Genomic DNA, 101106 nt, shown 5'->3' with positions numbered 1-101106 from the left:
AAGGTTATGCCATTCGGCCTCAAGAATGCCCCTGCTACATTTCAGAGGCTTGTTAATACAGTCTTCAGAGACCAGCTCGGCCGTAACATGGAGGCGTACATTGATGACATGATTGTCAAGTCAAAAGAGCCGGCCGACCATCTCAAGGATCTACGAGAAACGTTCGCCGAACTCAGGCGGCATAAGATGATGTTAAATCCAAAGAAGTGTGTATTTGGTGTTGAGTCCGGCAAGTTTCTCGGATTTTTGATTGATCAACGTGGAATTGAGGCCAACCCTGAAAAAATTCAAGCCGTCCTTGACATGAAGTCTCCAAGAACAGTCAAGGAAGTGCAAAGACTGACCGGCTGTTTAGCAGCCCTTGGAAGATTTTTGTCAAGGTCAGGGGATAAGTGCCGTTACTTTTTTCAAACCATAAAGAAGAAAGCCATGTTCGAGTGGACAGAGGAGGCCGAGGAAGCATTCGTACAGTTGAAAAATCACTTGCATACATTGCCTCGCCTCGTCAGTCCGCTCAAGAATGAGAAACTATACATCTACCTTGCCATCTCTGAACACTCTCTAAGTGCCGTCCTTCTCGCTGAAAGAGACGGCCATCAGGTCCCAGTGTATTTTATCAGCCATGTACTTCACAATGCTGAGCTGAAGTACCCTCCAATTGAAAAATTTGGCCTGGCCTTGTACATGGCATCTAAGAAGCTGCGGCCATATTTTTTAACACATTCAATCGTGGTCTATACAGACCAACCCTTGAAGAAGCCGTTCTCAACTTTGGAGGCAAGTGGCCGCATGCTCAAGTGGGCCTTAGAGCTCAGAGGTTTTGACCTTGTATTTGAGCCAAGGAAGGCAATCAAGGGGCAAGCCTTTGCAGATTTTTTGGCTGAAATGACACGGCCTGATCTTCAGCCGGCCGGGGACCGAGTTTGGAAAGTGTTTGTGGATGGTAGTGCAACAGCGACCGGGTGTGGCGCTGGTATTATATGTGAATCTCCTGAGGGAGACAAGTATGAGTACGCGTTGAGGTTTCAGTTCCAAGCGTCAAACAATGAAGCTGAGTACGAAGCATTGTTGGCCGGCCTAAGGATGTGTAAAGCGGCCGGGGCAACCAAAATTGAAGTATGCTCGGACTCCCGGCTAATAGTCCATCAGGTCAATGGTGGCTTTGAGGCCAGGGAGCCGGCCATGATGAAGTACATGCAGCTAGTTAAAAATGAGGCCGAAGGCCTAGAGCTTTTCTCTCTCAAGCAAGTTCCCCGTTCAGAGAATCATCAAGCGGACGCCCTCTCCAAATTGGCTTCCTCGGCGTCATGTGATACTCCTAGATCAGTGTTTTGGGAGGTAAAGGAAAAAAGGAGCATTGATGCCGAGCCCGTTCATATAATAGATAGAAGTTCAACCTGGATGGACGGAATCATTTCCTACTTAAGGGATGGAATACTTCCGGACGATCCGAAAGAAGGTTGGCTATTGAAGAGGAAGGCGGCCTGGTTTGAGATGAAGGACGGAGAGCTATTCAAAAGAGCCTTTGTGAAGCCTTACCTTAAATGTATAACTCCCGAAAGAGGGCATGATGTGTTGGATGACCTTCATCAGGGGCATTGTGGTTCGCATATTGGAGGCCGAGCCTTAGCTGAAAAGGCGACACAGTTGGGATATTACTGGCCGAGCCTAAAATCGGACGCCATGAAAATGGTGAAAAAATGTGACAAGTGCCAGAGATTTTCAACCCTTATTCATCGTCCAGCAAATAGCCTATCAGCCATCAGTAGTCCACTTCCCTTTGCCAAATGGGGCATGGACATTTTGGGACCGTATACTCCTGCATCCGGCCAGAGACGGTATGTATTGGTGGCAGTAGACTACTTCACCAAATGGGTTGAAGCTGAGGCCGTCCGGGGCATTAAATGGACGGATGTGTCAGCCTTCATTTGGAAAAGCATTATCACTCGGTATGGGGTGCCTCAGTCAATGGTGTTCGACAATGGACCCCAATTTGAGACACGTCAACTCAAAGAATGGCTGGGCGACCAAGGCATTACCCATTGCTTTGCCTCGGTCGGCCGACCACAAGCCAATGGTCAAGTTGAGGCCTATAACAAGTTGATTGCAAATGGGATCAAGCGCAAGCTTGAAAAAGCAGGCGGCCTATGGGCAGACGAGCTGGTCAATGTGCTATGGTCCATACGGACAACAGCAAAGAGTTCTACAGGGGAGACTCCATTCTTTTTGGTCTATGGAGCTGAGGCCGTACTCCCAATTGAAATGTATGAGCCCACTTTGCAGGTAATGCTTTATGATGAATCGGCCAATTGGGAGGCCATGAAGACCGCCCTAGATTTCCTTCCGGAAGCTAGGGGCAATGCGGCGCTTAGGCATGAAATTTATCGCCTAAGGATGACAAGGGCATATAACCGCCGAGTGTCTAAGCGGCCGCTCAAGATGGGGGATCTAGTGTTGAGAAAAATGGAAGCTGTTGGTCGTGCCAATGAGGACGGCAAGTTGACTCCAAACTGGGAGGGACCGTACAGAATCAGGGAAGAAGTCCGAGATGGCACATATCGCCTTGAGGCAATTGATGGCCGTCAGATCCCACGGACATGGAACACTGATAACTTGAAAAAGTATCATGTTTGAGCTTAGTTTCTTTAAGTACTTAGCCAAAAAGCTGTTTATACAGCTAGGTCTACTGACCGAGCCTTGTAATTAAAGCCGTACGGCCACAACAATGTACTTTTGACAAAAATTAATGAAGTCAGGCATTGTTGAATTGTTTGTTGTTTTTATGTTTAAAGGCCGAGTTAATAAGGAAGCAAGGTTGCTTCCAATATAGTAACGCGGCCTATCATTCTTTTTGAATGGCCGAATCAAAAAGGAAGCAAGGTTGCTCCCAATATAGCAACTCGGCCACAAAAAAAAAAAAAAAAAAAAAAAAAAAAAAAAAAAAGCTGATTTAATTCAGAGATCAATGCGTCCGCCCAAATCTAGGCGGACGATTGAGGCAAGGTATCCCGAACTTGTGTAGAGAACAAGTGTCCTTTATAAATAGGGCAAGGGCATACCTAGGCATTTAGCCCGGCCAATCAAGGAATCTCTGAGTTGAGATAATACTCAGGATTTCTAGGGTACGTCCGAGCGATAGATTCAACGGACCACTCGTACAATGATAGCCGAACGGCCGATTAAATTAATTCGGTGCTTCACCTAGCCCAAGGGCAATCATTACTATGATTTGATTAACCTGCTAGCCGTCATGCCCTTTTAAGGCATAAAAACTACCAAGTTAATCAAACCACTTAGAAAATGGACTAGGCGAACACCGAATAAAGGGGCATACCCCTAGGAACGTACGAAAAGGCATAATACTGAGACGTACGGAAAACTTGCAAAAAGCATAAAATTTGCAAAAAATTGCTAAGTATGAAACAGAAGTAAGAGCCGCCATAAGGCGGACAAACCTTTCATTAATAAGACCGCACAAAGGCGGCCGAAATGTTTACATAACCGCTTGTACAGGCGGCCTCAAAAAAAAAAAAAAAAAAAGTACAAAATAAACTAAGTACACAGTAAGCTGAAAAGAAAAGGAAAGCTGAGCAGACGGCTGCTGGAGGACCTGAGCTCTACTTAGCCGTGTTATCTGTGGCAGGCTCCTCCGCTATCTTGGCGTCCTTGGCCGGGGCAGCCTTTTTGTCCGCCTCCTCCTCCTCCTCATCCCCGTCTTCTCCGGACTCGGGGGAAGTAACTACTAGTTCTGGAGGAGGCATGCCGGCCTTCCTTGCCTCTTCTTTAAGGCAGACGTACTGAAGCCGCTTTTTGAAGCGTTCCTCGTAGTAGGCGGCTTCACCTTCGTCCACCATCAAGTTGAAGGCATCATAGAAGTATGCCTTAAGCCTGTCTTCTGCATTTTGCTCGATGCGGATGACTTCTTCAACGCTGATCGGCCGAGGAGTTTTAAGTTGCTCCTCATAGTCCGCAAGGGACTTCTTTAGGGTTTCCACCTCGGCCTTCAGCGCGTCCGCTTCATCTAGCGCAGACTTAAGGTTGGCTTGTGCCATCTTCAGTTCGCTCTTCAGGGCCTCGGACGCCTCGAAGCCCAACCACCATTTTTCCTTTTCCAGGACGGCCTCGTCCCTCTCAACCCTCATGGCCTCCCTGGCCAAGGACTCTTGTTCGAGTGCCTGGCCCAGTTTGACCAGGTCCTCTGTTTGCCGCGCCGCTTTGTCGGACAGCGCGGTTATTTGGGTCTCAAAGTGTACCCTTTGGACGGCGGCCGTCCCAGTTACAGCGTCCTCAGCTTTCCTGATTTCAATCCAAGCGTTCTTCAACCGTTCATTCTCCTTGTCCTTCCAATCTAGGAAGGCGTTCAAACGGAGGAAGAGCTGTGGACAGAAGGAAGAAACTCAGTCAAAAATATAAAAAGTTGGCTAAGTGTTGGAGAGCAAAAACATAAGGAGATAGAAGTATACCTCGGCACTGCAGTTCAGCATGGGGCCGAGGAAGCCTTCGTTGATCCCCCGCAGCTTATCACGCTGCGCTTGTGGGACCGCGCGAACCATGGCCTCGCGCATGGCCTTCCTGTCCGCGCCAGTCAGTGACTGGCCGGGTACCTTCAACTGCATCTCCTCTGATATATCTGCGGACGACCGTGTAAGAAAAGTTAGCTGAATTTTACAACAGACTTATAAAAAGTGAGGAAAAAGATGGCTAACCGGTGGAGAAGGTTGGAGGAGAAAGGTTGGTGGGAGGAGGCGGTAAAGGAGCTTCCTCCTCCTCCGGACGGCTCCCTACAGCGTCGCTGGACGGCGGGTTGACCAGCACCGTCCCGATCCAGCGACCGGTCATTTGTTCTGGGGTTAACCTATCCCCACCGTCCGAAGGGACGGACTCCTCACGGACCTGACCAGCAACAGGTTCCGTGGGCTTGGAGGCCCCGCTTTGTGTCAGCCGGGGTTGTTCTCCTTTAGACTGCGTTGTAGCAGTCTGCGACTTTGCCATGGCCGCTGCTTGAGAAGACGTCTTGGAAGCAACCGTCTTTCTCCTCTTGGATGCGTTCGCATCAGGAGTGGACGTGGCCGGCTGCTTCCGCCTGGCCTTCGGGGTGGAAGAGGAGGTCTGCAAAAACACCAAGTTAGAACAATTTGATGGCGTCCGTGTGATTTGGGAAAGGGGCTCCCTGCCAGCATGCATGAACGGACATAGAGCGTCCGTGCAAACTCAGGAAGTAGGCTCCTTCCAATATAGCAGAACGGACGCATTAAGAAATGAGAAATTCAAAAAATAAGCTAAGTGTTTACCTCTTTGAGTTGCTCGTACATCTTGAAGCGAGCCTTGTATCTGGCCAAGTCCACCTCGGACATCTCAACCTCCGCTTTTTGGGCCGAGTCAAGCATAGCGTACGCCTCCGCTGCAAAAACAGAAAGCAAAAGTGTTAGAATATTTTTCTGAAAAATTCTATGTGCGTACAGAAAAGTTTATATATCTAGGTGCCCACCTTGGGGCATGTTCTGGTACAGGTCGTACGCAGACATGAAGATAGGGTCCCTAAGCCAATTGGCAAGTGGAACCCAATGGCTAGGAACCCGTTCAGTTTTGTTGCCCCGCCTGACTCGATTAACTTTGAAGTACTCGAGCTGGTGTTCGTGGCTTGGGTGGATGGGCGGCTTGTCAGGCTTGAGGTCTCCGCGTCCGAGTTGAATAGGCTCTGGACGGCACCTGTTCATGCGGAGGTTGAACTCCGCGTCCTGAGTTTTGATACGGTAGAAACGGTGCTTCCAGTCCCTCCACTTACTGACACGGTCGACCACGACCATGTAATCCCTGGTTGCACTCAAGATAAGCCAACCATCCACCTCATTTTCCAGCCGAGTGAGTGAGTGCATCTCACAAAAGACCGCAAAGTCTGGTGTAAATTTCTTAGCGATGCACGTCACTAAGTACCCAAAGATGTTCAACCAACTGTTTGGCGTCAGTTGGAAGAGGCCGATGTCATACTCGTCCAGGACAGTCCGGACGAATGGGTGAAGAGGGAAGCGGAGCCCTACATCAAAGGCGGCCCGGTAAACGCAAAACGCTCGTTTGCGCGGCTTCTCCTCATCCCAGATAGCCACAGCAATGGCCTTCCTGGGGACTTGAATCTCGAATCCCTCCCCCAAATGGAGGGACTCCTTATACTTCTCAAAATCCTTCTTTAAAAACTTTAGGGCTGTCTCCCCAACCGTACAGGCGTACGGGTCCCTAAAGTTATCAATGTTGGCGACGGTCTCTTCGGCCGCCTCCTCGCCCTCGGCCGTCTCACCCACGACCTCTTTTTCAACTTCCTCCTCTTCCACTTGGTGAGAAGGGGCACTCCCAAACTCTGAAGACAGCACTCTGTCCAAATCTGCTGCCTCGGCCGAGCTTCGGCCCCTTGAGCTTGGGACGCCCATTGAAGAAGGAACGTCCTCCTCGACCATTGGACGCTTGCCTTTATCCTTGGCAGCGTCCGCCCCATTTCCCGAAGGAGGGGCGTTGCGAATAGGCAGAGCGGACGGTTCACGGATTGAGATTCCTGTTAAGGGTCTGTCCGCCCCACCCAGTTGAGGCCGAGGTTGAGAAGAAGGGACGGACGAACCAGAAGCGTCCGCCCCCGGGTTGGAAGGGTTGTCCATACAGGCTACCAGTTCAGCCCCATCCATGACTGAATTGGCAAATAGAGGGAACCTAAGTTCCGGAGCGGGTGCGGACGAGGCGCCTTCAGCTCTAAGGCGTTCCTCGAAGGAAGAAGTGACCTCCACGGCCAAGTGATGAGAGCCAGTGGAGGCGGTCGTTGTTTGGGCGGTGGAGTCAGTCTCCACCATTGTACTTGGATCACTAGGGTCATAAGGGACCCTAGGATGAACCAGACTTCCGTCTGGGTTCCTGGCCGCGTTAAGCTCACGCGTACGCATGGTTCTCGCCATTGCCTGTTGGGACAGAGAAGAATAAGTGGGGGTGAGTATGTACGCATCAGACATAGACTCACTCCAGGGAGGAGACAACTCTTCTCCGTCCACTCTAGATTCCTCAGTCCCAGGCGAACGGCCGACCTCATGAGAAGAGTCGGACGAAGCCGAGTATGGATCCAGAATTGAAGTAAAAGAAAAAGAAAACGAGTAAAAGAGAAAATGTAGACGGCCTACCTCTGTACGTTCTGAAAGTTCTGAAGGTGGTGGTGAAGTTCTTGAAGATTGACCGGAAAGCTCAAAAATGCCCGGAAAACTCAAACTCACGGCGGCGCTCTTGAAGATTAAGGGAAAAATAACTTTCTCTCACTAGAACGCTCTGACTTCTCTCTAGAATTCACAATTGGGTAAAGTGTGAAAATGAGAATTCACCTCCCATATTTATAGAGTGAATTCAGGAGGGCAAAATGGTAAAACCATCTTTCCCGCCTAAACACTCAAACGGTAATTTCTTAAGAAATCACTCGAAGAAAGGGCCAGGACGACGTTAGGGTTCTGTTAACTTGTGAAAGAGACCAGATGAACAATTAACACCTTCAGCACTTAGTCTCCAAAAATTGAGAAAATCTAAGAGGAAAAGCGTCCGCCCAGTTCCCGGACGTACAAAGCATGATTAGAAAGCCAGGAAGTACATCTGAAATCATGGAAGCCCAGATTACCCCAAAAAAGATATATGGCCGTTCTGGTCAGTTAGGAGATCAACTCCTCCCAGAGTACCAGGACGTCCAGTCCCATTAAAGTGGCCGTTCTGGTCAGTTAGGAGATCAACTCCTCCCAGAGTACCAGGACGTCCAGTCCCATTAAAGTGGCCGTTCTGGTCAGTTAGGAGATCAACTCCTCCCTGAGTACCAGGACGTCCAGTCCCATTAAAGTGGCCGTTCTGGTCAGTTAGGAGATCAACTCCTCCCAGAGTACCAGAACGTCCAGTCCCATTAAAGTGGCCGTTCTGGTCAGTTAGGAGATAAGCTCCTCCCAGAGTACCAGAACGTCCGGTCCCACTAAAGTGGTCGTTCTGGTCAGTTAGGAGATAAGCTCCTCCCAGAGTACCAGAACGTCCGGTCCCACTAAAGTGGCCGTTCTGGTCAGTTAGGAGATCAACTCCTTCCAGAGTACCAGGACGTCCAGAGTGCAAGATCAGAGGAGGCGGCCAGTAAGTGTACGAGCCACCCCCTCTGAGGGGCAAATGTTTAGGGTAAAAATACCCCAGGTACGTGGCCCAATCTCATAGTGACACGTGGCCCAATAAACAGGTGACACGTGGCCCTATGAGAATGTGACACGTGTCCATTGGTCATAGTGACACATGTCAGCCATCTCTAAATGCCCCAATGCTAAAATCAGAAAGAGAAAAGGGCCCTGATGACCTCAGGCCCAAATCCCGAGAAAACCTTGAAAGCCGTAAAACGGCGCCCCTTACGACACGTGGAGACTTCTGATTGCGCAGCCAATCATGTCACGAAATTCTAGGGTATAAACCCTAGAGGGGTACATGTTCTCACCCCTATAAATACCCCAATCATTTATGATGGGAAGGGGATTTTTGGCGACATAACATAAATATAGAGCATTAAAAAGCTCCAACTTCTCTCTACTTTCTCTCTCTAGCCTTTTCCGTTTCCGTTCACTAACTTGAGCGTCGGAGGCGAATATTCCGTACACCGGAATATTCGTTATTTTGCAGGTGTCCGAGTCTCATTGCCAGCAGAGCGTGACCAGTATCCGAGGGAATCACAAAAAACCCCGAAACAAGTGGGGTGTAGGATAACTATCCTACACTGCATCATTATAACCAACACCCCCCCGCAAGCTGGGAAGGGGTGAAACCATTCCAAGCTTGGACAACAAATACTGAAATTGATGTGAAGGCAAGATCTTAGTAAAAACATTTGCAAGCTGTTCTGTAGTGGGCAAATAAGACAACTGCAGGAGCCCTTGAAGAACCTTGTCACGAGTAAAGTGACAGTCTATTTCAATGTGTTTTGTTCGAGCATGAAAGACTGGATTTCGAGCAATGTGCAGAGCACTCTGATTATCACAATTCAAAGTAACAGGCTGTAAACCTGTGACCCCAAGCTCCTCTAACAAACGAACTATCCAAGCAACTTCAGAAGAGGCTGAAGCCATGGCACGATATTCAGCCTCAGAACTGGAAGTAGAAACTGTGCCTTGTTTCTTACTTTTCCAACTGATAGGAGACTGACCAAGGAGCAAAATATAGCCTGTAACAGACCTTCTAGTGTCTGTACAAGCACCCCAATCACTATCTGAATATGCCTGCAAGGTAATCTTGTCAGAACCCTGAAGCAAAATCCCCTGGCCTGCAGTACCAGCAATATATCTCAATGTGTGCATCAAAGCCTGAAAATGTGTCTGTCTTGGACTTTGCATATATTGACTTAAGACCTGAACTGTATAAGAGATATCAGGACGAGTATGAGACAGAAAGTTAAGCTTTCCTACCAAACTTCTGTATAAATCAGGATCCTGAAACAAGTCTCCATCTGATGCATTCAACTTAAGATGCATTGGAAGAGGAGTAACAACAGGTTTGAATTCAGAGAGACCAGAACTTTGAAGCAACTCTTTTGTAAACTTATGCTGACATAAAGTTATCCCTTGAGAAGAATAACCAACCTCCAGGCCCAAAAAATAGCTCAACTGACCCAAATCTTTAATCCCAAAAAGAGAATCCAGATGAAGCTTCAAAGAGTTGATGCTGTCAGAATCTGTACCTGTGATGATCATATCATCAACATATACAGCTGCCAAAGTTATATGTACATGACCTTTTTTAATGAAAAGAGAATAATCATTCTTGCTCTGCCTAAACCCTTGTGAAATCAATTCATCATATAACTTGGCAAACCACTGTCTTGAAGCCTGCTTTAAACCATACAGTGACTTTGTCAACTTGCAGACCAGATTCTGTGTACATCCCAATCCCTCAGGTGCCTTCATATATACCTCTTCATTCAAATTCCCATGAAGAAAAGCATTATTGACATCTAGTTGAGAGACTTTCCAACCCTGACAGGCAGCCAAAGCCAAAATACATCTAATAGTTTCCATTTTAACCACAGGAGAAAATGTCTCAGTATAGTCTATGCCATATTTCTGAGAATATCCTTTGGCAACCAATCTAGCTTTATACCTTTCAATTGAACCATCTGCTCTTCTTTTGATCTTAAAAACCCACTTGCAACCAATTGGTCTTTTTCCAGCAGGGAGAGGAACTAACTGCCATGTTTCATTAGTCTTCAATGCCTCCAACTCCTTTTCCATTGCAGCCACCCAATTTGGATTCTTTGAGGCTTCCAAATAAGAGGTAGGCTCTTGTTCTTCAGAAGAAACAGCAATAAAAGCTCTCTGACTAGCAGGAAGAGCACCATATTTCACCAAATTACACCAATGTCTGCTAATATTAGCAGATTTAGTAGACTGAGTTCTGGTTTTAGGAAGACTGAGATAAAAATCATAGAATTTCTTGGGGATTTTCACAGGTCTGCTAGAAACTCTAGGTTCTGGTTGAATAATAGGAGAAGAATTAGGAGTATGAGAAGGAGTAGGAATAGGAGGAGTATCTGAAGTAGAAGATGTAGGAAGAGGTGTTTGAACTGTGGAATGTGGAGTAGAATGAGTAGTAGGAATATTTTCTGGAGTAAAAATATCTGGGAAGTCATGGAAAGAGATATCATCCAAAGAGGTGGATGAAGGAAGAAAAATATGAAAATTTGGAGAGGAATAAGTGGAAGGATTAGAGGGGTGAGAATGATGAAAAGGGAAAAAAATTTCATGGAAAATAATATCCCTGGAAACTGAAATTTTTCTAGTTTTCAGGTTAAGAACTTTGTAGCCTTTCTGAGATGGGCAATAGCCAACAAAAATGGAAGGTTCTGCCCTAGGATCAAACTTGCTTCTGTATTGTTTCAAAGTTGAAACAAAACACAGGCACCCAAACACTCTCATGTCCTCTATATCAGGTGGTACCCCAAAAAGCTTTTCATATGGTGAAACAAAATCTAGAACCTTAAGAGGAGTTCTATTCACTATATGGACAATACATAGAACACATTCACCCCAATAATGTGAAGGAATTCTGGATTGGAAATAAAGACTTCTAACAACTTCTAAAATATGTTTGTGTTTCCTCTCAACTACCCCATTTTGTTGAGGAGTGTCAACACAACTCGTCTGAATAACAATGCCTTTAGAATTGTAGAAATGTAACATATCTCCCTCAGTCAATTCTTTAGCATTATCACTCCTCACTGACATAACTGAGGTCTTGAACTGATTCTCAACATAGGCAACAAAGTTTTGTATAACAGTCACAGCCTCAGATTTGAACTTAAGCAAATGAATCCAAGTATTTCTAGTAAAATCATCCACTATAGTAAGGAACATTTTACATCCATTATGATTTGGGGTTGACAAGGGACCCCAAACATCCAAATGAATAAGCTGAAAAGGAAAAAGAGAAACAGAATGGCTAACTGGGAAAGGTAACCTGGGCTGCCTGGCAGCAGGACAGACTTGACAAATACAACTATCAAGACTTTTTACATCAACATTATTTTTCATTATTCTTAACTTGTCAATAGGCAAGTGTCCTAGCCTTAAATGCCATAATTTGACTTCATCATTCTTAGACAAGGCTACTAAAGCATTACAAGGGTGAGAAGTCACTAATTTGTTTGAACTCTCTATACTTGAACTTGAATCATCAATGTGTTGTGAAACTTCTAGACAGTATAGACCATGTCTTAAATCACCAAGATGCACTGATTTGGTCATGTGAAGGCCCTGAAGGACACAAGAAGTATGAGAAAAAGAGAGAGAACAGTTGAGATCTTCACACAATTTATGTACTGAAATCAGATTAAACTGAAAATCAGGAACATAAAGCACATTTTTAAGAATGATTGTGTCTGAGATTTTAACATTTCCAGTGTGTGTAACTGTGACAGTGCTACCATCTGGTATGGTGATAGTGTTATCAAGATCAGTGACTTCTCTGACAGACTCAAAAACACTCAGATTATGACAGATATGGTCTGTAGCACCACTATCTATAACCCACATGGAAGGAACAAAGGATAAAAGACAATGTTTACCTGCAAACAAGGCATTTCCAGCAATAGAGCTGTCCTTAGAACTCTCTCTCTTATCAGAAATAGGATCCTGCATCTGATGTTGCTTTACTAGCATATTCATGATTTTGTTGCATTGAGCCACAGCCATCTGAGGTGTTATTACTTCATCATTAGTAACAGCAAGTTGTTGAATCTGATGAGAATCATCCTCACCACTCTGAGCAAGATGTGCAGCCCTTTTGTTAGTGCCTTGAGTATAGGAACCAGAATTGTTATTGTTGCTCCATACATTCCATCCAGGAGGATATCCTCTCAACTTAAAGCACCTCTCAATACCATGACCTGGCATTTTACAGTGATCACAAAACCACTGTCTCTTGTTTCCAATCTGCTGTGCAGGACCCTGAGGTCTATAAGAACCAGCATTGTAACTTCCAGTATTAGCAACATTGTTATTATTGTTATTATTGCAACTCGAACAGCTTTGCTCGGACATCTTGCCTTGGCCGTATAAAACTTGGAACATGGTTGCGGGATGCCGAGCAGCTTACTTCAATGGGGCTTAAAATATACTACACTCGGCCTTTGTTATGTTTAATAATCATGCCGTCTCGATGCTTGGACACAAATTAGCTTCTCAAATTATATAGAGCTCGGCACCTCATAGTATGACATTCTACAGGAGCTTTACTCCTCTTTTCTTCACTTGGCCGAGTGTGGAGGATGCATGTGTAAATGTCACCACTAGTTAGGTACACAGCTTTGTAAATATATGCATACATGCGTCTCATTGCTAGCTGCATGCCTTACATATACAATAATAATCATTATTTGATTACTGTATATATAATAATTCTTATTGTTATTATATAATAATAATAATAATAATAATAATAATAATAATAATAATAATAATAATAATAATAATTCTTTTGATTAGAAATTATTATATATTCTCTCTTCAAAAAAAAAAAAGAAATTATTATATATTCTATATATCATACATCATAAAACCATCATAAAGGTATGTTTATCTCTGTAGTATGATCGCTTAGGATGCTCGAACGGTTTCTTGCTCTTGCTCGGCATTTATCGTAACTCAGCCCTCAATTGCCGCATAGCCTTTCTCTTGAGCTTGCAAACAACCTCTCAAATTTTACTTGGTATTCATTTGTAGAAGCCATGCCGAGCCGCTGTGCTTTAGAGAGCGAGCTTCATTCGTTCTCTTGGCAAGGGTGTCGCATAGAAACAAAGAGGGAGGACAACTCGGCAAGGTTGGCTTTGGCCGAGCTGCTATGCTTGCAAGGGCGTGTTTTAATTTTCATTCGGACAAGTAGCTCGGCAAGGTTGCTGGCCGCCTATTTTCAAGAACATGGTGGTTCTTTGAAGGGCAACACGGCCAGGCAGCTTGTTGCTCGGCCAGTCTGTTGCTGCTATGCTCGGCCAGGCAATCGATCAATCAGCTCGGCAAGGTAGCTCGCCCATTAGTTTGGCTGCCCTGGCCTAGGATCAATGCTCCGAGCTACAAGCTTTCCACATTGACTCGGACACACAGCTCTGGTTGGCCGACCATCTATGCTTTCAAGGGCATACATTGCTATTTTACTCGGCCACATGGCTGGTAATAAATTACTTTTATGTCTAGTAATACAACTTCCACTAACAGATGTAGTATCTTTCTGTTTCCTCACATCATCAGACATGTAGAAAATTTATATTATGATAAATTATTATCATAATATAATAATATAATAACTTGCCAATCATCATTGCTTGCATGAAGGTACATAGAGCCTACTTGGCTAATAAGAGTGCCGCTTAAAATCTTGGAGAAGGGCCTTCACTCAATGGCAGCTCGGACACCGAGATGGCCGACCATCTATGCTCGTGAAAGTGTGCTTTAGAATTTCACTCGGTCAGCTCTCTAGGCCGCATAGAACTAAGAACATGGGGCTTCACATGGGAGCTACTCGGCCAACATGCTACTCATATATCATTTAATGCCGCTTATAATCATGATAATAAACCTTCATTATATGGCTGCTCGGCCACAGGCGAATTTTGCTCGGCCATGTTGCTTAGCCATTTCAGCTCGGCCTGCTTTTCTCGGCCAGGCTGCTCGGCCAGAAATTGGAACTGCTCGAGCAGAGTACGCTGCTACCGGCCGACCAGCTATGTAGGGAAGGGCATACTTTGCCTTTTTACTCAGCCATGCAGCTGCTCGGAAGTCGGCTCGACATTTTCAACAAGATAAATGACATTAATGCCGAGCTTTTGCCAACATCTCAATGGGTTTTCTTGATACGGCCTCAAAGTGTCAGCTAACCCAATTTATACTTGTAAGCTTTTCTTACTACTCCCTTGCTAGCTGTCATGTATGATGGAGCTATGCTCTCTATTGTTGTTTGGCATCCTTGTCCGGCCTCTAAGCATGAGCTTATCAAGCTTTTAATGCCGCAACTCATCTTACTATTTGGGCAATATTACGGCTGTAGACTCGTACATGCTCTTTCTCCAAAACTTAGATACAAGCACATGGATGGCTTTCACGCTCAACATGGAGAATAGCTTTGCTTGTTTGAAGGTTTCAAGGGTCACTCGGCTACTCTTGGCCGCCTTGACCGAGTAGCTATGCTCACAAGGGTGAGCTTTAGTAATTCACTCGGCATGAGGAGCCCGGCCAGCTTTAATTTGTTGCTTTCATGTTGCTGCCTAGCTAGCTTTGCAATTTCACTCGGCATTATACGACCTTCAAAAGCTGCATATTTTTACTCATGAAACCGAGCCTTGAGCTTAATTTGTTTACATGAGTTTAAGGTACAATTGTTTACTCTTGCGGTATGCATTTCATATATATGCTAATATGCATTACTTCGTGAGTATGCTGCTATTATAAGTAGTATATAAAGTATTATATATACATATATTATTATAGCCATGCACACGTATATATATGAATATAGATGAATGTAGTTAGGCAGCTTTCTTTTTCTTTCTCTTTTTTTTTTTTTTTTTTTTTTTTTTTTTTTTTTTTTAATTATAATAATACAACTATAAGTCATATGCATGGCCTAACCATTTCTTGTACATGCATGCTAGTTGCCCATTCATTACACGTGTAGGCTTAAGTATTGAACTTTGATTTGTATACGACTTTAGTGAAGTCGTCCACTTGTGTACACAATCTTTTCTTGTTCAATATTCTTGGCCATTCGGCTTATATATATATATATATATATATATATATATATATATATATATATATATATATATATATATATATATATATATATATATATATATATATATATATATCTTGGCTGGTATTGCGTTGTCCTTTGACGCTATCTATCGGACATACTCATGAAATTTCAAGTATTTTCTCAACTTGTAAATTTCTAAGGACTCGTACGGCTTATGCCTTTTTGCTGGTACATGCTGCTTAGCTGTACGAGTAGCTATGCTTGTGTAAGCAAGCTTTTGGGAATTTTGCTCGGACAGGCTGCTTGGCTGCCCTGTACGAGTAGCTATGCTAGTGTAAGCAAGCTGTTCAGTTTTGCTCGGACAAGTTGTCTGGCTGCCCTGTACGAGTAGCTATGCTTGTATAAACAAGCTTTTCGATTTTGGCTCATACAGGCTGCTTGGTTGCCCTGTACGAGTAGCTATGCTCATGTCCACGAGCTTCTCAATTTGGCTTGTACAGGCTACTTGGCTGCCCAAGCAGCCTGTACGAGTAGCTATGCTCGTGTAAACAAGCTTTTCGATTTGGCTCGTATAGGCTGCTTGGCTGCCCTGTACGAGTAGCTATGTTCGTGTCCACGAGCTTCTTGCTTTTGCTCGGACGCTTTTCCTCATCCATTTGACAAGTCATTTGACTAGCTCACGAGCACACATCAAACAATGTAGCCTGACGAAAATTTTATTTGAATTTTTTTTTTGATATTATTTTACAATCATAATAATGATCATGACTTTTGGGTTTTAGTGCCGCCCAAGTCTTATCTTCATACAAGAGCTCGTCTCATTGTCTTAAGAATGACGACAATCTAGACAATCTAGAAGAATTACAACTTTGCCCTCACATTGGGTTACATTTGTAACGTAGAATTCTACTTCATTATTTGGTGTTCGGATATGGCTAAGTGCCATTCCAGATGTGTCTCCCCATAGACGGCGCCAAATATTTCGGGGATTTTTTGGATAACCCGAAGGGGGGTATGGATTCCCTCGGGAGAAAGATCTAGAACGCTATACTCGTACGCCCTGAACACTTGCAAAACAACGGAACTCCAGTTTACCGGAGATCCGCCTCCGACGATCAAGTTAGTGACAGGAAAACGGAATTTTAGAGAGAGAAAGTAGAGAGAAGTGAGAGCATATTTTGGACAGAGTGCCTTTGGGAATTGTGTGTTCTCCCTTCCCATCATGAAATGATGGGGTATTTATAGGAAAGTGGAAGATCATGCTCCTAGGGTTTCATAACCTAGGAAGATTGGCTGCCCTATACGTGGTTGACACGTGTATTAGGGTTTCCTTCATGTTAGGCATGTTTTCTTAATGGGATTTGAGCCCTTCATTTTATGATATCTCTCTTTAGGCCACGTGTCATGCTCTTATTGGCCTTTTATTTAACTAAGCAGGATGCCACGTGTCGGCTTATTATTGGGCCACTTGTTGGCCTCTCATTTGTCTATAAAAAGGGTAAAAATACCTCGAAACAAGTACCACTACATGCATAATAATACACTAAAAGTACTATTAACACAACTTATGCTTTAATGGTACATTATACTTGTGTAATAGTACATAAAAATGTACCACGGTAGATAAAATCAAATGAAAAAAAATAACCATAATACCCTCCTATATACATGCCTAACAAATAGGTGCTATGCGCCTATATGCACTCGTTGAAACACATAATATAGAAAGATTATTATGATATTTTAACTCTATTTATAAAAGAGAAACACTATCATAATAAATCACACCAAAAATAAGGATCTGTTCTCACATAAATTTATTTTGTCATTCATACAATACCGTAGATACCTCTGCTAACAACTCGTTATTTTTCCTTGCCTCCACTAGAGTACTGTTGGCATCGATCACATACATGATAACCGAAGTAATTCAGCATTATTTCAGCATTATTTTCAATTGTAATCCACAACCAAGACAACCTACCTTAGATTGATGTTAGACATCCCAACATCATCTGAATTGAAGCTTTGGTCTCATTCAGAAGCGGATCGAAATTCAAAGTAATGGAGTAATTTAACCTCACTTGTTTTTGATGAAAAGTTATAGTTAAAAATATCTAATATGTTTAACATTGAATTATTTAATATAAAAATGATAATATCCAAATATTTAGTAATATATCAATACATATAATTATATATGGGTTAACATGTACAATACAATATTTACGTAGTTACACGTAACTTTAAGATTTATAAATAATTTTACGTAATTTGTTAATACATAAATAATATTTATATTATTTGTTTTATTTAATTTTAGTTTGAATAGAAGTAAGCAATAGAGGAATGGACTTGCTTTGTTTGTAAAATTAGTTTACAATATACTTCATTTAAAGTCCTATTACCCACTTATATAACCAAAATCTCAATTCAAAAAATGCGGCAATAATATCCATTCAAAATCAAATAATACCTCATCAATCTTTATAATTTTGCACCTCCAATCAAATTTTTACAATTTCAAATCTTCTTTAATGGAAGTTTGAATGGAAGTAAGTAAGAGAAGAATCGACTTATATTGCTTGTAGATTATTATGTATCTCACTCGCATAGCGTCTCTCATCTTTTTATTCCCAAGATACAGAATCGTAGGAATTGACGGTGCAACCCTACATAAATACTTATTGATCTCTTTAATCCAATATGAAATTTTATTGAAAAGAAACCAAAAGTATGGGAATATCATCCTGTTTTTGTTTCAACTTTGAAACAAAGTGGATGATTTGAGACCTATCTTCACTCAATTACTCCATCATCATATGAAATTGCAACCACTTCAAGTATTTTATATTAGACTGCAAACAAACAAATAACAAATTAGTATTAATTGCTTAATATATATTGAAAAATTGACATGAATGAAAATCTTACAAAGAGTATTTTTGAAGAAGAAATTTGTTGTTCTTCTTTCACCAATTTCTCTTCTTCCAACACCATAGAAGAAGTGATGGTGTAGAGCTTCTCGAGTACAAGTATACACTCCGTGTCATAAATATGACGACCATGTTTATGAACAATGATGACTATGTTTATGAACACAGTGTTCTTCAGGAGAAAAAAACTTCTTCAAATCCTTACTTGTGACATCAAATGTAGCAGAATTTGGAGAACATCGAAGCAACATCGACATTGTTGAATTTTTTGCATCTTTCCAACTTCTAATTGGATTTTAATATAACACATAATTCACATACTACAATAGGAGGAAAATCAAGGTTTTTAATTTCCAAATCATTCACGTGAGGTTAAATATTGAAGAAAGTAATTTGTGGTTAATTGTTTTTTTAATGGTCTCGCTCTTATATAAATCCGGTGAAACGCCGGAAAATGATTCAAAGACAAGAATAATGAAGATAAGTTGTGAGAAGCAAAGGATTTTAATGGCTAATATAATTGATTTAGTTTGTCCACCTAATCATCATTAGAAAGTTTGTTTCCTTTTAATTTAAATTTTAAGGTAAATTTGGAAATTAAAAACCTTAATCTAATCTTGATTTTTCCTCCTATTTTGATGTGGTATATAAATTATTTAATGAATCAATATCCAACAAGAAGTTGAAAAGATGCAGAAGACTTAATAATGTTGATATTGCTCCGCCGTCCTTCGTATCTTTCTGTATTTGATGTCACAAGAAGGAATTTGGAGAGATATTTTCCCTAGAAGAGCACTGTGTTCAAAAGCATATCGTCAACATATTTATGAGATAGAGCGTATCCTTGCATTTGAGAAGCTCTACAACATTACATATTCCATGATGTTGGAAGAAGAGAGATTGATGAAGGAAAGACTACAAATCTCTGCTTCAAAAGTGTTTTTTTGTAAAATTTTCATTCACATAAGTTTTCTTTGAATTTACATTAAACAATAAGATACTAATTTTTATTTGTTTGTTTGTAGTTTGATGTAAAAGGCTTTGATGTGATTGTAATTTTGTTATGAGAATAGAGTATTGAGACCTATCGTTGGAAAGATAGGTCTCAAATCATCCACTCTATTTCAAAGTTAGTTGAAACAAAAACATGATGATATTTCCAAAATGTTACACTTTTTTTCTACGATGTTTCACATTAAATGTTACACACTTTCTTTTTGGGCAATTCTCTCTATCTCTCTTCAATCACATGGGCCTCTCTTATTTTTTCACAGCTATCTCTTTCCACTTTAAAAAAATGCTTAGAAGTCCGTGAAAATAAAGTGTAACATTTTATTTGAAACGGAGGGAGTACTAATAATTAAATGGGATACTATTTTTTTGGATTTTATAAGGTACCACTATATTTTAATTCTATTCTCTACGATAGTATTATGTTCAATAAAACTTTTGTTAGGGGTTGAATTGGGATAGGGTTCTGCTTTGGTTTGTGTGTATATTTTTTTAAATCTATGTAAGACATAACAATGTTTCTTTAGTTCTTTTTGACTAATTTAAACTTCGAAATCTATAATATTTTATTAAAATCCATAGGGATAACATATTAACGCCATGTGTTACCCTTTCATTCAATATAATAAAGTTGGTGCCACATGTGCGCCATGTGTCATCACCCTTCTCTCACCCCATTGAATTGTAATGATGTTTAATTTCTTTGAAAAACTCTTCATTGGTGCGACTTTAATTCTCTATAATAATGTTTAATCTAATTAAAAAATTCTTCATGTGTATGATCTCCCTATTTAAATTTGATCTATCTTATATACATTAATGAAACATAATATAGATTATTATATTTTTCATTATTCACTTATTAGTATTGTTCAACATTAACCTTTCGACTTTTGTAATTAATTTTGAACAAACTTATAAGTTTATAATGTATCAGGGCATTGCCCGAGCCAATAACTAGTTGATTCTTAAAGGCCAAAACGGTCGGTGTTATGCTTTACCCGAGTAATTTTGCTTGTACATACACAATCTAAAGCATACAAACAAAGACATATTACAACTTTATTTAACTCCTAAACTAATGTTTTATTTAATATTTGATAGAATGATACAATAGAGGATTAAACTATAGTATAGTGGTATCATGTGGAATCATTAGAAAGTACTAGTGGTACTTAATGGAAAAACCAAAACTACAATGGTACCAAATGGAATACCCTTAATAAATTTAAGAAATAAAAATCATAGTTTCTTTAACAAAAATATATACGAAATGAATGAATCAGTCCAACAGGTCCAAAACTGATCGGACTAGACAAATCTGGTCCAATCTAAGTCCTGATCGAAATTATTTCAATATGGTCTAGGTTTAATTTGTAAAAGTGGTAGATATTAGTTCATTGGACTGGAAAAATCCCTATTTGTTCCAGTACAGTTTTGGACTGGTGTTCACCCCTACAAATAACCACGGTACCTGTGAACAACACTAGTTTAAAAACAATGATAGAAGGGTGATAAAAAGTGAAAAGAAAGGAAAGAGATTTAATTAGAGGCATGATATGAAATATGGAATATTGAGAAATAAAAAATAGGATGATGAAATTTAAAAAAAAAAAAAAAAAAAAAAACTTGTTCATGCATACTCTATAATGTGCATGTCTCAAAGTTTGTGATCACTCAACCATCATACATAATCTAATATATATATATATATATATATATATATATATATATATATATATATATATATATATATATAAAGGGGAGTTTTTTCCCGAGTTTTTAGAGAGCCACGTAGGATCTAATTTTCTTAGCGCGCCATGTAGGATTATAAATCTTAGTAATAGCCAATTAAATAAGAGATTATTAATTTCTTTTAGAATTAAATAATTCAAATGCCACGTAAGCAAAATTGGCGAATGAGATTTTTAAGTTTAAAATAATTTAATATTAAATATTATCTGTTAATATTAGGAATTTTATCTAAATATATAACAAATTTTAGCTCATAGATACAAAAAAAAAATAAAAAAAAAAATTAAATTAAACAAACCGTGCATCGCACGGGCTTCATCTAGTCTTTTACTAAAACAAAACATGTTGACATCATTAAGGGACACATGTCAACTTCTTATTCGCCTAAACTATTTTTGATATCATTCTACTTTTTCTATTTTTTAATTTCCTTCTAAGTTTCAAGACCAAATAAATAAAAAACTTTATTCAAAATTAATTAATGAGTGTAAGATTACCTTTTTCGAATAGAGAATTAACAATTATTTTTAAACAAATGATCGCTATTTAACCCGTGGAATTTTTAAACAAATAATAGCTATTTAACCTGTGCAATGCATGAGAATTAACTAGTTTCACTATAAAAGCTACTAATTAGAAGACATGGGGAATTTTTATTTTTTAATTTTTGTTGCAGAAGGATGATGATATGGATTCGCATGGTGGATTATAGGGTTTGGAATAGACTCAAATCAATCGTAAGACTTGAGGATTCAATTTTAAAATCTCAATCAAAATTGTTAGTTTAATCGCAAAAACTAAAGCAATCGCAATCTCACAATTAATAAATCAACAATTTAAGCAATTCAAATAGTCATTGCACTAATTTTATCAATGAAAATCGAAAACATATTTATAGGACATACATCCCTCGCTAGCTAGAATTCTAAAATATAAAATTAACCATAGGAAAGTGGAACCCTTAATTAAATCTTATTAAAAGATAAAATTTAGATTTTCCTTAAACTAATTATGGAAACAAACACTTATCCCATTAACCATGCGTAACTTTTGGATTGAAAAATAAAGCAATTAAATTCCGAACTTGAAGCTTTTTATCCGCATCAGATGAGCTGCCAGGGTAGTGGTTTGTGCAAAGTTTTATCTTAGATATTGAACGCTACCTCCTTCAATTCGACTTTGGACCAATTAAACTAGTTGGCTTCTACAGATGACAGGGGCAGCTGTGCACTTGAGGAACTGCTTCGTGCACCACATTTTTGTATGCGAGAAATGATTTTTTTGCGCAATTCATTAGCATAGTGGAACGGCTTCCAGGCATATCCTAAAGCCTTACTAGGAAAATGAAAATGGTAAACCTTATTAGCAAATGTTAGAATACCTTTACCTGAAGGAATTACCAAATTCATGACCATTTTTCTGTGCATGAGTAGTAAAAGCATACAACATGGAACCAGAGATACGATAGCAACCCAAAGTTTGGCATTGTACGTTGTTGCATATACCCCCGCCATGAAAGTCAGTAGAGTTGTGTAGAATGATGCTAGGAGCAATATAATGCTGAAATCCAACAACACCACTGATTTGCTTTTATTACCAGTAGCCATGATCCAAAGTAGACAAAACAACACCAGCATTGATAGGCACATAGCTAATACGTCTGAGATAATAAAAACTTGAAAAGCTGGATTGTTCATGAGCAACGGATTCCCTTTTTCTTGGTTAAGGCCACCTGGAACTGTAAATGCTGCTGTAAATGTTATTGTTGTTAACAGAGCAGCTATTACACCCATTGTGTTCACATATTCTTTCATTTGCGTTGTAGGAATCCCCCACATGCTTCTTGTGCCAATCATCATAGAGTTCTCCCATAAGAACTTTTCAAACTGTGCCATAAAGTAACTAAATAAATTTAGATTTAAATACTTTAAACTATGTGTTTATAACTGTCAGTAAGGGATAACATCTAATTTATTTTATATAAATAACCTTAAAACTGAAAATTACTACTCCCTCCGTCCCCAAAACTTTGACCCTTTTGGGTTGATTTTGCGGTTATTAAGAAACTTAAAGAAAAAGAAATAAAAACATATTGGAAAGATAAATTTATATGAGATTTGTAAAAAAAATACAGAGATAAAGTATTAAAAATACATGAAAAAATAAAATTTTATATGATGAAGCTAATTTTACACAAATATTGTTATAAATTGGTGGGTATTTTAATGTAAATGGGTCGTTCATTTTGGGACTAAAATTAGGTCAAAAGGGTCGAAGTTTTGGGGATGGAGGGAGTAGTGCGCTTAGGGAATGAAAAGAGTTGGTGTATGCAGCTCAGCAACAAAACTTTACCTCAGGCGGAAGATATGGTAAGGCTCCTATCATATTGCCGGGTGTGTCACCCTCTTTGTTTGGTATTTCCAGAAGAGTTTGACGGTATTTGAATTTATCATTGCCTAGAAAAACCATTGCAACATCAAAACGGAGAAATTTGATTGCGAGATGCAATGGCGAGTTTTCATCATTGTTTTTTTTTTCCAGCTGACTCCATACAACGTCTTGCTTGAAGGAGTCAGGCACCAAGTTAATTGATGATTTTGGTAGGTTTACAAACAAGTGCCATAAAGTTTGGCCTTCACGGTCAGCGAGTTCTGCTAGCTCTGGGCAATGGGAACACAACCTTTTAGCAAATTCAATGTTATTGGCTTGAATTGCTCTTAGTAAAGGGCTGAGACCGTCTTTGTCAAGATGATGCTCAGGATCCCTTAAGTTTTTTTTAATAATATCATTCATCACATCCTCCTCGATTGAAGGAACTGCAGGAAAGATTAAATTAGATATATCATATCATATTCACAATTACGTACGATATTGGGATCATAGAGCAAAATTTCAATGATTTTTTGACAATTACCACCAATAATTGTTGTGTTTTAGTAACTAAATTTCAAAGTACAAACTACTCCTTACTAAACATTACAGAAACAATATACTTCTTTTGTTTTTTTATTAGATGTCATACTTTCCTTAAAAGGAATTTTGGAATTAAATGTTTTACTTTTGTTTTTGGTCAATAGTTTTTCTTTATCTCTCTCAAATCACATGAACCATAATATTTTTATTCTATCTCTCTCCTACCTTTAAATTGCATTGGAGTCTAAGAAAAAAAATAATACTGCGTATAACATTTAATTAAAAATGGAGGAAGTAACTTTCAAAGATGTATGTAGAAGTATGATTACGTTTCATTCATAGGTAGTTCACATGTTGTGGTCACCGGTGAATTGTGAACAATGTTTGTACTGTATATCAAATATAAGTACCATGACATCTTTGAATATCAAATTAGCGAATTAATTAGATGTCTAAGTTGTTTAAGTATGGGTAATATGGTCATTTAGTTGGCAAAAAGTTACTAAAAGTGGAAAGAAAAAAATTATTGCACATAATATATAGCAATCGAAAATGGCAAATGTTGCAAATAACTGTTAACGGAGATAGTAGTAAAGGATAGCTAAATAAATTGATTGACTAAGATGCACATTGACAAGCGTGAAAAATTTAAAATTCAAATGTGTGGAAACAATATAAGCAGTAATCAAATTTAAAGTTGAAGGACTTACTAGAAGTTAGACTGGCGAGCAGATGCAAAACCGTCTCATTATGGTTGTTGGTCAAGGCATTTATTTTACTGTATGGTGCGAATTCCACAAAGACTGGATAATTTTTTGCTAGGATTGCGTCGTGAAGGGGTGTATTGCCTTTGTTGTTTTGCTTCAACCATGGGGAATCGAAAGTTTCGTCATCATAGCCATGACGGAGCCCAAGATAGCAAGCTTTTGTTAGGTTTCTCAAAAAGGGTGATTTCAAGAATCTCTTCACATCAGCAACGTGATTAAGGTAGAACTGGGGATGGTAAGGCTCTACCTTAGTGTGAATGCTACAATTTCGGAGTTCAGGCATATAAACATCGGCTATGTTTTGAGGGTCAAGCTGCGCTAGAAGATGAAACGGCGTGTTACCATTACGGTCTGTTTTGTTCAGAACTTCTCCAAAATTTCTTGGAAATGAATCATCCATAAAGTTAAGAAACTCTCCAGGACTACTCTTAAGCCTCTTCAACGAAAATAGCTTATGCACAACAGTCCTACCTTCTGGATCTAGTGAATACAAGAAGGTTCTTCCTCTTTTAATCACGAATTGTGATAGTAAAAACAATTCTCCGCGCTCAACTACATCACACTCCTCCTCTGTCAATGTCTTCATCACGCTATGAAACTGCACATAATTGTATATAGTCAAAGTAATAACAGTACAGTACAATTGATAGGATTATTTGTATGATTGATATGCATTTTGATGCTCATGCATGGCTAAAGACCACATTATTTTCATTTCTATCACCTTGATTGAGTAGTGAATTAATCGTACCAGCATGTTTAGTCGTAAGAGCAACCTTAATCATGAATAAATAAAATTATTTGGATTACCAGTTAAATAAAATAATGTAAAAAAAAAAAGTAGGATATGGTGATCGAATAGTGTGGTGAACAAGTATGAATGGTTTAGAAAATCAAAACAATCATGAAAATCGTTGTCTAATACAATACTCACTTTTGTTGAGTTTTTAAATAAAATAATGTAACAAAAATTGGTGATGGTAAATAGTGAGTTGTTGCTTGATGAATTGAAACAATTTTTTTTGGTTCATGGTTTAGAGAAGAATGTTAGAAATGCATTACTGTGTAGCTATGCTACAACGTAGGTCCACCCATGCTTGAATATAAGATTTGCCCCATTATTGGTAAGGATAAGGAGGATCGAATTCTCAACCTCTTATAACAAGAATAACCATTTCACCATCTAAGCCAATTATCAACTATGTTATTAATATGTAAAAAACAATTCATATAACTGCAAACCACAAGATTCAAAATATATAATATAATAAAAAAACGGATTTTTCACCAAATGTCCCTGATTTATATTTTTATTCACCATATACCCATGAAAATTTTCAAATTCACTATATGCCCCTGAGTTTAACAAAAATGTTACCATATTCCCGATTCTTTAGTCATTTGGTTAGAAATGTCACGTGACAGGATGTTATTGGTTGCCTAAATTAATTAACTATTAAAATAATTATTTAATAAATTTTTATTTTAAAAAAAAAAACAGCCCCACCATAGCTCAGCCCTAACCACCACCCAACCACCGCCACCACCTTGTCCCTGTCACCCCGCGTCAGCGTGTTTTTCGACCTAAACCCGTGCGCCGGTGACCCAGCCCAGCCGCCCCGTGTCGACACACTTTTCTTCCCTTGAACCACCTCTTTCCCCAATCCTTAAAACCCCCTTTATCCCTTGAAATACCCTCCCTTTCACCACTGCCGGTGTCCAAACCCCCCTCCCCGCGCTGGCAAACCCAAATCACCCCTCCCCTTGCCATCTCCACCCTTTGAACCACTACACCGAATTAGAATCTCAAAATAAGAAACCCTAAAAATCAAAGCCTAGGGTTTCGATTTGAATGAGGGTTTAAGGGTTTCGATGGTGGTAGATTTTGTCATAGGTTGGCAGCGGTGACATGGGAGAAGGGATTTGGATTATCGGCGATGCGGTTTCAGGGGTTGTTTCTGAATTTCGGCTCAAGTGGTGGCGGGATGGGTTTTGCGATTCAAGGCAAGGAAGGGAATTGTGCTAACGGGCACTGCCGTAGGGCTGAGGGGAGGGCTGGTGTCGGCATGGTGAAGAAAGGTCAAGCACCGGTGGCGAGGAGGCTAGATGGCGGTTGTGGGAAGGCTGCTGGGCTAAGGTGGTTGATTGGTGAGGGGTTAGAGGTGGTGGTTTGATTTTTTTTTAAAAATTTAAAAGTTTTTTTTTAAGAAATAATTAATTAATTAAAAATTTAAAAAATAACAAATAATACGCTGCCATGTTACATAATTAACACTAATGATAAACAGAATTAACTACCGTTACTCATTAAGGGCATTTGGTGACATTTTTTTGAATTCAAGGGTATTTGGTGAATTTGAAAATTTTCATGGGTATATGTTCAAAAAAAAAATAACTCAGGGGCATTTGGTGAAAATCCGTAAAAAAAAAAAAAACTTCAATTTTAGTTTGACAATTACAATTACCATTTTAAAAAGCCTATAAAAAAATTTATCGCTAATTACACGTTTACAACAATAGAAATCCGGGCAACCCGGGCTACTTACTAGTTTTTACATCAAAAGATGTGTCACGTTACGCGTCTTCAAAATTCTAAAGTTGTCTTAGAATCCTAACAAGATTTAATGATTTATTATTAGTGGGTCAAAAAAAATGGTAATTTCTTTGTCTCAAAAATAACGATATTTTTGGTCAAATTTTAGTCTTAAAATGTTCATCCTATTTGCATTTAGTTACCCTTTAATTAGCAATAATATTTGTGCAAAATTAGCTTTATCATGTAATTTTTTTTTCTATTAACTTTATTACTTTTCTCTCGCTACTTTTTTTGCAAATCCCATGTAAATTCCCCTTTTCAATGTACTTTTATATATTAGCTTCCATATACACTTTTGTACTTCCAACTTAAATTTCTTAATACCCATGAAAACTCCCCAAAAGGATCGTTCTTTTATGGATAAGGTTAAGAAAAGAAGTACCTCATTTGACTTTTCAAGGTTTTCAAAACGTGTCTTCAAACGTATATATCTTCAAATCTATATACGTGTAAAAATGCTAACAACTTGATGTTAATAAAATATGTAATGAGATGATTCTAACAAGATCCCACCTAAATATATTATCACTTGTTGATTAACGAGAATTTATGATCAAAGATTTAAAAATTTGGCCCATATTTTACAATGGGACAAAAAATTATTAGGGACGGAGGGGGTAACATATAAGGCTACATGCTCTTAATTGAGTCCACTTTTTCTCTCTTGGTCTAATTCTATATTTGAGGATATTTGATTGGGTTGTTTGGCCTTTAGGGGATTCCACATAGAGATACAGGGGTTTCCCCTTATATTTTTACTACATTTACAAAATTGTGTTTTAAAAGAAACAAAGAGTTATGAATGAAATTTCAAGTATTATAGCATGTCAAACAAAGCAAAAAGTAGAATTTGAATATCATCAAGTATTTCCTCCATTTTGCATTAGTTGCAACACTTTTCATTTTTGTCTGTTTCATATTAATTGCAACACTATTATATTTGAAAAAAACCCACCATTATTTTGTAATTTCTCTTTCCCATTAACTCCACTACTTTCACAAATATTTTATTATTTCTCTTTCTTACCAACCCCACTTATACTACTTTTTTTTTTATTATTTTTCTTTCCTACCAACTATACTCTATATTACTAAAAAATCTTTTTTTGGCCCTACCCTATAAGTTTTCTTAAACAATGAGACAAGTCTACTGCTGCAACAAATGTGAAACGGAGGGAGTAGTAGTCAAGTAGGCATCATACCTCAATATCACTTTGCCGAATCAGATCTATTGTAGAGAGGCCATCATTGTTTAAGATGTAGGGATTCATGAGTTGATAAATATCCCAAAGTAGTCGATACATAATAATGTCTTTGTTGATTATTGCCATATGTAATGGTGTGTTGCCTTGTTGATCTTGGTGGTTCATTAGGGCAAGAATCTTAGAATCTTCTAAAAAATCCTGACTTTCAGTAGAATTCTTTATCCTATTTATCAGGTGGTGTAAGACGGTCTTTCCACAGTTGTCGGACACCTCAGCAGATTGCGGGCAATAATAAAGAATTGCTTTAATGACATCGAGATTATAAGAAGTATTGAGCAATGCTGCTCTATGAAGAGGTGTCATACCACTTGCGTCTTTCCAACAAGCAATATCACTTTCTTTCTCTAACACACGTCTCATTATATCTAGCATGCCATCAGGTGTAGATGATACGAATGTCTTAGTACTGCTACAAAGAAATGGTGGAACTCTGCGCAACAAATTTATCACATTCTCTTTGAGGGGGTTTATTTTACCTACATTATTTCAACAAATTATAGAAGGTTAGAGACATCTAGGAAACTTCATTTTGCTTTGCAACAGGCAGTTTACACCTACCCACGCACTTGTCCCACTAGGTTGACAACCCACTGCTAATACCAGTTATACCACTACTAATAGAGCATTAAAATAATATAATTTATAATAAGTCGGACTCTATTATTAATGCCCTCAACAGCTCTTTCTAAGTGGTGGGTTCGGAATAAATGAGTACACTAATAGATGAGAAATTCCCTTATTGAGAAATGAAATTTGTTTCTCATGGAGGTATTTTCGTGAATAAATCAACAACTTTTTCATTATATTAGGCTCCACAATTGAATAAAGTTGATTTATTTACGAAAATGCCATATTTTGTTTCTCACTATGAGAAACTGGGGCATTCCCGTAATAGATATAGGTAGTCGAAAATTAAACTCAGAAGCTAAGGGGTTTCAAAAAATAAATAAATGCAATGGTATAACTTACCAGTATCATACGTAGATGAGTCTTCATAAACACGAAAAACTAGATGAAGGGGAGTTTCCTTTGAATCATTGACAATACTAATCAAATAGGGATCTTGCTCCATCAAAATGCAGGCAGTTTGGAGTTTATTATAGATAAGTGCGACATGCAATGGCGTGTTACCCTTTGAGTTCTGCATCCTCAAACGACTTTTATCTTTAAGTTTTTCGCACAGTTTCCGCATAAACTCTGCATCTTTGGTCTGAGCGGCAATATGGAATGGTGTGTTTCCATCCGAGTTTTTCTCCAAAAGCAGGTGAGGAAACTTCCACAAGGCCACTTTCGCAAAGGAGTAATTCCCATGCTTAATCGCTATGTGCACAACATTGTTTTGATCATGTGTTTTCCTGAGAAGATCCTCTTTACATTGGATATCTTTGATGAACTGTGTGTTGTTGTTCGTAGCAGCAACATATAGATCCTTTGACATTGTTGGTTCTCTCCATGGATTTTCCATGTCACCCTGATCAATTTTAGTAACTTTAGTTTGTTGTTAGAAGGATAATTACCTCAAGATAACATCTTAAGGTGTGTTGTGCTCATAAACAACCCACATGTAAGAGTATGTGATCACTGGCGGATCTAGCAGTGGTCTTGGTGGGTCAGCTGACCAACCATTATTTGAAGCAAAAATGAAGTTCAATAGAGAAAGAAAAAGAAATTCTACGTGAATAGAGTAAGAACTAGGAAGTCGGAAGCTAGAATAAGCAGGGAGTAATGAAAAAGCGTCCTGTTTTAAGTCAAGCATTTTACTTGAGTTATGATAGAATTTTGATACTTAATTTGTTGCATTACTTGCACAATCTGATTAATACTAATTGACAAGAATTATTAAGTGGAAAATATAGAAATAAAAATAAAGAATTAGCTACATAATCTTATATATCATCAAACTTATAATAAAAGCTTTATAATTAACAGGAAATAATGGATATGAAAGTTTTACCATGAGATAAAGTTGAAAATTCTAAATGAGCATGTTTTATTCAAAGGAAAAATTTGCTAAAAAAACATTTATAATGATTTCTTTGTGGAAAACTACCTTAAGAGTTTTTTTTTTCTTTTTCTGTTGTGAAGTGAAACCCAGGAAAACTGTTAAACAAAATCTTAAAATTAAAAAATTGTTCATTGAAACCCAAATCCAAAAAAGGTTTGTTTTAAGAATTAAGTAATTTATAACCTACAAAAAGGTTGTTAAAACAAACCCAAAATTTGGCAGATTCGTTTCTTTTGACAAATAACTTTTTAGTTTTGAGTTTCACTTCGCATTTTTTAAATAGGTTGTTTTTCTAGTAAAAGTGAAACCCATTATGAAAGGTTTAGCAAATTTTCCTTATTATAATTGTTTCTTGTTTCTTTTATATTTAGTAGTGGAGATTGTCACAACATCGCCCCACCATTACTAAAATCCTAAATCGGCCCTTATGAAATGTCCCATATTAGATTTAAGTGAGTGTATGTTGTGATCATAAATTCTACATTGAAAGAAATCAAGAGTTAAAACTACTTTATAAGACTAAATGATTACCTCAATTATGGCTTATGGATGGGAGATAGATTTAACATACGGACCTTATTTTGTTGATTCAAAGCTGAAGCCGATAGTCCGGCCTTGTTTTTGAGGTTGACATTCGCTTTGGCGTCCAATAAGAGACGTACCAAGATATAATCCTTATTGATTACAGCCATATGTAAGGGTGTATCTCCTTGTTGGTCTTGATGATTTATAAGAGCGTATAAGCCTCAATTTTTTTCCAACAACCGAAAACCTTCTTTGCCACGAGATATTCTATTTACCAAGTGGTGTAAGATGGATTTCCCAAAATTATCACACACCTCCGCACACATAGGGCAATGCCAAAGAATTGAATCAATAACTATCAAGTTATAAGCTGTGTTTAGCCTTGTTGCCAAGTGAAGAGGAGTTGAACTACTGGTATCGCGCCAACATGCTACGCTGCTATTTTTTTCTAATAGCAGTGTTGTCAAAGTTAAAAATTCCTCTTGTGATGGAACAATGTTGCTCACTCCCCAATCTGGATTTTCCGCAAATACAAGCATAAGTTAGAAAACATCATCATTAAGAACAAGGATTTGCTGTTGGTTGATTAATTCAAACTTAGCGCCTGTTCTGTTCAACTTAATTTCAGTGTAGTTTAGTTCAATTCAGTTTAGCTTCAATCAGTTCAGCTCCAATCACTTCAGTTCCTAATTTCCTTCTCTCATAAATAATTCATTTCATTTCAATTCAGCCCCAATTAGTTCATTTGTTTTCAGTAAATCGAAACCGGTAGTTGGACTATTTTTAGTAATATTGTTTTAGTTTTGGTTAAATATGTGGTGGAATATCTAGTTGTTGTTAGTGGGTCAAATTAAAGTTGTATTAAAATAGGATATGGTGGATTATGCTTCCATTATTTTAGCTTTAGTTGTTTATCATACTCCCTCCATGTTTTAATAACACTTTCTTTTTTAGCAAAAAACTACATTAAAATATTTTATCTCTCCTCTCATAATCCTCACCCAAACTCACCACTATTTTTTTTTATTATATCTTTCCTTTCACATTCATTACTTTTCAATAAACTATTAACCCCACTATCTTTCTTTTGCAATCTTTTAATACTCCAACTACCCTATTTACCTCTTATTTTATTTAAGTCAATTAAATTGCCTAAAACTATGTGACGGTTAAACTGTAACACTTAAAAAAAATACAGAGGAAGTATATTCTCTATTTAAGTAGGTGCAGTACATTAGTTTGTGGGTGTGCAAGTGAATAAATCCAATTTTGTTTCTCCATTAATATTATTCTTCCACTTTTGTATTAGCTTCAACATTTGCAATACGAATTAGGTCCCCAAAATGTGTTAAGTTTGTTAATTTGAAAGTATTCACAAGATTTTAATTCGCATGAAACCAAAAAAAACTAAGGGTGTCAATGGGGCGGGGTAGGGCGGATGTTGGCCTTCCCATCCCCATCCCACCTAACATTTTCATCCCCATTCCCATCCTCGCGGTGGGTCCAAAATTCATCCCTATCCCTACCCCAGCAGGTACAACTCCAAAATCATCCCCGCCCCACCCCCCCCCCCCCCCCACTTAGATATCCACCACCTAATCCCCACCAAAGATCCATCTAATCCCCATCCAAGACCCACCTAATCTCCACCTCTCAAATACACAATCCAACATAATTAATACGGATTACAATAATAGAAAAAAACATTCTTAATATTACACACGTTGTTGTTTATAATATAAGTGTAGTACAAAGTATTATAATTAATATTTTATTTCACGTAATTATTTTATAAAAAATAAAGTATAATCGTATATAATTTTTTTAGAGATATATAGATGTGGGTATTAGGTGGGGATGGGGCGTGTACGAAGTGGGACGAGTGGGGCGGGGCAGGGCGGGTACAACTTAAAATCCACCCACGCCCCATCACCTATGACGGGTATGGTTTTTATTCCCATCCCCGCCCCACCACCAGCCAAACCAAGACCCGTCCCCTAGGACGGGGATGGGATGGGTCTCTTACTTGACCCATCCCGCTGACATTCCTACAAAAAAACCAGAAGATGAGCCAACTATGAAAAGTATGTCCACTTAGTTTTGTTTTTCTCCAACCCCTTTAAAGGCATGAGTACTTAATGGGATGAAAAAGGAAGTGAAATACTCCATTCCTCCATTTTTCCTTTGTTTTGGTAAGTATGTATAATTGGATATCTTCATGTCAGGTGATTGGCAAGCCTGATGACATCTCTTGTTGGGTTCAACTTCTTGTGTTGCCTCTGTGTCCTTAAAACCTTTTCTCCGATGAGTAGTCGGGAGTGTTCTTCGGGTGTTAGGCGTCAGCGGCAGGAAGAGAGTATCACCTCTGCTATTCGTTCTTGGTGTGAGCCTATTGGATTTGTGCAGCTTGTGCGTGACACGTTGGTTGATGTGTCTCCACCTTTGTTGGATGCTGATGAGGATCATGATTTGTCCGAGCGTAATATTAAGCAGTGTAAGAGGAAGATTTCTGATGAACATTACACTGTTGCGGTTAAGGTTCTTTCGTCTTCTCGTCTTGCCCCTTACAATGATGCTACTCTTGCAGATTTGCAAGCTAAGCACCCTACCTTTCCGGCTCCTATCTTACCGGATATTCCCGTTGATCAGCATCTTATTGCTACTCCTGCTGTTGTTTTGGATCAGATTAATTTTCCGCGAGGTACGTCATGCGGTAGAGACGGCTTGCGTGCTCAGCACCTTATGGATTGTTTGAGTGGTGTTGTTGTCGCTATTTCGGATGAGTTGGTGGACTCTATTACGTAGGTGGTTAATCTTTTTCTCGTTGGGAAATGTCCTGCTGAGTTAGGAGAATACATTGTTAGTGCTCTTCTTACGCCCCTTGTTAAGCCTGGTGGTGGTATTCGGCCTATTGCTGTGGGTACCATTTGGAGGCGTCTGGTTTCAAAGGTTGGGGCTGTTTTGATTGGTCCGCGTCTGAGAAGCTATCTAGGAGGTCTTCAGTTTGGTGTTGGGGTGCCGGTGGGTGGTGAAGCTATTCTTTATGCCGTTAATCGTTTAGTTGAGTCGTGTGGTGGTGATGTTGGCCTCTCAATGTTGCTTATGGATTTCCAGAATTCCTTTAATTTGGTAGATCGTTCGGCTTTGTTGCGTGAGGTTCGTCTCCGTTGTCCTTCTCTCTCGCGATGGGTTGAATTTTTTTACTCTACTCCAGCCAGGTTGTTTTACGGGGACCATATCTTATGGTCATGTCAGGGAGTGTAATAGGGTGATCCTCTAGTCCCTTTGCTTTTTGCTTTGGTTCTTCACCCGTTAGTGTGCCAAATCAGGGATTCTTTTGACTTATGTTTGCAAGCTTGGTATTTAGATGACAGTACTATTATTGGTGATACCTTAGTGGTAGGGAAGGTTTTTGGAGTTGATTTTGGCGGAGGGACTTAGTCTTGGACTCCATGTCAATGTTGAGAAAACGGAGGTATTTTGGCCCTCGGAGGACCCTCGTAGCCGTCTCGTCGATGTCTTTCCTCTAAATATTGGTCGTCCTATGCATGGTGTAAAGTTGTTGGGTGATCCTGTCTGATTCCTCTTTCTGTAGTGAGCTTGTTTCGCAGTGAGTGTCGAATACCATTGTGCTAATGGATGTTGTTGCTAAGCTCGATGATCCCCAATGCAAGTTGTTGCTTCTTCGTGCGTGTACTGGGGTTTCGAACCACTACTTTGCTATGCGCACTTATCCTCCTCATCTTTTTGAAACGACACAGATTTCTTTTGACGTGGCCCTTCGGACTTGTTTAGAGCACATTATAACTGATTCGGGGCCTGGTTTTGGTGATTGGCAATGGCGGCTTGCCTCCTTACCTTTTGCTTATGGTGGTTTGGGTGTCTATTCGGCGGGTGATGTTCAACATTATGCTTTTCTTGCGTCGCGTCTCCAGTCTTCGGGTCTTCAGGCTACGCTTCTTCACAATTCTGGTATTGTTGGTTTGGGACCAGCCTTCGATGATGCTCTTAGTTTTTTTAACAGTGGAGACTGACCTTATGAGTAACCCTACTGAGATTGCTGCACCTAGACTCATGAAAAAATTGGCAGATATATATTTCACAAAGGTCACTGCATCTGCGGAATCCAAATCTCCTTATCTCCGCGTCAGGTTGCCTTATGGAAGTCCCAACAGGGGGATCACTCTTCGTCCTGGTTGCAAACAGTCCCGATATCGGGTTTGAGTCAGACTATGAATGGTAAGACTTACCGTAGTGTTCTTTGCTACCGGCTGGGTGTTCCTTTGTTCTCCGTTTCAACACCGTGTTCTGCTTGCTCAAGGGTTTTGATGGGGATATTTATGGGGATCATGCAGTGTCTTATGCTGGGATGGTGGGTATTAAGTATCGGCACAACGTTATTCGTGACACCCTTGTTGATATTTGTTTTCGGTCTGGGAATTCTGCTCGAAAGGAGGTTAACGTTGGGTTGTCTGGAGGGAACGACGGGGCTCTACGACCAGCAGATGTGCTACTTTATTCCTGGGATAGAGGCCTTGATGTATGTGTTGACTTGACGGGGACTTCACCTTTGACGCAATCGGGGTTGTCTGATTTCGTTCCTGGTCGTGTTGTGTCAGCGGCGGCTCCAGCGGAAGCGGGACAAGTATGGGGCGCGTTGCATGGCTATTGGCTATGGTTTTCTTCCTTTCTCCTTTTCTTCGTTGGGGGAATTAGAGAAGGATGCTATTGCGTTGCTAAAACAGGTACAGGTATTCGCTAAGACTCAGGATATTGGTGCTCGTGCAGCTGCTCACATTTTCAGCAGGTTTAGGTTTGCTATAGCTAGAGAGGTGGGGGCTCAGATTGTATTTCGGCTTCCCACCAATTTCTTGTAAATTGATTGACTTTGTAGGTTTTCTGATAATAATAATAATAATAAGGTTAATGCTATATGCAGTCCGCATATAAGCATTTAACATACTTCAATTTTTAGTATTAAGTTGGGAATTTATTGACAATTTACGAGCAAATCGGTGTAATAAATGTTTATTTATTATCAATTTTTTTCACTTTCAGAGCAACTTCAATGGTAAGCTAATTGTTAAATTAACTTGTCATGTCACATATGATTTCAAACTAATTTTCTTTATAGCTATTTTGTGCCCCAATGGTTAGCTACAAGCTTGCTAATTAAATAAACTTGACTTTCTCAATTAGCCCTAGAAATTTAATTATTATAATATATTAATCTCCAATAATTTTGAAAACTTTTTTGTCAAGCAAATTAGCTTAGTTTGGCTAAGCTAATTATATTTTTTAGCTCCAATAATCAAGCTAGTAGCTAGAGACTTTTAAAAATTGCAGGTAAGTCCCTATCTATAACTATTGGAGTTGCTCTTAGCTTCTTATATGCATATATCTTTTTCCTAATAATAATAATAATATAAAATATTACAAAAAAAATCACCTTTTATAAGAATTTTTTTGCAAGATACATACCTTAATCAATTTTTTTTTCAATGACACCACCTTTGATCCGGCGTTTGACACCACCATGTGCGAGTCGCGTGCTCACTCAATACCACTCCTTTTCATTTTTCCTCTTTTCCCCTCCAATTACGCACACTCTCTCTCCTCTGTTCTTCTTTCTCCTTCGAATTACTCTCAATTGAAGGCAACGAGCTCCATTCTTTTCAGCAAATTGTGCTAGGGACTTTAATAATTAAGCCAGATCAGTGACGAAATTTGTTATATAATTTCCTCAAATGAAGAATAAATGACACCCCACGAATTACCCCTCAATTCGTTAAACCCAATTTCTACTCTTTCTCGTCCTTAATCTTTCGAAGCAAAACCCTCAATTCTTGAAGTGGGTAACATAGAAAACTTATTTTTTTCCTCCAAAAAATCAATCTGGTGAAGTTGTAAGTGAGGTTGTACTGTGCAATTGAATTAGAATATGCAAAACGGGAGAGAATTTGAATTGGATTTTGCAGAAATTGGTAAATGTGAAGATTCAACAAGTTCATTGAAGATTGAGATGATTGATGGAACTTTGCTTCTTGGGGTTGGTGTTCTATTCGCTGATGATGTTCTCTTCTTCCCTTCAACAATTATTCACAATTAAACCCTAATTTTCGCTAACATAAGCAAATAATATAAATTCCTTAGATAAATTGCTGATGGGAATAATGGAGAGCAATGGACTCATCAATTTCGAAAGTGGGGAAAGAACAGGAAAGAGAGGAGAGGGGGGATAAGGAGGGGAAATTAGAGGAGAGTGGTTTTAAGTGAGCACGTGGTCGGGTCAACATCGGAAAACAGGGTCAAACCCTCTTTTCTGGCCAAAGATGTGTCATTGCAAAAAACAAGTTGATTTAAGGTATGTCATTGCAAAAAAATAGTTTATAAAGTGATTTCTTGCAAAAAAAAAAATTCTTAGAAAAAATGGATATTTTGCAAACTATCCTAATATACTAAAAATAATAATAATAATAGTAATAATATTAAATGGGTAGATTAATACTCGGGATGGTGTAAAAAAGAGTGGGATGGAAATTTGAAAAGAACAACTTACTTTCTTTAGCAGCATAGTGTTTGATAAGAAGATGAAGGGGAACTTCCATGTCGTCGTTGACAACAGCAGCCAAAGAATGATCCTTCTCCAGAAAAAGTGATGCAATATCAAGGTGACCATAGATAAGTGCCACATGAAGAGGCGTATTTCCATTCGAGTTCTTCATCGTCAGAGGCCTCATATCATCCGTCAGCTGTTGGCATTGTCGCCTTACAAAGTCTGTGTTTCCCACCTCAGCAGCAATATGCAGTGGGTTGTTTTTATCAAAGTTCCCCTCACACAGTAGTTGGGGGAATTCCTGCAGAGCAGCTTCCGCAAAACCAAGCTGCTTACTTCGAATAGCTATGTGTACTATATTATTTTTTCCATGATGGGTTTTCGCGAGAAGATATTTTTCACTGTGAATGTTTGTATTAATGACTTCATTGTTGCCGTTCAAAACTGCATTGTACAGCTCTTTTGCCATTACTTCTCTTCCTAATGATGAATTTTCCATGCCTTTTTAATTTTTTTTTTTTTTTTTTTTTTTTTTTTTTTTTTTTTTTTTTTTTTGTTTGTGTAGTGAGGATTGCGTTTACTTTGCTTTGCAGATGGTTTGAAGGATCTCTAAGCTGAATTCAACTATGTAGACCAAAATGTTCACTAAAATAATATGTGTTGTGTCAGTGTGCGGCTGTGCGCATATATCATGGCTATTTTGCTAATAAAAGAATAGACCAGTGTAGCACAAAGACTTTCGATACTACAAGTCTTCTTTTTACGTTTCCCGAAACCATGACACGTGAAAGTTAAACCTACCGTTGTCGTTGCCCCTGGCCCTAATATTTGCTTCCCCCTCTCTCTCTCTTTTTCCTTTTTTTATAATTCCCCACCATTTGGCATTGTGCATTTGTGCTACACGCCTACACTTATTTGTAATAATAATGATATTCATTAAAAGTAGTGATAGTATGTTTTTTCAACTTAAATGTAATGATTTTAGGTATGAAATTATAGGGTGTTCAATAAGTTCCTTTTGTATGTTCTTATCAGTACACTTCACAAAATCAAAGAAAAGTCCATCCCAAAATCATATGGCAATAGGAGATTTAGCCCCTTAATCTTAAAAGTGTTTAGCTCTCTCAATTTCTATTAATGTGGGACACTTATGTGTGTTAGTTGGTGGGATACAGTTCAACACCCTCACGTGTAAGGTCTTTTTAACTCAAGATTACATGATTCAATTCAATTTGGCCCAAAATACTTATTGACATTAAAGGTCCCATACTATGGGCCTAGCAATATACTCAAGTCATTAAAAGTCACAAACCATGAACATGGCTCTAATACCATATTAATCACGGATCTAAGCCGCACCTGGCCACCTGCAACCAACAGAAGAATATGTTTTATAATCCATCATGCCCTATCACACGAGAACTCTTTTATTACTCATTATATGTTATTATGAGGTGGCAGGTGGCAAGTGTGGGAAGGAAACTTTTGTTTTGTCTGTCTACATCAGTTCATGAACTCTGTCTCCAGGCTCTTTTTTTTTTCATTTAAGGTGATCCCTCTGACACATACTAACAATACTATAGTATCAATGTAACATTGCTGCTCTGAAATCATTAATCCTCAAATATTACCTAGAAACCTTCCTTGTGTTTTCCTTCTTGTCATTAGATTGAAATTCCATGCCATAACTGGTTTGTTCTGGAGACAGGTGGTGATTTATTATATCTAATTATCTAATCCAGAACTCATTACAGCCATGGTAGGAATCATTCTAGTGTGCTTTGTTCATCCTGCATTGGGATTATCAGTACGAGTATTGCTGCCGTAGTGAATTGTGCAGGTAATCCTTGCAAGTTAAATACTTAATATAAAGGAACTTAAGCAAAAGATGATGATTGGTTTAATCAGATTTTGGGCATTCTTAATAGTCATCCAATTGATTTCTGAAATGTCTCTCCCAGTTTGATGAACATCAGAAAAGTCATCAACAATTTTTAAATTTTATTTTATTGATGTTCATTATACTGGGAAAAACCAAGCGTGAGACAATGAATTTTCATTCCCTGCAACAACATTATATGAATGTAAACCTGAGTATGATATCTCTGCAAAGAGTAGTACTAATAAATATAATGATGGAAGGTGGTGACTTTGCTTTATTTTTTCCTTTGCATAACATTACTGATGGATCCCCTAACTGCTATGCTGACAGACATGGGATGCTAATGTTGCATTTTCTTGCAATGCTGATGTTTGTCCCCTCCGTTGTAGCTTGGCTGCTGGTATCTGAGCTATGAATACTAAATTCTTGTTCTTCTTTTGATGCCTTCAATTCTTTTTATGGTTTTATTTGATCTTTGTAGTCATTGCTTGAATTAGTTGATTTGATTGGCATCTAGCATTGTGTATGACTAAGTATGTTCAATTTTCGATTATTAGGTTACTGACTAAATTTTTTATGAAAACTTTCCATTCTATAACTTGTCTTTTAACCCCAGGAATAGATTTAGGCTTCGATGTTGCTGTATCTTACCTTCCTGATCTACTTGGGCTATTACTCTGTTCTTGCATTAGACCTTTAATTTTTATGTTGGTTTAGATACATTGAAGTTTGAATAAGACTAGATGGTAGTACACTTGGGCGCAATAATACATTTATATGTAAATTCTACCAAGATAGGTCTTGATTTTGGTCATTGCTATTGTTTGCAGAGGGTAGGATCACGTTAGAGCTTTCTAGATTCTTCTTTGCATTGGCATCATCCTGCATGGTGTCTGTAACTCAAACCCAGAAGTCCAGAACATAACTTCCTGTACCCTATCCCTGGTGTACACGGGCTTAAATTAAGATTGAGCTTCGCATACCTGCTAGCAGGCTACTTTTCATTTTTGTCAGGCCTGGCATTGGCTCCTTATAGAGTGCTCTATGCCATGGCTACTATCGGAGCACTTTCATTTGGGTTCAGAATGAGTGAATGACCCAATTTCACCAGAAGCACACTCACCGGCTCTAGTCCCCCTTTTACAATCATAATCATTTGATGATTACCTTTTGGAAGCACTGTGGTTAGTGACCCTGACTTCTATTGCCCTCAGTTATGCAATATGATTTTTTACAATGGAGAAAATGTGCTTTGTATCTTGACCCCTAATCTATGTTACTCGGACTCTTCATTTTACCTCAAGTACCCGTGTCGGACCCTCGACCCTCGGACATGGGTATGACACATGGACACTTCATTTTAGTTGAAAATCATAGAATTTTTTCACAAAATAGCCGAGTCGGACACTTGGACACGTACCCGTGTCGGACATGGGTACCCGAGTCCGAGTAACATAGCCCCTAATATAGGAGTATAGGACACTTAGAACAGAGCGATTAATGTGAGTTCACTTGTCATTTCCTGATATATAGGACGTCATGGACAATGAGTATTATTGTGTCAATACTTCCTACTTTTGAGTTTGAAATAAGAGGCCAAGAGGTTACTTCCCAAAAATAATTGGCAAAAATTATTACGAGTATTACTGTAGACCGATTCCATATTTCCATATGAGATTTTGTGATGTTATTTGCGGTATCAAAGTATAACACTTTGATATTAAGTCCTATGATTCTACATCAAGTCATCACATAATGAATATTTACTTTTTCCCAAAATGGTTGTATAATATTTGATTATAATTATGGACCAATTCCACAAGATCTTATGTTGAATAAGTAGATGAAAATTCAAAATCAAGATCAATTTTTTTTGGTGAGAAGATCAAGATCATTTACCCTCTTTGACATATGATTCTTTCTGAGTCATTGTACATAGTATCTTATATTTTCCAAAGTGGTTACATAAATTATTATTGTTTTACCATAAAACTTATTCATACTGATCATTCTTTGACCTATTATCCTACTTGTATAACATATCTTCCACCCAAGTATAATTCAATCAATAGCAAGTTTTAGTGTTAGAGACACTAGGAAAAATGGTAGCCTATTCAAAAAAATTCATGTTAATTCTTTGTATTCTACTCTCTTATCTTCGTCCATTATTCTGCAGTTTTGAAGGTGAATTATTTCTCTTAGATACAAACTATTTTATCCAAGATATATGTAACAAAACCCGAGACAGGGACAATTGCCATTCGATTTTTATGCACAACATACAACACGAAGGCAAAGGCATAGATGAAACCGAAAGTCTAACGTTGGTAGCCATTGATCAAATGTTACAAATTTTGTATGAAAATTTGAAGTACATACAAAGTGAAAAGAAGAAAATGATGCAGATGATAAATTACACAAGTATACGCGATGACAAAGAGAGCTTTAGTTGGGACTTCATTACGATTTTTGAGAGGAATTACTTTGAGATGAAGATGGGAGTTGAAGAGGCAAGAAAGCAGGTTATTAATACTCCTATTAAGAATTTTCATACTAAAAAAAAAGTTGATGAAGCATATGCCAAAGCTAAAGAATTAGTAGTTTATGAGATTGGGAATTGTGAAAATATGGTGGATGAAGTGATTGGTGATTTGTTCTTGGATTCAAGTTTAATTCACGGTATTATTGAAAGAAATCAAATTCTTGGTTTGTTGATTGAGATGTTTGTTGGTGCTAGTGAAAATTTAGCATGGGTGCAAACTGGAGATGACGAAAATGAGGGAAAAGGGTTCAAGCAATTTATGTTTTATGTATGGGTTTTATAGCTTGTTGGAGCCTTTGGATGCTTTGTTCACAATACTCGTGATTTATATGTTGCTATGTTTGGTCGCGATGGGTTCAAGCATGGATGCTTAATTCGCAGTGCTCATGATAAATATGTTGGTATGTTTAGTAGCGATGGGTTCAAGCGATTTGTTTACTGTGTGTGGTTGTTTTGTCTCGTCGTTATTTGTTTGTGTTAGATTTACTTTACTTATGCTTTATATGTCATTGTATTTGGCAGTGAAGACTAAAGTAGCGTGTTTATAAACCGAGGATTACTTGTTCTATATTCTAATAACAAGGATATTGTTGGAGAATTTATACTTCGTACTAGTATGGAGTAGAGCTGTTAAAAGTTGACCCGACCCGAAATACCGACTCAAATCCAATTATTGACCAAACCATCTGAACTCGAAAAAATGGTGACCCAAACCCGACCTGACCCAACCTGAAACCAACCCTAGACCCGAGTTGACCCGAGTATGTGAGACCGAACCCGAACATGAACTGACCTGGAGATTACCCGACCCGAATGTAACCCGTAAATTATTGACCTGAACCGAACCCGACTTGAACCAAAATTGACCCAAACCCGTTTTAACCCGTCAAAACCTGAATTTAACCCGACTTGTTACTAACCTGACCTGAATTCAACCCGACTCGTTCCTAACCCGACCCGAATTTAACCCAACCTGTTACAAACCCGACTCGAAATCAACCCGACTAGTTATTAACCTGACCCAAATTCAACCCGACTTGTTATTGACCCAACCCGAATTGTACCAGACCTATTACTAACCCGTCCAAAAAATTCAACCCGATCTATTACTAACACGACTCGAAATCAACACGACTTGTTATTGACCCGACCTAAATTCAACCCAAATTGTTCCTAACCCGATTTCAAATCACCTTAAATGCAATTTAGACCACCTTATTATTGTTAATCAAAACATTTTGCCTAGGGAGACCAAGTCGGTCTAGGCCAGCAAAAGAAAGAAGCATCATCCTCATATTTAAGAATTAAATATAGTATATATTTGTTGTATGGTCAAAGGAGATAATTATCTTCCTAAATTATAGACTATAATTCCCTATTATATTGTCATATATATTATAGTCAAAGAAAATAATTAGCTTGATAAAAATGATAATTATCTATTTATAGTTAGTCGAACCCGAATATGACCTTACTTGGAAATGACCCGACCAGATTGAAACCTGCAAATTATTGACTTGAACATAACCCGACTTGAATCCGAGAATGACCTAACTTGAAAATGACCAAACCTGATTATAACCCGCAAATTATTGACTTGAACTGAACCCGACTTGAACCCGAAACTGACCCGACTTGAAAATGACCTGACCTGATTATAACCCGCAAATTATTGACTTGAACCGAACCCGACTCAAACCCGAGAATACCCGACCTGATTATAACCCGCAAATTATGGACTTGAACCGAACCCGACTCGAACTCGAGAATTACCCTAACACGTGAAAACCCGAATTAAACCCGACCTATTATTCACCCGACCCGAATGTAACCTGACCTGTTATTAACCCGAACTAAAGCGTGGATATTAGCCTTCAATTTTTGAATTTTTTGACTTTTTTTCGCCCGGACATAAAAATTTCCGAAATGTTTACCATGGTCCCTAATATCTTCCGGGAGTCCAATTGGGTGGGTGGAACCATCCAATTTGCCTTTAAGCGACCAATTTACCAGTTTACAACTTGCACCGATTTCATAAATTCAAGCCTACCACGAACATTTATGACAACAAATAATGATCATATATGGTTCCAAACGACATTATATGACCCCGAAATGTATTACCTAGAATTTCAAGACTTTTCGAAACTGGGCCCCGAAGACTCCAAAAATTCTTAAAAAGCGTGGATATGGCCTTTAATTTTTGAATTTTTTTACTTTTTTTCGCCTGTAAATAAAAATTGTCGAAATGTTTACCATGGTCTCTAATACCCTCCGGGAGTCCAATTGGGTGGGTGGGACCATCCAATTTGCCTTTAAACGGTCAATTTACCAGTTTACAACTTGCGCCAATTTCAATAACTCAAGCCTACGACAAACATTTATGACAACATATAATGATCATATATGGTTCCAAACGGCATTATATGAACCCAAGATGTATCCCCTAAAATCTAAAGGCTTTTCGACACCGGGCTCCGAAACCTCTAAAATTTCTCAAAAAGCGTAGATATTAGCCTTCAATTTTGGAATTTTTTTACTTTTTTTCGCCCAGAAATAAAATTTGCCGAAATATATACCATGGTCCCTAATACCCTCTGAGAGTCCAATTGGGTGGGTGAAACCGTCCTATTTTCCTTTAAACAGCCAATTTACCGGTTTACAACTTGCACCGATTTAATTAACTCAAGCCGACTACGAACATTTTTGACAACCTGTACTGCGAACATTTATAACAACCTATAATGATCATATATGGTTCCAAACAGCATTATATGACCCCGAGATGCAACCCTTAAAATCTCAAAACTTTTTGACACCAGGCCTTGAAACAACCCAAATTTCTCAAAAAGCATGGATTTTAATTTTGGAATTTTTTGACTTTTTTCGCCCGGAAATAAAAATTGTCAATATGTTTACCATGGTATCTACTACCCTCCAGATGTCCAATTGGGTGGGTGGAACTATCCTATTTGCCTTTAAACGACCAATTTACCGGTTCACAACTTGCACCGATTTCATTAACTCAAGCCTACCACGAACATTTATGACAACAACTAATGATCATATATGGTTCCAAACGGCATTATATGACCCAGAGATATATCCTCTAGAATTTCAAGACTTTTCGACACCGGGCCCCGAAATCTCCAAAATTTCTCAAAAAATGTGGATATTAGTCTTCAATTATGGAATTTTTTGACTTTTTTTGGCCCGAAAATAAAAATTTTCGAAATGTTTACCATGGTCCCTAATACCCTCTGAGAGTCCAATTGGGTGGGTGGAAACATCCAATTTGCCTTTAAACAGCCAATTTAACGATTTACAACTTGCACCGATTTCATTAACTCAATCCTACCATTAACATTTATGACAACATATAATGATCATATATAATTCCAATCGACATTATATGACCCCGAGATGTATTTCCTAAAATCTCAAGCCTTTTCGACACCGGATCCCGAAACATCCAAAATTTCTCAAAAACGGGGATATTAGTCTTCAATTTTGGAATTTTTTGACTTTTTTCGCACGCAAATAAAAATTGCCGAAATGTTTACCATGGTCCTTAATATCCTCCGGGAGTCCAATTGGGTGGGTGGAACCATCCAATTTTCCTTTAAACGGCCAATTTACTGGTTTACAACTTGTATTGAAATCATTAATTCAAGCCTACCATGAACATTTATGACAACATATAATGATCATTTATGGTTCCAAACGGCATTATATGACCCCGAGATGTATCCCTTAAACTCTCATTTCATTTTGACATCGGGTCCCGAAACCTTCGAAATTTCTTAAAAACATGGATATTAGCCTTCAATTTTGGAATTAGTTGACTTTTTTCGCACATAAATAAAAATTGCCGAAATGTTTACCATGGTCTCTAATACCCCACGGGAGTCCAATTGGGTGGGTGGAACCATCCAATTTGCCTTTAAACGATCAATTTACCGGTTTACAACTTGCACCGATTTCATTAACTCAAGTCTACCACGAACATTTATGACAACGAATAATGATCATATATGGTTCGAAACGACATTATATGACCCCGAGATATATTCTATGGAATTTCAAGACTTTTAGACACCGGGCCTTGAAGACTCCAAAATTTCTCAAAAAGCGTGAATACAAGCCTTCAATTTTTGAATTTTTTTGACTTTTTTTCGCCAGCAAATAAAAATTGCCGAAATGTTTACCACGATCCGTAATAACCTTCGGGAGTCCAATTGGGTAGGTGAAACCATCCAATTTGCCTTAAAACGGTCAATTTACCAATTTACAACTCTCACCGATTTCATTAGTTCAAGCCTACCACGAACATTTATGACAACATATAATGATCATATATAGTTCCAAAATTATATGACCCTGAGATGTATCCCCTAAAATCTCAAGGCGTTTCGACAACAGGCCCCGAAACCTCCAAATTTTTTCAAAAAGTAGGGATATTAGCCTCTAATTTTGGAATTTTTTGACTTTTTTTCGCCGTAAATAAAAACTGCTGAAATGTTTACCATTGTCCCTAATACCCTCCGGGAGTCCCATTGGGTGGGTGGAACCATCCAATTTGCCTTTAAACGGCAAATTTACCGATTTACAACTTGCACCAATTTCATTAACTCTAGCCTACCACAAACATTTATGACAATATATAATGATCATATATGATTCCAAACGGCATTATATGACCCTAAGATGTATTCCCTAGAATTTCAAGACTTTTCGACACTGAGCCCCGCAACCTTCAAAGTTTCACAAAATGCGTGGATATTAGTCTTCAATTTTGGAATTTTTTGACTATTTTTGCACAGAAAAAAAAATTTCCAAAATGTTTACCATGGTCCCTAATACCCTCTGGTAGTCCAATTGGGTGGGAGGAACCATCAAATTTGCCTTTAAACGGTCAATGTACCGGTTTACAACTTCTTCGATTTCATTAACTCAAGCCTACCACGAACATTTATGACAACATATAATAATCATATATGGTTCCAAACGGCATTATATGACCCCGAGATGTATCCCCTAAAATCTCAAGACTTTCGACACCGAACCCCGAAACCTCCAAAATTTCTCAAAAAGCGTGGATATTATAGCCTTCAGTTTTGGAATTTTTTGACTTTTTTTCGCCCATAAATAAAAATTGCCGAAATGTTTACCATATTCCCTAATATCCTTCGGGAGTCCAATTGGGTGGGTGGAACCATCCAATTTGCCTTTAAACAGACAATTTACCGGTTTACAACTTGCACCGATTTCATTAATTCAAGTTTACCACGAACATTTATGACAGCATATAATGATCATATATGGTTTCAAACGGCATTATATGACCCCGAGATATATCTCCTAAAATTTCAAGACTTTTCGACACCGGGCTCCGAAATCTCCAAAATTTCACAAAAAGCATGGATATTAGGCTTTAATTTTGGAATTTTTTGACTTTTTTCGCCTAGAATTAAAAATTGCCGAAATGTTAACCATGGTCCCTTATATCCTCCGGGATTCCAATTGGGTGTGTGGAACCATCCAATTTGCCTTTAAACGGCCAATTTACCGGTTTACAACTTGAACCGATTTCATAAACTCAAGCCTACCACGAACATTTATGACAACATATAATGATCATATATGGTTCCAAACGGCATTATATGACCCCCGAGATTTATTTCCTAGAATTTCAAGACTTTTCTTCACCGAGCCTCGAAACCTTCAAAATTTCGCAAAATGCGTGGATTAGTCTTAAATTTTGGAATTTTTTTTACTTTTTTTTCTTACAGAAATAAAATTTGCCGAAATGTTTACCATGGTGACTTATACACTTTGGGATTCCAGTTGGGTGAGTGAAACCATCCAACTTGCCTTTAAACAGCCAATTTGCCGGTTTACAACTAGCATCGATTTCATTAACTCAATCCTACCACAAACATTTATGACAACCTATAATGATTACATATGGTTCCAAACGGCATTATATGAATCCGAGATGTATCCACAAAAATATCAAGGCTTTTCGACACCAGACACCGAAACCTCAAAAAAATTTCAAAAAGCGTGGATATTAGCCTTCAGTTTTGGAATTTTTTGACTTTTTTTCGCCCGTAAACAAAAATTGCCGAAATGTTTACCATATTTCCTAATCCCCTTCGGGAGTCCAATAGGGTGGGTGGAACCATCCAATTTGCCTTTAAACAGACAATTTAACAGTTTACAACTTGCACCAATTTCATTAATTCAAGTTTCCCACGAACATTTATGACAACATATAATGATCATATATGGTTTCAAATTCCATTATATGACCCCGAGATATATCTCCTAAAATCTCAAGGCTTTTCGACACCGGGCCCCAAAATCTCCAAAATTTCACAAAAAGCGTGGATATTAGCCTTCAATTTTTGAATTTTTAGACTTTCTTTCGCCCATAAATAAAAATTGCCGAAATGTTTATCATGGTCCCTAATACCCTCCGGGAGTCCAATTGGCTGGATAGAATCATCCAATTTGCTTTTAAATGGCCAATTTACTGGTTTACATCTTGCATCGATTTCATAAACCCAAGCTTACCACGAACATTTATGACAACATATAATGATCATATATGGTTACAAACGGCATTATATGACCCCGAGATGTATTCTCTAAAATCTCAAGGGTTTTCGACACCGGGCCCCGAAACCTCCAAAATTTCTCAAAAGAGTGGATATAAAGCCTTCAATTTTGAAATTTTTTGACTCGCCCGAATATAAAAATTGCCGAAATATTTACCATGATCCCTAATACCGTCCAGAAGTCCAATTGGGTGAGTGGAACCATCCAATTTGCCTTTAAACGGCCAATTTACCGATTTACAACTTGCACCGATTTCATTAAATCAAGCCTACCACGAACATTTATGACAACATATAATGATAATATATAATTTCAAACGGCATTATATGACCCTGAGATGTATCACTTAAATTTTCGAGGCTTTTCGACGTCGGGCCGCGAAATCTTCAAAATTTCTCAAAAATCGTGGATATAGCCTTCAATTTTAGAATTTTTTGACTTTTTTCGCTCGTAAATAAAAATTTTCAAAATGTTTGCCATGGTCCCTAATACCCTCCGGGAGTCCAATTGGGTGGGTGGAACCATCCAAATTGCCTTTAAACGACCAATTTACCGGTTTACAGCTTGCACCGATTTCATTAACTCAGGCCTAACTTGAACATTTATGACAACAAATAATGATTACATATGGTTCCAATCGACATTATATGACTCCGAGATGTATTCCCTTGAATTTCAAGACTTTAAGACACCGGGTCTCGAAGACTCCAAAATTTCTCATAAAGGTGGATATGAGCCTTCAATTTTTGAATTTTTTGACTTACTTTCGCCCGGAATTAAAATTACCGAAATGTTTCTCATGGTCCCTAATACCCTCCGGGAGTCCAATTGGGTGGGTGGAACCATCCAATTCGTCTTTAAACAACTAATTTACCGGTTTACAACTTGCACCGTTTTCATTAAATCAAGCCTACCACGAACATTTATGACAACATATAATGATCATATATGGTTCCAAACGGAATTTTATGACCTCCAGATGTATTCCCTAAAATCTTAAGACTTTGCGACACTGGGCCCCGAAACCTCTAAAATTTCTCAAAAAACATGGACATTAGCCTTCAATTTTGGAAATTTTTGACTTTTTTTCGTTCGGAATAAAAATTGTCGAAATATTTATCATGGTCCCTAATACCCTCCGGGAGTCTAATTGGGAGGGTGAAACCATCCATTTTGCCTTTAAACAGTCAGTTTACCAGTTTACAACTTGCACTGATTTACCGGTTTACAACGGCCAATTTAATTAACTTGCACTGAACCCGTCTTGAACCAAATTGACCCAAACCCATTTTATCCCGTCAAAACCCGAATTTAACCCGACTTGTTACTAACCTGCCCTGAATTCAACCCTTCCCGTTCCTAACCTGACCCGAATTTAATCCAACCTGTTACAAACCTAACCCAAAATCAACCCGACTTGTTATTGACTTGACCCAAATTCAACCCAACTTGTTATTGACCCGATCCGAATTTTACCAGACCTATTACTTACTTGACCCAAAAATTCAACCCGATCTGTTACTAACTCGACTCGAAATTAACACGACTTGTTATTGACCCGACCTAAATTCAACCCAAATTATTCCTGACCGGATTCCAAGTCACCTTAAATGCAATTTAGACCACCTTATTATTGTTAATCAAAACATTTTGTCTAGGGAGACCAAGTCGGTCCAGGCCAGCAAAAGAAAGGAGCATCATCCTCAAATTTAAGAGTTAAATATAGTATATATTTGTTGTATGGTCAAAGGAGATAATTATCTTCCTAAATTATAGACTATAGTTCCCTAGTATATTGCCATATATATTATAGTCAAAGGAAATAATTAGCTTGATAAAAATGATAATTATCTATTTATAGTTAGTTGAACCTGAATATGACCTGACTTGGAAATGATCCGACCTGATTGTAACCTGCAAATTATTGACTTGAACATAAACTGACTTGAATCCGAGAATGACCCGACTTGGAAATGACCCAACCTGATTATAACCAGCAAATTATTGACTTGAACCGAACCCGACTTGAACTCGAGAATGACCCGACTTGAAAATGACCCAACCTGATTATAACCCGCAAATTATTGACTTGAACCGAACCCGACTCAAACCCGAGAATGACCCGACCTGATTCTAACCCGCAAATTGTTGACTTTAACCGAACTCGACTCGGACCCGAGAATTATCCTAACCCATTTTAACCCGTGAAAACCCGAAATAAACCCAACCTATTGTTCACCCGACCCGAATGTAACCCGACCTGTTATTAACTCGACCTAAACCCGATAAGAAGTATGACCCGACGTGAACCGACTCAAGCATGACCCAACCCAAACCCGACCCGCATAGGTTATGGAATTAATCCGAATTGACCCGACCCGACCCGAGTTGACCCGACCCACTCTTACCCGACCAAAACCCGACCTGTTTACCCGAATTGACAGCTCTAGTATGGAGTACTACTCAGCGATTTTTGTCTCTAAAACAACTCATGATTAAACTTTAGACTTCATTAGTCCACATTGCTCTAATATTTGAACAAGTAGGCTTATATAACAACCAATTTCATACAATTTTGAAGTATGATAACACAACTTTTGCAGATCCAAAATTTTTGATTTACTACATATTCACAAGATCATGATAGTATTCAGACTATACTACTGTAGGTCTAATTTTTCTATGCTACGAAAAAAAAACTGGCATAAAATATGTACATATCAGACCATGAAATTGGACCGTTCTACCTATCAGACACAAAAGTTCTTTCCATGGCCAAGAATTCAGTTGTGAACTCATCATCATTCTTGGCTAACATATCTTTCAGGCTAATGTTTATATTTCTGCTTCTTAGCAATAGAAACCTTGGCTTTATTTTCTTTTCCATTGAGTAGCTGAAATACCTGGGATAATCCACAACTTCCTTCACTGACTTGCCCATGGTGTAGACCAGGAACTGCAATTTTGGCCTCAAGACTTCCTCAATGCTGTACCCAAGAAGAGGAGAGAAGCGTACAATCATTGTAGCAATATGTCTCTCAGTTAACCCAGCTTTCATCAAGTACCTCAGTCTGTTTACACAGGGAGTAAAAAAAATCAGTTATGCTAGTATGAGTGGAAAATTTTCTAAACTTTCTGCAGTAATGATTCAATTGGTATGGTATGTGATAGCATGCTTTGTGCGCCCACTATTCTGTGGCAATATGTTTAAACAGAACTTTGGTAAAAAAATAAGCAAAGCCAGTTGAGAGCTTAACCTTGGCTTGGCAGTACTATCCACATCAGATATCAAAAACTCAGGGTATTTCTTTATCACCCGAGGGAGATCTTTTTTTGATATGCCCAAGCTAGTCAAGAATTCAAGCTTTTTCTGAAAATTTTCCACAGTCCTTGTAGCAAAAATTTCAGGGCACCGAGCTAGGATTGTACCAATGCTCTCCTTGTCAAAACCCATATCTTGCAGAAAAATAACGACCTATATAACCGGAAACTTTCCACTTAGACAATAATGAACAGATGAAACAGCCTCCCGAAAGCAATGAACTGAGAAAAAAATAGGTGGTACATGACTCATTTGGCATGAAGAAGATGGCAGTTTTAATAAAAACAATACAAGACAAGGAACAGAACTTTAGCAGCTCTAATCAACGCTGATTCAAATACAAGAGAAGTCTTCAGAAATATCATATCAGCAGCAACAAAGTAAAGAATAAATGTTTAAACAGAAGTGCAGAACAGCCCATAGTATTTAAAAAAAAAAAACCAGCACCAAGTTACCTTCCGAAACTCCTCGGGTCGCCGCAGCAGAAGCTGAGGACTTGTAGCTATAGCCTTACCCAGTTTTGTAGTTCTCACACCTTGGTCATCAAACTCTTCTATCATTGGCTTCAGCTTGCTTGCTGAACAGCCCAGCAGAAGTGGCCAGTCCCTAATTGCTCGCTCTATGCACACTTTTGGTACCTGCCATGAACAGATTCATCCATAAATAAAAGCAAACATGAGTATGCTGCTGATACTGTTAAGTGTTAAGTACTGTTGGAAATCTACAGAGGCCTTAACCCTGTGAAGGAAGGGGGTTGGGATGCACATGACCTTGGATTCTTAACAAGTTTAACTCAAATAGCCCAACACTAAACCATCAACAACCAAAAGACAACAATCCATAAACGCAGTAACAGATAATATAATTGAAATGCAGGAAAAAAAAAAGAAGAATAAGTGTATCCAACATTGAAAATAATCAATCACAATCGATATTTTCAGGCTAAACGACTACGAAAGTCTGGAGACATGTTTACAAGTTTTGAATTTCAACAGTATGCATAAACTACAATACGAAGGGCCACGCATTCACAACAAGTGGACTTGCTGCACCAAGAGGATGATTATATTGGATTTCCAAGCATTATTTGTCAAAAACAGAAACTAAGAACTGACACTGAGGTCATGGCTTCTTTTCTACATAGTAAATATCTAACTACACTATAGTACTATACCCTATAACTCTGCAAAGCAATGTTTTACTAGAGGATAGTCAGTTATCTTGCATATTATTTATAATGCAATCACATAGGTCATGGAAAAAATATAACAATGAAGATAGCTACTGATGTGAACACATCAAGTTTGTAACACCTTACCATCTCAGTTTCAAAGAAAGCCAAAATATCATTATAATTTTTCTGGATGCTTGTTGACAGCACCCAAGGATATTTCACCAACATCCTGCCTAATTTTTTGTCCAGTGCTCCAACCTAGAAGACAGAATAGGTATTAATTATCAGTAAGACAAAGTAGGCAATAGCAAAAGGCATAATGCAAAATCATCCCTGTGAACGCAAAGTGCGTGATAGCACACACAAAAGTTGTATAGCAGGGGCAAGACTAAGTAAACTTCACCAGACAAGTAAATTTCATTATTGGCAGAATTATCTTAGAATGCACCAGACAAGTAAAATTCATTATTGGCAGAATAAATTTAAGAGTTTTATTTAAGATGCCACAATGCAAGTGCATTTCAAGTCGTACAAAGTTTCTGGAAGAAGAAGCATGAAACTTTATATTTTATAAGTACCAATATCTATAAAGGTAAAAATCAACCATAGAAAAATATATATATATTTATTTTTACCATCTCAAATGTCAACGATCCAGCTCCAATTTCTGCTTCAATGTCACGAAAAAATAGTGGGGGAAATAGTAGTAGAACATCTCCCATGCATTCTCTTGGAACTCCAACATTCTCCATGAAGTTCATCATTGGTTTCATATACGATTCTACTGATAGCAAAAGAATGCGAGGAAATGACTCAATGAGATACCTAAAAGAAGCGTCGAAGGATCCTAACATATTCAAACCACCACGTCTTGCTTCAATCTGTTGGGGCAACAAGGGAAGCATCCTTATATACAACACAAAAAAGCATACTTCCTCCGTTTCTTTTTAATTGCAACAATTACCAAAAATAGAAATTTCAAACTAATTGCAACAAATGTTTTCTTTCCTAATTTGCAAGTCTCTTGTTCCTATCTCTCTCTTCATTATAGGCCCCACTTTCTCTCCCTATCCATTTTCCTTCCGCAATAAAATATTGCCTAGGAGTCCACCCACTTGAGTTTGTTGCAATTAAAAAAAACGCATGAAGTATTAGTATAGCTAGAGAATTCACGAGATTAAAAACCAGGTTTTACTTATAATTAAAATCTACTTCCTATAGTTAATTAGTTATATATCAATTAATCAATATGTAAACTTCTATTTTCAAAGCACATTTATTAACTTATATTCAATTATAAAGGGGAATTGGGAGGGAAATTTGGGAGGTAAAAAAATGAAAGGGTGGTTGTCGCTTTAGTAGTAGTTAAGGACTAGTGTCATGAAGTGATGCTTTTCGGAAACCAATGGGTTGAAAGACAAATTAAGGAGACAGAATAGAACTACAAACCCTAAGTTTCAATATAAGCTATTTTGATTTTTGATGTCATGAATATTTGACACAGTTCTTGATTTAAAAATTTGAGGCCATTGTGGGCATTCATTCAAATCAATAACCCAACAAATTTAATCCTAAGGGCTCCCTTTAACCCGGAAATAAATCCACCACTTCTAAGTTCTAACAAATATTAAGTAACCAAAATGTAAACCAGCTTCAAAGTCACAAGAGATTAAGGCTTCTATTTAACTACCAGATACACACATACACACAATACTTAGTGAAGAAAACTCACCTTTTCAAAGAATGATAAAGTTTGTTGCAAATCCTCATCTATTGAAATTGAAAGGTGGAGCATCATACGACGGGCACGCTTACCAATTTGTCTTTTGTCATCACTGCCAGAAAAACATATTTCCTTGACATACAAAACCTACAACAAAGACCATATAAGCAGCAATCCAGAAAGTGCATTTGACACCATACACTGAAGCAACCCAGTTAGCTAGCAGCAAGTTAAGATGCCACAGTTATCGGAGACATTGGAAGTGCTCAACACTTCAGCAAAACACCCCAAGAATTGTTTCCTTCCCTTTTATAACCATGAATGAAAATGAAGAAATCATTGCAATTAAAAGATCAATGAAGTCACTTTTCTCTCCTCTATCAAAGGAAGGTGATTACAAGTTGAAAAGGAATGAGTAAAGTATTTTAGCACTTAAACAAACAATTTCAATTATAAAGTGTTGAAAAATGAATGAATTACTAGTGCCACTTCACACTACAACCAGCACATCAGATGTTAATTCATCAATTCCACAATCTAAATCAAGTTTTATTCTGAATAGCATTACTTTTATTTCTAAAATACTAGGCCAACAAGGCGAACTTCAACCACCACGCCCACCAAGCTCATGATGACATTTCGTTTTGCAATTTTCCAATACATGAAGTCAAAAGTCCTAGAACATGAGCATACTTAAATAATTAAACTTACAATTACTAGGAGCTTCTAACACATCTTCCTCTTCCTACATCAATATATAATCACAATTCACGAGCTTAACAATTGTCATTTATCCTTCAAAAAAGGGTTATTTATGAATCTTAAGAATACCCAAAAACCAAAATCAAATGCATAGCCTAACATCAAAATTTTGCATCTTTATGACATCAATCAACCAATGGATCAAAGCCTTATTCCAACAACAAAGCTCCCCTTCCTCCATCTCCAACAATCAAAAACCTGATTCTAATACAAACCCAGAAATAAGACTAACAAATAAAACCCCATTCTAATCCAACAACCAAAAACCTGATTCTAATACAAACCCAGAAATAAGACTAACAAATAAAACCACATTCTAATCCAACAATCAAAAAGCTGATTCTAATGCAAATCCAGAAATAAGACTAACAAATAAAACCTCATTCTAATCCAACAATCAAAACCCCATTATAATCCAAAATAATAGAGCAAATAAAAATTACTTGTATTAAAACAAAACATGAAAACCCCAGAAAAAGAAATTCCTAAAATTTCAAGTAAGTAAGAATAACAAACCTTATGAATGAGAGAAGAAAGAGACTGAGATGAAAGAAGGCGAGCAAGATGAATAGCAGAAGCAAGACTCAACCCAAGACTCTCCAAATAAGGGATTTTCCCATTATCACCTTTCTCCTTAGCAATGTACTTAATCTTCTCCTTCAAAGTGAGGGGTGCCGCCGCCATTTCCACCTTCATCCAAGAGTTCCACAGCGCCAGCTCGTCGAGCTCCGCAACACTATCCCTCAACATCTTCGCATACTGCGGCGCCTTCGAAGCGATTTCTTCCGATACAATTTGCGGTTTCACCCCAGCTTCGGCTACAATTTCGGCAATTCCTTCCACAACTTCGCTCTCCAAAGAGGAAGATGCCGGCCCAAGGGAGTGGGATTTTGCTTTTAGGGTCAAATTGGTGTTGTTGTGAGAAAGTGGTTTCAGACATTGATGATGAGGAAGAAGAAGATGATGATAAAAGAGGTTGTAATTTCGGTGAAAAGTTGAAGAAGAAGAAGAAGATGGTGGAAATGGTGGAGAAAATGACTTTGTTGAAATTGAAGGTAATAGCATTTGATTTTGATGGGGCTAGAAGATAAATATGAATTTTCTCTTGTGAAAATATGGTGGATGATTTTTTTTCTTGGATTCAAATCTTATTGTTGAAATGAATCAAAGTTGATTCAGATATTTGTTGGTGCCTGTGAAAATTGGAGAAAGATGATAAGCAGAGAAAAGGGTTCAAACGACTTGGTTTGCGTTACTTAGGAGTATTATGTCACTGCGTTTGGTAGTGAAGACTAAAGTCAGAGTAGCATGTTTATAAGTTAAGGAGGATGATAATTGAGAACCTTTTTTCTCATTTGCAATTTAAACTCGCTTAAACGGACAGCTCATAACCGCTCTATTTACGACATCAAGCTAAGATTATCCCCAATATATCCTTCCTATGGAGTAATACTCATCGACTTTTGTTTTAAAAACAACTCATGATCAAACATTGATTGTATTGTTATTAACATTTCTTGGTTTGTCATTTTTTAAGAAAATAAAACGAGTGAATGTTTTTGAAGAAAACAAATCGAGTAATATTTGTATTGTCAGCAGTTCTTCACTAAACCGAAAAAAAAAAAAAAAAAAAAAATAGCAAAGCTACCACTAATCCTAAGTGGACACTAGGATAGGAATTAGTTCAAAAACCGAAGCAAACATAGAATTATTTAAACAATTTTTAGGAAAATCATTCCGTTTGATTTTATAAAAAAAATCTTCAAGGGTGAGCCTTGTAAAAGCCCATAACTTTTGTAAAGTTAAAGCCCATAACATTGAAACTTAAAGCCCATTCAATTAATAAAGACTCTGAAGAACACGAGCTCCTGGAAAACACCCTAGAAATCAGCAAGAAAAGACAGGAGAGAGAAACTGTTAGAGAATAGAGAGAGAAAATTCAAGGATTTCAGACGACAAATTTCCAGAATTCTTAATACGATGTTTTACAACAGAGGGTAAGTCTTTTTATTTGATTTATTTTTCTGCGAAATATTTGATTTTTAATACTGTTTAATCTTTAATTTTTTTATAATCTTTCATCGATTTTTGCTTATTTTATATTTGATTATGTTCTTATTGTTTTGTAACTTATAACTTTGAGTAATTCGTAAGATTTTTCTTGCTGTTTAAAGTTGGGTATCTGAATGATGTTTCATGGATTCAATTGATATATGATAGGAAGAAAAACTTGGGAACTTGATAATTTTTTAATTGATAAAGTTAGGGTTGATTTATTGTTATTATGATTCTTTTTTGGGTATTTTTGAAGCTGAAATATGCGAAAGAAGTTACAATTTGGTTTTATTTTGGTGCAATTTGATTGATTATGATCTAGGGTTTTAGCACTGTTGGGTGTTTGAAAATGAAATTGCAATTATTGAAAATGAAATGAGAACCAACAATTAGTTGTTTTTGTAAGAAATACGATTTCACCGTAAAAATTTGTGCGATTGTTGGATACATTTTGGGGAATCTGTTAAAATACTTCGTTTGTGAAGTAGTGGCTCGCTTCAATTTAGATATGTAAGCGCGACTGTGACTTCTATACTTGAGGACAGAGATTGAATGTTGTAGGTGATATATATGTCCTCGTTGAAGGTGGAAATGTCCTTGTGTAGTTATGTTATAGGTAACATTGGCTGGTAAAGTGACAGGTTTGCCGGTTATGAGTTGATAGCTAGATCCCTTTGATCTGAACTAGAGCTACTAAGTGGCTTACTGAAGTCACGGCGAAATTTGAATGTATGTCTTGTTTCTTTGTCCGTTGCTTATTTATGGATTTGAAATAATGATTAGATACGGAGATTATGCTGATGGTCGAGAAATGGGTCCAAAGAGACAACGGTTAATGGAGCAAGGATCTTCATATTACGGTGCATCACCTGGTTATGGGGCTTCTCCTGGCTATGGGGCCTCAACCCCCTATGGAGCTTCACCTGGTTCAAGTATTATGTATAACCCTACTCCATATGCTGGATATGTCAGCCAACTTCCCCCATTCCCTGTTGTCCGACTCCGTGGTCTGCCCTTTGACTGTACTGAAGCAGATGTTCAAGAGTTTCTTCGTGGTTTGGACCTTGTTGATATCCTATTTGTTCATAAAGGGGGTCGCTTTTCTGGGGAAGCATATTGTGTTCTGGGCTATCCTATGCAGGTGGATTTTGCCCTCCAGAGAAATAGACAGAATATTGGTCGGAGATATGTAGAGGTTTTCCGAGGCAAGAGGCATGAATATTATAAAGCTATTTCAAATGAAGTTTCAGAGGCTAGTGGTGTTTCTCCACGTCGTGGTTCTAGAGCAAAGTCATATGATGAAGGAAAGGAACAGTTGGAACACACAGGAATATTGCGATTAAGAGGTTTGCCTTTTTCAGCTAGAAGGGATGATATCAAGAACTTCTTTAAAGATTATGTTCTTGCAGATGATGCTATTCATATCACTTACAATTCTGCTGGTAGGCCATCTGGGGAAGCTTTTGTGGAGTTTCGTAGTCCTGAGGATTCTAGGGCTGCAATGGTTAAAGACAAAATGACACTTGGGAGTCGATATGTTGAGCTATTTCCTGCACTTCGGGAAGAGATGGATGACGCAATTGCTAAAGGAAGGTGTATATCTTTCTTTTCTTCCCTCTCAACTTCAGTTTGCATGCTTGATCTATGTGTTTCTTTTTAACCAACCCTATGCCCATCATCCTATATGATTTGTCTTAATGAAATCTCTAATTACAATTAACGGTAGCCTTCTAAACTGTTTTGAAGTATGTTTTTTGCAAATTGCTAATTTTTTCACTTTGGCTATTATCCTTTTGGACAATGGACATGTTCCCAAGATTCCAAGAATCCCATTTAAAGTTTTTTGATGGAAATGTATGTACATCCTCTCTTTCCGAAAGATCTATCCATAATTTTGAAGTATGTTTTTTATGGTGGTACCCATTACAATATTTACACTTTCTGGCTCACTCTACACCCACCCACTTTTTAATTCTCTCTTAATTAATTCACCTTTTTCTTACATCAACTTAACTCTATTAGAAATAAGAGTCCGCAATAAATAGGTACATAAAAATATGGAGGGAGTTTACCAAATTAGTGACTTCACATGTCATCTGGTTTGATTTCTGATGAAGAATTCTGGATATTTGTGTATGTTATAAGCTTCTGTGTTATAAACCCATCATTGTTTGAGGGTTTACTCAACATAATGTAGTTCATAGGTTAATCAAAATCTTCAGTCGTTAACTTGTTTCTTTAACAAGCAGGGCAAATTCCCAAGATGACCTAAACGAGCCAGTGAAACATACTGGAGTCTTAAAATTGAGGGGATTGCCTTTTTCAGCCACAAAGGAGGACATAATAGAATTTTTCAACGGATTTGTATTGTCAGAAGATTCAATCCATATTACATCTATGTCTGATGGGAGGGCAACTGGCGAGGCTTTTGTGGAGTTCGCTAGTGCTGAAGATTCAGAGGCTGCAATGGAAAAGGACAGGAAGTCCCTTGGAAGTCGCTACATTGAGCTCTTCCCCTCATCACAGGAAGACCTGAACGAGGCACTCGCGAAGGGACGGTGATTTTACAGTCATTTCGTCATGGCTTTCCTTTACCTTTTTTTTTTTCTTTTTACTCCAGTTCCTTTTTATGACATCGTCCAGAATCCAGAATAATTTAGGGGCACTTTTAGATGCTTTATATGTAAAATTTCAGATTAACTTTGTATTATCAGAGCATGTATTTGTGAATCTTATTTTTGTGAAAACTATTTAAGCAAGCTTCGTTTTTGTTAAACTTCTACTCCCTCTTCTTACCAGCTTTGTGCCAGTTCAACATCTTCCGCAATTTTAAGAAAAGGCAGCCTGATAATGTCCCCAAGTTAAGCTTCAATATATACAGTTACACGTCTTAATAAAAAGATTTGATCTATTATAATTACAATTTTTCTTATTATTGAATGAATTAATTCAAATCGAATGATACAGATTAATAAATCAACTCACGGACCAAAAAATAAATCCTCTTAAGTCTTAATGCAAGTACAACCATTACAATTATTACAATAATACCACAGGCAAAAACCTCATTTACATGGCCTGTAATCTTAGAACAATCTGTCTCACATGGCTCAAAATACAGCTGAGATTAATATCAAGAATCTAAGCAACAATCTCTAATCTACAACAATTTTCTATAATAGACCCTATTCAAAGCAGTACTGAAATTCTAGGAGCTTTAGCCTAGAATGCTGCAATGCCTTTGCTACTTTTCAACTATGAACTGCCCCATCCCTTTAGTTTTTCAGATACATTGCAATCTCTGTGCTGAGATTCAGCAAAATTTCGAGGCCTATGAGGATGGATATTTTGTCTGTCTTCCCCAATACTGGACATAGGGCTACAGACTGTAATACAACTTACAAATGAATGTGCAAACTCTTGAACTCTTACACCAGGGCCTCTTCGTAGCCAAAGAAAGCTAGGTAGAGCTGTCACAAAACGCCACAGATTGCTCATTGATCCAATGCAGTTTTGACACGAAGCTGCGAAACAAGGGGGAAAAACATAAAGAATATTACAAGTTCACATATAAAAATAATAGAAAATGTAACTTGGCACAGATGCTTTAAATTGTGTTTTGTATATTTACCTTGACATCAAGGCAGGAATCATTTGCCAGGTTTTTTATCGAACTATATACACCAGCATTACGTAGCTTGACAAGCCGACTATAAGCACCAGGGCTGCTAGGAAATGTTAGATTTACAACAGTCCAAACAGTCGCTGTGCGTAATCTATTGTCATTGCTCTGCAAAAGCTTGATCAAAACGGATGGATCATCGCTACCAGCTGGTGGGAGGAGTTGCTGCAGTACTGCTTCTTTGTGGAATTCGTTTCCAGTTGCCACATTTGCAAGTACATACATTCCCTACCAGGAGAATGCAAATTATGACATTAATAGCTAAGCCAAAAAAAGCGGTTGGAGGAGGTAGTTTGAGGAAAAGTATATCAGCGCCAAAATAAACATATCAAGAACTTGGAATTTGATACTCTATGAACTTGGAATTTGATCCTTTTCACAAATTGTTAGTAAATATTCAGCAAGTTCTACCATGAGCAGCAACTACAGGGAAAGGACTCGTACATAAGCAACATCTATGTATCAGAAAATGAAAGGATGAACCATTCTTACCAAAGTATATAAGTGGGTGAACATAAATATGCAAGCAAACTAAAGTGAATTCATGCAGTGCAATTTACCCAAGCTCCAAACTTGGAATTCAGAACCACAAAGCCCTTTCAGTGATTGCAGAAATTATCTACATTCATGCCAATCGGTACACAGCCCACTTTCTTTTACTTCAATCAACACAGTTTGTAGCAATTACTATCTTTAAAGAAAGAGCAGTGCAACTGATACATTATTTCTGAGATAATACACTGTAGTAATGTTGTCATCAACTGAATTACGCTATGGTCTACTCCCTCCAACCCATAATATAGTACTTTTTCTTTTTGGGTGTCCCAAAATGGTGCACCTATTTGGATTCTTTCCTAATACATCACACTTTTTTGGACAAACTTACCCTCACAATTGACCTAACCTCTGAAAAATACCACACTTTTATACAAAAAATAAAAAATGTGCCACTATTTTGGAACACATTTTAACTCAAATGGAATTGACTGAATACCGATGCTCTTCTCACTCTCCCTCCGCAGATCCACCTTATCTCTCTCACAGTCTTACTATACCTCCACAAACTTAAGGAATATATATACCAGAAAACTGTAGTATACAAAGAAATATGTACCAGAAAACTACTTCATTTGATGCAGTTTAAGGAATCTTGCTACTCCCTCCATTTTCCTTTAAATCCCATAAATGAGAAACGGGCACAATATATTGTGGGACGGAGGAAATACTATTTTCTTACGAAGGATAGCATTTTAAAAGGCGATTCATCCATCAGCCTAATAACATGTCAAGAACAAGCAAGGAACATAAACCACATTTTGTTGATATCCTTACAGCTTGCAAGATATCTAACCTGAATGCAGACTTCGGGATTGGATGTGTTCCTCAGTAGTCTTACAATGGCATGTAATATTATAGCTTCTTCAGTGAATATATACTCAATAGAGTCAACACATCCATCAACAAGATTGCGAACAAAACAGATGGCTTGCTCTTGGACAGACGACTCATGATCTGCATGCAAATATAATGTAGGGAATCATAATATGTAGATTAAACTATTATCTTACGCGAATTTTTTTTTCAATAATTAGTTAACAGCAATTATTACCGCATACGAGACTCCACAATGTGGCAGGTGACAGCTCCAAAAATATTTCCCCTTTAAACTGTTTTTCGGCCAGGAAAATCAGGTTTTTCAGAGCCCGTACGGCATTTAACCTGACAGTAGAATCCATTGATGTTGACAGATGAACAAGTTGTTTGACACCTCCATATTGAAGAAAGATGGATTTACGCGTTGTGAATTCCACCACTACATTACATAAAGCACTGAGTGCTGCAATCTAAACAATAGAGAAAAAAAATAGATTGAGTCATGTAAACATAACTATAAATAAGGAAGACTCCACCCAAAGTTCATCCATAAGCAACAAATTAAAATAAAACACCCCTGATAATTTAGTCTGACTTCTGTCAAAAACAGAAGGCACAATCAGAATCATTTCAGACCCCGTTAAAAAATCAAATAAACATACTTTATAATTTCATATGCAAGTAGGCATTAACAACTTCCACTTACACATGTAAGTGAAAAAATGATTTTGAGTGTTAGCAATAGGCTGGAAACAGTCTGTGTTGAGATACAAACATAGCCATACCACACCCACTTTATTTCATTTTCTCAAACCTTAAGCAAAGAGATACTGCCTAAACATCTAAGAAGATTATATGTATACCCACGTTGTTTATTGATGCTATAGTAGGTTTATCATGGTTCCAAATCCACTTACATGACCCCGGAAGAAACCCAACCCATTCACTTCAATTTTGGAATATTTTTTCAAAAATTAGCTACTTTTCAAGACTAGGAAAGGAATGGGTTAAGGTGCTTCCCATAATCCATTTAGGCAGTTGGAACCATCTGTTTCGCCTTTAAACTACCAATTTAACCACATAACTTGTGTCTCCCTTTTTAACTCAAGGCAAACACGGGACTTTATATGACCGACTAGTGGTCATATATAGTTGCAAACATCATTATATGACATTAGGATGCATCCACTTAAACCCCAAGAGTTTTCGACACCAGGTCATGAAACCTTCAAAATAGCTCTGATTTTATGTATAGAATTAGGTTTTGGACTTTTTTTACCTATTGGGAACCAAAAAAGAAAGCAAGTCATGGTGCTTTTCCCATGGACCCCAAAACTACGGGAGGCCATTCGCGTGGTTGCCTGGTTGGAACCATCCATTTAGCCTTTGAAGTGTCCACTCAAATTTTTACGCACGCGCCTCCCTAAATTACTCAAGGCCACTACATGTTTTTCTGTGACCAACTGCTGGTCAAATATACTTCCAAACGATGTAATATGACCCTGAGAAGCATCCACTAAAATGCCGGTAGTTTTCAACACCTGGTCCCAAAATTTCCGAAAATTATCATATTTTGAGTATATAATAAGCTTTAGGTTTTGGACAATCATTTAGTATAGTGGACACGGAAAGAAAACAAGCTGAGGTACTTCCCAAGGGCCCCACAACATGTCGAGAGGCTATTTTTAATGGTTGGAACTATTTTTAATAGGTGTTTTTCAAGATTAAGGTGTTGTGCCTTGGCCCCAAGGGTTATGCGCAGCTGCATCACCATTCAACATCCCCACACTAGGCGTTGAGCCTTAGCCAATCCCATACTTAGCATTTTTTAGCACCAAAGGGTGCATATCTACCCTCATCTAGAAAAACATGTGTTTTTAAGTCAATCTACCACTTACAATACTATGTCCGATATTTAAGTCGTTTGCAATCCGTTGGTAGGAAATAGGAATTGTATAATAAGGCGGCCTTATTGACGCGTTAAGCCCCTACTGTAAGATGGCAATCAGACAACAGGCGCATGCGTCACCCTAAACCCTAATACCAATTTGAATGGAAAAAAAAAAAAAATCAAGAAAAATGGAAAATTTAAAAAAAAAAACACATATTTTCACATTAGAAACCACAATCTCTGACGAGAAGGTATCACCCTAAAAAACCGTGTGAATAAATAAATTTACTATCAAATATTTAAACATGATCGACTATTTCTTATTCACTCCTATCCCATTCCCATTTCTCAAGCTACCACATGTAATCTAAACTCAGAGTATCTTTAACAAGCCATACATCTAGCTGGAACAGCTACCACAATGTCAAGGGGCCAAAAGAAGCTAATTTTTGTTAAGAAATAAAGATTACTTTATAATTCTTTAAAAAAAAAAAAAAAAAAAAAGTTTACTTCATAATCAACACCAATGAAAGAGTCATAGACAAGAAAGTTGTTAAGTAACATTGTTTGAACAGGATATTTAGCATATTACACAAAACATTGCAAATAGGATAGAACAGTACCTGGACAGCAGTCGAAGCATCATTTAGAAGCTTTATCAACGGAATCACAATCAGATCATTCATGAACATACCTGCACTCAAATTCTGAAATAATGCAATATGAGATAATGCACTAAAGATGGCAAATATACAAACGCAATACAAACTTTCTTACAGATATCAAAAGTCCAAACCTTGACTGACCGAGAAACACTCCGCAAACACATGCAAGCTGCAATTCGTACTTCAGAGCAGTCATGATTTAATGCCTCAGCTACCAACTTGAGTACCTATATCAACAAGGTAAAAATTATGCATCATCAGTTTGTTCACCGCATTTTTACTTTATCATGTTTAAGTACTCTGACAATACTATTTGACTATTCTGCTATAGATTTTGGGATGCCTCAATGACAGTACAAATAAATTCTTCAACCAATTAATTTCATTGCTTCACTATAAAGTATAAACTTTTGGTGATACTCCCTGCAATCTTTCTTATTAATTCATCAAAGTCCTACTAGGTGAGTCATTTTGTAGATATGCCACCCTATATAGCAGTAATTGCTCAATCAAACAATAGTAATTTTCCAGGTAAATCTTGGAAGTTAGTATCCCCAGCTGCACTTCTAGTCACACAACAAAGAGATTTATAAATTAAAGGGGAAATGAAAGTTTGAATTATATAGGAAAAAAGATGTATAGATCATAGGAAATGATTAAGGATCATTTAAAAGAGAGGTATATTATATATGAAAGTAGGAAATCGATGATTGAGGAATGCAAATACATATGAATTTGCTAATCCTTCAGTTTATTCTACTCATATATAATAAACAATTTATAAGGTCACACTCAAACAAAAGGAACACATTAATAACCCTACTCTATTTTCAAATGATTTTAACACTTTCCTTATTGGTTTGTTTCTAAAAGTTCTTAACACTATCACTTTATTTCATATTTTAGAATCTTCCTTCACTACATCACCCCTCTTACCTGCAATATATTCACTTTCCATTCACTCTTTATTACTTTATCAGTTTATCCACCTTTTTACCCCCACTCTTACCAATTTTCTTAAAATTTGTGCACATAGTAAATGTTATGATCAGATCGAAACTAAGGTAGTATTATCTATTGTCAAACACCACGCTTAAAAAAAGGTGACCAAACCCTCTCAAACAATAGTGACATGAATTGGAAAAGGATATAATATCAAATAAATAAATATATAAAAAATAACTGGTTGGCTGATCCATATAAAGACACATCATTACAACTAAGTTTCAAACAAGGAGAAACTAATATATGATACAAACCTCAAGTGATATAAGATTTGCCCTGCAGACTTCCAACTTTGAGCATACATCAGCAAGAGCCAAGAATATCCCTTGTAAACGTTTAGCTGGTAATGAGTCTTTCTTTAGGTGCTTGCTCATTTTGTCAATAACATCTGCTTCAAAAGCTAATTTTTGTAGGTCCTCTTTTCCACCAATCAAACTGGACAAAGCGAATGGAGCGTCATCTCCAACTTGACCAGGATCATCAAGAAGCTCAATCAGTATATGTATCAGCTTTGATCTGAGTCCAGCATCTTGTAGATGACATGGTGAAGTGTTCCACAAAGCAATCAAGCACATGGAGGCCAGAAGCCTTGTCCGGGGATACTTATCCTTCGTCAGTTCACATACAACCCTAAAAGCTCTTCCATCATTGGCTTCAGCAAACTCTGAACTAACATCAGGATTGTTCCTACTAACAGCAGCTAGAGCCTCCAAACTAGCATCTCTCTGGCTAAGGGAACCTCGCAGAAGGTCTAAAAGCTTCTTTAAGATGCCAGCCTCATACAACACTTTCTGCTCTGCTATAATCTGACAAGAATGCGTAATAATAGTAGCACCAAGTCCTGTAAGATTCTCACTCTCACTGTCCAATAGCGAAATAAGGAAGCACATGTTTTCCTTTGAAAGAAAATCATACTTGGGGGCAAACTTTGACTGGTATATTATTTTAAGTGATCTAGCAGCAGCATCCACAACCTGCAAAGCATTAAGGTTTCAAAATCACCAAGAAGAAAAATATTTCTTGATTATACTGCAAAAGACAGATAAATGCAGACATAAAAGCAATCGCATGTGAAGTGAAATAACTATTTGATCCTGTATATGCATCAATAACTTAGATTTTCAGAAACACACACACACACACACAAAAGGCAAACCGATTGATTAAAAAGCTTCACAAGACTTAGTATATGAGGTCGATTCTTCTTTAAACACTTCGTGTTCAGTGACCACAGTTACATTTTATAGGGAAATTATCACTGGTACACCTCATTAAATTTTCATTATCAGCGGTACACTCATAATTAACACTTAATTACTACAGTAACTAAACCGTTAATCAAACGTTTAGTTAGGGTTAATGACAGGGATTTTACTTAGACTTGACTAAAATGCCCCCTCACTCATTAACTCTCCCTCCAAGCCCTACTATCATCATTAACTCCAAATTTTTCATTGTCATCTCCTTCTCTCTTTCCCTTGTTCTTCTTCTGCATCAAACCCTAATTCTCGCGCTTCTGAAGCAAATTTCTTGGAGCCTCAGGCCGGCCTGCTTTGTGGATTGTAAAAGGTTAGTGATTATTTCTTGTTGTAATTTCTGAATTTTTCACATTACATTGCTAGGTTTTAGATGAAGTTTGTAATTTCTTGTGAGTGGTTGAATTATGTTGACCGTTTGAATTATGCTCTAATGTTGGTTAATTTAGCCTTGATTTATGTTCGATTTGCTTATGAATATGTATGCTTGCTTAATTTTGTACTCTCTGACCTACTTTATTGAAAATTGCTGAATTTGAGTTTGCATGCTATAGTGTTAGTGATTGTATGCTTAATCTAGGTTTAAATATGTGTTCTTGAGTTTGTGATTTACTGTTGTTGTTAAATCGTGGTAGTTTAATTTACTTTGGACTGAGATTTACAAGGTTACACTGAGATTTAAATATAAGCAACATAATGTTGATATTGATTTGGACTGTGATACTTGCTACTAAATGGACTTAATGATAGAATTTGAAGATATTTTACAAAAAAAAGGGAGTAGTGATTTCAAACCCTATATTTGCTTATGCACAGAGGCAAACATTGGCCAATAGATGATGGTGGTGGTCTGTATAGGATGTTTAGGACATTCCCTGATGCTAAGATGTATGAGATTTTGGTTGGGACTTCTTTAAATTCAACCTTTATGAATGATACAGTATCTGAGTTTAGGAGGAACAAATTCGCTGCTGAACTAGCTAGCAAAGGTGTACATGAAGAACCAGAATCACCACCTGTACATGAAAAACCAAAATCACCACCCCTAAACCAAACATCCCTACCATTGACTATGAGTGAGAATTAACAGCCATCTGTAGAAAATACCACTCCTTCTAAGATAGGGGATGAAATCACCAAACTAAAGCCTAGGAGGAGATTGAGATTGAAATACTCCGAGGATGCTACTGCCACTACTAGTGTGGTTACTCCTAGTAGCCCTCCATTACATGTGATTTTTGGGACTGAATTAAATCATAACCCAAACACTACCTTTGCTGATATACAAGATGAGTTTGAAGAGAATCATGGTAAGCAGTCTAGCAAAGAATACACTAAGGGTACGAAGGAGTTTGAGAAATACTGTGAAAAGGCACGGGATAAGGGAAAGGTTGGTTGTGGAGGTGGGAAGGGTAAGGGTAAGGCTGGTTCCGGTGGTGGGACGGGTAAGGGCAAGGCTGGTTCTGGTGGTGGGAAGGGTAAGGGCAAGTCCAAACAATTGGAGTCAGTTGGTCTGGAAATAAGAAGTTACCTCCTCTATTTCACCACACACTGTCTTCAAAACACTTGTTGTGAGAAGAAGTCCAAGGTTTTCACACCACTCCCCTTCCCAGATGAAGTCCAAACAGCCAACCATCAAATATTATCATTGACCCTAACCTATTTGCTAAAAAAATTCCTATGAGTACTCAAATTAGGAAGGGTATATGGAGTGGTCAGAAAGGGAGAGTGCCTAAACAAGGTATAGAACTCATAAAGCTAGGGGAGAGTAGTGCACCTAGTGCTAGAAGGAGGGTTACATATGGTTTGGGTGGTGCTGGTGGTGATCCTGATGGTTTGGTGATGAACTGTGGGTGATGAATCTTCTGATGGGGATTTCAAATGGAGAAGTAATTCCTGATGGTGATGTTCCCGAGGGTGAGTTGCATGATTTAAGCACTGTTCCCTACATAGAAGACAACTGGGAACCTACCTTTTAGTAAGCTTTCATTGATGATTCTTATGATGATAATTATGTGGATAAGCTTTATAAGCATGGAGAGATGTATGAAGAAATCAAATTTGGGAAGATAGTGCTTAGACCATGGATGATATTTATTGACAAGGCCCATTTGAGAGAGACCTTGAAGATTATGCAGTTGAGGAAGGCTTTGCAATTGTTATGGTAGCTGCAGACAACAAGAGGTACACTGTAACCTGCTTGGCACAATGCTATGAGTGGAGGATGCATGCTAGTAGAGTGCGAGATGGGAAGACTTGGGCTATAAAGAAGATTTGGCCAAATGTGCATAACTGCAGGGAGTAAGAAATGTATAGCCCAATTTGTACGGTTAAATGGGTTGCTCCAAAGGTAATGGAAGACATAAGGGCAAATCCAGACATTCTAGAAAAGGCCCTTAATTGAAGCAAGCCACCTTATAGGTTGAAGAGATACGTTGTTCATGAGTTATTTAGAGGACATGACGAGCCATACAACCATTTACCTAGATATACTGAAATTATAATGAGCATTAACCCAGGTTCTAAGGCTTTAAAGCATTCCAAGGGTTAACTTGTTCGGCAGCATATTACATCTCATTTGCTGGACAATGGCAAGGCTTTCTAGCAGGCTATAGGCCATTGATTGGAGTTGATGGTGCTCATTTGAAGGGCAATTATGGTGGAATTTTACTATATGTCATTGCCTTGGATGGTAACAATGAGAAGCGGGAGTTATATCCACAACATAGTCAAAGATTGTGTATATATTTCCTTTTTTCATTTCTTAATTGCTATATTTAATTACATCTCCATAGCATACATTGATAAATGTGATTGTTGTAGGGTGTTGATGTTGCATTGAAAACTGTTTGGCCTTAAGCTAAGAGAAGGTATTGTTGCAGTAGAAATTACAAGAAAGCTTTCCCAAGTCCACTTATATACATCCCTTTCTGCAGAGCTTGCAATGCTACTAACAAATTCACATTCAGAAAGTCAATTGAGGGACTTAAAAAGGAAGGTGGGGAGGATGTCATGAAATGGTTTGCAGATTTAGGCCATCAATGGTTTACACTTCAAGCTTTGTTGAGAGTTTTAACTAACACTTGGAGCTGACAAATGCATGCCAGTATTGACTTTACTAAAAGGTAATAATCAAGCTAACTTGCATTTCACACTATTTTTGAATGATTACATTACTAATTTGATTGTTATGTTATGATAGGTATAAGGAGAGTGTGCATGGTCAGGATAGCTTGGCATGAGGCTGCAATGGCCTTGAATGATGATGAACTCTGCCGAAGATAGCAAGATTGGTTAAAGAGATCAGCAAAGCCACTACAAGCTATAAAACTTTCCGGTCAAGCCAAGGGGAATATGAGATTCATGAGGGTAAATCACAGTTCCCTCTTAGCCTAAACAATAACATTTGCTCATGTGGAGCTTGGCAAGTGTCACACATGCTATAAGGGGCAATGACTCATACAAAAGTTGACCCACCCAAGTTCCTGGTATTTTGCACAGACCTACAAAAAGGTTTACAGTCATAACATAACTCTTACCCCGGATCTTAGTCAATGGCCTGAATTTGCTGCTAAGAACCTTCATCATGTTCACCCACCAAAGATGAAAAGGGGGGTTGTGCTAGGAACTGAGATCAAAACAGAGTAAAACACACAAGCACAAAAGAGGGAAATAGCAGCTAACGATATGACGTATTGATAATCGGTATAATTAACAATACAACTCTCCTTCTTTCGAGAGGAAGGAATCTCTCCCAAAACCTCTCTATAATTTTTTGGATAATCATCTCCTATTATTACTATTTATAATCAGTTACTAGCAACTTCTAAAGTTAAGAAGAAATAACAAACTATTCCCAAAATTACCACATTACCTCAAACCCCACTAACAAACTCATAACAGAATACCACCTCGAGAATTCTTTTCGGCCTTCCTGCGAGCATAAGTGATTATGGGCCTAGGCCGACTCCTTCCAGGTTGGTAGACCTAGCAGAAGGAAAAGGGAAGAAGGAGAGGACCAGCTAGGCAAAAGACTTGTAAAAACTTGCAAAGGAGGGCTCACTGGAAAAGAGCTAAGGGCTGGAGAAGCACTTGTGATACAAAACCCAAGAGTGAGAGATCAAACAAACGCTGCAAAAGAAGCAAGAGCAAAATCAAAAGGTGAAGGGCCTTGTGTAACTGAGCTCACAGGCTCACCGCTCACAGCTCACAACTGTCAAGTGCCACAAGACATATGGAGACAAGGATGTAATTCTACTCCTGGGAGACAAGGATGTAATTCTGAGATATGCAGATGCTTTTTAATGTATTTTAGTCTATTTTGAAGTATATAAACCAAAGTTTAGTGCTGTTTGATCACACAATTGGTTTAGTTTTTTCTTTTTTGAAATAAGTGTACTTGTTGGGAACTTATACAAGTTTTTCATTATGTTTGTCTTTCTTTTGATGTAACCTTCTGAAACAATATGTTGGGGTTGCACTGCTTTTGCTATAACAGTTAATATATGTCTTTTCTCTATGTCACTTCATTTTCCCTAATTTTACTACTTTATTCTTGTTAGTGCACCATTAAGTGTTAATAATTAAAGAAACAGGGGAGTATAACATAAGTCAAACACTTTTATTAATATCAATTCAAATTACATCTCACAGCTAAGTTCTCATTGCAACTCACACACCCACTCTTGAACTGCATTTATTTCAAAACAACCAATAAAACCAAATACATAACAACAGCAATCTTAACAACCATATGAACAAAATCAGCAAAGTCATTTGTCTTCTTCATGAACTCAGTGAATTCAGCCCTTAATAGTTGAACATATGCTGCTCTAACAGCGTCTGCCACCAACATCCCTTACAATATAGCCTGCACTTGTAATAGGGCCTTCCAAGATTAGCCGTTGAGTTTAAGAACTCGATGTCTGCACATCTTGGAGGATTACAGTTGCAGGTAATGGTTTTAACCCACACACCTGTATATCTCTGTTACTTGAAATAGATCTTGTGCTAGAAGAAGAAGCCATTGCAGATTTGAACTTAAAAGTGAGAGAGCAAAAAAAATGAAAGAGAGAGAGATTGTAAAAGAAAGTATGGAGAAGAGCATGTATTTATAAGGGTTAATGATGTGGGAATTGATTTTTATTTTTTTTTCAAAAATAAGGAGGGAAATGTTGGAGGGAAAGGTTGGAGGGAGATTAAGTGGGAGGGCATTCAGGTATTTTTCCTCTTTTTTTCAACTAACACGTTTTTTATTTACCTACCTAAACGTTTCATTAACGTTTTAGTTACTGTAGTAATTAGGTGCTAATTATGAGTGTACCGATAATGAAAATTTAATGAGGTGTACCAAAGACAAAAGCTAGAAGCTAGAGTGTAACAGCGATAATTTCCCTACATTATATTATCGACAAATATATGCATATTGTATACAAGTAAACCAACTTAAGATATTCAGTGGCGGATTTACACGTGTGCACACTAGTCACGTGACTCAGCAGCGCCAAAAAAAAAAAGAAAAAAAAAAGAGAAAACGCCCAAAACGCGTGAAACGAATGACGGAATGAACAAAGTTCAAACCTCACAACGACAACCCTAACTCCCTCTCTCACATCAAGCCGACCACGCCGCCCACGCCGGAGCAGCCAACATCGTTCGTTCGTCCGTTCGTGGTTCGTCCTTCAAGCCTTCAACTCTTCGAGCAACACCTCGAGGGGGTGAGTTATTCAAGCCTGCCGCAGTGCCGCCGCCCTCGGATCTACGCCACCAACCCACGCAGCACCACCGAGTACCATGGTCCACGAAGGCACGAAGCACCGATTGAAGGTGAGAAGGTCTGAAGCAGCAAGCCGTTAGCAGCAAGATATTAATTAATTTATACCATTTAATTTATTTTTTAAATTATAATTATGTATAATTTTAGTCATTTGATTGATTGAATTGAACTGAATTGTTGATTTGTTGTTATTATTGTGTTAATTACTTAATTAATTATAATTTCAGTCATTTATAAATTACAATTTCATAGTCTTGAAATTGACAAATTGTATTCATTGTGGATTTGTGGTGTTGAATTGCAGAATTGTTGAATGTTGAATTGAATTTCACTTTATTTGGTAATATTGGTACTTTGTAGTCTTGATTAGTTGATTAGTTGGTCATTTGATTCAGATTTAGTTGAAATTTGATTGTATTATGTGTAATCAAATGAACTGAAATTGTGTATATATGATTGTATATATGAATTGCTGAATTTTTTGTAATTGCTTAAATGATTTTCAGAATGAAGCGGAAACGTACTCCAAATATCGCTAGTTTCTTCGCTAAATGTAATCATCCTAGTCAACAAAATTCTTCTCCAAATGAACAAATTTCCACTCCACATCCTGCTAGTGAACAACATACCTCTCCCACACACAATTCACCTCAAAGATCACCACAAAATTCCACTCACAACTCCCCTCAAAATGAAGTGGAACAATCTTGTCCTCTTAATGCTTTGGGAGATGGTGTTAGATTAAGTTGAAAATGATCTTGCCAATCTTCCTCATGACCCGAGATTAGGAGAAAGATGAGTGATTTCCATCCCGATGATAGAGATGTTATGGACTGGGTCAACGGGGTCAACATCGCAAGACAGCCACCAATATTGGTGTATACGAGGTGCGCCAAGAAGAAGCAGCAAGGTGCAGCAGAGCCCAGCAACAAAGGGGAACAGGACAAAGTTAATTAATGGGAAAATAGGAAAGAAAGCAACTTCCTTTAATCATGTTCTTTGTGGGTTTCCATTTTGGTTAATTAAAATGTCACATGTATTAGCTATGCTTTGAGTATAAGTAGTGTAGTAGAATGTTAGGCAGATTATCCAGAAATTAGACAAGTTCATTGTGAGAGTTGTGACCTCAAGTCACTGAGAGACTCATAGCCTAAAGTTATGCTTATCACTTGTAATCGGTAATTCGACCCTTAATCAATCAAATACTCGAGCTTTCCCCTTAATTATTGTTTCATTTTATATTAATTGTGCGTGAGAAATCTGGTCTATAACATCTTGGTATCAGAGCAGTACGATTCATGGACGGAAACACGGAGCAGCGGCTTAGTGCCGTGGAGGAGATACTCACCGAGTTGAAAAGTCAGTTGACTTCCATCAAAGACAAACTACAAGTGCAATCCCCGGGTGATAGCCTCACTCGAGTGGTCGCAGCGGCGGTCCAAGCTGCAATGGAGGAAGAACGGAAGAAAATCGAAGGCGCTTTGGAAACCACTCACACCAAACTGGAAATTCGCTTGAACCAATTCCGAGACGACATCAACAATCAGGGGGCCATAGACCGAGCCAAGGTCGCCAAATTGCAGGAAGAAATGAGAGCGGCGAAACAGAGTGCACCACAGCAGTCACTCATACAACCGGCGCACCACCACGAAGGAGATAATAGCTTGCAACAGGAGGGTGAACGGGTGGCGACACCAGTAGGGGATAACTCCGAACAGGACTTGCTTCCTAGAGAGGCTGGCGGGTGGCGCGGTGGAAGCGGGTGGAAAGGCGGAGGAGAAGGCGGCGGCGGCCACTGGAGACACCGAAAGCTGGAGATGCCCCTTTTCGAGGGTTCGGATCCGGACAATTGGGCAGCAAGGGCGGAAATGTATTTTGAGTTTTATGGGTTGACTGAGAGGGAGAAAATGGAGGCCGCGGTGGTTGCGATGGATGGACCCGCCCTCAAGTGGTTTCAGTGGGAGCAAAAAAGGCGGCCGTTTTACGGTTGGCCGGATCTCAAGCAACGGACGTTGAACGAGTTCAGACCCGCGCACTCCGGCACCCTACATGAACAGTGGCTGGCGGTGTCGCAAGGAGGTGGCACGGTGCTGGAATACCGCCGGCGATTTATTGAGATGGCGGCGCCCTTGGAAGATGTTCCGGAGAGTTTGATGTTGGGGCAGTTCATTAACGGGTTGAGCAAGGTGATTAAGGCGGAGCTTAGGTTGCTTAATCCACCTAATTTAGAGAGAGCTATGGAGATAGCAAGTAGAATTGAGAAACGTAACAGGATGCAACAGAATAAAGCCCCTGTTGCGAATTGGAAGGGAGGGGCCATTAGTGGGCCTTCAGCAGTTGGTTCGGCCCAAGGAGGATCTAACCTCAATAGGGGTGGGCTAGTCCAAACATACGGACTACCTAGTAGCAGTAGCGGGCCACCCAGATCCTGGCCCAAGGCGCCCGAGTCTCAGGGTTCGGTCAACGTGGGCCGACCCAGCCCAGGCCCGGCCCAGAGTTCTACCGGAGGAACCCGACGCCTTACGGACTTCGAGTTGGCGGAGAGGAGGTCGAAAGGTTTGTGCTTCAAGTGCGATGAGAGGTGGGGTGTGGGTCATAGGTGCAAGCGGAAGGAGCTTAGTGTCTTGATCGTTAGTGAGGGAGCGGAGGAGGAGGAGGGCAAAGGCGTCGAGGAGGAGGTGATGGATGAACCGCCGGTGGAGGCGTCCTTATGCTCGGTGGTTGGGCTTTCCAACCCGAAAACAATGAAACTAAAGGGTTGGGTGAGTGGAAGAGAGGTGGTAGTCATGGTGGATCCGGGGGCGACTCACAACTTTATTTCCGCTAAGGTGGTAGAAGAGGAGGACATTAAGGTGGAACGAGGTGGGGAATTTTTGGTGGCCTTGGGAAATGGTGACACGATCCGTGGAGATGGAGTTTGTAGGAGGGTCAAGGTGGAGTTGAGTGGGGGAGTCACGGTGGAGGAAGATTTCCTCCCACTAGCTTTAGGCAACACGGAGGTAATCTTGGGGGTGCAATGGTTAGAGAAACTAGGTTCGGTGGTCACGAATTGGAAGACGCATGTGATGAAGTTCACGGTGGAGGGGATTCCGGTGACACTTGTGGGCGATCCTTCATTAGAAAAGGCCCAAGTGTCTTTGAAAGCAATGATGAGGGTTTTGTCAAAGGAGAAACAAGGGCTTCTGGTGGAGATTAACAAGCTAGAAAGTGATGGGCCGAGCCCAAACCAGTCAGGCCCACCCAGATTTTTGGAAGGAATATTGGGTCAGTTTAAGGGGGTTTTCAATTTGCCACATGGGCTCCCTCCTCAAAGGGGCCATGAACACTCAATACTCTTGAAGGGTGGTTGTGACCCAATTTCAGTGCGGCCCTATAGGTACCCTCAGGCCCAAAAGGATGAGATTGAAAGAATGATCGAAGAGATGCTAGAGGCAGGGATCATCGTTCCCTCAAGTAGTCCGTTTTCGAGTCTGGTTCTCTTGGTCAAGAAGAAGGATGGCTCGTGGAGGTTTTGCGTGGATTACCGAGCTTTGAACAAGGAAACCGTTCCCGATAAATACCCAATACCCGTGATAGACGAGCTCCTAGATGAATTGCATGGGTCAAAGGTTTTCTCCAAACTCGACTTGAAGTCGGGTTATCACCAAATACGGGTCAAGCCGGAGGACACTCACAAGACGGCGTTCCGTACTCACGAAGGGCATTACGAATTCTTAGTAATGCCATTTGGGCTTACTAATGCACCGGCCACATTTCAATCACTAATGAATGACGTATTCCGACCATTTTTGAGGAAGTTTGTGTTGGTTTTCTTCGACGACATTCTTGTCTATAGTAAGAGTAAGGAGGAGCACCGTGAGCATCTCAAGTTAGTGTTACAAAAATTGGAGGAGCATAGTTTATATGCAAATTGGAAGAAATGTGAATTTGGTGAGAGTGAAGTGGCGTATTTAGGCCACGTAATTTCGGAGAGGGGAGTAGCTATGGATCAGGAGAAAATCAAGGCGGTACTTGATTGGGGAATTCCGAGAAACCTCAAGGAACTTCGAGGTTTTTTGGGCCTAACCGGGTATTACCGAAAATTTGTACATCATTATGCACAAATTGCAGAGCCTTTAACCTCCCAATTAAAGAAAGATTCGTTTTGTTGGACTGAGGCAGCAACTCAAGCTTTCAATCGGCTCAAAACGGCCATGACCACCGCCCCTATTCTAGCAATGCCTGATTTTCGAGAAAAGTTTGTGGTTGAAACCGACGCTTCGGGTTTTGGATTAGGGGCCGTGATGATGCAAAAGGGGCGCCCAATCGCGTATTACAGCAAGATTTTAGGGGTCCGAGCTCAAGGAAGGTCGATTTACGAGAAGGAGCTAATGGCTATAGCTCTTGCGGTGACTAAGTGGCGGCATTACTTGTTGGGTAGAACATTCGTGGTTCGAACGGACCAACAAAGCTTGAGATTCTTAATACAACAACGCGAGGTGGGGAGTGAGTATCAACGGTGGATTCGAAAATTGGTGGGGTTTGATTTCGAGATCCATTACAAGCCTGGAGTAGCAAATCGCGTTGCTGATGCTCTGTCACGAAAGGGGAAGCAGGGGAATGAAGAAGATGATGAGTTCTGCAAGATTGGGCTGAGTACGATGATCCACTCACATTGGGTGGATTGGGCCGAATTAGAAAGAGAGCTGGAGAAGGATAAATGGTTGGGTAGCATCGTGGTGGGCCTGAAAGGAGGGAAAGACGGGCCCAAAGGCTTTCACCTTGAGGGAAATCGAGTTTTTTATAAGGGTAGGGTTGTTTTACCCAGTAATTCCAAATTCATTCCTCTTCTCTTGAATGAATATCACAATACAGCCATAGGGGGTCATGATGGGGAGATCAAGACATATCTTCGTCTCTCTTCAGATTGGTTTTGGGCGGGGATGCGGAAGGCCGTCGGGAAATATGTCAGAGAATGTGAGGTCTGTCAACGGAGCAAATCCACCACCAAAAATCCACTTGGGTTGCTTCAGCCACTTCCAATTCCCGAAGCAATTTGGGAAGACATATCAATGGATTTTGTGGAGGGGTTACCGCTGTCACGAGGAATCGACACCGTGCTTGTGGTGGTTGATCGGTTGTCAAAATACAGCCACTTTATTGGGCTCAAACATCCTTTTAACGCTCTTAAGGTGGCTGATTATTTCGTGAAGGAGGTTGTTCGGCTTCATGGTTTTCCGTCTTCCATTGTCTCCGATCGAGATCGAGTGTTCATGAGTACTTTCTGGAAAGAGTTGTTCCGGTTACAAGGAACACACCTCAAGAGAAGTACGGCCTATCACCCCCAAACCGACGGTCAAACGGAGATCGTCAACAAGTGTTTGGAATCTTATCTCCGGTGCTTTATTGCGGAGCAACCTCGCACGTGGGCTAAGTGGTTGCCATGGGCAGAATACTCGTATAATACATCTCCTCACACCTCGACTAAGATGGCTCCATTCAAGATTGTTTATGGGAGAGATCCTCCTAAGTTGTGGCGTTTAGGAGCGAATGAGACGGTGGTTGGCAGCCTCGAGGAGGCATTGAGAGAAAGGGATAGCATTTTAGATGAGCTCCGTATGAATCTTAATCGTGCGCAGCAAATCATGAAGGGGAACGCTGATAAGAGTAGAAGGGAAGAGCAATTCGTGGAAGGGGAATTCGTGTTCCTGAAATTGAGACCGTACCGTCAGAAATCCCTTGCACGGAGGCCGTTTGAGAAATTGGCGGCACGATTTTATGGCCCTTTCGAAGTCTTGGAGAAAATTGGAAGGGTAGCATACAAGCTTCGACTTCCTGTTAATTGTAAACTCCACCCTGTATTTCATGTTTCGCAATTGAAGCGTGCTCTAGGTGATCTCACCAGCCAACCCCTCATCCCTCACCACTTGTCTCCGGATTTGGAGATGATAGTCGAACCAGAGGAACTCTTGGCAGTTCGACTGAAGCAACAGGGCACGACTCAAGGTCTGGAAGTCCTAATTAAGTGGAAGGACTTGGCTGACTTTGAAGCAACTTGGGAGGAGTATGAAGCTATCCAGCAGCGGTTTCCGTCATTCCACCTTGAGGACAAGGTGAAACTCAAAGGGGGGAGTGATGTTATGGACTGGGTCAACGGGGTCAACATCGCAAGACAGCCACCAATATTGGTGTATACGAGGTGCGCCAAGAAGAAGCAGCAAGGTGCAGCAGAGCCCAGCAACAAAGGGGAACAGGACAAAGTTAATTAATGGGAAAATAGGAAAGAAAGCAACTTCCTTTAATCATGTTCTTTGTGGGTTTCCATTTTGGTTAATTAAAATGTCACATGTATTAGCTATGCTTTGAGTATAAGTAGTGTAGTAGAATGTTAGGCAGATTATCCAGAAATTAGACAAGTTCATTGTGAGAGTTGTGACCTCAAGTCACTGAGAGACTCATAGCCTAAAGTTATGCTTATCACTTGTAATCGGTAATTCGACCCTTAATCAATCAAATACTCGAGCTTTCCCCTTAATTATTGTTTCATTAACAGGACAAAGTTAATTAATGGGAAAATAGGAAAGAAAGCAACTTCCTTTAATCATGTTCTTTGTGGGTTTCCATTTTGGTTAATTAAAATGTCACATGTATTAGCTATGCTTTGAGTATAAGTAGTGTAGTAGAATGTTAGGCAGATTATCCAGAAATTAGACAAGTTCATTGTGAGAGTTGTGACCTCAAGTCACTGAGAGACTCATAGCCTAAAGTTATGCTTATCACTTGTAATCGGTAATTCGACCCTTAATCAATCAAATACTCGAGCTTTCCCCTTAATTATTGTTTCATTTTATATTAATTGTGCGTGAGAAATCTGGTCTATAACAAGAGACTTAGTGAGGAGAACTTACATTCAAAAAGGGACATGCCAACCTAAAAACCATGTATTTCCTCAAAGACTCATTGCCCCTAAAAAACGTCGATTTTGTGTGAAGTGGTTTGAAACTTGGGGTTCTTGGCTTGAATATAGTGTGGAAAAGAATGTTGCTTGTTGTTTCATTTGTTACTTATTCAAGGATGAAAATGCATTTAGAGGTGATGCATTTGTTATCGATGGTTTTCGATCTTGGAATAGATAAGACATACTAAAAGCTCATGTTGGTGAGAACATACAGTGCCTTGTTAGCTATGGATTTGTTAAGAAACAAAAGTCAAGCATCACCACTGCATTTTCAAAACAAAGCAAGGAGTCTATGAGTAACTATAGGAAGCGATTGGAAGCATCAATTATTGTTGTACAATGGCTTTTAGTTGGAGCATTGCCTTTTCGAGCTCACGATGAAAAAGAAACTTCTTCAAATAAAGGTAATTTTCTTAGACTTTTGACTCTTGTTTCAGAACTACATCCTGATTATTCAAAAGTTTGTTTGAAAAATGCTCCTGGTAATTGTCAACTTACTTCTCCGGTTGTTCAAAAAGACATCATAAATGCATGTGCAAAAGAAACTACTGAAGCAATACTAGAAGATCTTAATGGTGGTTTCTTTGCTATTCTTGCTGATGAGTTGATTTCTGATAAGGAAAAAATGGTTATTTGTTTGAGATATGTAAATAAAGAAGGAGAAGTGTGTGAGTGTTTACTTGGTATTGTGCATGTTGGGATACAACTTCTTTAACTATTAAGGTTGCTATTGAGTCGCTATTAATTCAACATTCTTTGTCTTTCTCTCAAGTAAGGGGACAGGGTTATGATGCGGCAAGTAATATGCAAGGTTCAATTAATGGCCTTAAAACCTTAATAGAAAAAGAATGTAAAAAAGCATACTTTGTTCATTGCTTTACTCACCAACTGTTGACCCAAGTTGCACTTGCTAGAAAGAATCCTGATTGTGCTTGGCTCTTTAGTGACATGCTTGCTCCTCTCTTGATTTTTGTGCGTTGCTCACCAAAGAGGAAAGAATTTCTTCGTGAAAAACAAGCTCAAGCAGTTGTTGATGCATTATCCCTAGGTGAACTTGAAACGGGTTCGAGTTTAATCAAGAACGGGAGTTAGAAAGACCCTGTGACACCCATTAGGGTTCCCACTTTAAAACCATTGTAAATGTTCTTGATATATTTCCTTCAATCCTTGGCTCACTTGATGAGATTGCTAAAGTTGTCGAAGCAAAATCTATGGCAGATGATTTTAATAGAGCACAAAGATCTTGTCTTTCACAACCAAATATGAGATTGAGGTTCCAGATATGGATGCGACATATGTTGTTCCCCGGAAAAGGATATTTACAGGTAAGCGTCCGGGAGTGTCAAATCTTCATCATTTTCGAGTTGAGGTATTCATAAGTGTCATTGATCTTCAGTTACAAGAGCTTGAAAATCGATTTCCCGAGATAAGTAAAGAACTTCTCATGTGTATGTCTTGTTTTAGTCAAGCTAATCGGTTCTCTTCTTTTGACAAAGTTAAATTGACCAAGCTAGCAACATTCTATCCAAATGAATTTTCAAGCTCGGAATTGATTTACTTTGAAATTTGAACACACACTTCAAAATTTCATTGTCATCGTTAGAGAAGATGAAAGGTTTTGGAATTTGAAGAGTCTTAGTGAGTTGTCAAAGAAACTCGTTGAGACGGGATTGTCCGAAACTCATAGTAGAGTATACTTGCTTTTGAAGTTGGTGCTGGCTCTCCCTGTTGCAACAGCAAGTGTTGAAAGAGTATTTTCTGATATGACGATCGTGAAAGATAAATTGCGTGATAGCATGGGAGATCAAATGTTGAATGATTGTTTGATTACTTTTCTAGAAAGTGATTTGTTTTCGAATGTTAAAATAGATCACATTATTCATCGATAGCAAAATATGAAAACTCGTCGTGAACAATTGTAATAGTTTATTGTACTATGTGCTTGTAATATATTATTTGTAGTACTTTCGGTTTGTAAGATGAATTTTTTAAGTACTATTTGGTTGTAGTATGGATTTTTTTTGTTTGATTGAAATCAAGGTGGTTTTCATATATATTTTTATGTTAATAGTTTTGGATTCGAAATTTTTTTTGTACTTTTATAGGTGATCAATGATCAATAATTCAAGGTGACTCATAAGCTCGAAATCCTAGATCCGCCATTGAAGATATTAGGTTTAATCATCAAATGTCACCTTGCTACCCCAGAGTAAAATTACAGTCCAAACAGTGGCAGGACTGGACATTAATAGATCTAATACTGGTTTTTGTTGCATCACTGTAAAGGGCCAAAACTGCTAAAGGTATGTTGGAAAGGCTCACGGAAATCAATCACAACGTATGTACATCTTTGATAACAACTGAAGGCTTCAAATTGCATCACACTAGGTGGGTACTAACAAACTATACAAACAAAACCTACCTTCATTATTTATAAGCGAACACACTATTGCAAAGTTGCATCCAGTTGAGACTCAGAAATGATCTTTGGGTGGGAAACCGCTTTCGCTAGTACAATGCACATTAATTGGGACTGCAAGAGCATCATTTCACACATATTGAACATCTTAGTTTTAGCAAATAGATAAAACCATAATATTTGCTAAATAAAATCCATACAAAATCCTTTAGTTTGTTTTTATTGGTCAGCATAAGAACAGTGACATGGATATACCCAATATAAGCAGCTTATATCTATCACTAATAGACACAATTCTCTCCTTCACTGGCATCACAGCCTTTTATACATAAAATTATTCAGATCATCTTAAATTAGCAATCTTTCTTCAAACTGCTCCCCTATTCGACACAATAGAACAAGCTCACAAACTCTAAACCCTTCATCAATTGAATATACAGAACTTTTAAGCATTTACTCAGTTGCTCTAGAAATTCCCTGTGACCGACACAAATTCTGAATAATTCATAATTTCTTACAACCACCTCATAAATCAACTCCCCGTTTCAAAATTCCCCTCATACACCCAATTAACCTCAAAACCCAGTTAAATTTTCAGAAAGAGCTCATTCAACAAATCCAATAAGAGCTACAATTCTAGAATTCTGAACTCCAGAATCAACACACACATGGTTCTATCTAACCTCTACAAATTTACAGTTCCAAGATCAATATCAAACCTCACAATATCAAATCAATCACTGCTTCCTAGTTCCTAGTTCCTTTCACATCCCCCCTCTAACTTATAAACCTCAAAACCAAATTAACTTCACATTTCAGTCATCCTTCAATTCAAGCTTGAACTAAAAATCAACAACCCTAACTCAACTAGGTAAATAATAATGAACTCATTTCAGTTCCCCTCAACTTTCTAATAAATCAAACAATCAAATCAAACCTTATACAACCGCATTAAATCAGTTTGTCACACATCAAATTTCACATGATCCCATTAGCTCAATTCTCACAATACAACCTTCCATTAAACCGAATTCCAGCAGAAACTCCCAAAATTATAACTCATTTACGACAAATTACACAACATTTCATTACCAAGCTTCAATTCAACCCAAACTCCGACTAAATTATACATTCAAATACAAAATTAATCAAAACAATACCTATCCTATCATCAAAATTATCAGTAATTTCAACACCAACATCACCTAATCAATTTACAATCCTCCTCACACAACTATAACCAGCTCAATTTTCACAATTCACCATTTCATCAAATCACAATTTGACCTAAAATTCAAAATTTTCAACTTTTTCAATTCACAAACACAAGCGCGGGCGCACACACAATTCAATTCCTTAATCCACCAAAAATCAAATTACCTTAGCGTCGGAATGAGAAACAAGACCTAAGAGGAGAGAGAAAGCGCCAGCATCGAGCACAGCCTTAACACCAGCATCAACACCACAAGCGAAGCTTCCGATAACTGCCGATGCTTGAACGATGACAGAAGAATCACTGGAGGAGAGAGAATTCACTACAGCAGGTACTACGACACCGGATTTCACGTAGGTTAGCTTCTTCGTGCGATTTCCGATGATCTGATTCTTCAATTCTCGAAGTGCTTTGAACTTTGTCTGATTTTCCGGCGATGATAGTCGGAGCATTAGGTATTCTGGGCGGTTGTTCGTCGCTGATGTCGGCATTGCCTCCGCCGGCGGCGGGGTGTCACGCACAGCACGGAGGACAGAGAAATTGTGGGAGGAGAGAAAGAGAAAAAAAAGGTGTGTTTCTTCTTGCTTTTTGGTTTTTGTTTTTTGTTTTTTTTTATTGTACTTTTTTTTTTTTTTTTTGGTGGTTTTACTAGTCTAATCTTTTTTTTTTTTTTTTTTTTTTTTTTTTTTTTTTGTTGAAAATCCATATGAGTTTGTTAGTGAAAAAACATGGGACCAGGGAGCAATCAATTTGGCTCATGAGATCTGATAAAATTTTACTCTTGCCTCATGTAATCTTCCTCCCTTATCCAAGTTTGAGATTGACAGCGGAAATTCTTTGACAGAGTTGGAATGTGGGAGCAATGGTTTTCGAAATTTTGATAGAGTTGATCAGTAATGATCCGATATTCTAGTGTGTGATTCTGGGCACCTCAAGATTCTAGATCTCAAAATAAACAAACAAAAAATTTAAAGTTAAAACTTGATTTGGGGATTCCAATCTCCAAAAGTTGTGTTTAATGGTTTAAGCCCTGTTCTTTTGAGCTTTTGGGCAAAGCAGGGATTAGCAGAGCAGATTAAATTTCAGCAGAGTAGAGCACAGCAAATTTCAAGATAGCAGAGCCGAGCCGAGCAGAGCAGATTATTATTATTATTATTATTATTATTATTATTATTATTATTATTAAGTGTATATACCATTGATTTAGGTGAGTGAAAATATAAATAAATGTGTACCATATTTAACATAGGTTAATAGTATAAAGATAAATGACAACAGTTTACTTATATTTATTTCACAAAAATTTTAAAATAAAATGATTTAATGAGTAATAATGGTTTTACTTATAAATATGTCTTAATCATATATTTTTAACTCTCAAAATAATAATGATATACAAAGTATTACTTGAAAACAACCTCTTTTTTTTAATTCTTAAATTGTATGGAAAGATTTGAAAAATAATTCAACTCAATGAACTAACAATCAATACCCACATAAAATGTTTTTATACATTGTTATTCTAATATCAAATGTTTATAAAAAGAAATTATTATTAATTGTTATTATTATTATTTATTTTTTTGAAAGAATTGTTATAATTATTAGAAATTATTAATTAATAATATTATTAAATATTAATCCTTAATAGTTTGAACTATTAAATATTATTATTGATAATTATTATTATGATTAATAAATATTAATTATTATTAATATTAATAATTATTATAATTTTTTTAATATTAATAATTATTATAATTATTTAAAATAATTAATTATTATCATCAATACAATATTAATTATTATTATTGAATATTAATTATTATTGTTATTATTAATTATTATTTGAAAATAGAGCAGAGCAGATTTTTTTTAGCAGAGCAGATTTGATCTGAGCAGAGCAGCTCTAAAGAACGGGGCATTAGGCTAATATCTTGAATTAAAACTTGTATCTATTTTTATGTCATGTTTAGATTTCTTCGAGAAATGAAGGTAAAAAATTGCCAAGCAAAGAAGTAGTAGTCTCAAAATCATTGAAAATATTGGCAACTTGAGATTTTGCTCGAGAACTTGAATACTATTCTTTTGTAGAGCACTAATTCGATTACATAGGAAAATTTTATTTTGACCATATTTATTTTCATTCATGTTAGATATGGGACATCACATACTTATAGCTTTGAAGTATGAGATAACGCAAACTCGACCTCAAACCTATGAAGGCAACATCGTTCTTTATTGCTCCCGGCATTGATGAAAACTGGGTGTGAGTTAAGGGATTTTGACCAAATCTTGCAGGCACATGTATGGAGCTCCGTGCCTAGGAACATTGGGAAAAAATTGGTACACAGTAGTCTCAATTTTTTATTGATAGAGTTGTGTAGCAAAGGGGAACTTGTGACATGGAACCTTGATGCGACTACAATCGATTATGGGATAGAACAAGCAAGAAGTATGCAGCTTCATTGCTGCGCTTGTTGTTGCAATGACGTAGAAAGGCCCTACCACACTCCCTAGGAGCAGAGTAGGCCCTAGGTTGTTGAGGTACACCAGCTAACCAACCACCATTGAGTTGCTTACCCTCCCTTATATATGGAGCTTTATTTACATTTAATTTTAACTTATATATATTTCCAATGAACACCTAATTGTAGGTAACAAAATACTAACACAAAACTTGTTGGAACCTAATAAATGGGTATTAAGCTTAGTGTTGACAATGTTTATTTATGATTTTTTTTTAATTTTTTTTTTAAGGTAAAAAATTGAAAACTAAGAAAAGGCATGTAGAACAAAGTGAAATCCCTAAAAAAAATGACAAGCTTAGGAAACATGCATGGATAGATATTTGATACTTTCATTACTTTTGAGCATTTTAAGGGTTTAGGGATTATTATAAAACCTGAATGGACCAAAGTGATTGTGACAAAGAAGAGTTGTTTGTCTCAAGTAGCATCCTATTATCAGCTTAAGATGCTTTGTCTTGTATCTTGCCTAAATCCTAAGATCAAACAAGACATCATCCTTTATTGCCATAAATAAGGTTTTTATAAGGATGAGGTGTTATGTCTTGTCTCTCAGTTTACCCTTATGCTCATGCCAAGGGATGTAGTGTTTTCACTTAATATACACCTCCTAGCTCCTAGCAGTTGGTGTGAAGATAACTAACTAATATCCCAAAAGATTTATCAACTCTTTCAAAAGGTAGCACACTTTCTCCATCTCAACATCCACCAATCTACCATGCTATAATGCCATGGGGAATCAAGTAGGCCAAGTTTCAATGAAGAAGATTATGATCCATGACATGAAAATATGATATTACGAAGTTGTCGAAGTATTTAGAAATCTATTGTTGTAAAGCTCCATGTTCTGAACTATGTTGGCAGAAAACTCACTACTTTAAACAAAATAAAATCAAATAGTTTAGGATAAATTCGGGACAAAAAATCTAATAACACTTAATTCATACTTTGCATATATGACTATACGAGTTACTCGAACTTATTTCCATTGTAGCATAATTATCTTAAACTTTTATATTTATATATTGTTTGATTTGATACAAGTCAAAAACAAAACATAACCAAAAGTCCAATACACTCATGCTTAATGGTGTAATTTTTGACTAAAAATTGACTAAAGTACCCCAAAATCTCCCCCTTTATATCCACACTTCGGACACCAAAGGAAACCCCCAAATTCAGTTGAATTTTCAAAGTGAAGTCCACTGAATGGTCTACCGCTTTATCCGGTTACCAAACCTATGCCCTCACTCACCTACCCCCTATTACACTCACCGCTTCTTCCGGTTCCCCATTACCCCCACTCTTCTTCCTGCAAATTTAAACACTCTCCCATTCTTTCTCTCTCTCTTCCCCCCTCTTTCTCTCTCTTCTTTTTCATCTTCTCTCTTCACTCTCAAACAAATATTTAGGAGAGAGAAAGTGAGAGGGAATTCATTTATTCATTTGTTCATTCAATGAATAATAATCAAATCAAACTCATTTTTATTTAATTTTTCCCCTAAAGTTCCAATCTTTTATTCTTCTCTAATACGTTACTTTTTAGTTTTATTTTTGTTTCCTTTTTACTGTGTTTAATTTGAATAATAGTTATAAAAATGGTGATTAAATTCAGTTTCTTTGAAATGGGTTTTTCTCCATTTTTTATGGGGGCTCGAGCTTCAGTAGATCCATGAATTTGTGATTTTGGTGGGGTTTCTTGAATTCAGAAGATGAATATTCAGTTTGCTGTTCACAATCCAATTAATTCATTTGAACTCAGTAAGCATTTCTTTTTCTTACTTTGATTATTCACTTTAAATTATTTTTCATCTATTTTTCTGCTTTATTTTTTAATCTTGTTAATTATTTTTTGTGGGGTTGATTTGTGAAATATATGTAGTTTAGTTTTTTCATATATGCGTTCTAAGCTAAGTCAAATTCTGGGGTTTTTCTTTTTAGCATTCGTTTAATTATTTCTTTGTGGATAAGCTGTTGTTAAAACTGATATCCTGTATTTAAGAGCAAGTTTTTTTTGTTGATTTTCTGCATTAATTAGCTGATTTTCTGCATTAATTGGTAAAAAGAAAATCGGAATTTTATATGTCAACAAGAGATTAATGGCTAATATAGAGGGTTGATTGGTGATTCTCAGATTGATTTTCGGGTTATTGACGCGTGTATGTAGACCTTTGAAGGCTAGAGCAAGTAAGGTTGAACTTTTGTTAGTTAGTTTTGCTGTGATCATGGATGTGAAAACGAGCAATTCTAGTGAAGTCTTTGAGGCGAAGATTAGTTTTTCTGAGCTGCTTGAGCTTGCAGCTGATAATGATGTTGAAGGGTTTAAACAGTGTATAGAGACGAAACCTAATGTAATCGACGAGATTGGTTTATGGTATGGCCGGCAGTTGGGTGCTCGGGGGATGGTATTGGAGTACAGGACGCCGTTGATGGTTGCATCTATGTATGGAAGTTTGGATGTGATGAAGTTTATTCTTTCAATCTTGGAGGTGGATGTTAATTGTGCTTGTGGCCCTGATAAGTGCACTGCCCTTCATTGTGCTGCTTCTGGTGGATCCCTAGATGCTGTTGATGCAGTGAAGCTGCTTCTAGCCAATGGTGCTGATCCGAATCTAGTTGATGCCAAAGGGAATCGACCATGTGATGTGATCACTGTTTCCCAGATGCTTCCTCAGCTGCAAGTTGCCCTTGAAGATATGCTTAATTGCCATGGTTCTACTGATCAGAAAGATCTCCGTGATTTAGGCAATGGGTTGAAGGTTGCTCCTTTGGTTATCCCTACTCTTTCGGAGAACAAATCTATCTCCTCTGGGTTAGAGGCTCCTTCATCTCCTATGTCCGCAAAGAAGGAATACCCTGTAGACCCATCTCTACCTGATATAAAGAATAGCATTTATGCTACTGATGATTTTCGAATGTACTCATTTAAGATTCGACCTTGTTCACGAGCTTATTCCCATGACTGGACTGAGTGCCCCTTTGTCCACCCGGGAGAGAATGCTAGGAGAAGGGACCCCAGGAAATTCCATTACAGTTGTGTCCCTTGTCCTGAGTTTCGTAAGGGTACTTGTAGACGTGGTGATATGTGTGAATATGCTCATGGTGTGTTTGAATGCTGGCTACATCCAGCACAATACAGGACTAGACTGTGCAAGGATGGCACAAGCTGTAATCGTCGTGTTTGTTTCTTTGCACATACCCCTGAGGAACTTCGACCTCTATATGCATCAACGGGATCTGCTGTTCCTTCACCCCGTTCAGTAGCCTCTGCAGCTGCTGTTATGGATATGGCTGCTGCCCTTAATCTCTTTCCTGGTTCACCATCAGCAGCATCTGCCATGTCACCGTCACCATTCACACCACCACTCTCTCCGTCTGGGAATGGGATCTCTCACTCTGCAGGTTGGCAGCAGCAGAACATCCCTACCTTGCATCTTCCAGGTAGCAACATTCAGGCCAACAATATCCAAAGTAGCCGTCTGAGGTCATCTCTAAATGCGAGAGATATTCCAGCTGAGGAGTTGAGTATGCTGCAGGATATGGAGCAACGTCATATCCTTAACGATATGTCTTGCTTTGCACATGGGAATCTCTCAGCTCGCCCAAAATCTCTGGCTCCATCCAACCTTGATGAGCTTTTCTCTGCTGAGATCTCATCCCCTCGGTACTCTGATCCACTTGCAGCATCCGTGTTTTCTCCTTCACACAAGTCAGCAGTTTTTAACCACTTTCAGCAGCAGCAACAAAGCATGTTGTCACCTATAAATACCAAAGTTTTTTCCCCCAAACCAGTTGATCATTCCCTTTTACAGCCTTCATTTGGGCCATCTTCACCTGGTATGATGTCTTCACCTCGAGGCATCGATCCTCAGTCTTCTTTCAATGCTCGTTTATCTGCACTTGCCTTGCGTGACAAACACCAGCAGATGCGCAGTTTGAGTGCACGTGATCTTGGTGCTAATTTGCCTCGGGACCTCATAGCTGAGACTGGTGGGATATCTGGTTCTCCTGTGAGTGTGGGTTCATGGTCTAAGTGGGAACCTTCATCCAATGGAAGAGCTGATTGGTCTATCAATGGCGACGAGTTGACTCATTTGAAGCGATCTTATACAGTCGGGAATAATGGTGAGGAGCCTGATCTCTCCTGGGTTCAATCATTGGTCAAGGATTCACCATCTTCCGAAAATAAAGAGGTGCCGAGTAATGCAGTATCTGGTTCAATGCTCTGTGCCGATGGTTCAAATTCTAACTCTCAGGAACAATCCGTGGACCATTCGACTCTGGGGGCATGGCTTGATCAGATTGCTGCTCAGTAATGCTTGCTTGAACTGGAAAGAGTGAAAACCCAAGTTTTCATTTTTGTTTTCGAGATTCAGGTCAGAATTCAGAAGACTACAATTAACAGTAGGAGGGAGTTGGAGGACATTCTTCAAGGATTTTTTTTACCATATATTATTTGATTATTTATTATTATTACTACAGAAACTAAAAAGAAAAGATAAATGAGAACCTATCTGGGCTATTTGCAAAGTTGTTGCCCAGCTAAGGTGATTCTTTTGGTAATTTTTTTTTACATTTAATCAATTAATCAAATTTCTATGTATTATTTCTATTGTTCATGAATCTTGATATTTTTATTATTCCTAAGACAATTCGTTAATTATCGCCCTTGATACATATCAAAAACATGTATCAATGTATGATAAGTCGATAACTAATACAAGTAATATATTATCACTGAATATATGAATTTTTGCATGAATTTTATTTATTTATTTCTTATTCTTGCACTTTCAAATACTGTACAAGTATATTACAAATTTGTAAGGTATTAAAAAATAAAACTTGTATTGGATAAAATGAGGAAAATTCATGCGGCTTCTTTTTTCTCCGTATACAAAATGAATTATTGTAGGACTGAAAATGATGGGTGGGTGGTGGCATTTGGTTCTTAACTTCTTATTGATGTATAAACATTAAATGAAAGTTTGAGCTAAATTGTATTATTTGCTTTAAATTTCTAATACTGTCCCTTTGGTCTAAATTTGGATGGTTTCTGATTCATTTTGATTTCTTTATTTTATGTTTGTATGTTTCTCTCTCTCTCTGTCTTTCCATTTTTCATGAAAGCATGGAATCTATGATGTGGATCCCAATGGTAGATGATGGTGGGTGGAAACTTTAAGATGTGAGAAAGAGATGGGGGTGGAAAGGGAAAGGATGTTTCTTCCGATATGATTTTGGCACTCTCATTAAGTTTAATGTACACTCGAATGTATTTGAAAGAAGGTGCATTCAAGATGACGTGTGACACATTTAAAGTCTATCAAGTATGCGTTGTTGAGCTGTATAAGTGCTAGAGTGTAATTTAGATGCTTCAATAGATAAAATGTTATTCCGCACAAGCTAAAAATCAAACTCAGAGTCCATTATGTAAGGGTCTTGAGTTGTATGTATGGTGGAGGGTAAAATAAACGTCCTTAATAATAAAAATAATAATAAAAATAATGCTTTGTACAATTTACTAATATAAAAGTCCACTGATCTTATAATTTTATAATTGATCTCATTTATTGTGGAAAGAGCTTACGTACCGTTTAGCAACATTTTTCATGATATCATTGATACGTCTTTAAATAATTAATTAGCTCGGAGTCATATCTATTCAATAATAATAATAAAAAAAAAAAAAAGAGCTTGGAGCATATTGATTGGCTTTATAATAAGCTGATTTCATAAATGAGCAAAAACATCGGATATGATGAAATTTAAAATCAAGAAAAGGTCGAAAACACTCTTAAAATTAAAGGTGGAATACTTTGTTTAGGCATAAAAGTTCAAAGTATAATAGCCAATGAGCCACTTTGATGCCATCACCACCTAAACCTTATATTGTTGGTTTCTTTTCTGAAGTGGAGAATATTAAATATCCCTTACTACTTTCTTTGTGATTTAACTAATACTCTATGCTCAATCCACACATATAATATACAAGTATATAATATATGATTAAAACTCTAAGTTATAACAGATTTTGCGCATGGTGGAAGAATCATTAGCAGTTTTTAAGGGAACATTATCACCTTTGTAACTGTGTTTTGGATGCGACTTTGATGGATGGATTGTTTAATTAATTTAGATTAGTTATTGAAATTTGGGTGCTTTGATTTTTGAGCCAGTCTTAGTATTGCTTAGAGGTTTTAATGCTTCTAGTGTATCTTATAATTATAAAATATTATCGGTCTCTCTAATTCAATACTTCCTCCGTTCTAGTAATATTGTAACAATGGACTTTTTGCACATCTTGTTAAATTTGTCTCATAAAATACTTTTACAATATCAATTTTTTATAATTTTTACTCTTACACAATTATAGATATTTAACATATAAAATGTGCTTTGGGATGCGTAATTTCTTCCTTGTTGCAATATTAACAGAACGGAGAAAGTATTAAATTACTTTAATATCTCGTTAAAAAATTTACCATAAAATCATACGTTATTTGGCAATATTATGTGAATTTAATAGTTTCGGAAACGTTTATGGGCGGTCCAAATCATATGGTTGATGATGGGTGGGTGGTGACTTTCAAATAAGAAAGTAATAAGCATTTAGGCGGTTGATTACATATAAAGGATCACATGGTAATGTAACAAAATCAAACTTTGAAATTATAAACATTCCTTACTTCTAGATCTTGCTTTGATAGAAAAGGGTAGCCAATTCTCTTCCCCCTATATACACATTTTGATTTTGGTTATTCATTATATTCACAAAGAATACGTAATTGAAATAAGATTCAATCTGAATCTCAAATCTAATTTCTTCTAAACCGACTAGTTTTGTCCATATTAACGTTTACTCAACAAGAATTAGGGGTAGTTTCCTTTCTTTTTCACTTTTTTTTTTTTTTTTTTTTTTTTTTTTTTTTTTTTTTTTTTTCACTTCAAAGCATTTATTACCTAGGAAAAAAATAAATAAAAAAAGGTACAAATTAAAGTATTTCGTATTATGTTTAATTATTGTACGTACCAACATTGAAATTTCATACTAACTTTACATGGGTGCTTAATCATCATGGTTAAACATATTATGAATAATACAAGGAAGTCTAGCAATTCACAATTTTTTTTTTTTTTTTAATCACTACACACTTTCACGGCTTATATTAGATTAGGTGAAAAATAAGTACATATAAGGGGGGATTCAAGTCATTCAACCCTACATAGACAAAAAGCCTACATAAAAGTTCCAATGGTATATTAGTATTTTACAAAACAAATCCCTTTGTTACATTTTCTTATAATCATGGGCGGATTTAGGGGGGGTTCAAGGGGGTTCATTGAACCCACAGATTTTTTGTAAAAAAATTATAAGTTTTAATTTTTTTTTCTAAAAAAAAAAACAAAAAAAAAAAAAAACAGGGTTAAAACAGTTTTTGTGAGGTAAATAATCTCTTGAGTAAGTTTGGCGCATTGGTTAGAGCTGAAAGTTAGAGCAGTGAGATGCTTATAAGTCCTAGTTTCGATTCTTACTATCCCCATTTTTAGTTTTTTTTTTATTTTTTTTTTAATTTTTTTTTCCAGATTTCACACAAAATAACATTAAAAAAAATGTTTATTGGGGACTTTTTGTTTCATGTGAAGTATAATTTTTTGTAATAGAATTATACTTTAAAAGTAGTAGATTTATAAAAGTAGTAATGTTGTAACTAGTATAGACTTTAAAATTGAAAATAACAATTATTATATTGTTTATTTTGTGTATTATTATAGATTGTAGAGCTTTTGTTACCAACTTAGCATGAGTTTAGAGTCTTTTTGGTTGTTTTAAAAAAAAAAAAAAAAAAAAGTCTTTTTGGAAACGTGCCGAGGATTTGCAAAAGTCCACTACTAGTTCTTCACCTAGTTCAAGGAATCCTCCGATAGAAGAAGAAATTTTGTCTCCTATTGATGATGCGGATATTGAGTCGCAAAATTTGAACTTATGTATTGAATATTTAACTAATATATTATCATCGGTTTTTTTTTTAGATTTCGAACCCACGGTTCAAAATTCCTGGATACGCCACTGCTTATAATCACGAAAGATTTTCATTTTATAATTTCGGGAGAAAGATTGGACGAGTAATTTAATAATTGAAATTGAGTTCCGCCAATGGTCAAAACAAACATATTCGAACCATAGCAAGAGAACCAAACAAATGGAATTGAAGTCCATCCTTGGTTGAGTGCTCATATAAATTATGGCATGAAATAGACAGCACATTGCATTGAATTAGGTTAGCAAGGTATGTACATTGTACATCTCCATTACACCTACGAAGAATATGGTATTTAACTACATCAGCAATATAATTCAGCAAATTGCAATTAAATTCTGACATCATTTAAGAAGTAAGCTTAGTACAGAGTAATAGTAATTTATTGTTTATCATTCATAGATAGCGAAAGATAACTGCTTTAGATAGCATTAGTTCATTATTGTATTACTAATGACGAAATTATGAATCGAATAAGCTACAAATTGGTTAGGTTTTGTGAATTTATTATCAATGAAAGCAACTGTTTTTTTTTTTTTTTTTTTTAATCATGTCCATTCATCGACTTATTGCAGATGATTTCATCCCAACTAACTTGTACAATTTGTTTGAGCTACAAAGGATAAGCACACATAGATCATCTAGGTACGCACACCCGACTTTGGTTGGTGAGTCTTCCAACAAGAGTTTCTGCATACGGTAAGGCTCAAACCCAAAACCCCCTTTAAGGGACATCAAGTTGCTTACCTCTTGAGCCAACTTTTGTTGGTAGATCATCTAGGTAATATTATAGTTTGTAGAGTTGATTGAGTCCAACATGATTCGACTTGATTGGTTCGGTTTTTTTTTTTCAAGTGTAAAGGGTCATGAATGCACATGTTTAGACCAATTTAGTCCTTGACTCAATCGTCACATTTTATTTGGGGGTGACTATATGTTAGGTTCAATCCGACTTATGATCGAGCAACGCTAATATTATATATCGTCCCAGACTAAGAAAACCCAAAAAAGAACTAATGAAAGTATTTTGACAATGCCCTAAAAAAACCTATGGTATGAATCTAAGAGTGACCCATCATCGGTCCCCTAACAGGTGTTCATAATTTATGGTGTTGGTTGTTGCACAACCACCTTCTGATATGGTAGTTAGATTTTGTTAGTGATATTTGGATTGTAGGACAAGGAGAGTAGGGCAACCAAAAAGAAATTAAAAGTGAGATAACAAGGGTGAAAACAATATCAATAGAGCATCTCCAAATTTTAGCATATTAGACGTTTTTTCTAAAGATAGTGAGATTACCCTAAATCATAGGGTTACACTTCCCCCACAAAGTTGGCTTATATGACGTGAGATGCGGAAATAATTCAAACAAATTTGGTTTTAGTCTAAAGGCGCTATTCTTCTCATAATTCCAAATACCATCCATCCGAAGAAAACCCATATTCCCCCTCGGAAAAAATACAAGCACATCATTTAGGGACAGAAGTAGTAACAGACTAACAGGTATGGAGTAATCAGTTACAAAAGGCCATTTTTTTAGGACGGTGTGACAATTAATTGTAGACGAAATAGGAAAATAAAGAGCTACAAGTGAATAGTGTTCCTTATGTGTTATGTGGGCACTTCTTCTAGCTGGAAAACAATCTCCCCAGCAAAACCAGGAGTAATATCAGCAGATGTTTAGAAACATTATTAGAGATAGAACAAGATTATGCAATTAAACTAATGATTCCAAATTATGATGGTTCCAGAAAAGGACATTTAGAAAGATATAGTTTTTTGGAATCCCACAAACATGATATGTTTTCCCCTTGTCATATCTTCTTAGCATGTCTAATATAATGGATGGACTAGATTCACTAGAACATTTTAAAGTACAATTCTGTTGGATTTTTCTGATTTTAATCAAACTTTATACACATACATTGTATTGGCCATAAACAACAAACTATAACAAATATTGTATTAGAACTTAAGTAGATAATATTGGCTAACTTTCAGATGAGCAGAATGAAAAGGAAATTGTCACACAGTTGTAAACTAGTAAAGAACTGTAGAACATTCATGTAGCATAAGCAGAGTTAAGTACTCCATAATTTGCTAATCCCTCCACGAAATATGATCCAAGACATGCAAATTGGTACATTGACACATATTTGGCCTAGTTAAACAAAACTAGGTACTTAAACAAGACATACCGAAGCGTACCCTGAATTTACTAACGCCGAGCAGATATTAGGATCAGGTAACACATCCAAATCGACAAGGTTTGAGTATTGAGCTGGGAAATTCATAATCTCCTACATATTCAAACTCAAAACAAAATATGAAATAGTAAGACTACCTTTACTTGATTCGTTATCTTAGAAAGAGGGAAGACTGAGTCTCTGTTTCTTCTGCCCAATCCACTCTTGAATATAATAACTGAACTATAGCCTTGACTGTTTCTGTGAAGAGCAATTCAAACAGGCAAAATACAATAATATGGACATTTCACGATTTCCGTCGCTAAAGAATAATAATGAATTCTTTAAATCAGTTTAAAGCATATGATTACAGTACATGGCAGCATGTAGGATGACTAGATAATCAATTTACAGGGAAAAAATTGTAAGAAGATGCTTGATCAGAAAATTTGTGCAACAGATCATATAATCATATTTTTAAGCAAGGCGCACGCAACTTAAGTTTTAGTGAAAGGGTGGAAAAATGGTGCAAAAGGGACTAATTAGGGGTAAGATTGCATAGATACCTCTAGGCTAGTGAGATTAGGGGGTGGCATTGGTGTAAAGAGAAAGACTACCTTCAGTGAGAACTAGGAAGAAAAGTGTTTAGTGTAACATTTGTAAACCACTCGTTTCTAAACATTTTTAGAGGCAGAGAAGGGGGGGGGGGGGGGGGGGGGAAGGGGTAAACTGGGGCTGTGATCAGCATTTGCCACCCAGGGCATGCCAAAGCATTGGCTCTAATGCTACTGAGCCAAGGTACACCATGGCTTATGCATGGGCATTGCTGCTGCTTCCTAGCCAAGGCATGGGAACTGTTGCTGCCTCCCAGCAAAGGCACACCAAGGCCTAGGCATGGGCACTGCTGCAAAGCCAAGGCACATCAGGGCCTAGGCATAGAGCATGAGCATGGGCACAAGGACAAGGAATTAAAAACACCTCATCCTTAAAAAAACAAACTATGTATGGTTATAAAGGGTACCATCTTAGCTAACCTTAGGGCTGAGACAAGGGCAAGGGCAAGGGCAAGACAACACAAGGCCAAGGCAGTCAGAAGAAATGATAATAAGGTATGGGTCAAGGCATGTATGAGATGGTTCTAGGCACCAAAAGTAGTCCTCCTAGGGCCCTTTGAGAACCCAGGGAAGCACCTTGATGCCAAACCTTGCAGGGTCCGAAAATGTTTTCAAAAGCTAAATTTGAAGATTATAGCCTTTATTTTTGGACTTTTTCAAGTCCGGCAAGAAAAGAGGTCAGGGTACTTTCCATGGACCCCACAACACACTAGGATTGCCCCCGGTGAGATTTTTGTGGGCATTCTACTAGCGTCTGACAATGCACCTACCTACCTACCTCAGGTCCGGAGAAGGCCCTAAAACTTGAATAGCTACATCTTGTAGTTATTCAACCTTGAGTTGCCTACCTTCCCCTAAAGAGCTTTATATGGTTCCCCTTGTGAAATTCTAGTAAACATCTGACGACAATAACACAATAATGGGTCAAAACTTGTGAAAATGTGATAATAACACCCCTTTTTTTGTGTGTAGAGGAATCGAAAGAATGGGTATTAATATATAACACTTTTATTTTTCCAAAAGGAAATTTTGATTTTTAACACCACAAAAAAACACAAAAATGGTTTTTAACACTAAAAAAAAAAAAAAAAAAAAAAAAAAACAACTTTTATTTTAACACCACCAAAAACCTCAAAATTTTGTTTTTACCACCACTTAACAGATTTTAGGATGGAATCCGTTAAGTGGGGCCACAATACCACGTGTCTCAATATAGTTGGCTAAAATAAAAAAAAATAAAAAAAAAAAACAAAAAATCATAATTAAAAAAAAAAAACAAAAACCCAGGCACCCCACCACCACAGGCAGCCTTTCCACCACCCAACCAGCGCGGCCCCTACCCCCGGCCCCATCTCCGACAAACCCCTTCTCTAGGCCTACCACCGAAAACCTTCCCCCGACCCTTTCCCGCAACCTTAACCTGACCGACACCCCTATAACCCACCCTAAACCCGACCTTCAATTCCCTAAAATAGACTACGAAATCAACCACTAATGGCTGAAATCGGCCACTTTAGGGTCGAAACCGACCACTCAGCCCCAAAACCGGCTGATTTCGACCGTTAGTGGCCGATTTCATAGACGTTTTAGGTTAGTTCGGTCGTTTTGGGGATACAAAGGGTACCGGCTGACTGTGGGAGGTAGTTTACGGTACGCCGGAGGTAAGGTTAGGGCAGGGGCTGAGCAGATAGCGTGGGGAAGAGGGTGCCTTTGGTTGTGACTGCTGGTGGTGGTGGGGTGTCGGTGGACCTGATGGTGGTAGGGTGGCTGTATTAGTTATAGGGTTTGTTTTTTTTTTAAAAAAAAAAACTTTTTTTTTTAGCCAACACAATTGTGACAAGTGTACTTTATGGGACCTACCTAACGGATTTCATCCAAAGATGTGTTAATTGGTGGTGATTTTCAATTTTGTGATTTTTTTATGGTGTTAAATTTTTTTTTTTTTTTTGTTTTTTTTTTTTTGGTAGTGTTAAAAACCATTTTTGTGTTTTTTTGTGGCGTTAAAAATCAAAATTTCCTTTCCAAAAAATATTTGTTGTGGGTCCCGAAAATGGAAAATAAGGGAAAAAAGGTGGTAATTGGAAAATTAGGGAAAGTTGCTGGAATAGTCCCAAAACATGGGAAAAAGGTTGAGAATAATAGGGGGATGGGTTTTTAACACTTTGGTACATCCCATATTACCCTTATTGCGCGTTTTCGAGGTTTGAGGTTGTTTTGGACCGGGAATGTGGTAATTGACTCGATAACATGGTTATAGAGGGACCGTTTGTGTTAATTGATGATGGAATGAGGTAATTAATTGTTTGCATGAGATGAGATATGATACTTATATTACAAACATGAATTGTTAATTCATATATATCTATCAACTCAACGCATCACATCACATCAATCAACACACATGTGAATAGTAGTATGATTGATTATCCATAGTTACATCATAACATGTGTTCTTTTCCATTACATTACTATTGTCATATCAAGTCACATCACATCATTATTATGGTTATATGACATCATTATTATACTTATATGACATCACTATTGTCAAGTCATATCATATAACATCACATCATTATAAATATAATTACGTAATTAGACATCATTAAATTAATAAATTCATATAGCATCATTATAGTCAAGTCACATCACTTCATTGTACTTTTATTACATCATTATAATCAAGCCACATCACATCAATATTCTTATATGACATCATTATATTTCAAAATTTCAGAATTTCGAAATAGAAACAAAACTCCTTCTTGGCACTTTATAGACATCTTTATAAGTGTCTTATGGTTTCAAATCACCTTATATGACCTCAGGAGTCACCCCTCACACTCAAATTCATTTTTTGAAAAAATGTCAAAAATTGACCCGAAAATTTTTCACTTTTTTTCACCCGGAAAAAAAAAAAATTACCGAGATGCATCCCATGGACCCCAATACACCCTGGGAGTCCATTTGGGTGGGTAAAACCATCCAATATGCCTTTAAACTGTTAATTTACCCATTTACAACTTGCACCAAGTTCATAAACTCAAGGCTACCACGGACATTTATGACAACATATAATAATCATATATGGTTTCAAACGACATTATATGACCCCAAAATGTATCCCCTAATATCTCGAGACTTTTCAACACCGGATCTAGAAACCTCCGAAATTGCCCAAAAACGTGAATTATAGCCTTCAATTTTGCAAATTTTCGACTATTTTTGACTCGGAAACAAAAATCGCAGAGAAGCTTCCTATAGACCCCAATACCCTTCGAGAGTCCAATTGGGTGGGTGGAACCATCCAATTTGCATTAAATCATACAATTTATCCGTTTTCGTACACGCCTTTTATATTTGCTATAGGCTTTTATGGGACCTTTATGTACCCGACTAATGGTCATATATGGGTCGAAATAACATTATATGACCTCGGGATGCATCCTGTAAAATTCCGTGAATTTCTGACATCGGGTCCCAACACCTCCTAGATTGCTCCAATTTTGTGAATTATAGCCTTCAACTTTGGCTTTTGTACATCATTTTTTCACCTGGCGTGATTATGCATCTAGGTACTTCCATGGGCTCCCTAAGGGCCTTAAGAGTCGTGAATAGTGCCCGGAACCACCTCATTCATCCTTAATCATCATGTATTAAGGCAAAAACGACATACCCTCAAATGACAAAACTATTCGTTCGTATGCCTTGTCCTTGGGTGCACATGTCTTGAGCACATGCCACACGCCCCCTTGCACCATCCAACACCCCAACACTTAGGCTTTGTGTCTTGTCTCAATCCCGCACTTAGCATTTTTTAGCATATAAGAT

General features: G+C 37.8%; 5 protein-coding genes across 7 annotated transcripts; 2 read left to right on the top strand and 3 right to left on the bottom strand.

Annotated features, from left to right (window-relative positions):
- Positions 1-22144: 22144 nt before the first annotated feature.
- Positions 22145-38108, bottom strand: LOC145577050 (uncharacterized). The gene is made up of 7 exons (XM_081634738.1): positions 37606-38108; positions 31097-31560; positions 29486-29987; positions 28454-28992; positions 24599-25253; positions 23328-23791; positions 22145-22861 (listed from the first exon to the last, which is right to left on the bottom strand). The coding sequence occupies exons 2-7, from the start codon at positions 31211-31213 to the stop codon at positions 22169-22171; spliced, it is 2970 nt and encodes a 989-aa protein (XP_081490864.1). The 5' UTR covers positions 31214-31560; positions 37606-38108; the 3' UTR covers positions 22145-22168.
- A 13066-nt stretch (positions 38109-51174) lies between these two features.
- On the bottom strand, positions 51175-56890 carry LOC145575882 (uncharacterized). 2 transcript variants are annotated; one of them, XM_081633677.1, is made up of 7 exons: positions 56148-56888; positions 54879-55016; positions 53782-54027; positions 53291-53404; positions 52428-52610; positions 51908-52125; positions 51177-51721 (listed from the first exon to the last, which is right to left on the bottom strand). In XM_081633677.1, exons 1-7 carry the CDS (start codon positions 56694-56696, stop codon positions 51394-51396), a joined length of 1776 nt encoding a protein of 591 aa, XP_081489803.1. In that variant the 5' UTR covers positions 56697-56888; the 3' UTR covers positions 51177-51393. The 2 variants fall into 2 exon arrangements, with proteins under 2 accessions (XP_081489804.1, XP_081489803.1); XM_081633678.1 differs by lacking the exon at positions 54879-55016 and having other exon boundaries at positions 51175-51721; positions 56148-56890.
- Positions 56891-57475: 585 nt separating this feature from the next.
- On the top strand, positions 57476-60416 carry LOC145574183 (uncharacterized). The gene is made up of 3 exons (XM_081631922.1): positions 57476-57628; positions 58470-59279; positions 59936-60416. Exons 1-3 carry the CDS (start codon positions 57612-57614, stop codon positions 60246-60248), a joined length of 1140 nt encoding a protein of 379 aa, XP_081488048.1. The 5' UTR covers positions 57476-57611; the 3' UTR covers positions 60249-60416.
- Positions 60417-60672: 256 nt separating this feature from the next.
- On the bottom strand, positions 60673-84527 carry LOC145574182 (uncharacterized). Of its 2 annotated transcripts, XM_081631920.1 has the most exons (9): positions 84072-84204; positions 71434-71690; positions 66558-67277; positions 65430-65525; positions 65257-65340; positions 62978-63212; positions 62720-62880; positions 61318-61596; positions 60673-61210 (listed from the first exon to the last, which is right to left on the bottom strand). In XM_081631920.1, exons 2-9 carry the CDS (start codon positions 71455-71457, stop codon positions 61181-61183), a joined length of 1629 nt encoding a protein of 542 aa, XP_081488046.1. In that variant the 5' UTR covers positions 71458-71690; positions 84072-84204; the 3' UTR covers positions 60673-61180. The 2 variants fall into 2 exon arrangements, with proteins under 2 accessions (XP_081488046.1, XP_081488047.1); XM_081631921.1 differs by lacking the exon at positions 71434-71690 and having other exon boundaries at positions 84072-84527.
- Positions 84528-87672: 3145 nt separating this feature from the next.
- LOC145574181 (zinc finger CCCH domain-containing protein 24-like) lies at positions 87673-91055 on the top strand. Its single transcript, XM_081631919.1, has 2 exons — positions 87673-88193; positions 88567-91055. Exon 2 carries the CDS (start codon positions 88658-88660, stop codon positions 90746-90748), a length of 2091 nt encoding a protein of 696 aa, XP_081488045.1. The 5' UTR covers positions 87673-88193; positions 88567-88657; the 3' UTR covers positions 90749-91055.
- The last annotated feature ends 10051 nt before the right edge of the window (positions 91056-101106 follow it).

Source organism: Chenopodium album, chromosome 13, assembly GCF_948465745.1.
Source record: "Chenopodium album chromosome 13, dcCheAlbu1.1, whole genome shotgun sequence".
NCBI classification, from domain to species: Eukaryota; Viridiplantae; Streptophyta; class Magnoliopsida; order Caryophyllales; family Amaranthaceae; genus Chenopodium; species Chenopodium album.
The sequence above is the reverse complement of the archived record's forward strand: the minus strand, read 5'-3'. Positions and strand labels throughout refer to the sequence as shown.

Bases quoted from the DNA above. Each gene is read 5' to 3' on its own strand.
- LOC145577050 (XM_081634738.1), bottom strand. From the start codon at position 31,213: ATGGCTGTAATCAATAAGGATTATATCTTGGTACGTCTCTTATTGGAC. The intron at 29,988-31,096 runs GTCCGTATGTTA...AAAATTGATCAG, and splicing joins CTTTGAATCAACAAAATAAG to GGTGACATGGAAAATCCATG. The intron at 23,792-24,598 runs GTAAGTCCTTCA...TCTTTCCTGCAG, and splicing joins GCTCGCCAGTCTAACTTCTA to TTCCTTCAATCGAGGAGGAT.
- LOC145575882 (XM_081633677.1), bottom strand. From the start codon at position 56,696: ATGCTATTACCTTCAATTTCAACAAAGTCATTTTCTCCACCATTTCCA. The intron at 54,028-54,878 runs GTGAGTTTTCTT...TTGCCCCAACAG, and splicing joins CTTTATCATTCTTTGAAAAG to ATTGAAGCAAGACGTGGTGG. The intron at 52,611-53,290 runs GTAAGGTGTTAC...TGTTCATGGCAG, and splicing joins CTTTCTTTGAAACTGAGATG to GTACCAAAAGTGTGCATAGA.
- LOC145574183 (XM_081631922.1), top strand. The intron at 59,280-59,935 runs GTGTATATCTTT...TTTAACAAGCAG, and splicing joins GACGCAATTGCTAAAGGAAG to GGCAAATTCCCAAGATGACC.
- LOC145574182 (XM_081631921.1), bottom strand. From the start codon at position 84,395: ATGCCGACATCAGCGACGAACAACCGCCCAGAATACCTAATGCTCCGA. The intron at 65,526-66,557 runs GTTTGTATCATA...TTGTTGATATAG, and splicing joins CAAATCTTATATCACTTGAG to GTACTCAAGTTGGTAGCTGA. The intron at 62,881-62,977 runs GTAATAATTGCT...ATTTGCATGCAG, and splicing joins ATTGTGGAGTCTCGTATGCG to ATCATGAGTCGTCTGTCCAA.
- LOC145574181 (XM_081631919.1), top strand. From the start codon at position 88,658: ATGGATGTGAAAACGAGCAATTCTAGTGAAGTCTTTGAGGCGAAGATT.